At 36.3% G+C, this 144,179-nt stretch overlaps 1 pseudogene; it reads left to right on the forward strand.

The window, feature by feature from the left end:
- The first annotated feature begins 134,130 nt into the window (after positions 1–134,130).
- On the forward strand, positions 134,131–134,249 carry LOC145417902 (5S ribosomal RNA; annotated as a pseudogene).
- Positions 134,250–144,179: the final 9,930 nt, after the last annotated feature.

Consider the following 144,179-nt stretch of genomic DNA (forward strand, 5'->3'; position numbering starts at 1 on the left):
CATTACATAAAGTCTGGTCCACTATAAGATTATTAAATAATAAACGCCCAAACTTCCTTGTGACCACCTTTCAGGTGAATAACACCACCTATGACGAGCCCGTGGACGTTGCTTACATCCTCGCCAGGAGTTTTTCTTATGTAAGTAGCTCAGCCAATTATGACCCGCGTTTTCAAGATCATAAACGCATCGCTGAGCTACAGATATTAGACTTTGCCACAGAAGACGTAGACTCTCCGTACAACCGAGAGTTTACGCTGGATGAACTGCTCTTTGCCCTTAAATCCTGTAAAGACACCAGCCCTGGACCAGACACCATCATGTACGGTATGATCCAGCATCTTAATCAGGACAACCTGATTAAGATGTTAGCATTGTACAATGAGATTTGGGCGTCTCGAACGTTCCCAAACTCATGGCACTTTCCGCACGTCATACCGATACCCAAAGAGGCTGGTCGTTTTATGAATCCCACTTCATTTCGTCCTATTGTGTTGACTTCTTGTCTATGTAAGGTCATGGAACGTATGGTTAACAATAGGTTTCTTTTTGTTTTAGAGTCGAAGATTTTGTTAAATGATCAACAATGTGGCTTCCATAAATACAGAAGTTCACTAGATCAATTAATGAATTTGGAGCATTTTATTGCAGAGGCATTTGCCAATAAAGAATTCATGATAGGGGTGTCCTTGGACATCCATAAAGCCTATGACATGACATGGCGACACGGTATACTAATGAAGCTCTATGCGTATGGTTTAAGAGGAAATTTGCCTATTTTTATTTCAAATTTCTTTAGGGACAGAACTTTCTCTGTCAAATTGCCCCGTAACATAACATCGGATATATTTATCCAGGCAAACGGAGTGCCACAGGGAAGTGTGCTTAGTCCTACTTTATTTAGTATTATGTCCAATGATATTCTGTCTTCAGCTCCCATCCCGAGGGATCTTAAATACTCGCTCTATGCTGACGATTGTGCAATATGGCACTCTTCCGGAATGCATAGTTTTTGGCTGGGCGGATTCAAGCAGCCCTTGACTCCGTCCACCAATGGGCCTTGCAGTGGGGATTTAAGTTTTTCCGTACGTAAGTGTGCCTCTATAGTCTTCACTAATAGTAACGTACCTAATTTGTGCTTAACTTTGGATAATCAGGCGGTACCTTTTCAAAATTCTATAATATTTTTAGGAACACATTTTGATCATAGAATGAATTTTAAACTTCACGTTAATACTTTGCTTGCTAGTTGTGATAAACCATTAAATGTCCTCAAGTACCTAGCAGGTACTACCTGGGGTGCCGACAGAAAATCTTTATTAATGGTGTATAAGTCCCTTATTCGATCGAAGCTAGACTATGGCGTACAAGTGTATGACTCGGCATCCGATGCCACGCTGAAAGGATTGGATGTGTTACAGAATAAATTCTTGCGAATGTGTCTTGGAGCCGTCCGGTGTACCCGTGTCGCTGATATAGAAGTGGAGGCGAATGTGCCTCCCCTCCGTATTCGCCGTGACCACCTGGCATTATCGTATGGGTTATGAACATTAAGGAAAAGTTATATTGGCAATGTGGCCTGTACCCCTGTGCGTCAATACCACCACCTTCTGCGGGGGGTGCGTCGACCACTTGCCGCTCGCCTCCACTTACTGACTCAGGAGCTTGGTGTGGACCCCAGTGACTGTGACAAGTTGGTGCTTTAAAAAATATCGCCTTGGGAGCCACCCGTCTTTACAGTGGATGTTACATGGCTCCCAGCACCAAAGACCAAGGCGCCGGAGGCGGAGGTCCACCACTTGTTTCGTAACATCATTGTTCGTCACTTGGGGTCCAATCAATTGTACACCGACGGCTCCAAGTCGAGTGAATGGGTGGGTGCAAGTGTGTGGTCGACTGAATGTGCCCTCAGGTATTGGTTGCCGACTCATACATCTGTGTTTACTTCAGAACTTTTTGCTATTGACAAAGCCATACTCTATGCTCTCAATTCTAGGCATGACTCATTTGTCATATTTTCAGATTCAAAATCTGCCCTTCAGGCAATTGCATCTTGCACTATGGTCTCTCACGAGATCCAGGGCCGCATCGTTAATAAGTTGCATTCATGCAATAAGTCATTCACGCTGATCTGGGGGCCTGGTCATTGTCGTATCTACGGCAATGAGCAGGCTGATTTACTTGCAAAGTTGGCTGTGGAGCTCGAGGAGACATAGGACGTTCCTCGTGATCTTCGGTCGAGTCTTTCTCTCGAAAAGATCTTAATAAATCTTCTGTTGCAAGGTCAGTGGACCAGACTAAACATTCCAAATTGTAAGCCGTACCTGGGCGACCATGACACTGCCAACCGTCCCAGTCGCGTAGAAGAAAAAGTGTTGGCACGGTTACGGCTCAATGCCACCATTTTAACCCACATGAAACCATATATGGAAAGACGCTTCCCACTGCACTGTGACATCTGTAATGCGGTGTTCTCTATCAGTCATATCATCCTGCGCTGTCGGCGATTTATTCGTGAACGTGCTTCACTTATAAATTACTGCGGCGCAGTAGACGTCCCCTTCACCCTTTCCACCATTCTGGGTGATGGGGACATTGTTATGACGGATTAATTGATGGCTTTCTTGAGAAAGACCGGAATGATCAGAGTCGTGTGACGTTTTTACTGTGTGGTTTTGGTTTTTATCAACAATAACTATGTATATATTGTAATATTATTTAGGGTTGACAGTTGACATATTTGAAATAGTTCCTCCTCCCACTGATCTATTTCTAATATAGATGTCCCCTACATTAAGCCAAGTTCCTCGACAGTCACCAACTGATGAGTGCAAGTGTGCAATATAGGAAGGTATTGGGCACTTGCAGTCTGTGGTGGTATGCTGGGCGAGGTTCTTCACTTTTTGTACAAAATATGTAAATCCATTATACTATCTTGCATAAGTTATTCTAATTAGGGACGACAGCTGAGGTGTATGGAAATGCTCCTGACTCGTCTGGTCCCCTTTCATATATTGATGTCCCCTGTATTAGGTTGTGCCTTGCCTGACAGTCACAAGGTGATCGAGTGCAGGTATGTAATGAAGAAAGGCATTACATAACTGCAGTCGATGGTGTTCTATTGGTCGAGGCTTTTTTAACATTAGTGTAGGTCTAGTTATTTGTCTCTTAGGATTTATTATAGGTTACCGATTTCTCTGTTAGGTGGTTAGTTTTAGGGTATTTAGATTATGTATTTTTGATTATAAGTAATATAAGGTTAAAAATATAAAAAAATAAATAAAAATAATAAAAATGAAAATTCAAAAAAATAATAGTATAAAAATTATTATATATTTATGTACGTGTGCATGAAAGTGTCTATGTTCGTATGCATGGATGTGTGTGTGTATGTATGTATTACGTATATATATATATATATATATATATATATATATATATATATATATATATATATATATATATATTTAAATTATATATATATATATATATATATATATATATATATATATATATATATTTGCCTTAATGACCAGAGGCTTCGGCCTCAGTGGTCGATAAAAAAAAAAAAAAAAAAGAGGACTTTTCGAAGAACTTTGATGCATTGTTGTGAAGAGAGAGGACGTGTGCTGAGCTCTTCTCTAGCTTGTAGGGTTGCCTCACTGGCTTTAGTTCTTTCTTTTCACCCTTCTGGTGCTCGATAGTATAGTTAGTTCTCATTTTCCTCCTCTCCCTGTTAGTTAGAACAGTAGGTGTCTGTTCTACTATACTGAGTTTACCTTTGCTTACTTGCCCACGGAAGTTCCCCCCCACTGAGCGCTCTGGGGCGTGAACTGACACGGTTGGGCCTCCCTGGAGTGGTTTGAGAGGGCAACCTCAGACTTAAGTGTGTGGTTCCCGGTTCTTTGTCCCTTCATCGTTTTCTCTCCTTCTTCCCACTTCCCCCATTAGGGGGGAGTTGTACTATGGAGGACGCCCATACTGTCTCCCCCCCCTTAGGGGGGAGGAGTGTCTCACTGATCTCTCACTGATCAACGGACTGACAGGCCCCAGACAGAACGGCCCCACTCTCGTTTGCCTCTGGATAAAAATGTAAATAATGCAGAATTTGTAATCATCCATGCTCTAGGTTCCACTCCCTTGAGCGGACTCAAACCCTTCATGATCAAGAAGGTTATTGATGCCTGGGGAGGTGGAACAATTGAAAAAACTTGTAAATGGAGACCTACTTGTCAAGACGTGTAATTCATCCCAAGTTAAGGATTTGTTAAAGCTGCGCACGTTCCACTGCTATGTTGTCGAGGCCAAGATCCCAAAATCCATGAATTCCTGCAAGGGTGATATCACTTGCAGGGACCTCATGGTGATGAGTGAGGAAGACATCATAAAGGAACTTGCTCAGCAAGATGTCATTGGTGCCCGGTTTATTACTAGATTTTCCGAAGGCATAAAGACAAAGACGTCCACTATTGTTTTGACTTTCGGCAAGATTTCACTCCCGGCATATGTCAAAGTTGATTACGAAATTGTTAATGTAAGACCATATATCCCCAACCCACTCCATTGCATGAAGTCTCAATTATATGGGCACGTTACTAAGAATTCTCGGGCTTCACAGTCAGTGTGTGGCAAATGTGCAACACAGGGTCACGATGCTGAGCAATGCACATCAGAGACTATCTGTTGCTTTCACTGTAAGGGTGCTCCCTCCACTTCCTCTAGGGATTGTCCCAAGTGGAAGGAGGAGAAAGAGGTCTGCACAGTGAAGGCGAATGAGGGTGTCTCCTACTATGAAGCGAGGAAAAAGGTGAAGGAGTTGCATGCAACTCCTACGCCAAATAGGTCCTATGCTTTGGCGGTGATGTTCCGTCCCGTGATGTGCTCTGCTACGACACAGACTGACCCTGAACCGGTTCCTCTTGCCACACATTCTACCTCTCCATCTCAGCCTCCTGTCCAATCCACCTCTCAACCTGATACCCCTGTTACAACTTCCTATTCTCAGGCTGTTACTGCTTCTCAGTCAGTCAATCCTAAAACGAGGCCTGACAACTCTTCTAAGAGTAATATGACCACCCTTACTAAGTCACGACCTCATGTTCTTCCTGCTCCTGGCCCAGCGAGGGAGAGGAAGGGTAGCTCTTCCTCGGTGGAATCTGGGAACCTCGTAATTGATGAAAATATGGAGGTTTCCGTAAGCAAGCACCGGGATAGGTCCACCGGTAGTCGCTCGCCTTCTGGCGGGAGGGAAAAAAAGCCAAAACACACTGGCTCCCAACGTAAATCTTAAACCGTCGCTTTCATTGTATTGCAGTGGAATTTTAAAGGTATTGGGAATAAGTTACAAGATATAGCAATCTTGCTGTTAATACACAGGCCAGATGTTATTTGTTTACAGGAGATGCGGCAGGAGAATCATCCTGATCCTCCACAGTTATAACACTACCACTCGTATAGAAGATATGAAGGTCACGAGGTACCTATTTACACACACAAATCACACCCACAAACAGAAGTAATTCTAAATTATACTCTAGAAGCAGTCGCGTGCAGAGCAAAATTTAATAACACGTATCTGTCTAGTTGCTCTCTCTACTATCCTCCACATGGCCCCATTGATAGTGATGCTATATATTCACTATTTGACCATCTGCATGGGAATAAGTTAGTGTTGGGCGATTTTAACGCCCATCAATATCAATGGGGTAGCTTGAGGATTGATTGTCGTGGGGAGCAAGTAGCCAACCTAATACTACAGTCCAACCTCTGTCTTCTGAACGATGCTAAACCGACTCGTGTAGATGATCGTACTGGTAACTTTTCGGCCATTGACTTGTCTTTGGCCTCCCCTGGTATACATCAAGATTTCTCATGGGACCCTTACGACGACTCCTTGGGAAATGATCATTTACCCATCTGTATTTCTTACACACGCGACATCATTTCGGACCCTCCACCTCCAAAATTTAACTATAAGAAAGCAGATTGGAGATCCTTCTCAAGGATCGCCAATTTAGATATATCTGGGGAGACCATAGATGTTAAGGTCGAAAATATAACTACTTCCATATTACACGCAGCTGAGGTGGCTATTTCCAAGACTTCCACAGTTCATGCGAAGCATAGAGCACATTGGTGGACGCCGGATTGCTGACAAGCGTTAAGAAAACGCAATAGGAGATACAGGATTTTTGATATTCAACCCACTGAGGAAAATTTTATTGCATACAAACAGGCACGGGCTGAGATAAAGAGAATAATAAGAAGGGCTAAACGTGACTCCTGGCGGTCCTTTGTGTCCACGGTCACTCGTACAACACAATTACATAAAGTCTGGTCCACTATAAGATTATTAAATAATAAAAGCCCATACGTCGCTGTGACCACCTTGCAGGTGAATAACACCACCTATGACGAGCCCATGGAAGTTGCTAACATCCTCGATAGGAGTTTTTCTCATGTAAGTAGCTCAGCCAATTATGACCCGCGTTTTCAAGATCATAAACGCATGGCTGAGCTACAGATATTAGACTTTGCCACAGAAGACGTAGACTCCCCATACAACCGAGAGTTAACGCTAGATGAACTGCTCTATGCCCTTAAATCCTGTAAAGACACCAGCCCTGGACCAGACACCATCACCTACGGTATGATCCAGCATCTTAATCAGGACAACCTGATTAAGATGTTAGCATTGTACAATGAGATTTGGGCGTCTCGAACGTTCCCAAACTCATGGCACTTTGCGCACGTCATACCGATACCCAAAGAGGCTGGTCGTCTTATGAATCCCACTTCTTTTCGTCCTATTGTGTTGACTTCTTGTCTATGTAAGGTCATGGAACGTATGGTTAACAATAGGCTTCTTTTTGTTTTAGAATTGAAGAATTTGTTAAATGATCAACAATGTGGCTTCCGTAAATACAGAAGTTCACTAGATGATTTAATGAATTTCGAGCATTGTATTGCAGAGGCATTTGCCAATAAAGAATTCATGATAGGGGTGTTCTTGGACATCCATAAAGCCAATGACATAACATGGCGACACGGTATACTAATGAAGCTCTATGCTTATGGTTTAAGAGGAAATTCGCCTATTTTTATTTCAAATTTCTTAAGGGACAACTTTCTCTGTCAAATTGCCCCGTAACGTAACATCGGATATATTTATCCACGAAAACGGGGTGCCAAAGTGAAGTGTGCTTAGTCCTACTTTATTTTGTATTATGATCAATGATATTCTGTCATCAGCTCCCATCCCGAGGAATCTTAAATACTCGCTCTACGCTGACGATTGTGCCATTTGGCACTCTTCCCGTAATGCACAATTTTCGGATGGGCGGATTCAAGCAGCCCTTGACTCCGTCCACCAATGGGCCTTGCAGTGGGGATTTAAGTTTTCCGTACGTAAGTGTGCCGCTATACTCTTCACTAATCGTAAAGTACCTAATTTGTGCTTAACTTTGGATAATCAGGCGGTACCTTTTCAAAAATCTTTAAAATTTTTAGGAATACATTTTGATCGTAGAATGAATTTTAAACTTCACGTTAATACTTTGCTTGCTTGTTGTGATAAACCATTAAATGTTCTCTAGTACCTAGCGGGTACTACCTGGGGTGCTGACATAAAATCTTTTTCAATGGTGTATAAGTCCCTTCTTCGATCGAAGATAGACTATGGCGCACAGGTGTATGGCTCGGCATCCGATGCCACGCTGAAAGGATTGGGTGTGTTACAGAATAAATGTTTGCGAATGTGTCTTGGAGCCTTCCAGTGTACCCGTGTGGCTCATATAGAAGTGGAGGCGAATGTGCCTCCCCTACGTATTCGCCGTGACCACCTGGCATTATTGTATGGGTTATGAACATTAAGGAAAAGTTATATCGGCAATGTGATCTTTACCCCCCTGCGTCAATACCACCACCTTCTGCGGGGGGTGCGTCGGCCACTTGCCGCTCGCCACTGACTCAGGGGCTTGGTGTGGACCCCAGTGACTGTGACAAGTTGGTGCTTAAAAATATATCGCCTTGGGAGCCACGCGTCTTTACAGTGGATGTTACATGGCTCCCAGCACCAAAGGCCAAGGCGCCGGAGGCGGAGGTTCACCACTTGTTTCGTAAAATCATTGTTCGTCACTTGGGGTCAGATCAATTGTACACCGACGGCTCCAAGTCGAGTGAATGTGTGGGTGCAAGTGTGTGGTCGACTGAATGTGTTCTCAGGTATGGGTTGCCGACTCATACATCTGTGTTTACTTCAGAACTTTTTGCTATTGACAAAGCCATAGACTATGCTCTCAATTCTAGGCATGACTCATTTGTCATATTTTCAGATTCAAAATCAGCCCTTCAGGCAATTGCATCTTGCACTACGGTCTCTCACGAGATCCAGGGCCGCATCGTTAATAAGTTGCATTCATGCAACAAGTCATTCATGCTGATCTGGGTGCCTGGTCATTGTCATATCTACGGCAATGAGCAGGCTGACTTACTTGCAAAGTCGGCTGTGGAGCTCGAGGAGACATGGGACGTTCCTCGTGATCTACGGTCGAGTCTCTTTCTCGGAAAGAAATCAATAAATCTTGTGTGGCAAGGTTAGTTGACCAGACTAAACATTCCAACTTGTAAGCCATACCTGGGCGCCTGGAACACTGCCAACCGTCCCAGTCACGTAGAAGAAAAAGTGTTGGCATGGTTACGGCTCAATGCCACCATTTTAACCCACATGAAACCTTATATGGAAAGACGTTTACCACCGCACTGTGACATCTGTAATGCGGTGTTATCTATCAGTCATATCATCCTGCGCTGTCGGCGATTTATTCGTGAACGTGCTTCACTTATAAATTACTGTGGCGCAGTACACGTCCCCTTCACCGTTTCCACCATCCTGACTGATGGGGACATTGTTATGACTGATAAATTCATGGCTTTCTTGAGAGAGACCGGAATGATCAGTCATTGACCTTTTTTCTGTGTGGTTTTGGTTTTTATCAACGATAACTATCTATGTATTGTAATATTAATTAGGGTTGACAGTTGACATATTTTAAATAGTTCCTCCTCCCACCGATCTATTTCTAATATAGATGTCCCCTACATTGAGCCAAGTTCCTCGTCTGACAGTCACCAGCTGATGATTGCAAGTGTGTAATATAGGAAGGTATTGGGCACTTGCAGTCTATGGTGGTATGCTGGGCGAGGTTCTTCACTTTTGTACAAAATATGTATATACATTATACTATCTTCCTTAAGTTATTCTAATTAGGGACGACAGCTGACATATATGGAAATGCTCCTGACTCGTCTGGTCCCCTCTCATATATTGATGTCCCCTATATTAGGTTGTGCCTTGACTGACAGTCACCAGGTGATGAGTGCAGGTATGTAATGTACAAAGGCATTACATATCTGCAGTCGATGGTGTTCTATTGGTCGAGGCTTTTTAACATTAGTTTAGGTCTAGTTATTTGTCTCTTAGGATTTAGTATAGGTTAGCGATTTGTCTGATAGGTGGTTAGTTTTTGGGTATTTAGATTAGGTATTTGATTATTTAATATAAGGTTAAAAATATAAAAAACTAAATAAAAATAAAAATAAAGCAACAAAAAAATAATAAAATAAAGATTAGTATATATATATGGACGTATGCATGAAAGTGTGTATGTTCATAGGCATGGATGTGTGTATGTATGTATATATGTATATATATATATATGTTCGTATATATATATATGTATGTATATGTATGTATATTTGCCTTAATGAACAGAGGCTCCGGCCTCAGTGGTCGTATAAAAAAAAAAAAAAAAAAGAGGACTTTTCAAAGGACTTTGATGCATGGTTGTGAAGAGAGTGGACATGTGCTGAGCTCTTCTCTAGCTTGTAGGGTTGCCTCACTGGCTTTAGTTCTTTCTTTTCACCCATCTGGTCCTCGATAGTATAGTTAGTTCTCATTCTCCTCCTCTCCCTGTTAGTTAGAACAGTAGGTGTCTGTTCTACTATACTGAGTTTACCTTTGCTTACTCGCCCACAGATGGTCTCCCCCATTGATCGCTCTGGGGCGTGAACTGACACGGTCGGGCCTCCCTGGAGTGGTTTGAGAGGGCAACCTCAGACTTAACCCGCCCCGTCCCGTCGACGTATGGGTGCGTTGCATCGATTTGCATTTGCCAGTCCCGGCGACGTACTGGTACGTCGTGGAATTGCAAGGTCCCTAAATTGCACAATTTTCAAATTTCGTGCGTGATTTTTCGTATGTATACACGGGACACCTTCCTCTATTCCTTTGCAAGATGCCAAGCAGGGACAATGCCTTACACCGCATAACCTCCCCCCTCCCCCCCTCATGCCATTGTCTCATCAATTCACCTGTTACCAGTGACCTGGCCAATAAAGACATTCAGGGCCAGAGTGATTCCCCAATCGATGACAATGTGGAGGAAAAGGTTTACATAGCATTAGAGGAACAAACAGTCAGAAATGATGATCAGGTAATGTGGGAAAAAAAGGTCATGAATGGTGATTAGTTAGTGAGTGAAACAATGCTTATAATGCCTATATTACTATTTGAAAACCAATATACTCTCATACTACATATAAATTCGTACCAAGTAAGTAAATAAATACCGTTTATGAGTGGATAACATAGTTACCCTCCCATAGAACTCGTTTTCTTTGGTGCCAGCATGTTAGAAAACCCAGTCAGGTAAGGAGGAACTCCTATCTGGATTGAGTATTTTAAACCTCAGGTGAGCGATGTCTCTATGAAATTTCGATGTTTCTCACCAAAGGCGGAGGTTTTAGCCAAAAAAAAAAAATCGAAAATACCTCTTGACCGGGGGATGTCGGAGGTGCGGAAAACCTCGGGACGTGACGGGTTAAGTGTGTGGTCCCCAGTTGTTTGTCCCTTGATCATTTTCTCTCCTTCTTCCCACTTCCCCTGTTAGGGGGGAGTGGTACTATGGAGGACGCCTCTACTGCCTCCCCCCTTCAAGGGGGGGAGGTGGTCCTGACCGACCCCTGACTGATCAACGGACTGACAGGCCCCAGACAGAATGGCCCCAGACTCGTTTGTCTCTGGTTATAAATCACAACCTTCTTTCCGATCGTCAGTACGGGTTCCGTCAGGGACGCTCCACTGGCGATCTTCTCACCTACCTTTCAGACTCCTGGTCATCCTTCTTTCGGGACTTTGGCGAATGCTTTGCCATTGCACTTGACATCTCAAAGGCTTTCGATCGAGTCTGGCATAAATCTTTAAATTCCAAACTGCCCTTCTACAGTTTCTATCCTTCTACCTGTGCCTTCATCGCTAGCTTCCTTTCTGGTCGTTCTATAGCTGCTTTTGTAGACGGCCATCGTTCTTCTCCTTGATCTATCAACATTGGTGTTCCTCAGGCCTCTGTCCTATCACCAACTCTCTTCCTTTTATTCATCAATGATCTTCTAAGCTATACATCTAACCCTATCCACTCATAGCTGATGACTCCACCCTTCACCTTTCCCTTCGGTCCTGCAACGCCCTTCTCAACAATTACTTCAACAAACAAGGGATGAGGCTATGGCACACCTAAAGTCTGACTTGGCTCGTATCTTTGACTGGGGTAAAAATAATATGGTTGTTTTTAATGCATCTAAGGCTCAGTTCTTACACCTATCAACCTGACAAAATCTTCCACAGGTATACCCACTAATGTTTAATAATATTCAGCTTAATCCTGCATCATACTTGAACATGCTTGGGGTTTCATTTACTCGGGACTTATCTTGGAAAGATCATATTACATCTCTTGTAAAATCTGCTTCCAAGAGATTGGGTGTTCTAAGCCGACTCCGCTCTTTCTTTACCCCTGCACAATTGTTGACTTTATACAGGGGTTTTATCCGCCCCTGTGTGGAGTACAACTCTCATGTGTGGGGAATCTCCCCACATACAGCTCTTTTCAATAGGGTGGAGTCAAAGGCTTTTCGTCTCATTAACTCTCCTCCTCTTACTGACTCCCTCCAACCTCTGTCTCTTCGCCGCACTGTTGCATATTTATCTCTTTTCTATTGCTACTTTAATGGTCACTGCTCCTCTGAACTGTCGGCTTGCATTCCTCCACCTCTACGACGGGCGCGTGGCACCCGTCTGGCAGCAAACTCTCATCCCTTTTCTGTCCAACTCTCTAATGCAAGAGTTAACCGTTACTCCCAGTCTTTCATTTATGCAACAGGTCAGCTCTGCAACTGTCTACCTCTGTCTGTATTTCCTGCTGCCTATGATCTCCAGTCTTTCAAAAGCAGTGTGTCCAGGCATCTCAAAATGATCGGATCTTGAATTTCGCTCTCTATTGTATTATGTTTTTCTCTTGGAGGGAACTGTTACTGCGGGCTCATGGCCTTTGGTTAATTCTTCCTCGCATAAAGAAAAAAAAAAAAAAAAAAAAGGTTTTAGGTGGCTGTGCTGGGGAGGTGGAACAAGTGAAAAAACTTGTGAATGAAGACCTCCTTGTCAAGACGTATAATTCCTCCAAAGTTAAGGACTTGTTAAAGCTGCACAAGTTCCACTGCTATGATGTCGAGGCCAAGATCCCAACATCCATGAATTCCTGCAAGGGTGTTATCACTTGCAGGGATCTCATGGTGATGAGTGAGGAAGACATCATAGAGGAACTTGCTCAGCAAGATGTCATTGATGCCCGGTTTATAACTAGATTATTCGAAGGCATAAGGACGAAGACGGCCACTATTGCTTTGACTTTCGGCAAGGTTTCACTCCCGGCACATGTCAAAGTTCGTTACGAAATTGTTAACGTAACACCATATATCCTCAACCTACTCCGTTGCATGAAGTGTCAATTATATGGGCACGTTGCTAAGAATTGTCGGGTTCACAGTCAGTGTGTGGCAAATGTGCAACACAGGGTCACGATGCTGAGCAATGCACATCAGAGACTATCTGTTGCTTTCACTGTAAGGGTGCTCACTCCACTTCCTCTAGGAATTGTCCCAAGTGGAAGGAGGAGAAAGAGGTCTGCACAGTGAAGGCGAATGAGGGTGTCTCTTACTATGAAGCAAGGAAAAAGGTGAAGGAGTTGCATGCAACTCCTACGCCGAATAGGTCCTATGCTTCGGCGGTGATGTCCCGTCCCGTGATGTGCTCTGCTGCGACACAGACTGACCCTGAACCGGTTCCTCTTGTCACACATTCTACCTCTCCATCTCAGCCTCCTGTCCAATCCACTTCTCAACCTGATACCCCTGTTACAACTTCCTATTCTCAGGCTGCTGCTGCTTCTCAGCCAGTCAAGCCAAGAACACGGCCTGACAACTCTTCTAAGAGTAATATGACCACCCTAACTAAGTCACGACCTCATGTTCTTCCTGCTCCTCGCCCAGCGAGGGAGAGGAAGGGTAGCTCTTCCTAGGTGGAATCTGGGAATCTCGTAATTGATGAAAAAATGGAGGTTTCCTTAAGCAAGCACAGCGATAGGTCCACCGGTAGTCGCTCGCCTTCTGGCGGGCGGCAAAAAATGCCAAAACACACTGGCCCCCAATGTAAAACTTAAACCGTCGCTTTCATTGTATTACAGTGGAATTGTAGAGGTATTGGGAATAAGTTACAAGATATAGCAATCTTTCTGTTAATACACAGGCCAGACGTTGTTTGTTTACAGGAGACACACCAGGAGGATCATCCTGATCCTCCACAGTTATAACACTACCACTCGTATAGAAGATATGAATTTCACACCCACAAACAGAAGTGATTCTAAATTATACTCTGGAAGCAGTCGTGTGCAGAGTAAAATTTAATAACACGTATCTGTCTAGTTGCTCTCTCTACTATCCTCCACATGGCCCCATTGATAGTGATGCTTTATATTCACTATTTGACCATCTGCCTGGGAATAAGTTAGTGTTGGGCGATTTTAACGCCCATCACTATCAATGGGGTAGCTTGAGGATTGATGGTCGTGGGGAGCAAGTAGCCAACCTAATACTACAGTCCAACCTCTGTCTTCTGAACGATGCTAAACCGACTCGTGTAGATGATCGTACTGGTAACTTTTCGGCCATTGACTTGTCTTTGGCCTCCCCTGGTATATATCAAGATTTCTCATAGGACCCTTACGACGACTCCTTGGGACATTTACCCATCTGTCTTTCTTATGCACGCGACATCATTTCGGACCCTCCACCTCCAAAATTTAACTATAAGAAAGCAGAATGGGGATCCTTCTCAAGGATCGCCAATTTAGATATATATGGGGAGACTATAGATTTTAAATTCGAAAATATAACTACTTCCATATTACACGCAGCTGAGGCTGCTATTCCCAAGACTTCTACAGTTCATGCGAAGCATAGAGCACATTGGTGGACGCCGGATTGCCGACAAGCATTAAGAAAACGCAATAGAATATACGGGATTTTTGATGGCCAGCCCACTGAGGAAAATTTTATTGCATACAAACAGGCACGAGCTGCGGCAATGAGAATAATAAGAAGGGCTAAACGTGACTCCTGACGCTTCTTTGTGTCCACGGTGACTCGTACAACACCATTACATAAAGTCTGGTCCACTATAAGATTATTAAATAATAAACGCCCATACTTCCCTGTGACCATCTTGCAGTTGAATAACACCACCTATGACGAGCCCGTGGACGTTGCTAACATCCTCGCCAGGAGTTTTTCTCATGTAAGTAGCTCAGCCAATTATGACCCGCGTTTTCAAGACCATAAACGCATGGATGAGCTACAGATATTAGACTTTGCCACAGAAGACGTAGACTCCCCGTACAACCGAGACTTGACGCTAGATGAACTGCTCCTTGCCCTTAAATCCTGTAAAGACACCAGCCCTGGACCAGACACCATCACGTACGGTATGATCCAGCATCTTAATCAGGACAACCTGATTAAGATGTTAGCATTGTACAATGAGATTTGGGCGTCTCGAACGTTCCCAAACTCATTGCACTTTGCGCACGTCATACCGATACCCAAAGAGGCTGGTCGTCTTATGAATCCCACTTCATTTCGTCCTATTGTGTTGACTTCTTGTCTATGTAAGGTCATGGAACGTATGGCTTCTTTTTGTTTTAGAGTCGATGAATTTGTTAAATGTTCAACAATGTGGCTTCCGTAAATACAGAAGTTCACTAGATCATTTAATGAATTTGGAGCATTGTATTGCAGAGGCATTTGCCAATAAAGAATTCATGATAGGGGTGTTCTTGGACATCCATAAAGCCTATGACATGACATGGCGACACGGTATACGAATGAAGCTCTATGCTTATGGTTTAAGAGTAAATTTGCCTATTTTTATTTCAAATTTCTTAAGGGACTGAACTTTCTTTGTCAAATTGCCCCGTAAGGGAACATCGGATATATTTATCCAGGAAAACGGGGTGCCACAGGGAAGTGTGCTTAGTCCTACTTTATTTAGTATTATGATCAATGATATTCTGTCATCAGCTCCCATCCCGAGGAATCTTAAATACTCGCTCTATGCTGACGATTGTGCAATATGGCACTCTTCCCGTAATGCACAGTTTTTGGCTGGGCGGATTCAAGCAGCTCTTGACTCCGTCCACCAATGGGCCTTGCAGTGGGGATTTAAGTTTTCCGTACGTAAGTGTGCCGTTATAGTCTTCACTAATCGTAAAGTACCTAATTTGTGCTTAACTTTGGATAATCAGGCGGTACCTTTTCAAAATTCTGTAAAATTTTTAGGAACACATTTTGATTATAGAATGAATTTTAAACTTCACTTTAATACTTTGCTTGCTTGTTGTGATAAACCATTAAATGTCCTCAAGTACCTAGCGGGTACTACCTGGGGTGCCGACAGAAAATCTTTATTATTGGTGTATAAGTCCCTTATTCGATCGAAGCTAGACTATGGCGCACAGGTGTATGGCTCGGCATCCGATGCCACGCTGAAAGGATTGGATGTGTTGCGAATGTGTCTTGGAGCCGTCCAGTGTACCCGTGTGGCTCATATGGAAGTGGAGGCGAATGTGCCTCCCCTCAGTATTCGCCGTGACCATCTCGCCTTGTCCTACGGCGTAAGGACATTTAGGAAAATTAATATTGGCAATGTGGCCTGTCCCCTCCTCAGTTAATACCACCACCTTCTGCGGGGGTTGTGTCGGCCACTTGCCGTTCGCCTCTACTTTCTGACTCAGGAGCTTGGTCTGCACCCCAGTGACTGTGACAAGTTGATGTTAAAAAATATAGCACCTTGGGAGCCACCCGCCTTTACAGTGGATGTTACATGGCTCCCAGCACCAAAGGCCAAGGCGCCGGAGGCGGACGTCCACCACTTGTTTCGTAACATCATCATTCGTCACTTAGGGTCCCACCACTTGTACACCGACGGCTCCAAGACAAGTGAATGTGTGGGTGCAAGTGTGTGGTCGACTGAATGTGCCCTCAGGTATCGGTTGCCGACTCATACATCTGTGTTTACTTCAGAACTGTTTGCTATTGACAAAACCATAGACTATACTCTCAATTCTAGGCATGACTCATTTGTCATATTTTCAGATTCAAAATCAGCACTTCAGGCAATTGCATTTTGCACTACGGACTCTCACGAGACCCAGTGCCGCATCGTTAATAAGTTGCATTCATGCAACAAGTCATTCACTCTGATCTGGGTTCCTGGTCATTGTCGTATCTACGGCAATGACCAGGCTGACTTGCAAAGTCGGCTGTTGAGCTCGAGGAGACATGGGACGTTCCACATGATCTACGGTCGAGTCTCTCTCGGAAAGAAATCAATAAATCTTCTGTGGCAAGGTCAGTGGACCAAACTAAATATTCCAACTTGTAAGCCGTACCTGGGTGACTGGGACACTGCCAACCGTCCCAGTCGCCTAGAAGAAAAAGCATTAGCACGGTTACGGCTCAATGCCACCATTTTAACTCACATGAAACCATATATTGAAAGACGCTTCCCACCGCACTGTGACATCTGTAATACGGTGTTATCTATCAGTCATATCATCCTGCGGTGTCGGCGATTTATTCGTGAACGTGCTTCACTTATAAATTACTGCGGCGCAGTAGACGTCCCCTTCACCCTTTCCACCATCCTGGGTGATGGGGACATTGTTATGACTGATAAATTGATGGCTTTCTTGAGAGAGACCGGAATTATCAGAGTGATGTGACCTTTTTTTACTGTGTGGTTATGGTTTTTATCAACGATAAATATGTATATATTGTAATATTAATTAGGGTTGACAATTGACATATTTTAAATAGTTCCTCCTCCCATCGATCTATCTCTAATATAGATGTCCCCTGCATTAAGCCAAATTCCTTGCCTGTCACCAGCTGATGAGTGTAAGTGTGCAATATAGGAATGTATTGGGCACTTGTCGATGGTGGTCTGCTGGGCGAGGTTCTTCACTTTTTGTACAAATTATGTAAATACATTATACTATCTTGCTTAAGTTATTCTAATTAGGGACGACAGCTGACGTATATGGAAATGTTCCTGACTCGTCTGGTTCCCTTTCATATATTGATGTCCCCTATATTAGGTTGTGCCTCGAATGACACTCACCAGGTGATGAATGCAGGTATGTAATGTAGAAAGGCATTACATATCTGCAGTTTATGGTGTTCTCCTGGTCAAGGCTTTTTTAACATTAGTGTAGGTCTAGTTATTTGTCTCTTAGGATTGTTACATAGCCTATGATTTCATCATCCTTTGTGTAATTCTAACGTACAGTATGCTGCGTGTTTGATCACGAGCGTGTTCTACCTCACTCCCCCCTTCTACCCTTATAGTAGAGTAAGTCGTTCTTTCTGTTGTTCAGAGCAGAATTGTCAACTCTTTGTCCCCTATGGCTTCATTTGCGCGTCCTTCTTACAAGTTGTATCGAGCTCTGCCGGCCCCTATATAATGAGCTCAGTCTCTTCATTAATTGCCACTTAGATCTACTGCTCATTTTGCTCACATCTCTGTCCTCCCCTGTACAGTTGTTATTATTGTGAGTGCTCAGGAAGTCTCCAACCATCTAGCAGCTGTGTAATTTGAGTATGAGTGTTATTGCAGTTTGTTCTTGTGCTGTATACCATAAGGTGTTGATTCGTAGGCCTAGTAAAGTTTTTGTAATTCATATTGTCAGCCAGTGGTAATAATATTTTGTATCTGTAATAATATATCTTGCATTCACTGAGTATTATCTGGTTTTCTCATTTTATCAGGGCTGACTTATATAAATTTACTCTTGCCAATTTCGTGTTAATGGAGGCTATTTCCAGTTAACCATATATTTAACCTGTTTTTTGCCATTACATTATCCTTATGAGTCCTGAATGTTTAGTTGTTAGTTTGTGCATTAAACTTTAACGTAATTTTACCTAACTCTTTTGTTTTGAACATGGACCTTGCGGGACAGTTTTCTCTGTTCCGTAACATAAATTTGGCGACCTCTTATCAGGATATTCAGGATATCATCATAAGGATATTGCTTGATATTTTGTGACTGTGATTTATTCATGATGTCTACTATTACTACTCTTGATGAAGCCAAGGATTTTTTGTCAAATGTGCACTGTGTGATGTAGAAAACAGAACAAAGAATGAACTTAAGCTTGTTGCTCAACAATTGGGAATTGCTGTTCGCTCTCATCATTCTAAAGATCAAATTGTTAACATGATTAATGAAAGCTTGTTTAATGTAACTCCTCCAAATGAGCAAACGCAGATTGAAATAGCTAAGTTACAGCTAGCCCTGCAGGAGGCTCGTGCTAAGGAGGCTGACTTTCAGGCTCATGCTAAGGAGGCTGACTTTCAGGCTCATGCTAAGGAGGCTGAGGCTAAGGAGACTGAGTGTCAGGCTCGTATTCAGGAGGCACAGGTACATGCTCAGGCACAAATTGAACTAGCTAGAATTCAGGCAGACCATGAGTATCGCATGAAACAAGGTGGAACTGGATCATCTAGCTCTGACGATTTTGATGTGGCTAAAAATGTTAAACTTGTCCCTCCTTTTAATGAATCTGATTTAACAAAGTATTTTCAGTTGTTTCAGAGGGTAGCTACAGGTTTTAATTGGCCCAAAAAGTATTGGCCAGTACTCCTTCAAACTGTTCTCACCGGTAAAGCTCAAGTAACTTATGCATCTTTGCCTCAGGATCAATCTGATAATTATGATGTAGTTAAGAGCTTGATTCTTAAGGCCTATGAGCTTGTTCCTGAAGCCTATAGAGTAAAATTTAGGACAACTTATAAGCCAGATAAGCAATCCCATGTTGAGTATGCAAAAATCAAAGAAGATCTGTTAGAGCAGTGGTTGAATTCTAAGAATGTGGATTCTGATTTTGGTAAATTTAAGCAGATGATTTTGCTGGAGGACTTCAAAAGGTGTATTAATAAAAATGTAAGCCTATATCTTGATGAGAGAAGAATAGATAATTTGATGCTGCAGTTTTAGCTGATGAATATGTTCTCACTCAAAAGAGATATTCTAGAGAAAAAAGGAAAGCTGAGAGTAAGTACATTGCCTCTACTCAGAGTACAGGTAAAAGGAAAGAGAATAAAGATGATGTTTCTCAGGAAGTAAATACCAGCTCCACCTCTAGATTTCAGAAAAGTAAATGTACTTATTGTAGTAAGCTTGGTCATACTACGGAGAAATGTTTCAGGAGACAGCGTGATGTGAACAAAAAGGAGACTTTAAATATTCAGTCAATTTGTCTAGTGTCCACCCTTGAGAGTTCCCAGAATTCTTTAACTGAGTTAACTGAACCTGCTTTGAGGAGTAAATTAAATTCTCATGAAGAAGCTCCTCTTTTGGGCAGTAACGTGGGTGACTCTCAAGAGTTCATGTGCTAATTCCCTGTCTGATGGTTTTGTCAGTCCTCTGGACAGTAATGACAGGAAATCAGTTAAAATATATCGTGATACAGGTGCTTGCCAATCCCTTATGCTGACCAGCGTTCTAGGCTCTAATGTTAATTCCTCTGATGAAACTGTAATCTTACAAGGTGTAGGGAATAATTACTTCTCTGTCCCTCTGTGCAGAGTGAATTTAGAGTCTGGTTTTGTTAATGGTTCCGTTATGGTTGGGTTAATTGAGACACTCCCAATGTCAGGTGTAACTTTCTTACTTGGAAATGATATTGGTGGAAGTCAAGTGTGTCCAGCTCCTCAGTTGTCTAGTGAGCCAGTGGCTGCGACCCAGGATTGTGATGTCCCTGATGTGTTCCCTGCATGTGCTGTCACTAGGGCTAAGTCTAAAGTTACTGGTGACTTAGAGGATAATGATGATGTTATCCTAGCTGACACTTTTCTTGCTAATTTGGACCACTCACCGGATGAGGCAGTACCCCGTAATGTTGATAATTTTTCTCGTCAAGAGTTGGTTGAGTTGCAGGTTGCTGACCCTGAGTTGAAAGGTCTAGCTAACCCTGCTTGCAGTGAGGAAGAGTCAGCTGGTGCTTTTACTTGTTATTATATAAAGTCAGGAGTACTTATGAGAAAGTGGAGACCCCCAACAGCATCAGCCGACTGTGAATGGGAGGTTGTACATCAAGTTGTCATCCCTCGTGTTTGTAGGCAGGATATCATTAGAGTGGCTCATGATTCCAGTTTGGCAGGACACCTTGGAATGAGGATGACTGTGGCACCCATTTTGAAACACTTCTACTGGCCAGGTATCTTCAGGGATGTTTCCTGGTATTGTAAGACTTGTCACACCTGTCAAGTTGTGGGGAAGTGTAACCAGACCGAAAAGGTTGCACCTCTAGTTCCCATTCCTCCTTTTGAGGCGCCATTCACCCGTGTGTTGGTGGATATTGTGGGCCCTCTTCCTAAGACTTCTTCAGGATTTTCTTGTGTTGACCCTGATTGATATGGCTACTCATTATCCTGAAGCCATTCCACTTAGAAATATCTCAGCAAAGAACGTAGTTAAGGAAATGCTAGGGTTCTTCACAAAGTTTGGTCTGCCCAAGGAGGTACAGTCAGACCGGGGAAGTAATTTCATGTCAAATGTTTTCAGTCTCACTGAATCACTGGGCTTCTCACCCTTTGAACTACTGTTTGGCCATGAAGTAAGAGGACCCCTTATGTTACTCAAGGAATGCTGGCTGTCGGAGGAAGATGACGTCAACCTGCTGGAGTATGTGATGAAGTTCAAAGAACGGCTGTCCACTGCTTTACAGCTGGCGTTATATCACAGTTTTATCACAGGCGGGACGAAAATAACCCAGTCTGCACTGTAGCTGTTCCACCCGAGTCTGCAAGTGAAGCTCTCCCATGCAGCATGAGCCTGAGTGATAGTTTCGGGAAGAATCCTGATATCATGAATGATCTCCAGACTAAGCTTTCTCATCTACCTCCCGAGGAAAGGCAGGAGTTTTCGGCATTACTGCAGGAGTACCCGCAAGTGTTCCGTGTCACTCCAGGAAGAACCACTGTGTTGATGCATGATGTCGATGCTGGAGACGCAAAGCCAATTAAACTGCCTCCTTACCGTGTGAACCCAATGAAAGTTCCTCTCATCGAGAAGGAGCTTGGCTACCTGTTGGACCACAAGATGATTGAGCCCTGTCAGAGCGAGTGGAGTTCTACTGTCACTCTAGTCCCTAAGCCAGGTGGGTCACAGCGGCTTTGCATTGACTACAGACACTTACCCTCTCCCTCGCGTGGAAGATTGCATAGACAAGATCGGAAAGGCTAGGTACATAAGTAAGTTTGATTTGTTAAAGGGATACTGGCAAGTACCTATGACCGAACGTGCTAGGGAGATCTCATGTTTTGTAACACTAGGAAAGACTTTTGCATGTTCTGTAATGCCATATGGTATGAAGAATGCACCAGCCACTTTTCAGAAGCCCATGAATGTTGTAACAGAGGGTTTGGCAGGGTGTGTTGTTTATATTGATGATGTATTAATCTTCAGTGACAACTGGAAAGATCACCTATGCCATGTCAGTAAACTTCTTGAGCGTTTGGTTCAGGCTAATCTTGTAGCTAATTTATCAAAATGTGAGTTTGGTCAAGCTAAAGTTCAGGACCTTGGGTACGTAATTGGTGATGGACATGTTGCACCACCAGCAGCTAAGGTTCAGGTTATAAGTGATCTTCCCAGACCTAAAAGTAGGAAAGAGCTACAAAGATTTTTGGGAATGGTAGGTTATTACAGGAGATTTGTTCTTAACTTTTCAATTCTTGTATCACCACTTACAGACCTACTGAAAAAGGGAGTTAAATTTGTCTGGACCGATAACTGTGAATCCTCTTTCAGCAAACTTAAAGCTATCCTATTAAGTCAGCCAGTGCTCGCTACTCCAAATTTTGCTAAGCCTTTTAAGATGGCTGTTGATGCAAGTGATACAGGAGCTGGGGCTGTTTTGCTGCAAGAGGATAATCAGTGTATTGAACACCCTGTATCTTATTACAGTAAGAAGTTCACTCCACCTCAAAAGAACTACTCAACTATTGAGATAGAGCTTTTGGCCTTGATTTTGGGTTTACAGCATTTTTCATTTTATTTGTGTTCTGGTTTTGACCCCATAGTCATTTATACCGATCATAACCCACTGAAATTCCTTAGTAAGTTTAAAGATAAAAATCAGAGATTGACAAGATAGAGTCTACTTCTTCAGGAGTATTCATTAGACATACAACATGTCAAGGGGAAAGAAAATGTTATTGTTGATTGCTTATCTAGACTTTAGACAGATTGTTTTAGAGTAATTGGAAATTTCCTTTGTAAATTTCTTTTTTCTTTGTGGGGAGGTGTTACATCGCCTATGATTTCATCATCCTTTGTGTAATTCTAACGTACAGTATGCTGCATGTTTGATCACGAGCTTGTTCTACCTCCCTCCCCCCTTTTACCCTTATAGTAGAGTAAGTCGTTCTTTCTGTTGTTCAGAGCAGGATTGTCAACTCTTTGTCCCCTATGGCTTCATTTGCGCGTCCTTCTTACAAGTTGTATTAAGCTCTGCCGGCCCCTGTATTATGAGCTCAGTCTCTGCATTAATTGCCACTTAGATCTACTCCTCATTTTGCTCACATCTCTGTCCTCCCCTGTATAGTGTATTATTATTTTTGTGAGTGCTTAGGAAGTCTCCAACAATCTAGCTGCTGTATAATTTGAGTATAAGTGTTATTACCATTTTTCTTCTACTGTATAGCATTGGGCGTTGATTCGTGAGCCTGGTGGGGTTTTTGCTGTCAGCCAGTATTAGTAATATTTTGTATCTGTAATAATATATCTTGCTTTAACTGAGCATTATCCGGTTTTCTCATTTTATCAGGGCTGACAGATTAATTTGCTCTTGCTAAATTCGTGTTAATAGAGGCTATTGCAGTTAACCATATATGTAACCTTTTTTGCCATTACATTATCCTTATGAGTCCTGAATGTTTAGTAGTTTGAGCATTAAACTTTGACTTGTGATTCTAAGTCTTTTATTTTGAACCTGGAACTTTGCGGGACAGTAGTGATTTTAGTATTCTCACTTGAAGTGTTCATTATCTCTCTCTGTTCCGTAACAGAATAGAAATATAAAAAATAAATAATAATAAAAATAAAACCACAAAAAACAATAAAATAAAAATTATATATATATATATATATATATATATATATATATATATATATATATATATATATATATATATATATATATATATATACGTATGCATGAAAGTGTGTATATTCGTATGCATGTATATATATATATATATATATGTTCGTATACATATGTATATATATGCCAATATATATACAAATATATATATTTGCCTTAATGACCAGAGGCTCCGGCCTCAATGGTATATAGGCAAAAAAAAAGATGGATGGTCGTGGAGATTGCAGTCGTGTATTCCTTGTTTTCTCCTCTAACGATATAGTGCTGACTCTCCGGCAATAGTTTTCTAAATAGGTCAATAAACGTTAGGTTAGCTAGATCTCATTTTCCTCCCTGGCTTTAGTATCTGTTTCCTGAGATTGCCTTTGCTTACTCACCTCTGGAGTGTACCCCCCACTGATGGCTCTGGGGTGTGAGTCACACACAGGCGCGTCCTCCCGAGAGTGGTTTGAGAGGGTAATCTCAGCCTAGGTGGGTCTTCCCCAGGTACTTTGCCCCTTGGTCGTTTTTCTCTCTCTTCCCACTTCCTCTTCACGGGGGAAGTGGTAACTATGACGGACGCCCCTTCTGCCTCCCCCCCCCCTTCAGGGGGTGAGGTAGTGACTGACGGACGCCAGACTCGTTCCCCGCTTGACATACCTGTAAATAACGCGACCTTCGTAACGCTTCATGCTCTAGGTTCTACTCCCCTGTTCAGACTCAATCCCTTCATTGTCAAGAAGGTGATTGACCACTGTGCGGGAGAGGTGGAACAAGTAAAAAAAACTTGGAAATGGGGACCTCCTAGTAAAGACATTCGGCTCTGCTCAGGTTAAAGGCTTGCTAAAGCTGTGCAAGTTTCACTGCCATGATATCGAAGCCAAGATCCCAACATCCATTAATTCCTGCAAGTGTGTTATCACTTGCAGGGATCTCATGGTGATGAGTGAGGAAGAGATCATAAAGGAACTTGCTCGGCAGGATGTAATTGATGCTAGATTCATCACTCGTTTTCAGGAAGGCGTCAGGACGAAGACAGCCACTGTTGTCCTCACTTTTGGCAAAGATTCTCTACCTATAAATGTCAAAGTAGGATATGAAATTGTAAATGTAAGACCGTACATCCCCAATCCCCTTCGTTGTTCAAAATGTCAGCTCTATGGACATCATGAAAAGGCTTGTTGGGCTTCCAACATCGTGTGTGGCAAGTGTGCGGCTGTAGGTCACTCTGCTGACAACTGTACATCCGAGACTGAGTGCTGCTTTCACTGTAAGGATGCTCACTCCACTTCTTCGAGGGTTTGTCTCAAGTGGAAGGAGGAGAAAGAGGTCTGCACTGTGGAAGCAACTGAGGGCATTTCCTTTTACGATGCAAGGAAGAAGGTGAAGGAGTTGCATGCAACTCCTAAGCCTAATATCTCCCATGCATCGGCGGTTGTCTCCCGTCCCGTGATGTGCACCGTTGAGACACAGACTGACCTAACATTCGCTCCTCATGCCCCACGCCCTACCTCTCAGTCTAAGCCTCCTGTACGTTCCAACTCTCTTACGGACATCCCTGTTGCTACATCATACTCTCAGGCTGCCGCTGCTCCTTCGCAGTCAGTGCGGCCAAAACAGAAGCCTGACAAGTCTGACAATTAATTTGAACACCCTCACTAAGCAGTCACGTCCTCATGTCCTTCCCGTTCCTGGTCCAGCAAGGGAGAGAAAGAATAGCTCTTCCTCGGTGGAGTCTGGGAGCCTTATCATTGATGAAAATAAGGAAGTCTCCATAAACAAGAACCGGGAAAGGTCCCCCAGTAGCCACTCGCCTGGACGCGGGGGGGCATAAAAAACTAAGCATACTGGCGACCTTCGTAAATCTTAAACCGCCGCATTCACTCTATTACAGTGGAATTGTAGAGGTGTCGGGAATAAGTTACACAATATAGCAATCTTGTCAATACACAGGCCAGACGTTGTTTACAGGAGACGCGCCTGGAGAATCATCCTGAGCTACGAGGCGAATAGTGAGAAACCTAATAACACTGGATTCGAAACATTTCCATGCTATTCACCTGCAAAACATTATGCGTTCGTAACATACTGCAACATATAACATAGACTACTGTGTAATCATGGTGTCCTGTGATAGACCCATCTGTTTCGGATCCTCATCACACAAATAAAGCACCGAGCCAGTTGTATGTAAGTTGCAACTTGTCATTATAACTGCAGTAATAATTTTTGTGAATGTTATCTCTGGATTATCTATAGCTATAATAAAGAATGACGTGAATTTAATGTTGATTTTCACAGTAGTTGTGCGGATGAATATATATGTGGCAATTATTTTATGTGGACGACTAAACCACATTGTGATAGCGGAAAGCATTCGCCAATAATTTACTATAAACAGATGAAATTAGATGCAAACAACACAAAATATTATGAGACAACGAAGACACAGCTGTGGTATCCTGCTCCGCCTTGTTATCAAGGCCTTAACTGTGGCTTCACCTCATACGTGCATTATTTTCCTTCAGTCTGCCTCTTTTATTACTCTTTCCCGGTATCCTCTTACTGCGAGTCGTCATATTCCTTGGAGGATTTCTTGTCGTCCGATCCTATAACCCGTACTGTATTACATTATTCCTCGCATCATCACTCCCAGACAAACAATGTTAGCACATGACTGCTTAATCTGTTAATACCATTATTGCCACTGCCACTACTACCGTTATCCCCCTTTTCGTATTGTCTAATTTCCCTCAGTACTACTACTGCTGCTCCTATTACTACTCCACTATAAATCTGTATAATAATAAATATGATTGTCTTTATGTCTGTGTATCTGTTAATCATAATTATTGTCCCTGTCCCACCGTCGACAACTCGTCACTGACCCGGCACCGCTACTCCAGTTCCCACCCACCATGGATTCTACTCCTCCCCCACTGGGGCACCACATTACCCTTCACCTCATCCTTGGGCCAGAAAGCCTGTTGTTCACCCTTTACCGGTGAATATGCGTGGCATGCATTGATAATAAAAAAGAAGGCATTTGAGAGCTAAACGGTAATCGCCCTCTAAAATATTTTGTTTGCCAAGTCCAAACTTTAGGCCATATTTTGATACCATGAAGGTTTTATGTTGATAGCTCAAGCCATTCATGAGATTTAATGGTGTTAAAGGCAGGCAATAAAAATTAGTTGACCATTAGCAGTTAGTTTGGTGACCTTGACTCTGACCCAGAGTTGTCATTTTCGAACTCTTCCAAGATTTTGGCCATTTCTTGATACGCTGAAGGCTTCATGTTGATAGCTCAAGCGGTTTATGAGATAAAATTGGAACACACACACACACACACACACACACACACACACACACACACACACACACACACACACACACACACACACACACACACACACACACACACACACACACACACACACACACACACACACACACACACACACACACACACACACACCGCTCGCTGGTGCAGTGGTAACGTTCTCGCTTGCCAACTGGTGGACGGGAGTTCGCGCCTCGCTCAGGTTGCGAAAAGTTTCACTGACAGGGGGACGGGTGTGCTTGTGTGAAGGTCACAGCCTTGCCCTTAGATCGGACTACATGAGCTCTCAGCTCCCTTCCGGGAGGGTAAAAGCTGACGATCACGACCATCAAGTGATCTTGACTGACCCGGTGAATTACACATACCACACACACACACACAAACACACACACATACCACACACACACACACACACACACACAGATGGAGTTAAAAACATGATCGCTCCGCCTTCTAAAGGTATGCGATAATGATATAATAATAACAACAACATCGTAGATGTGTACTGTAGTGTTCCTAACATTACACTTAATAACTGCAGACCCAAACGTGCTTATATTACGGACCTCTAACTGCACAACATGCCTACAATCCACTAAAATAAGCATATAATGTTTAACTGACATCCATCAAATACCCTAGGAGAAGTTAGTGGACAAACAAACAAACGACTGGATACAGACAGAAGCAGAATGTCTCGCATCGGTATGTAAAGACCTGACAAAACTCTTGTGATCCTACATTGCAGGTGTCATCACAGTAATAATAAAAATAATAATAATAATAAAAATAATAATAATAATAATAATTAATCACATGTTATTAGGCACGATACTGAGAAGGTCACACACAGGAATAGCATGTGTCGACGCAATGCAGAATGTTTGAAGGTTGAGTTGCGGTTAAACATTAATTTAGTATTACTATAACCCTACCATTACAGCATGTTATGGCACTATATGGTTTTATGTGTCACAGCTGTTTTCACTTGTTTTATCAGGGAGATTATGGTCTTTGTCCTCCTCTGTATCATGTGATTACTACTACTACTACTACAACTACTACTACTACTAATATTACTACTACTACTACTGCTACTACTACTACTACGATTATTATTATTATTATTATTATTATTATTATTATAACTATGACACCAACCAGGATCGTAATAGTTTTGTCAGGTTGTCATATACCGGTGCGAGACATTCGGCCTCAGTCTATGTCCAGCCCTGTGTTTGTTTGTCCGCTAACTTCTAGGCAATTTAATGGATGTCAGTGAAACGTCACAGGTGTATTTTAATGGGTTCTAGGCATATTGTGCGCTGTTATTTTTCCCAAACGTGTAGTGATCCCACAAAGGACTTCAGTGCGTTGTATTACTATGGTGAAGTGCTACAGGTAAGGTCCAGTGACAATGAAAGGAACGGTCTGTGGTCGGTTCTGTGGTCAATATATCAGAACTCCGTAATATAGGTACGTTTGGGTCTGCGACTTTTATAATAATGTAATGTTCGGAATACTGCAGATGTATGTTGTTGCTGTCAATTTTATAATTATTCTTAATGCATGCCACGTATATTCACCGGTAAAAGGGGAACAACAGGCCTGGTGGCCCAAGAAGGAGGTGAGGGGTAAAATGGTTCGGAGTGGGGGACGAATAGAGCTTATGGCGGGTGGGAGAGAGGGGGTTGCGGTGCAGGGTAAGTGACGAGTTGTCGACGGTGGGACAATGACAATATGATTAACAGATAGACATAAGGACAATCATATGTATTATTATAAAGATTTATAGTGGAGTAGTAATAGTAGTAGCAGTAGTAGTACTGTGAGGGGAATTGCAATAGACACAATGGGGAAAGGGGGAATAGTAGTGGCAGTGGTAATAATGGTATTAACAGATTCAGCAGTCTTGGGCCAACGTTGTTTGTTTGGGAGTGATGATGCGATGAATAATGTAATACAGTACGGGTTATAGGACCGGACGACAAGAAACCCTCCAAGGAATATGACGACTCGCAGTAAGAGAAGTAAGTAATAAAAGAGGCAGAGACTGAAAGAAAATAATGCACGTATTGTGAAGCCCCAGTTAAGGCCTTGATAACAAGGCGGAGCAGGATACCACAGTTGTGTCTTGGTTCTCATAATATTTTGTGTTGTTTGCATCTAATTTCATCTGGTTATAGTAAATTATTGGCGAGTGCTCTCCGCTGTCCATCACAATGTGGTTTAGTCGTCCACATAAAATAATTGCCACATATATAGCCATCCGCACAACTACTGTGAAAATCAACATTAAATTCACAATGATTCTATATTATAGCTATAAACAATCCAGGGATGACATTCACAACAATTATGACTGCAGTTATAATGACAAGTTGCAACAATTGGCTCGGTGCTTTATGAGTGTGATGAGGATCCGAAACAGATGGGTCAGTATCACAGGACACCATTATTACACAGTAGTCTATGTTATATGTTACAGTATGTATGTTACGAACGCATAATGTTTTGCAGGTGAATAGCATGGAAATGTTTCGAATCCAGTGTCATTAGGTTTCTCACTATTCGCCTCGTAGCTCAGTTCCAAAGTACCACTCACGCTTGTCCGTTCACCTGCCCTCTCTCTAACCCTGACTTCCACTTTCTTCCATCGAGGGGGGGGTACCGAAACTTTGGATCACGGGTGTACAGTCACGCTCCCTAATTTAGACCCACCCCGAGCCAAGCCCAGAGCTGAGGGAGGCAGTAGGCACGGCTCTTAAACTAACGAGTTTACTAGCCACCCCCCCCCCAATCCTTCCCTCAATCCCCATCCCTCTCACTATCGCCATCCAACGGTCATTCTATACCTTACTGAAACAATCATTTACTGAAGAGGATAGTGCTGGACGGAATTATATAGTAGATTTGGGAAAACATACGGCATGAATATATTTATCTCAATAAATTATCTCAAGGGAAATGTTTATTGAGGCTTGTTGAGGAGTATTACCGAAAAAACATGTAAGATATATTCCCTCAGCTCTGGGCTTGGCTCGGTGTGGGTCTAAATTATGGAGCGTTACTGTACATATATAAAATTGTACCCTGGTTTGGTATGAACTGAAAAGAATGTAACATTGCGATTATTTGAATATTACCGAGTGAAGCATTGTCTATTATTTCTCTATTTCATTCCAAAGAAGTCATATTTTAGTGTAGAGATGCTGAATATGCAAATTAGACTAGCTTACTATATTTTTGATGTTAAAACCCCAAAATTCACTAAACTGTTATTTGCCCTATGGAAAGATGAAGTACGATATTAAAAGATATCGATTGACACGTGGAATAATGTCATTTGGCGTTCATATTGAAGAGAATGTTTCATTTGTTGAGGTGGTCGTCGAGAAAGGTGATAAATTTTGAGTTACGAGGGATTTTTTTTTATCTGTATGACTTTGAAAAAAAATGGCATTGTGTCCCGAGATTAAATTCAAAAGGAAAAAACTTGTATACTATGACTGGTCTCTGCAAAAGTTGGTAAGTTTTATAACAATAAACAAATATGAGGAAGTATTGAAGTTTTGGCAGCCACATAAGAAAGGATTAATCGTAGTAAAAACATCACTGTAAAATTGGGATGTGGATTTCATAAAAGTTTTGAATCTGGCTTTTGATGTACGCAGATTTATCGGACATAATAGATGTCAAAAAACTGTAACTTCTGACGTTTAACATTAACTGTTCAAAAGGTCGATTTGAGCAGGGTCTATTAATAACTTTTTTCATTAAGAATAGTTGTATCTTACACGATAAAGAATAACCTGCCCTTCCAGTTGTTTATTCCACAATAAGTTCCGTTTCTTTAGGGATTCAACGAATACAATTTCACATGATAGTTTTTACAAACATTCTGGAGGCTCCTATTTGACCACAAGACATACTTCCGTGGTTAAGAGCACTCTATACGTTACTAAGTCGTAAAAAATAAAAGTTGAAAAGGTATTGTCATAAAAACTATATCTGAGAAGGCGAAAACATACTTCCGTACTGAAATATGAAACTGATGAACATTAACGACTTCGTTCCTTCAATCTGCTGATTATTCTTACATAATAAAAAAAAATAATGATGCCTGGAAGATCATTGATTTAAATGTCATTTTGAGACTGTTTTGGAATTTTATCTGAGAACAAGTTATATGTACAGATTTTTTTTTTTTTTTTTTTTCAGTACCTTGAATGATGAAAAATAATCCTAATTCCGAACTTGTTACGACTTGGAGCAACGGTTTTAGAAGATAAGAATTCTACGGGAGTGATTCTAAAAATCATGTATATATTTTTGTTTAAAAATGCTAAATATTCAGTTTCGACAAGCGTACCTTAATTTTGTAGAGAAAAAATTTTTCTGTAAGAAATTTTTAAAAGGCAACAGAAAAAAAAATACTGTTGTTAGAAGTCAACATAAAATGAAATGTGTTAACACGTTAAATGAGCTATCATGTTAGGCATTTCTTGAACAATAAATATTCTTTTATGAGAGAGTCGTTGAAAAAAAAAAAAAAAGTAAAGAATTGATTTTCTTTAGTGTCATACTTGTTAAATAAAATGAAAACGATCAATATTCGTGTTGAGGGTCCACATATTTTCGTGGGTAAAATCGCAAACTGGTAGAAACTCTGAACATAAATAGAAAGGTATTTACGGTCAGATAAAAACTTAACTGCAGTATTGGAATATGGAATTGAATAAAATAAGAATTTGGTTTCTCAAGTATGCTGATCTCACGTTCATTAAAGAAAATTTCCTGAGCATTAACATCAACTAATATATATATATATATATATATATATATATATATATATATATATATATATATATATATATATATATATATATATATATATATTGGACAAAATAAATTAGGGATCATGGGCATTTTGGTTTGCTAAGGTTGTGGGGAATAATGTGTAGTGAAATACCACATATGTATGGACTGAACACACATTTTGTGATTTGACTCCGGTTCACTGTATGCTTCACCACGATTTGCACGTGCTCATGAGCCGCACGATACATATGTGGTAAACTCAGGGTAGTAGTGTGACGCAGTCAGTCGGCAGACATCACCACGTTACTGTGAAGGTGAACAGCGATTGAATGTGACTTTAGTAAAGGCATGCCACCACGAAGACGTCATTTACAGGCAAATGAGCGCAATCAAGCAGTCGGAATGCTTCAGGCTGGACAAACCCAGCGTGATGTTGCTTTCCATTTCGGTGTGTCCCAGAGTGTCATCTCTAGACTCTGGACACGATTTCAGGGGACTGGTACAGTCAATGAGAGGCCTAGGAGTGGCAGACCCCGTGCCACAACGCAACGCCAAGACCGGTACATCGTAACGTTGGCAAGGAGACAGCGGTTTCAACCTGCTCCAAGACTGACTACTCAATTTAATGTTGCCACAGGCCTGCACAATACGATTTTGACTTTGAGAAACAGACTGCATGCTGCTAATTCAGGGCTTACAGGCCAGTACTGCGTCCCAGACTTCTCCCAGATCATCGACAACGACTCTTGGAATTCGCACGTCATGTGAATTGGGATAGACGACGTTGGGAGCCGGTACTGTTCACAGATGAGTCCCGATTCTGCCTGGACTTCCACGATGGTCGTAGGCGTGTGTGGAGAGAGGCCAGACAGAGATACAGCCAGGCATTGGTGGCTGAACACAATCGGTTTGGGGGCGGCTCTGTGATGATTTAGGGTGGGATCTCTCTGGGGGGTCGCACTGACATGGTAGCCATCAGGAACGGCACACTGACTGCTCTCCGGTACAGGGATGAAATTCTTCACCCAGTCGTCAGGTTGTTTGCAGGTGCAATACGACCTGATTTCATTCTCATGGACGATAACGCCCGTCCCCATCGTGCTCGTGTGGTTCAGGAGTACCTGCAGAGGGAAGGTATCGAGCGTATGGAGAGGCCTGCTGTCTCACCGGACCTGAATCCCATCGAGCATGTGTGGGATCATCTTCAGCATCAACTTTCCCAGCGTCCAAACCAACCACAGACCCATGATGACCTTGAGAACGCGCTGAGAGAGGAATGGAACAATCTCCCACAACAGAACATTGTGAATCTCATCATGAGTATGCAACGCCGATGCCAGGCTGTTCTGAGAGCAAACGGAGGTCACACCGAGTATTGATGAGCCTCTGGGTCAGTTTTGGACATGTTCTGTGAAGGTCAAGTTGTCTTTCATGCCAGAGATCTTCACGTCATTCAGACATGTTTTTTTGTGCACTATGACCAACAAATCAATAAATGAATTCGGAAGTTCTGATTAACTATTGATGAAAAATGATGTCAGCGTTTGCTTTTCATATATATATATATATATATATATATATATATATATATATATATATATATATATATATATATATATATATATATATATATATATCACCTTAATATTGTATAGATTCTAGTGGAGAGTATGAAAATCTTACATTTGAAAGCAACCGTCTCACCTGTATTCTGAAACAATTCTACTTAAGATGTTGAAAGTATTTTTGTGTAATAACGCCAAATATACGTAAATTTAGACAAAATTGCTTCTAAAATTTAGAAATAATTTCAGATGATCAAATTCGACCTACCAAAAATAATGTTATCAGGAGAGGTGAAGCATATGAATAGAAATCCTTTATCACATGAAATGAGCTGGCATTTGAGAAGTCTATTGCACAATGTTTCGCTTGAAAATTATGTCAGAATAATTTTTTTTTATGTCTATGTTCATTATTCAGAATTAAATAGAAAGTATAGAGGGTCGTCTTCGAACATAAGGCATATTTCCTATGGAAAAAATCACAAAACTGCGACACGTATGAAAAAATATTGATAAGGTATACATAGAACTCAAATTCACTTCTAGATTAAAACATTATTGAATAACGAGATATTTAATTGATACATTATGAATTTTGTTGCTGAACGATAATTTAAAAAAAAAAGGGAAAAATGCTACTTGAACAAGCATTGGTATGAAATGCTATAAATGCTTGGATTGAAGCAGTGTAAATATTTATTTAACTTTTTTTCAATTGAGCCATTTAGAAACGAGCTAAAAAGCAGTGTTTGGCAGTAACTAAAAACGAAATCTAATTCTAGTGATATTCTTTCCGTAAAAAAGGCAAGTATTGAACCTCAAAAGTGTACCCTAAATTTGTAAGGAATAATACTGAAAAATTTGGAAAAGGTAAAAACTTTCACATGGATAAAAATGCAATAGTAAAGGAGACATGAACACAAATAATCAGTTTACACGTGCAATAACCTCTTTTTTTTTTTTTTTAATTGCACAGTAAGTTTAGGTTCATATGGGTTCGTCGAAAAATGGGTTTCAAATTAGAAAACTTTCTTTTATCTGTCTTCTACGGTCTTCAAATTGAATCTTAAGACTGTACATAGAAAGAAATAAAAGTAATTTTTGCATATTATATAGGGTCGTTTTGTTCAAGAGATTTTTCCATGGGCAAAATTACTCGAAACAACGATAACTAGTATTTAAGAAAAGGTGATGAGAAAAAAATTAATTTTTAAAAATAAAAACTGCATTTCAGTAATGAGATATTAGTCATAAATATTTAGAATAAGTCCGCACATTTCTCTTGCATGACAGATTAAGAGAAAATGCAGTTTGCCTGATTATGGACAAAAATTATGTCAATGTCACCATGAGGTTGAGGATTTTTATTGGAGAATTTTTTTTTTTTTTTTCGACGGTGTCACTTGAAGCATAAAAAAAAAAAATGGTTTCGAGATCAATTGGTTTAGGAGTATTGCAAAAAAAAATAATGAAATCACGCTAAAAAATTGGATATTTTTTTTTATTGTGTTAACGCTAAATATGCAACCGTGAGATTTACTCTAAATTCGGTTTAAAAAAAAAAAATTTTTGAAATATTCAAAATGATCATAGAAAAAGAAAAAAGTTGCTATAAGGTGATGTGATGATCATATGAATTAAAAATTCGCATGTTAAATGAGCAGGAATGTGATATGTTACATATACAAAAAATAATGACATGAAAGAATCATAGAAAAACGTTTAAAATTTAGTTGTGCATGGATTAAATAAAAATTTTGGATTTTGTACATCAATTCTGTATACTTGGGAATGAAAGATGTAAACACAAATGTAACTTGCCGAAGCGCTGACATCAACTGTTATTGCACTTTGTGACTATTTTTTTTTAGGACAATTCCAACTTTTTCTTTTTCATTCAACATCAGTTCAAGGATAAAACAAAACAAAAAAATGCACAATCTTTGAATTTTTACAGTTTTAAGAAAATTGTTTAGATGGAATTAAAAATGTTCTAAATGAAAACGATAAATACTTGTGTTGAATCACCATATATTTTCATGGGTAAAATCGCAAAACGGCAAATAAAAAACTGCAGTATTGGAATATGGAATTGATTAAAATTAGAAATTGGTTCCTCGTCCGCAGATTTCACGTTCATTAAAGAAAAAAAAAAATTTCCCGGGGCATTGATATGAACTGAAATGTCACCTTAATATTGTATACATTCTAATTTCTTAACCATTGTCTCTTATTTTTCAGCCAACTTCTACGATTGAAAAAAGTGCAGAGTATGAAATTCTTACATTTGAAAGCAACCAACTCAAATGTATTCTGAAACAATTCTACTTGATATATTGAAAAGATTTTTTTTTTTAAACGCCAAATATACAACGATCGATATAACTAAATATTTTTAGACAATTGCTTCTAAAATTCAGAAATCATAGCATAGAATTTGACCTTCCAAAAAAGAAAAAAAATGCTATCAGCAGAGGTGAAGATGCATATGAATAGAACTCCTTTATCAGATGAAATAAGCTAGCATTTGAGATGTTTATTGCACAGGTTTCGATTGATAAGGGGGTCGTCAAAAAAAAAGATTTTTATTTGAATCAATTTCTTTTTTGAGTAGGGTTTTATAATGTCATTATGTGCATGTTCATTATTCGAAATTAAATAGAAATTATAAATGGTTGTCTTTGAACATAAGGCATACTTCCTGGGAAAAATTCACTCCAAACTGCAACACATGAAAAAATATTGAAAAGGTATACATAGTACTAAAAAATCATTTCTACATTAAAACATTATTGAATACCGGGATATTTAATTGATACATATTATGAATTTCCTTCAACGAAAATTTTTCAAAAAATATAGGAAAATGCTATTTGAACGAGCATTGGTATGAAGTGTTGTAAATGCTTGGATTGAGGTCGAGTGAATTTCTATATATTTCAGCAAGTTTTTTTGAGACCTTTTTCTTTCGATTGAAGGACCAATTTAGAAACGAGCTAAAAAGCAGTGCAATGTGTTAATTTGTTACTATTAAAAGCATCTGCATTGGGAGTACCTAAAAAAAAAAAATCTACATTTCTTTTTCTGTAAAAAAGCCCAATATTCAACTTCAAAAGTGTACTATAAATTTGTAAGGAATACAACCGATAAATTTGGAAAAGAAAAACTGTCAAATGAAAAAAAATAATACCGGGAGAGAAGCACATAAAAACATCAATTCTCACGTGCAATAAGCTCTCATCTGAGGTTTTCATTGCACAGTAAGTTTCGGTTCATTATGGGTTCGTCGAAAAAAAATGGTAAAAATTAGAAAGAATTCTTTTATCTGTCTTCCACTGTTTTCAAATTGAATCTTAAGACTCTTCGTAAGAAAGAAATAATAGTAATTTTGGCAAATTGTAAAGGGTCGTCTTTACCCATGAGATATTTCCATTTTCAAAATTACTCGAAACAGTGATAACTATTATTTAAAAAAATATATATATATATTTTCAAAAGAAAAAAAATTCATTGCAAGAATGAGATATGAGACTGAATATAGACAAAAATTGTGTTAATGTCGCCATGAGGTTGAGGATTTTTACGGGAGAAAGCAGAATTTCCAAGTATTTTTTTCTTTTTATTCGACGGTGTCGTCACTTGAAGCATATATATATAGAAAACGGTCAAAATTTGAACTTGTTTCGAGAGCAATCGGTTTAGGAGTATTGCAAAAAAAATGAAATGCTGAAAATCGCGCTTTTTTATTCTGTTTACGCTAAATGCACAACATACAAATGTACTCTAAATTCCTCGGAAAAAACTATTTTGAAATTTTCAAAATAAACAGCAGAAAAAAAAAAAAAGTGCTATAGGGAGATTTCAGCAAGCATATGAACTAAAAATTTACACGTGAAATCAGGAGGATTATGAGATGTTTATTTTACAAAAAGATCACAGAAAAGGGTTAAAATTGTTAGAAATTATTTTATCTGCTTTGGCAGTCATATAAAGATAAATTCGAGAAAGTAAAAATTTTCCAATATTTATGTAGGGATTAAATAAAGATTTTGGATTTTGTACTTCAATTTGATATATTTGTGAATGAAAGATACAAAAACAAATACAACTTGCCGAAGCACTAACATAAACCTGATGACTATTTTATTTTTAGGACATCCTATGTTTTTTCTTTTCATTCAACTTCACTTCAAGGATAAAACAAAAAAATAGCACAATCTTTGAATTTTTTACAATATTAAGAAAGTGGTTTAGAAGGAATTATGTGTTCTACTGGTTGTGTGGAAACCCTAAATACAGATTTTCGCCAATTGTAATCTTAATTTGTAGGGAAACAAGATCGTTTCTATGACAAAGCAATAACTGGAGATGAAAAATTGCGACCTAAGAAAAAAAAAAACTTTTTAGAAGAGTAATTGTAATACAATATAAAACGAAATAGATTTAAATGATAATTTAACTGCCCTTTTGGTATTCATTGCGTAATAACGTTCTATTGATTAAAAATTGCGAATCGCAATAAAACTTCCTATATAAAAAAAAAGTAATAGCATGAAAAGACAAGGAATTTGAAAAGGTCATGTTAGAATAAAATATTTCCGTAGATAAAATCACTCCAAACGGTGACCATTCGAAAGAAAGACAACAAAGGAGGGATTGAAAACAATAAAAATGAGTCCGTGAAGGCAAAAATATCATATCAATACTGATATGAATATAATAATTATATTGAATATGGATCCTCAAGTTGGCAGATTTCTTGCGCATGACAGTTGAAAAAATATCGCAGTATACAGCGATCATGGCTTAATTTGACTTGAGATCGTGTGAATTTTAACCTATTAAGCCTTTTTTTTTTTTTTTATATGAAACTCATTTTACTGAAATAAAAAATGCAAAGTTCCAATTAGTTACAATTGAGAGGGACCGTTCTAAGAGTAAATGAAAACAATTTACATAGACCCACATAAAAAAAACTAATTTTCTGTATGGAAATGGAAAATATGCGTCTTCGAGAATTTTTTTTTTTTTTAACCACAAAAATGTTTACAAAACTCGGAAACATTGTTTATGTAAAAATGCATGTAAAATAATTTCTATACAGAAATGTTAAGTTGCATATAAATAAAAATTAATTCTTACGTGAAAAAGCTGATATTTCATTTTTTTGTTGCACAATAAATTTTTTTTTGAAAAAGTGTTGTCAGAACACTATGAAAATTATTGAGTAAGAGTGGACGTTTTATGAGTATGATTTGGGTTTAAAATAAAACCTTGAGCCTGTTGATTAAACTGAAAAAAAAAATTTGCTCAAAAAAATTCGTGTACTATCACTCCAAACAATGATAACTCGTAAAAAGACTATTGATATATTCACAGTCAGATAATTATGAATTCGTGTAATTATGAATTCGTGTTAACATTTAGAATTTGGTTCATTAAGTCCGTTGGTTTCAAGTGTATGGTTGAGGAAGATGCAGATTGCAGGAGCATGCAGGCCTTATGATTTTGCGGAGTTTTCCGCGTTTATGCAGTTTTATTTTTATTTTTTTTTTCTTTCAACGTGGTTTTCACTTCAGTGAGCTTCCTACTTTTGAAACCTACCGCTTGAGGAGTAATTCAGAGCACTTCGACTGGAGTAATAATAAAATCTGTTTATTTTTGTGAAAAGGCACTTCTATAGAAGTAAACTTTATTTGTTGCAAAAACACTCACTTCTTTCCATAGGTTAGAAAACTACCGAAAATGAAAAAAAAAAAAAAAAATCCGTCCGAGAAGAAATAAAAGTACTTGCCTCAAGAAATGAAATACTGAACATTATAAACGGTCGTGGTAAACAATGACATACTTCGGTCAGTGAAATAACTCCGACACACACACACACACACACACACATATATATATATATATATATATATATATATATATATATATATATATATATATATATATATATATATATATATATGTAGGTATTGACACCCTGATATATGAATTAGAGTGAAAGCATAACTGCAATAATGCGAACAATTGATAATCATTGAGAATTGGAAAGATTTGTTATTCATATGTAAAAAACAGAAATTTGTCCTTGCTTTGATATGAACTGTAAAGAATGTCACATTCCGATTATGCTGATATTACCGGGTGAAGCATTGTCTATTGTTTTTCTGTTTCATTAAAAAAAAAACAGTCGAACATTAAAAAAAAAATAATGCATTTACAGGAATCGCCGTACATGTAATTCAAAAGAGTTCCATTGAAATAATGCTTAAACAGCGTACTTCTCTGTAGAGATGCTGACTATGCAATTTAGACTATCGTCATATATTTTTGTTGTGCCACACAAAAATTACCCTAAACCGTAAAGAGGAGAATTTGCTATAAGGAAAGGTGAAGTACGATATTACAAGCAATCGATTTACACGTGGAATGATGTTATTTGGCGTTCATATTGAAGAGAAAGTTTCTTTTGTTGAGGTGGTCGTGGAGAAAGGTGATAAATTTGGAGTTAAAAGGATTTCATTTTTATCTGTATGACTTTGTCATATCAATGGCATTTTGTGTCCCTAGATTAACCTTGAGGAAAAAAAAATGTATACTATGACAGTTGGTAAGTTAAAAAAAAAAATGAAGTAATGACAACTAAAATAAAGGATTAATAACAATAAGAACATCGCTGAAAAAATTTGGATGATGTGAATCTGGCTTTTGATATACGCAGATTTATTGGACATAACAGATGTCATTAATCTGTACCTTCTGAGCTATAACATAAACTGTTCAAAATGTCGATTTGAGCAGGGTCTTTCGTCATTCAAAATAGCCTTATCTTACACAATAAAGATTAACCTACCCATTTAGTTATTTCACAGTAAGTTCCGTTTCTTGGGGGATTCAACGAAAAAAGTAAAAACGATAGTCAGGCTCGATTATACTTTTCTATTGATTACAAAACTGTAAGACGACATTTTCAGATGATTGAAGGCTCCTATTTGGCCCTAAGACATATTTCAGCAGTTAAAAACACTCCATATGTTACTAACTCGAAAAAAAAAGAAATGTTTAAACGGTATTATGATTAAGAAATGTATTTGAGAAGTAAAAACATACTTCCAGTACTGAAATATGAAACTGATGAACATTTACTAATTGGTTCCTTGTCTGCAGATTTTTCTTACATTAAAAAAAAAAAATGCCTGTAGGATCATTGATTTGAACTGATATGTCACCTTGAGATTGATTGGAATTATTTCTTTGAGAACATATATTTTTTTTCACTCAACATTGCGGACACTTGAATGACGAAAAATTGTGGAAATTGCGAACTTGATGCGACTGGGACTTACTGTTTTAGGAGTAATAAGAATTCTACTGGAGTGACAATAAAAATCACGTATTTTGCTTCAATATGATAAATATTCAGTTTCGACAAGCGTACCCTAATTTTGTAATACCGTTGTTACAAGAGGTAACATAAGAAGTGTGTTCATGTGAAATGAGCCCTCATTTTAGGCATTTCTTGACCAATAAATTTTCTTTCGTGAGGGAGTCGTTGAGAAAAGTAGAAATGTTGAATGGATTTTTTTTCTTTATTAGTAGTCCTTTAAGAGAGCTTCTTTAGTCTTCTAGTTAAAAAAAAAAAAAAAATGAAAACGATCAAAAATAGTGTTGAACCACCATATATTTTCGTGTGTAAAACTGCAAAACTGTAGAAACTCGGAACATAAAACATAAGTATTGAAGGTCACATAAAGACAACTGCAATATTGGTATATGGAATTGATTAAAATTAGAAACTGGATCCTCATTAAAGTCAAAAAATTCTTCCATGATCACTGGCATGAACTGATATATATATATATATATATATATATATATATATATATATATATATATATATATATATATATATATATATATATGTGTGTGTGTGTGTGTGTGTGTGTCACCTTGATATTGGATAGATTTTAGCTTCCTAGCAATTTCGACGATGAAAAAAGTGGAGAGTATGAAATTCTTACATTTGAAAGCAACTGCCTCACCTGTATTCTAAAACAATTCTACTTTAGGTGTTGAAAACAGTATTTTTGTGTAAGAACGTCAAATATACAACGACCAATATACATTAATTTTTTACAGATACATAATTGCTACTAAACTCAAAAATCAAAAAATGCTATCAGGAAAGGTGGAGCAGCGTATGAATAGAAATCCTTTATCACGTGAAATGAGATGGCATTTGAGATGTGTATTGTACAATTAGTTTCGCTTGATAAGGGGGTCGTCGAAAAACAAAAATTATTTTAGATAGAATGAATTTCTCTTCTGACTATGACTAGGGCTTTAAAATGTAATTATTTGTATGTTCATTATTCAAAATAAAATAGAAATTATAAAGCATATTTCGTAGGGAAAAATCACTCCAAAATGCAACAACGTATGAAAAAATAATGATAAGGTATAGATAGCGCTAAAAATTATTTCTTGAAACATTGAATACTGATATTATGAATTTCGTTGCCCATTTTTCCTAAAAAAAAAAAAAAAATGCTTCTTGAAGAAACATTGGTATGAAGTGTTATAAATGCTTGGATTGAGGTTGTGTTAATTAGTATTTTATCAAGTTCTTTTGAATGCCCATTCTTTCGATTAAATGGGACATTTAGAAACGAGCTAAATATCAGTGCAATATGTCAAATACTAAAAGCAACCGCTTTGGTAGTAACTAAAAATAATCTAATGCTGGTTACATTCTGTTTCTATGTGAGAAAGCCAAACATTCAACCTCTAAAGTGTACTCTAAATTTGTACGGAATCTCGCCGAAAATTTTGGAAAAGATTAAATACTGGCAAACGGGAAAAATGCAACAATAAGGAGACGTTCATTCATTTTCATTCATTTATCGCCAGACACCATGTATCCCAAACGGGGTGGCCACGTAGGGAGAACGCTATGCCAACAGCATCTGGTGTTCCCAGGCGATCACCCATCCAAGTACTAACCAGACCCAACGTTGTTTAACTTCGCTGATCGGACGGGAAGCGGTGTACTCAAGGTTATAAAGGAAACGTGAACACATAAAAAAAAAAAAAAATCAATTTATACGTGCAATAAGCAATCATCTGAGGTTTTCATTGTAGTAAGTTTTCGTTCATTATGGGTTGGTGGAGAAAATTGAGAAATTTAAAATTTAGGAATTTTATTTTTCTGTCATCTACGGTTTTCAAATTCAATTTAAGACCATTAAAAAGAAAGGTTATTTTGGCACATTAAACAGGGTCGTTTTTGCCCACGAGACTTATTTTCATTTGCAAAATTACTCGAAACAGTGATAACTATTATTTTAAAAAATGAGGCGTTGAGACAGATAAAATCAATTTCAAAAACAAAAAAACTGCCTTACAATAATGAGATATGAGTGATAAACATTTAGAATAAGTCCGCACATTTCTCGTGCATGACAGATTACGAAAAAATGGAGATTCCTTCAATATAGACAAAAAATGTGTAAATATCATCTTGTGAGTAAGGATTTTTGCTGGAGAAATTGAAACTGTTCGTATTTTTTTATTCGACGGTGTTCTCACTTGAAGCATAAAAAAAAAGTCAAAGTTTGAACTTGTCTCGAGAGCAATCGGTTTAGGACCAGTACCAAAAAAAAAAAAAAAAAAAAAACGCAAAAAATCGCTTTTTCGTTGTCGACTCTAGATATACTACCGACGAATATACCCTAAATTCGTTGCAAAAAAGGAGAAATCTAAAATTTTGAGAATTTCAAGATGAAGATGACAGAAAAAAGATGTTATAAGGAGATGTGAGCAAGCATATAAATTAATACTTCACACGTGAAATTAGCAGGACTTTGAGATGTTTGTTATTCAAAAATTACTGAATGATGAAAGGATCACAGAAAAAGATTTAAAATTTTAGAAATTATTTTATATGCCGCGGCGGTCATATAAAGATGAATTCAAGAGAGTAAAAACATCATTCCAATATTTTTGAATGGATTAAATAAAGATTTTTACATTTTTTACTTCAATTCATGAATGAAAGATGCAAAAACAAATACAACTTGCCGAAGTACTGACATAAACTGTTATGACACCTTGCGACTTTAATTTATTTTTAGGAGACAATTCCTGCTATTTTTCTTATCATTCAACTTAACCATCACTTCAAGGATTTAAAAAAAAAAATAGCAATCTTTGAACTTTTTGCGATTAGAAGAAAATGGTTTAGGAGGAATTAAAAAATGTTCTACTGGAGTAGCGCTAAAACTCACGTTCTTTTGTCTGGAAATGCTAAATACAGAATTTTGACAAGTGTAATCATAATTTGTTGGGAAAGAAAATCGTTTCTATGATAAAGCAAAAACTGCTGATGAAGAAATGCGACCTAAGAAAAAAAAATCCTGTATATAAAAAATAATATTAATATAGTATAAAACGAAATCCATTCACATGAGAAATGAACTGCCACTTTAGTTGTTTATTGCATAATATCGTTCTATTGATTAAAAACTGTGAATCACAACAAAACACTATAAAAAGAATAGTAATATCATGTATAAAGACATCTAATCACATGTATAATGAATATTATATGTTTAGTACTAAATAAGAATCATTTCATTTAGGGGTCTTTGAAATTAATGAGATGAGTTTGAAGGAACTTTTTTATTCGTGTGAAAAAGGACTTTATGCAAAATGCAAAAATTTGACAAATTAGAAAGGGTCGTTTTGGAGATCCCAATATTTCACTGGATAAAGTCACTCCATGCGGTGACAATTCGAAAGAAAAACAATAAAAAGAGGAAGGATTGAAAACATTAGAAATGAACTCGAGAAGGCAAAAATATCATACCAACCCCGATATGAATATAATAATTATACTGAATCTGGATCCTCAAGTCGGCAGATTTCTTGTCCATGACAATTGAAAAAATATTGCAGCATACAGTGATTATGACTTGAACTGGCTTGAGATTGTGTGAATTTTAACTTATGAAGCCGGGCCTATTTTTTTTTTTTTTTTCAATGAAACTCATTTTAAGGATATAAAAAGGCAAAGTTCCAATTGGTTACAGTTGAAAGGGACCGATTTAAGAGTAAACAAATTACCTACACCCACCATAAAAACCTAATTTACTGCATCAAAATGCAACATATGCAACTTCGAGAATAACATTTTTTTTTTTTTATTACACAAAAATGTTTACAATTATCGGAAAACATTTTTCGTGTAAAAATGCGAACTGGGGAAAAAGTTTCTATAAGGAAAGGTGATGTGAAAGAAGCTGACATTTGATGTTTTTATTGAGCAATTAATGATTTCTGATAAAACAGTTGTCAGAAAAATTTAAACTTTCTAAGAAGGGACGTTTATATGTGTATGACTAGGTTTTAAAATAACACCTGGAGCCTGTTGACTAAATTGAAAAGAAAAAAAAATGCACAAAAATTCATGTGCAACATTAAGCCATATTTCCGTGGGAAATATCACTCCAAACAATCATAACTCGTAAAAAATAACTATTGGTGTATTCAGAGTCAGACAATAATGAATTCGTGTAAGAAAAACGTTGATATGATGGGATATTAAATTGATAAACATTTAGAATTTGGTTCATGTCCGTAGGTTTCTCGTGTATGGTAAAAAAAAAAAAAAAAATGCAGGGGCAAGCAGGCCTTAAAACTGTGCAAATTTTTACACGTTTATGCATTGTTTTATTTAAAGGCTAAAAAACACTGCAATGAGTTAACTTCCTACTTGAGGAGTAATTCAAAGCACTTCGACTGGAATTATGCTAATATCTGCCTATTTTTGTAAACGAAATTTGTTGGAAAAACACTTTTTTTCCCCATAGTTTTGAAAACATTACAAAATGAAAAAAAAAAATCCGTCCTAGAAGAAATAAATGTACTTGCCTGAAGAAATGAATTATTGAACATCATAAAGGGTCATGTTAAATGATAAAATATTCTTCCGTCAGTAAAATCACTACTATCGGTTATATTTGCTATAAGGAAAGGTGAAGTATGATATTAAAAGCAATCGATTTACACGTGAAATGATGTTACTTGGCGTTCATATTGAAGAGAAAGTTTCGTTTGTTTAGGTGGTCGTCGTGAAAGGTGATAAATTTGGAGTTACAAGGGATTTTATTTGTATCTATTACTTTGTCAAGTAAATGGCATTTTGTCCCCCAAGATTAAATTTAAAGAAAAAAAAAAAACTTTTGTATAACAGGTCACTGGGAAAGTTGGTAATTTCTAAAAAAAAATATGAGGAAATATTGACAGCCATATAAAAAAGTATCAATAACTGTAAGAACATCACAGAAAAATTGGGATATGGATTTGATAAACGTTTGGAATCTGGCTTTTGATGTACGCAAATATTTGGGACATAACAGATTTCAAAAAACAGTAAATTCTGAGCTTTAACATAAACTGTTCAAAATGTCAGTTCGAGCAGGGTCTACTAATAACGTTATTCATTCAAAATAGCCTTATCTTTCATGATAAGGAATAACCAGCCTTTTTAATTGTTTATTCACCAATAAGTCCCGTTTCTTTAGGAATTCAACGAGAAAAGTGAAAACTTTAGAGTTACGTTCGATTATACATTTCTATGGATTACAAAATCTTTAAGACGACATTTTGAGATGATCGATTAAAGAAAATGGATTCTAGAAACATTATGAAGGCTCCTATTTGACCTTAAGAAATATTTCCGAGGCTAAAAACACTCCAAAAGTTTCAACCTCATAAAAAGAAAATGTTGAAAAGGTATTATCACAAAAACTGTATTTGAGAAAGTTATACTTCCAGTACTGTAATATAAAATGATGAACATTTACTACTTGGTTCCTTAAGTCTTCAGATTATTCTTACATAAAAGATACAAAAAAAAAAGTTTCCTGGAGGATCATTGATATGAACTGATATAAATATCACCTTCAGATTGCTTGGAATTTTTGAAAACAAGGTATATTTACAGATTTTTATTTGTTTCGTTCAACGTTGCGTCCAAGAATGATGAAAAATAGTGCAAATTGCCAACTTGTTACAACTGGGAGCAACTGTTTTATGAGTAATAAGAATTCTACTGGAGTGATACTAAAGACTAATTATTTTTGCCTCAAAATGATAAATATTCAGTTTCGACAAGCGTACCATAATTTTGGGGGGAACTAAATTTTCCTTATTTAAAAAATTAAAAAAAAAGGCAACATAGAAAAATAATAATGTTAGAAGTCAAGTAACATATAAAAAGAAATGTGTTCACACGTGAACTGAGCTCTCATGTTAGGCGTTTCTTGAACAATAAAAATTTTTTTATGAGGGAGTCGTTGAAAAAAGAAGAAATATGGACTGGATTTTTTTTTCTCTCCGTAGCTTCTTAAGAGAGCTTCTTTAGTCTCTTGGTTAAAAAAAAAAAAAAATGAAACCGATCAATACCAGTGTTGCACCACCACATGCTCTCGTGTGTAAGGTTGCAAAACGGGTGAAACTTGGAACATATGAACAGTCAGATGAAGACAACTGCAATATTGGAATATGGAATTGTATAGAATTAGAAACTAGATCCTCAAATCCGCAGATCTAACGTTCATTAAAGAAAAATTCTTCTATGGGTATTGACATGAACTGATACAAAGATACACACACACACACACACACACACACACACACACGCACACAAACACACACACCACACTCGCGCACACACACACACACACACACACACACACACACACACACACACACACACACACACACACACACTGTATAGATTCCAGCTTCTTAACCATTGTCTCATTAATTTTCATCCAACTTCGACGATTGAAAAAAAGTGGAGTATGAAATTTTTACATTTGAAAGCAACTGCCTCACCGGTATTCTAAAACAATTCAACTTGAGATATTGAAAACTAAGTATTTTTGTGTATAAACGCCAAATATACAACGACCAATATACCCTAAATTATTAAAGACATATAATTGCTTCTAAAATTCATAAATCATTCCAGATGATAAAATTCGACCTACCAAAAAATAGCTATCAGGAGAGGTGAAGTATCACATGAGCTGGCATTTGAGATGTCTAATGCACAATAAGTTCTGCTTGATAAGAGGGTCGTCGAAATTTTTTTTTTTTTTTTATTATGACTAGGGCCTTAAAATGTCACTATGTGCATAAGGCATATTTCCTAGGGAAAATTAACTCCAAACTGTGAAACCTAGTATGAAAAATAATGATAAGGTATAGATAGAGCTAAAAATCATTTTTTGATTAAAACATTATTGAATCCAGAGATATTTTATTGATACATATTAATATCTTTCCTGAACGAAGATTTTTCCTTAAAAAATTAAAATAGAGAAAAATGCTAATTGAGCAAGCATTGGTATGAAGTGGTGAGTTTGTTATTTTTATTTAATTAAGCAAGTTCTTTTAAATGGCTTTTTTTTTTTTTTTTGAAAGCCATTTACAAACGAGCTAAAAAGCTGCGCAATATGTCAATTTGTTATACTAAAAAAAAAAACGGATTTGGCACTAACTAAAAAAAAAAAAAAAAATCGTATTTCTTTTTTCTGTGAAAAACGCATAATATTGAACATTGAAAGTGTAATCTAGATTTGTAAGGAATGCCACTGAAAAAATTGGAAAAGATGAGAAACAGCAAAGGGGATAAAATACAATGACGTGAACACAAAAAATCAATTTATACGTACAATATGCTCTCATCCGAGATTTTTATTCCACAGTAAGTTTCGGTTCATTATGGGTTAGTCGAAAAAAGAAAAAATTAAAATTGAGGAATGTTTTTTTATTGCTCTTCTACGGTTTTCAAATTCAAAAGAAATGAAAGTAATTTTGGCATATTATACAGGGTCGTTCTCGCCCATGAGACATTTCCATTCCCAAAAGTACCCGAAACAGTGATAACTAGTATTTTTAAAAATGAGGTGTTGAGACAAAATTAATAAAAAAAAAAAAAAAAAAGTGCTTTGCAATAATGAGATGAGATTGCTAAACATTTAGATTGTCCGAATATTTCTCGTGCAGAAAATGAATCTTGCTTGAATATAGACAAAAATTAAGGTTAAGGATTTTTGCTGGAGAATGCAGAATCTGTTCAAGTACTTTTTTTATTATTCGATGTATTCAATTGAAGCAGAAAAAAAAAATAGGTCAAAATTTGAACTTGTTTCGAGAGCAATTGGTTCATGTTACGAAAAAAAAAAAAAAAAAGTGAAATCATGCAAAAAATCGCGTTTTTTGTTGTGTTGACTAAATATACAACTAACAATTTTGAAAAATTCATAATCAAGATGAGAAAAAAAAAGTTGCTCTAAGGAAATGTGAACAAGTATAAAAAATTAAAAATTCACATGTGAAATTAGCAGGACTTGAGATGTTTATTATTCAAAAAGTACGGACTGATGAAAGGATCACAGATTTAAAATTTATTTGGAAATGATTTCATCTGCTTTGGCTGTCTTATAAAGAAGAATTCGAAAAAGTACAAACATCATTACAATATTTTTATATGGACTAAATATTTTTATTTTTTACTTCAATTCTATATATTAGTGAATGAAAGATGCAAAAAAAAAATACAACTTGCCGTACCATTGATTTTATTTTTTTATTTTTTTTTTTCATTCAACAAAACCATCACATCAAGTATTAAAAAAAAACAAAAAATAGCACAATCTTTGAACTTTTCGCAATTGGAAGAAAATGGATTAGGAGGAATTTAAAAATGTACTACTGGAGTAGCGATAAAACCCACGTAGTTCAGAGTGGAAACGCTCAATACAGAATTTCGACAAGTGTAATCATAATTTGTTGGGAAACAAAATCGTTTCTATGATAAAGCAAAAACTGCGATGAAAAAAGGCAACCTAAGAAAAAAAAAACTTTCTGTATAAGAAGAATCATTGTAATACAATACAAAACGAAATCCATTCACATGAGAAATGATCTGCCGCTTTAGGTGTTTAATGCATAATAACGTTCTATTGATGAAAAATTGAGAAAAAAAAAATCCTGTACAAAAAGAATAGTAGTAGCATGTATAAAGACAACGGATCACATGTATAATAAACTAGCATATTAGGTGTTTATTACACAATAAGTTTCGCTTCATTTGGGGGTCCTTGAAAATAATGAAATATGATGAGTTTGAAGGAACTTTTTTATTCCTGTGAAAAGGACTCTATACAAAATGCAAAAATTTGACAAATTAGAAAGGGTAATGTTGGAAAATAAAATATTTCCGTGTATAAAATCACTCCAGATGGTGACAATTCGAAAGGGAAAAAAATGAGGAAGGATTGAAAACAATATAAATGTGCTCGAGAAGGCAAAAATGTCATACCAATACTGATATGAAAATTATAATTTTATTGAATATGGATCCTCAAGTCGGCAGATTTCTTGTCCATGACAGTTGAATAAATATTGCAGTATACAACGATTATGGCTTGAACTGAATTCAGATTGCATGAATTTTAACCTATTAAGCCGGATTTTTTTTTTTTTTTTTGTAATGAAACTGTCATTTTACGAATATAAAGAATGCAAATCTCCAATTGGTTACAGTTGAAAGTGACCGTTTTAAGAGTAAATGAAAACAATTTACCTAGACCCACCATATTTAATTTATTGTATGAAAATGCAAAATATGCAACTTCGAGAAATAAACATTCTTTGTCTCTTTTTTTTTTTTTTTTATAACCACAAAAAATGTTTACAATATTCGGATAACATTCTTCATGTAAAAACCCAACCAGGGGAAAATGTTTCTAAAGGAAAGGTGAAGTTATAAATAATAATCAATTTTCACGTGAAACAAGCTGACATTTGATGTTTTTATTCCTCAATAAATCTATTCTGATGTGTTGTCAGAAAAAATAAAAAAAAAATGAGTAAGAAGGGATGCTTTTATGTGTATGACTAGGCTTTAAAATAACACCTTGAGACTGTTGATTAAGTTGAAAAAACGGAACTTTGCACATAAAATTCATGTGGAACCAAAATCTATATTTCCGTGGGTAGTATATCACTCCAAAGGAATAGACTGTAGCACCAGTCGAGCAGGGCAGTAATACCAAGGTGGATGGAAAGCTGATGATAGGGAGAGCTGGAGCTCCCGTTTCATCAGCCATCGGGACTAGGCCCCGACCATCTCCCATTGCTGAACTTCCTCAGTGTCTCAGTAACACAGTGAGTAGCCAAGCATGCTCTCCAGTACAAGTTTCTCTAGCTTTCAATACCAAAGTACAGCTCCAGACAGATGAAACGGCTACACCCCATCCACCAGCGACTTGGTTTGGGTCTCACTGGTTCTGGTAACAGTTGCAGGTGGAGGAGGGGGGATGTGGGAGGGTGAGGAGGGGAGAAATGTGGGCGGAGTTATATAGGGGGTAGTGTGGGAGGGTGAAGAAGCAGCACAGTCTGGCTGGTGGGAGGGGGAGACGAATGGTTGGGTAGCGGAGACGAGAGTCTGCTGGAGGGTAAGACAGGTGAGTGTGATTAGATGAAAAGAAATTACAAAAAATGAATTATTATAATATCTGCTGCATATATATTGCATTTTATCTACTAAATAAAAACACTTATTCACCACCGTATTTGGGTATCCTACTCATTATTATTATCCTTTGGATATTAGGCAATAAATAAAGATATTGGACGGTCTTTCGGACCCGAACCAATTTTTTCATTACTTTTTTCTTCAGCTATTTCCGTATTCCTATTATCCCTTGTGCTTGAAGTCCCCCTTTTTATCACTTTCTCCAATGCCCTACATTTTTCTTTAGGCATAAGGCAGTTTAACTTTCTCTTTAAATAACCATATTTGTTAACAAATATTCCTTTCATTAATCTATTTAATTACCTGTTTTCTTTCAATACGCATTTGTCTAATAATGGGTGATACACCTTAATTGGCGCCGCTATTTGACGTTTTGAATAAATTTGGTCTAAATTTACGCATATATTGCAGTCTCTCTCAAGTAGGCTGGCAACCTCACACATCCTCCCCCCTGCTTTCTCCTTCTCTCGCTACCCGTTCCCTCCTTTCCTTTTGTAGTACTGTTTATCTATTCTCTCATATTTTTAACCTCATTCCTTCTTGCAAACTTTTAGTGCAATAGGAATTTCTCCCTTATCACCTACAGTCCTACTACATGAAAGTGGAAAAAACTGCCATCGGGAAAAGAATAACTGGAAATTTATGGCGAAGGTTACGATATTAGTTATTTAGAATGAAAGTGTTGGCACATACGCATTCTTGACGTGATTATCACAGCCACAGCATTTCGCCTTCATCAAACAGAAGGACTATAGGTTTCATGCATTACCTCCTTACGTCCAGCATTACTGTGCAGAACGCCATGTATAACACATTAAGGACCACAAGGACAGTACTGGTAGTCATCGTGATTCTCATGAATCTCTCCATAGGCTATTGAAAACAGTGCTTTATGCTCAACTTCAGAATTATGTTATCATCATGGCAATGATAGGCAAAGATAATAAAAACAATATATACAACCAAATTATCATTTATTATACAACAAAGCTCAAACTGCCTCCGTGCTACCGGAAAAAAATTAAATACCTGATTATATATATATATATATATATATATATATATATATATATATATATATATATATATATATATATATATGATCAGGTATTTAATTTTTTTCAGGTAGCACGGAGGCAGTTTGAGCTTTGTTGTATAATAAATGATAATTTGGTTGTATATATTGTTTTTATTATCTTTGCCTATCATTGCCATGATGATAACATAATTCTGAAGTTGAGCATAAAGCACTGTTTTCAATAGCCTATGGAGAGATTCATGAGAATCACGATGACTACCAGTACTGTCCTTGTGGTCCTTAATGTGTTTTATATATATATATATATATATATATATATATATATATATATATATATATATATATATATATATATATATATATATATATATATAATCATACAGGCTCTACACTTATGAAATTTAACATCGAGTAACCCTATATGCCCAAAGTAATTTCCTCTGCATGGACTGACGTTGTAACAAAACTGGTTGTCCCCCTGCAGTAATTATTAATATATTTTCATGGTCATGAATGACTGAATGGTTTATACAAGCGAAAACCTCAGAAATAATACTCACCGAGTATTATTCCTTCTCCAGCAGTTGCGCCTTCAGTGACACTTCCAAAATCCTCTGGCTTGTCAACATAACGATTGCTAGGGTCCTGTGATGCAACCCTGCTTCGTGCAATACTCTTCTCATAGTCTTTTCGCTGATATCATGGTCTGTGCATCGGTTTCTGTGGCGTGTAGTCCAACATGGTGGTTTCCGTGTGGTAGGTTGCCATGCTAGTTAGTGTCCTCTGCTTTACCCAACACAATAAATTTTAGATCAAACTGTTGTTCATGGTTTAATATATATATATATATATATATATATATATATATATATATATATATATATATATATATATATATATATATATATATAGGATCATGTATTTAATTTCTTGCAGGTTACATGTGATTCTGTGAGCTGGTTACACCCTTGAGACTGCAGCACGGAGGCAGTTTGAGCTTTGTTGTATAATAAATGATAATTTGGTTGTATATATTGTTTTTATTATCTTTGCCTACCATTGCCATGATGAGAACATAATTCTGAAGTTGAGCATAAAGCACTGTTTTCAATAGCCTATGGAGAGATTCATGAGAATCACGATGACTACCAGTACTGTCCTTGTGGTCCTTAATGTGTTATACATGGCGTTTTGCACAGTAATGCTGGACGTAAGAAGGTAATGCATGAAACCTATAGTCCTTCTGTTTTATGAAGGCGAAATGCTGTGGCTGTGATAATAACGTCATTCATTCTAAATAACTAATATCGTAACCTTCGCCATAAATTTCCAGTTATTCTTTTCCCGATGGCAGTTTTTTCCACTTTCATGTAGTAAGACTGTAGGTGATGAGGGAGAAATTCCTATTGCACTAAAAGTTTGTAAGAAGGAATGAGGTTAAAAATATGAGAAAAAATAGATAAACAGTACTACAAAAGGAAAGGAGGGAACGGGTAGCGAGAGAAGGAGAAAGCAGGGGGGAGGATGTGTGAGGTTGCCAGCCTACTTGAGAGAGACTGCAATATGCGTAAATTTAGACCAAATTTATTCAAAACGTCAAATAGCGGCGCCAATTAAGGTGTAACACCCATTATTAGACAAATGCATATTGAAAGAAAACAGGTAATTAAATAGATTAATGAAAGGAATATTTGTTGACAAATATGGTTATTTAAAGAGAAAGTTAAACTGCCTTATGCCTAAAAAAAATGTAGGGCGTAGGAGAAAGTGATAAAAAGGGGGACTTCAAGCACGAGGGATAATAGGAATACGGAAATAGCTGAAGAAAAAAGTTATGAAAAAATTGGTTCGGGTCCGAAAGACCGTCCAACATCTTTATTTATTGCCTAATATCCAAAGGATAATAATGAGTAGGATACCCAAATATGGTGGTGAATAATACAGTGTTTTTATTTAGTAGATAAAATGCAATATATGCAGCAGATATTATAATAATTCATTTTTTGGACTCTCGTCTCCGCTACCCAACCATTCGTCTCCCCCTCCCACCAGCCAGACTGTGCTGCTTCTTCACCCTCCCACACTACCCCCTATATAACTCCGCCCACATTTCTCCCCTCTTCACCCTCCCACATCCCCCCTCCTCCACCTGCAACTGCTACCAGAACCACTGAGACCCAAACCAAGTCGCTGGTGGATGGGGTGTAGCCGTTTCATCTGTCCGGAGCTGTACATGCACCGTACACATCACACTTCCTTTTCCAAAATCGAAAAAATCAAGGGAGCAAAGCATGTGGCGTTGGATTTCTCCCGGGGGGGGGGGCATAAATCCCTCTACCTTCCGCCCCTCTATCGGTGACGACTCGAGATGCCTGGAACCACTATCTGACTTCTTATTCATTTCTGCAACATTCGCGGCTTTTCCTCGAACTTTCGTTCTGTTGAGCACCACCTCTCCTTCTCTAAATCTCACCTTCTTATTCTAACCGAGACAGCTGTCTGAGGCAACTGACAGCAGACCCTTTTCTGTATCCTACTTTCTCTTTACTCATTTCAAAGCCAAAGGAGGCTGTTGTGTATATACGCAACAACTTATCTTGCTCTCGTGTTCCTGAACTTGATTCTTCTGAATTCTCTAGACTTTGACTTCGGCTTTCCTGTCATTCTCTGACTAAATATGTCTGCGCTGTTTGCTTATCTCCTACTGACTATAAAAAAATTCTTTGACCATTTTACTTCTACAATGGAACATTCTATCCATTTCTCCCTTCTCTGAAATCTCCATTCTTGGAGATTTCAATGTTCACCACAACCTTTGGCTCTCCTCTCCTTTCACTGATCCATCTGGTGAATAAGCTTACATCTTTTCTATACGCTGATGACTCTACCCTTCACCTTTCCATTCGGTTCCCGCAACGTCCATCTCAGCAGTTACTTCAACAAACATGGAATGAGGCTATGGCACACCTAATGTCTGACTTGGCTCGTATCTCTGACTTAGGTAAAAATAATCTTGTTTTTAATGCATCAAAGACAGTTTTACACCTATCAACCTGACAAAATCTTCCACAGGTATACCCACTAATGTTTAATAATATTCAGCTTAATCCTGCATCATCCTTGAACATGCTTAGGGTATCATTTACTCGGGACTTATCTTGGAAAGATCATTTTGCATCTATTGTAAAATCTGCTTTCAGGAGATTAGGTATGCTATGCCGACTCCGTTCCGTCTTTACCCTTGCACAATTGTTGACTGTATACAGGATTTTTATCCGCCCCTGTGTGGAGTACAACTCGCATGTGTGGGTAGGCTCACCACATACAGCTCTTCTCGGGTGGAGACCAAGACCTCGTCTCATTAACTCTCCTCTTACCGACTCCCATCAACCTCTGTCTCTTCGCAGCACCGTTGCATCTTTATCTCTTTTCTATCGCTACTTCAATGGTCAGTGCTCCTTTGAACTGTCACATCTACGACTGGCGCGTAGCACCCGTCTACCAGCAAACTCTCATTCCTTTACCGTCCAACTCTCTAATGCAAGAGTTAACCGTTACTCCGAGTCCTTCATTTATGCAACCGGTCAACTCTGGAACTGTCTCCCTCTGACTGCTTCCGATAACCTCCAGTCTTTCAAACGCAGTCTGTTCAGGCATGTCGAAATGATCGGATCATGAATTTGGCACTTGTATTTTGTTTTTCTCTTGGAAGGAGCAATATTGCGGGCTCGCAACCCTTTGTTCCTTCTTCCTCACTTAAAAAAAAAAAACTGATAACTCGTAGAAAAACTGTTGATGTATTCACAGTCAGATAACAATTAATGCGTGTGGAAAAACATGTTGCAATGATGGGATATTAAATTGATAAACATTATTTTTGTTCACCGTCCGTTGGTTTCTTGTGTATCTTAAAAAAAAAAAAAATACAGATTGCTGGAGCATGAAGGTGAAATGATATAAATGCAGACCTTAGGAGTGTGCGGATTTTTAAGCATTTATGCAGTTTTTTTTTTTTTTTTATCCGTGGCTTTTACTTTAAGGCTAAAAAACAGTTGAGTGAACTTGCTAAGTTTGAAACCTACCGGTTGAGGGGTAATTCAAAGCAATTCGACTGGGGTAATGATTTAATCTGCCTATTTTTGTGAAAATGCTAAATATTCATCTAGAAATGTAAACTACATTTGTTTGAAAAACAGTTATTTCCATGGTTTATATAACACTACTGGTGAAAAAAAAATAAATAAACCGAGAACTAAAAAAAAAATTGCCTCAAGACATTATAAAGGTTCGAATTAAACAATGAAATATAATTCTCTTAAAAAAATCGCTCCAAACGGTTATACTGTAGGTTCTATAAAAATATATATGAGTAGGTATTGACAGCCTGATATACGATCTAGTTAGAATAAAAAAATATACTGCAATAATGTGATGAGAAATTGATAGTCATTGATAATCGAGCTCCTCAAGTTAACATATGTAAAAAAAAAAAAAATGAAAATAGTCCCTGCTCTGATATGAACTGTAAAGAATGTCACATTCCGATTATGTGGATATTACCAAGTGAAGCATTCTATTGTTTTTCTATTTCATTCCAAAAAAAAAAGAAAAAAAAATGCCTTTAAAGGATCCGCCCTAGACGTTTCAAAACAGTTCTATTGAAATAATTGTTATACAGTGTATATTTGTGTAGAGATGTTGAATATAGAAATTAGACTAAAGTACTATATTTTTGTTGACACTCCAAAATTTCACTAAACCGTAAAGAAAATTTCCTATTAGGAAAGGTGAAGAATGTTATTGAAAGAAATAGATTTACACGTGAAATGATGTTACTTGGCTTCATATCGAAGAGAAAGTTTCATTTCTTGTGGTCGTCGAGAAAGGTGATAAATTTGGAGTTACAAGAGATTTTAGTGTCTTATGTATGACTCTGACATATAAATGGCATTTTCTGTCCCTAGATAAAATTTTATATAAAAAATAGGCAGCTGCAAATGTTCGTGTTCTAAAAAAAAATAACCAAATATGGGGAAGTATTGACGGCCACATAAGAAAGCATTGATAATAGTAAAAAATCACTGAAATATTGGGATGAGGATTTGATAAACATATAGAATCTGGCTATTGATGTACTTCGATTTATCGAATACGACGGAAAAAAAAAACGTAACTTTATACCTATAACATAAACTCCTCAAAATGTCGATTTGAACAGGGTCTATTAACTTTCTTCATTCAAAATAGCTTTGTCTCTCACGATAAAGAATTCCCTGCCATTCTATTTGTTTATTCCAAAATGAGTTCCATTTCCTTAGGGATTCAGTGAATAAAGTGAAAACCTTTGAATTAGGCTCGATTATACTTTTCTATGGATAACAAAAAATATAAGAACATTTTGAGACGATTGATTAGAGAAAATGGATTTTACAAACATTATGAAGACATTTCCGTGGTTAAAAACAACCCATACGTTACTACCTCGTGAAAAAACAATGTTGGAAAGTTATTGTCATAAAAATTGTATTTGACAAAGTAAAAACATACTTCCAGTACCGAAATATAAAGCTGTTCCTTAAGTCTGCAGATTATTCTTCCATAAAAAAAAAAAAAAAAAAATGATGCCTGGAGGATCATTGATTTGAACTGATATAAATTTAACCTTGAGATTGTCTAGAATTTTACCTTTCAGAACAAGTTCTATTTAGATTTTTTTTTTTTTAATCAACGTTGCAGTCACTTGAATGATGAAAAACAGTGCAAATTGCGAACTTGATATGACTGGGAGCAACGGTTCTAGGAGTAACAAGAATACACCAGGAGTGGTTCCAAATCATCATATTTTTATTTCAAAATGTTAATAATTTAGTTTGGAGAAGCTTACCCTAATTTTGCTGGGAAACTATTTTTTTTTTTTTTAAATGCAAATAAAAAAATACTGTTGTTAAGTAAAGTAACATTTAAAATGAAATGTGTTCACACGTGACATGAGCTCCAATACTAGGCATTTCTTGGAAAATAAATTCTCTTTTATGAGGTGGTCATCGAATTTTTTTCTTAGTCTTTTAAGAGAGCTTCTTTATTCTCATAGTTGTTTTTAAAAAATGAAAAATCAAAATTCGTGTTGAACCAACACATATCTCCGTGCGTAAAAATGCAAAACGACAGAAACTCGGAACAGATAATGACTTTACTGCAATATTAGAATATTCAATTAATTAAAATCTGAAACTGGATCTTCAAGTCCGCAGATCTCACGCTTACAAATGAAAAAGAACATTCTTCCCCGAGCATTGACGTGAACTAATATATATATATATATATATATATATATATATATATATATATATATATATATATATATATATATATATATATATATATATATATATATATATATATATATATTGAAAAAAAAGTGAAGAGTATGATATTCTTACATTTAAAAGCAACTGCTTCACCTGTATTCTAAAACAATTCTACTTGAGATGTCGAAACTGTATTTTTGTGTAAATACGCCAAATATATTGCGACCAATATACCCTCTCCTACCAGGAGAGGTGAAGAAGCAGATGAAGAGTTGCCATTTGAGATGTCTATTGAACAATGTTTCGCTTGATGTCGTCGAAAAATAAATTGATTTTAAAGTTAATATAAATTCATTTTTTGACGATGACCAAGGCTTTAGAATGCCGCAATGATAATGTTCATTATTCAAAATAAAAGAGAAACTATAATGGGTCGTCTTGAAACAGAAGGAATTTTTCGTAAGGAAAAATCACTCCAAACTTTGACATGAGAAAATTATGTTATAGATGGAACTAAAAAAAAATTCTTGATAAAAATATTATTGAATACTAACAATTGATAAATATAATGAATTTCGTTGCTCAACAAAGATTTCTCCAAAAATGGAGAAAATGCTACTTGAAGAAACATTGGAATAAATGATATAATTTTTATTTAATTAAGTTCTTTTAAATGGCCTTTTTCAATTGAGTGAACCCTTTAAAAACGAGCTAAAAAGCAATGCAATGTGTCAATTTGTTATACTAAAAGCAACTGCTTTGGCACTGACAAAAAAAAAAAAAATCGAACTCGAGAATTTTTTTTTATTCTCTGAAAACACCAAATATTCAATCTCGAAAGTGTACTCTAAATTTGTAAGAAATACACTGAGAAATTTGGAAAAGATGAAAAACTGCCAAACGGAAATATGCGACAATAAGACGTGAACACATTTTTTAAAAAATCAATTTATACGTGCAGTAAGCTCTCATCTGACGTTTTATTGCACAGTAAGTTTCGGTTCATCATGGGTTCTTCTAAAAAAAAAAAAAAGGAAATAAATGACATTTCTAATAACAAAACTACTGGAGTGATAACGAGTATTTTAAAAAAAATGAGATGAGACAAAATTAATTTAAAAAAATAAAAACTGCCCTTCAGTAATGAGATATGACTGAAAAACATTTAGATTTCTCGTGCATGACAAAATAAGAGAAATTGGAGCTTGCTAGAATATAGAAAAAAATTGTGTAAATGTCACATTGGGGTTAAAGATTTTTGCTGGAGAAAGCATAATCTGTTCAAGTACTTTTTTATTTTTTTCATTATTCGATGGTGTTGTCACTAGAACCATAAAAAAAATTAATTCAGAATTAAAACATTTTTCGAGAGCAAATTGATTGTCTTACGAAAAAAAAAATAATGAATTGCAAAAAATCAAGAATTTATTGTATTAATGCTAGATATGATCGCGAGAAATGTATTCCTTGGATAAAAAAAATAAATAAATTTGAGAATGGAGACTGGAGAAACAAAAATGTTGCTATAAGGATATGTGAGCTAGCATATAAATTAAAAATTCACAGGTGAAATGAGCAGGACTTTGATATGTTTATCATTCAAAAAGTACTGACTGATGAATCACAGAAAAAGGTTTAAAATTTAGTTATAAATGATTTTATTTGTTTTGGCAGTCATATAAAGATTATTTCATGAAAGTAAAAAAAATCATTCCAATATTTAGGTACGGATAAAATAAAGATTTTTGATTTTGTACTTCAATTCTATTTACATGTGAATGAAAGATGCAATTTTTTTGCCGAAGCATATAATTTTGTTTAAAAATTCAAATAATTTAGTTTTGACAAGCGTACCCTAATTATGTTGGGAAACTAAATTTTCTGTAATTAAGAAAACAATTTAAAAACTCAACGTAGAGAAAAATAAATTGTTACAAGAGGTGAAGCAATATATTTTTTAAAAAATGTGTTCACACGCAAAATGAGCTCTCATCATTAGGCGTTTCTTAATAATATTTCTTTTATGAGGGAGTTTTTGAAAAAAAAAAAAAATGATATATAGAATGGATTTTTTTTCTCTTAATCGTCCTTTAGTAGAGCTTCTATAGTTAATTAAAAAAAAATAAAAATTATCAATATTTGTGTTGAACCACCACATGTTTTCGTGGGCAGAATCGCAGAACGGTAGACTCGGAACAACAAACAAAGGTATTGAGGGTCACATAAAAACATAACTGCAGTATTGGAATATGGAAATGATGAAAAATTAGAATTTGGCTCAAGTCCGCAGATCTCACGTTCATTAAAGAAAAAAAAAATTCTTCCCTGAGCACTGACATGAACTGATACATAATGTTATCTCTATATTGTATAGATTCTAGCTTCTTAAACATTATTATTATTTTTCATCCAACTTCAACAATTGAAAAAAGTGGAGAGTATGAAATTCTTACATTTGAAAGCAACTGCCTCACCTGTATTCCGAAACAATTCTACTTGAGATGTTGAGTACTTAAGCATTTTTGTGTAAAAATGCCAAATATACCTAAATTTTTAGACGTTCAGATCAGAATTTTTATTCCACAATAAGTTTCGATTGATAAGGGGGTGGTTAAAAAAAATTATTTTACAGTTAGAGTGAATTTGTTTTTCGACTACGGCTTTAAAATATCACTATATGCCTGTTCATTATTCAAAATTAAATAGAAATTATAATGGGCCGTCTTGGAAAATAAGGTATATTTCCTAGGAAGAATCACTCCAAACTGCGACACGTATGAAAAAATATTGGTGAGGAATGCGTAGAACTAAAAAGCATTTGTTCATTAAAACATTATTTAATACTCAGATATTTTATTGATGCATATTATGAATTTCGTTGCTCAACGAAGATTTTCAAAAAAAAAAAATGCTACTTGAACAAGCATTGGTATGAAGTGTAATAAATGCTCGGAGTGAGGTTGTTAATTTTTATTTATTTAAGCAAGTCCTCTTAAATGGCTTTATTATTTTCTCAATTGTATGAGCCATTTACAATCAAGCTAAAAAGCAGTGCAATGTGTGAATTTGTTTCTACTAGAAGCAACTGCTTTGGCAGTTACTAAAAAAAAAAAAAAAATCTAATTCTAGTGACATTCGTTTTTTGTCCAAAAACGCCTAATTAACTTCGAAAGTGAACTCTAACATTGTAAGGAATACCACTGAAAACTTTTCAGATGATGAAAATCAGCCAAATGGAAGTAAATTCAACAATAACGTGACCACATAAGGATAAGGAAATTTATACGTGCAATAAGCTCTCATTTGAGGTTTTTATTGCACAGTAAGTTTTGGTTCATTATTGTTTCGTCGAAAAAATGGTTTTAAATTAGAAACTATTTTATCTTTCTTCTACGGTTCTCAAATTGATGACAAAAATAAAAAAGAAATAGAAGTAATTTTGGCTTATACAGGGACGTTTTTGCCCATGACATATTTCCAATTGTAAAATAACTCGAAACTGTGATAGCTAGTATTTAAAGAAATGAGGAGTTGAGACAGAAAATATTAGTTTAAAAAAAATAAAACAATTGAAATAATGAGATATGAGACCGATAAACAATTAGAACATTTTTCGTGCATGACATATTAAGAGAAAATGGAGCTCTCTTGAATATAGACAAAAACTGTGTAAATGTCGCCTTGAGGTTGAGGATTTTTACTGAAGAAAGTAGAATCTGTTCATTTTTTTTTTCTTTATCAACAGTATCGTGACTGGATGCATAAAAAAAAAAAATGGGACTACTTTAACTTGTTTCGAGAGCAATAGGTTTAGGATTATTGCAAAAAAATAAAGAAAAGACGTTAAAAATAGTGATCTTTATTGTGTAAACACTAAATATACAACCGACAAATGCACTCAATTCGTTGCAAAAAAAAAAAAAAAAAAATCAAAATGAACATGACTAAAAAAAAAAAACAGGTCCTATTAGGGGATGTTAGCAAGCATGTAAATTAAATCTTCACACGTAAAATGAGCAGGACCTTGAGATTTTTATTATTCAAAAGTCATGACTGATGAAAGGATCACAGAAAAAGGTTTAAAATTAAGTTAGAAATGATTTCATCTGCTTTGGCATTCATATAAAGATGAATTCAAGAAAGTCAAAACATCATTCCAATAATTATGTATGGATTAAATGAAGATTTTGGATTTTGTACTTCAATTATATATACTTGTGAATGAAAGATGCAAAAACAAATACAAGTAAGCGAACCACCGACATGAACCGTTATGACACCTTGTGACTTTATTTTATTTTTAGGGGACAATTCCAATTTTTTTTTCATTCACCTTATCACATCAAGGATAGAAAAAAGAAAAAAAAATACACTGAACTTTTCTCTATTCCAAGAAAGTGGTTTGAGAAATTACAAAATGTTCTACTGGAGTAGCGCTAAAACTCACGTAGATTTGTATAAAATAAAGTCACAAGGTGACTTTATAGGAAGAAAAACATTAATACAATAAAAAACTAAATTCATTCACATGAGAAATGAACTGGCACTTTAGTTCATTGCATAATAACATTCTATTGATAAAAAACTGCCAATAACGAAAAAACTTCCTGTATAAAAAGAATAGTAAATCGAATCACATGTATAATGAATTACCATATTAGGTGTTAATAACGCAATGTTTGGTTGCATTTGGGGGACTGAAAATAATGAGATGAGTTTCAAGGAATTTTTTTTTATCCGTCTGAAAGGGACTTTATACAAAATGCCCGAATTTGACAAATTAGAAAGGGTAATGTTGGAGAATAAAATTTTATCGGGGATAAAATTAAAATTACTCCATTCGAAAAGGGGAAAAAAAAGAAAAAAAAAGGAAGGATTGAAAACAATAAAAATGAGCTCGAGGAGGCAAAAACATCATACCAATATTGATATGAATGTAATAATTATATTGAATATGGATCCTTTACTCGAAAGATATCTTGTCCATGACGATTGATAAAATATTGCAGTACACGGCGATTACGGCTTGAATTGACAAAAGCATGAATTTAAACCTATTAATCCGGGTCTTTTTTTTTTTGTTTTCAATGAAACTTCCATTTTAAAGATATAAAAAATGCAACTTCCAATTGGTTACAGCTGAAAGGACCGTTATAAGAGTAGAGAAAGCAATTTACCTAGATCTGCCATAAAAACCTAATTTAATGTATGACAATGGAAAATTTGCAAATTCGAGAATGACATTTTTTTTTTTTTAACTACATAAAAATGTTTAGAATATTCGGAAAACATTTATCATGTTAAAATGCGACCTGGGAAAAAAAATTTCTATAAGGAAAGGTGAAGATGCATAAAAATATAAATAACTTCTCACGTGAAACAACCTGACATTTGATGTTTTATTGCGCAATAAAACTATTCTGATTAAAGAGTTGTCAGAAAAATTGAAAAATTTTTTGTCTATGACGGCTTTAAAATAACACCTTGAGCCTGATGACTAAATTAAAAAAAAAAAAAAAATGTGCACAAAAATTTATTTGGAACCATAAGCTCTATTTCCGTGGGTAGTATCACTCCAATAATAACTCGTAAAAAAAAAATGAACCTGTGGATGTATTCACAGTTAGATACTTAATTCGAGTGTAAAATCATGTTGCTATGATGGAATATAAAATTGATAAACATTTAGAATTTGGTTCATCAAGTCCGTTGGTTTCTCGTATATGGTAAAAAAAAAATAGATTGCACGAGCATGAAGGTGAAATGATATAAGTTATGCAGATTTTTAAACTTTTATGCTGTGTTCTTTATTTCTTTTGTTTTTCACTTAACGTGGCTCTCACTTCATACAGTGCAATGAGTGAACTTGCTACGTTTGAAACCTACCGCTTAAGGAGTATTTGAAAGCATTTCGACTATTTTTGTGAGGACGCTAAATATCTACTAGAAACGTAAACTACATTTGTTGGAAAAACAATCAGGTTTCCATAATTTAGAAACAAAACAATGAAAAAAAAAAAAGAAATAAAAGTACTTGCCTCAATAAATGAAATAGTGAACATTATAAAGTGTCGTGTTAAACAAAAGAACATATTTCTGTCAATAAAATCACTCCTAACGGTTATACTGTAGATTCTATATAAATATATATACATACGAGGAGGTATTGACAGCATGTTAACATAACTCCTATAATGAGATGAAAAACTGGTAATCATTGGGAATCGGGCTCCTCATGTTAAAAGATTTCTTATATATATATATATATATATATATATATATATATATATATATATATATATATATATATATATATATATGTAAAAAAAAAAAATCCTTTCTTTGATATGAACTGTAAAGAATGTCACAATCCGATTATATGGATATTACCGAGTGAAGAATTGTCTATTGTTTTTTGTATTTCACTCCAAAAAACATTTTTAAAAAAAATGAATAAAGGAACCGCCTTAGAAGTAATTCAAAACAGTTCTATCGGAATAATGCGTAAACAGCGTATTTTTGTGTAGACTTGCTGAATATACAGACTAACGTACTATATCTTTGATGTGAAACCTGCCAAATACACTAAACCATAAAGAAGAGAATTTGCTATAAAGAAAAGTGAAGTACAATATTAAAAGAAATAGATTTACACGTGAAATGTTGTTACTTGGCGTTCATATTGAAGAGAAAGTTTCGTTTGTTGAGGTGGTCATCGAGAAAGGTGATAAATTTGGAATTAGAAGGGATTTAATTTTTATCTGTATGACTTTGTGATATAAATGGCATTTTGTGTCACAACTTTTCGCTGCAAAAGTTTGTAAGTTCTAAAAAAAATAAACACATATGAGGAAGTATTCACAGCCACATAGGAAAAGATTAATAATAGTAAAAACATCACTGAAAAATTGGGATGTGGATTGGATAAACTTTTAGGATCCGGCTTTTGAAGTACGCAGATTTATCTGACAACAGATATCAAAAAACTGTAACGTCATAGATATAACAAACTATTCAAAATATCGATTTGAGCAGGGTCTCTTAATAAGGTTCATTAAAAATAGCCTTACCTTCTACGATAAAGAATTTCCTTCCTTTTAGTTGTTTATTGAACAATGAGTTCAGTTTCTTTAGGGATTCAATGAAAAAGTGTGAACCTTTGAGTTAGGCTCGATTATACTTTTCTATGGATATAAAATCTTTAAGACAACATTATGAAACGATTGATTAGCGAAAATGGATTTTAGAAACATAATGAAGGCTCCTATTGGACCATGTGAAATATTTCCGTGGTTAAAAACACTGCATACTTTACTAATTCTTAAAAAACAAAAAACAAAATGTTATGGTAATCTCATAAAAATTGTATTTGAGAAAGTAAAAACATACTTCCAGTACTGGAATATAAAGCTGATGAAGATTTACTATTTGATTCCTTAAGTCGCAGATTATTCTTTCGTAAAAAATACGAAAAAAAATCCTGATGCCTGGAGGATATAAATGTCACCTTGACATTTATTGATTTTTTTTTCCCCACAACATTGCAGTCACTTGAATGATGAAAAACAGTGCATATGCAAACTTGTCACGACTGGGAGCAACGGTTTTAGAATTAATAAGAATTCTATATCTATATCTAACTTTATCTCTCTCTCTCTCTCTCTCTCTCTCTCTCTCTCTCTCTCTCTCTCTCTATATATATATATGTATGTATATATGTATATATGTATATATATATATATATATATATATATATATATATATATATATATATATATTCCATAGATTCTAGCTTCTTAAAAATTCAATATTATTTTTCATCAAAAATCTACTGCCTCACCAACATTCTAAAAGGGTTCTACTTATGTTAATAACTATTTTTTTCTACAAACTCCAAATATAAAAAGATCAAGATACCCTAAATTTATATAGACACCATTCCGTTTAAAATTCAGAAATAATTTCATATAAAATTCGACCCACAAAAAAAAAAAAATGATATCAGGAGGGGTAAAAAATCATATGAATAGAAATCCTATATCACATGAAATGAGATGGCATTTAAGATGTTTATTTCACAGTAGGTATCGCTTGATGACGGGATCGTCGAAAAAAAAAAATTAGAAATAGAATGAATTTCTTTTTTGACTAAATGTCACTATGTGCATGTTCATTTTTCAAAATAAAACAAATTATGAAGGTTCGTCTTCTAACAAAGCGTATTCCAAACTGTGACACGTATGAGAAAATAATAAGGTACAGATAGAACTAAAAATCATTTTTTTGATTAAAACATTATTGAATACTGAGATATTTAATTGATACATTATGAATTTCGTTGCTCAGTCATTTTTTCCTTAAATAATCTAGAGAAAAATACTGTTGTAACATGCATTGGTACGAAGTGTTGTAAATGCTCGGATTGAAGTTGTGTTAATATCTATTTACTTAAGCATGATTTTTTTTTTTTTCATTTGAATGACCCATTAACAAATGAGCAAAAAAGCCGTATAACGTGTCAATTTGTTATACTGCTTTGGCTCTAAAAAAAAAAAAAATCTAAAAGTTTACATTTGTTAGGAATACCGCCGAAAAATTTGTAAAAAATGATACTGGCAATCCGAAAAATGTAAGGATAAAAAAAACAATTTATACTCGATATAAACCTTCATATAATGATTTTATTGCACAGTAAGTTTGGTTCATTATGGTTTCGTCGAGAAAATGAAAAAAAAAAAAATTGTGGAATTTTATTTTATTGTTCTTCCACAGTTTTCAGATTCAATCTCAAGACTTCAAAAAAAAGAAATGAGTAATTTTGGCATATAATAAAGGATAATCAAAACTAGTATTTAAAAATGAGATATTGAGAGATGAAATAAATAAAAAAAAAAAAAAATTGCCTTGCAATTATGGGACATGAGATTGATAAACATTTTAAACAAGTCTGTACATTTCTCGTGCATGAAAGATTAAGAGAAAATGAATATTGCTTGAATATAGAAAGAAATTATATAAATGTCACCTTAAGGTTAAGGACTTTTGCTGGAGAAAGCAGAATCTGTTCAAGTACTTTTTTTTTTCGATAGCTTCGTGACCTGAAGCCTGAAAAGAATGTCAACATTTTAACTTGTTTGGAGAACCATTGGTTTAGGAGTATTAGCATGTATAAAGACATCGAATCACATGTATAATGAACTAGCATACTGTGTTTATTACACAATGTGTCGTTTCATTTAGGGGTCTTTGAAAATAATGAGGTGATGAGTTTGGAGGAATTTCATTTTTATCCGTCTGAGAAGAACTCTATACAAAATGCAAAAATTTGACAAATTAGAAAGGGTTATGATGGAAAATAAAATATTTCCGTGGATAAAGTCACTCCAAACGGTGACCATTCCAAAGAAAAAAAAAAAAGAGGGATTGAAAACCACAAAATTGGACCTGCAAAGGCAAATATATCATTCCAATACTGATTTGAATATGCACCCTCAAGTCGGCAGATATCTTGTCCGACAATTGAGAAAATATTGCAATATACAGCATTTATGTCATGAACTGACAAGTGCATGAATTTTAATTTATTAAGTGCGGTCTGTTTTCTTTTCTTCTTCAATGAAACTGTCATTTTAAGGGTCTAAAAAAGGCAAAGTTCCAATTGGTATCAGCTGAAAGGGACCGTTTTAAGAGTAAATAAAAAATTTACCTAGAACCACCATTAAAACCTTATTTATTTTATGAAAATGCAAAATATGGATCTTCGAGAATTATACATTTTTTTTTTTTTAATTGAGATAACTACAGAAAAATATTTCGAATATTCGGATAACATTTTTAATGTAAAAATGGGACCTAGAGAAAAAGTTTCTATTAGGAAAGCTGAAGTTACATATAAAAAAAAAAATCAATTCTTACATGATATAAACTGGCATTTGATGTTTCTTTTTGCGCAATAAATCTCTGTTGAAGGAGTTGTCAGAAAAAAAGAAAGTTTTTGAGTAACAAGGGACGTTTTAATGTGTATGACTAGGCTTTAAAATAACATCTTCAGAATGTTGATTAAGTTGAGAAAAAGGAATTTTGCACATAAAAATTCATGTGGAACCATAAGCTATATTATTGCTCCAAACAATGATGAATCGTTAAAAAAAAAAAATCCTGATGTATTCAGTCAGATAATAATGAGTGTAAAAACATGTTGCAATAATGGGATACTAAATTGAATTTGGTTCAAGTCCGTCGGTATCTGGTGTATATATATATATAAAAAAAAAAAAAAAATACAGGTTGCAGGAGCATTAAGATGAAAAGATATTAATGCAGGCCTTAAAATTGTGCGGGTTTTAACGCGTTTATGCAGTGTTTTTTTTATTTATTTTTTCATTCAACTTTGCCCTCACTTCAAGGAAAAAAAAAAAAACTGCAATGAGTGAATTTGATACTTTTGCAATCAACAGGTTGAGGAGTAATTCAAAGCAATTCGACTGGAGTGATGCCAAAATCTGCCTATTTTTGTGAAAATGCTAAATATACATCTTCTAGAAATGTAAACTAAATTTAATGGAAAATGAACTCCGTTGTGGAAAAAAAAAAAATCCGTCCTAGAAGAAATAAGCGTACGTGCCTCAAGAAATGAAATATTGAACATTATAAAGGGTCGTTTTAAACAATAAGATACTTCTGTCGGTAAAATCACACCTAACGGTTATACTGGAGGTTCTATAAAAATACAATATGAGGAGGTATTGACAACCTGATATATGAACTAGAGTAAAAACATAACTGCAATAATGTGATGAAAAATTGATAATCCTTGAGAATCGGGCTCCTTAACAGATTTCTGGTACACATGTAAAAAAAAAATGAAATTTGTCCATGCTTTGATATGAACTGTAATGAATGTCACAATACGATCATCTGAATATTACCGAGTGAAGCATTATCTATTGTTTTTCTATTTCATCACCAAAAACTGTCATTTGGCCATTAAAAAGAAAATAGTGCTTTTCACGGAATCGGTCTAGATGTAATAAAAAAAGATCTAATGAAATAATGCCGAAACAGTGTATTTTTGAGTACAGATGCTGAATATGCAAATTAGACTAACGTAATATATTTTTCTTGTGAAACCCAAAAATATCACTAAACCGTAAAGAAGGGAATTTGCTATAAGGAAAGGCGATGAATGATATTAAAAGAAATCGATTTACACGTGATATGATGTTACTTGTGTTCATATTGATGAGAAAGTTTCATTTGTTGAGGTGGTCGTCGAGGATGGTGACATATTTGAAGTTACACGAGATTTTTTGTTGATCTCTGACTTTGAAATATGAATGGCATTTTGTGTTCCTACACACAAGGAAAAAAATTTGTATACTAAGACGGGTCGCTAAAAAGATGGTAGGTTCTAAAAAAAAAAAAACAATATGATGAAGTATTGACAGCCACATAAGAAAGGATTAATGATAGTAAAAATATCACTGGAAAATTGGGATGAGGATTTGATAAACGTTTAGAATTTTGCTTCCGGTGTACGCCGATTTATCGGACATAACAGATGTAAACAAACTGTAACCATATCTATAACATAAACTGTTTAAATATCCGATTTCAGCAGGGTCTTTTAATACCTTTTTTCATTCAAAATTTTATCTTACGCAATAAAAAATAAACTGCCCTTTTAATTTGACAATAAGTTCCGTTTCTTTTGGGATTAAATGAATAAAATGAAAACCTTGTTAGGCTCGATTATACTTTTCTATGGATTACAAAAATTTCAAGAATATTTTGATGATTGATTAGACAAAATGGATTTTACAAACTTTATGAAAATGTATTTCGACGGTTAAAATCACTCCATTCGTTACTAAGTCGTAAAAAAAAAAAAAATTGAAAATGTTTTGTCATGAAAATTATATTTGAGAAAGTAAGAACACCTCCAGTACTGAAATGTAAAGATGAAGAACATTTACTATTTGGTTCCTTAAGTCTGCAGATTATTCTTCCGTGGAAAAAAAAAAAATGCCCGAAAGAATCATTGATTTAAATTGATATAAATGTCACCAGATTTTTTTGAATTTTATCTTTGAGAACGTTATATTAACATTTTTTTTTTTTTTAACATTGCTGTCACTTGAGTGATGAAAAGTAGTGCAACTTGCCCGATCTTGTTAAGACGGAGTGACCCAAAAATTACGTATTCTACTAGAGTGACCCAAAAATTACATTTTTGTTTCAAAATGCTAAATTTTAAATTATTATTCCGGGTCTTTTTTTTCTCTCTCAATGAAACTTCCATTTTAAGGATATAAAAAATGCAAAGAACCAATTGGTTACAGTTAAAAGTGACCGTTATATGGGTAAAGAAACCAATTTACCTAGACCCGCCATAAAAACCTAATTTGATATATGAAAATGCAAAATATGCAACTTCGAGAATTTTTTTTTTATAACTACATAAAAATGTTTAGAATATTCGGAAAACATTTATCATGTTAAAATACGACCTGGGGAAAAAGTTTCTATAAGGAAAGGTGAAGATACATAAAAATATAAATAATTTCTTACGTGAAACAAGCTATTTGATTTTTTTGTTGCGCAATAAATCTATTCTGATTAAAGAGTTGTCAGAAAAATTGAAAAATTTTAAGAAGGGATGTTTTTATGTCTATGACTCTGCTTTAATATAACACCTTGAGCATGATGACTACCAAAAAAAAAAAAAAATGTGCACATAAAAAATTATTTGGAACCATAAGCTATATTTCCGCGGGTAGTATCACTCCAATGATAACTCGTAAAAAAAAAAAAAATGAAACGGGATGTATTCGCAGTTAGATAATAATTAATTCGTGTAAAATGATCTTGCCATGATGGGAGATTAAATTGATAAACATTTAGAATTTGGTTCGTCCGTTGGTTTCTCGTGTATGGTTAAAAAAAATACAGATTACAGGAGCATGAAGGTGAAATAATATAAATTGTGCAGATTTCTACACTTTCATGTTGTGATCTTTATTTCTTTTGTTTTTCACTTAACGTGGCTTTCACTTCATACAGTGCAATAAGTGAACTTGCTACGTCCGAAACCTACCGCTTAAGGGTTATTTGAAAGCAGTTCGACTGGACTGATGCTAAAATTTGCCTATTTTTGTGAGGACGCTAAATATCTATCTTCTAGAAATGTAAACTACATGTGTTGGAAAAACACTGAGATGTTTCCATAGTTCAAAAAACAAAAAATGAAAAAAAAAAAATCCGTCAGAGAAGAAATAAAAGTACTTGCCTCAATAAATGAAATAGTGAACATTATAAAGTGTGTTAAACAAAAGGACTTATTTCTGTCAATAAAATCACTCCTAACGGGTATACTGTAGATTCTATATAAATATATATACATACCAGGAGGTATTGACAGCCTGTTATATAAACTATTTAGAGTGAAAACATAACTCTAATAATGAGATGAAAAACTGGTAATCATTGGGAATCGGGCTCCTCATGTTAACAGATTTCTTGTACAGACGTCGGAATAAGTTCGTTTTCCGTGGACTAAGGTGTTTGTAACGCTGCTCGATGGAGAGGTATCCCTTCTCCTCCTCCCTTCCTCATAGTCCCACACTCCCCCCCAACCCCCCCACTTTTCTCTCCGGCCCCATAACCCCACCCGGTACCCTCCATACTCTTGCTCACAGCCAGCCAGGGGTTTCTGTACTTCAAGCACCTCTCTAATTACGTGTAGTCCGAACAATTAATAAAGAAATAGTACAGTATATACATAAACCAAGTTAGGAAAAGGTTTACTACACTGAGAGAGAGAGAGAGAGAGAGAGAGAGAGAGAGAGAGAGAGAGAGAGAGAGAGAGAGAGAGAGAGAGAGAGAGAGAGAGAGAGAGAGAGAGAGAGAGAGAGAGAGAGAGAGAGAGAGAGAGAGAGAGAGAGAGAGGTGAGAAATGAGAGGGCAGTTACGGAGAAAATAAAAAGGGGAGAGGCAAGAAGAGAACAACGAGAGTTAAGAAAAGCGACAGAGTGAGAAGAAGAGACAGTGAGAGGTGAAATAAGATACAAGCAGTGTGAAAGGGAAAGAGAAAAGGGAGATGTGAATCGAAAGGCCGGAAGACAGGGAAGTAGAGACAAAAGGGGAGACAGCTGAGAGGAAATGGAAATGGAGCAAACATAGAAATAGGGATAACAAAAGGAGAAAGTGGGAAAGACAGCTACGGAACAGAATACTGAGAACGATAATGAGAAAAATTAGAAAAGAAGGCAAGGTAACGGGGAGGAGGAAGGGTGTTATTCTGGCAAAGACGCAGGGAAAGAACTAAGCAGGATAAGACGAAAGCATTGAGGCTGAGTAGAACGAATGACATTCAGGTATAAAGGGAGGGAGAGAAATAGAGAAATTAGAGAAATTTGCGGAGAGAAAGTAGCGATTAAGGGTGGGAAGAAAATAGGTTAATTTTTAGGGAAAGAAAGAGGAGGGGGATGTTAAAATGGGAAGACAAGGGGAGGGAGAGGGAGGGAGGAATGGAGGGAAAGACAGTGGGAAGAGCGGAATGAAAGAAGAGATTTCGGGTGACAGGGAGAGACGAAGAGAAGAGAAAAGGGAGCATGCAGTTATTACTGGGGAAAGAAAGCAGTGAAGGAAATGGGTTCAGTACAAGTAAAGAAATACGGAGAGAGAAATGGAGAAAAAAAGGTAACGTGATAAATGAAAAAAGTAAGAAAGTTTTGACATAGGAAGGGAGAAAGAAGAGTGAGGTAAGGAGAGAGTGACAGAGGGGGAGACAGACAAAGTAAAGGAAAGAGAGAGGGAGGAAAGTAGGGACTGAGCAGATAGCTATAAAGAAAGAGGAAGGAGAGAAACGGAAACTGGGGATGAAACAAAGGATCCAGAGAGAGAAATGAGGTGGGGGGGGGGAGAGGCAGTACATAGACAGGCGCAGACAGATAGGTCGACAAATATTCAGAAAGTGTGCGTTTGTGTGTGTGTGTGTGTGTGTGTGTGTGTGTGTGTGCTGCCGTCCCTGTGTCACTTGTATAACATTGTACCATTTTTTTACCTGCGTGTTTTCCTCTTCTCTGGTTCAGTTTCTCCTCTCACTTTTCTTATCAGTATTTCTCCTGATTGTACCATTCCAAGTCTCTCTCTCTCTCTCTCTCTCTGGGAATAAAGAGATTGTTCGCACAGTCTATATCTCCTTAATAAGGCCACTTCCTGAGTTGCTATGGAATTTTGGTCGCTTGAAAAAGACATACGTCGACTTAAAAAGAGTTCAGGAGACTAAGGCATCAGGTTCGCCTGAGGTCTGTGGGACTTTTTTAGTAGAAACTCGTAGAATACGAGGTCAGCTCATTAAAGTGTTTAAAACCTGAATGGGTTTCACAATCATTACGTACAAAGTTGCTTACTCTTAACACGGACTCGGCACACAACCATGGTTGGAAGCTGTAAATGAGAAAATTTACCAGCAGAATTACGTGAAAACTTTTTCATGTGCAAGATCTGCTCCTCATGGAACTGACTCAACATAGACGTTGTTAACACTACAGTAGAGAAGTTTAAGGGATTCATCGGCAGGATCTTTCACTAAAATAAATGTAAACTGGATATGCATTCCCAGGCAAACAAGAAGTATCTCCACGGTATGGGCTGCATAGTCATTTAGATCCTAACTTTTCCTTGTAACTCCTCTCTCACTGTGTGTGTGTATGTGTGTGTGTGTGTGTATAGAAGAGGTGTCTACTATTGCAACATTTAATCACAGCAGATGTATTCTCTCTCTCACTGTAAAAGGTGTCTACTACCGCAATATTTAATCACAACATTTATTCTGTGTGTGTGTGTGTGTGTGTGTGTGTGTGTGTGTGTGTGTGTGTGTGTGTGTGTGTGTGTGTGTGTGTGTGTGTGTGTGTGTGTGTGTGTGTGTACGAGAGGTGTCTACTACTGCAACATTTAATCACAGCAGATTTATTCTCTCTCTCTCTCTCTCTCTCTCTCTCTCTCTCTCTCTCTCTCTCTCTCACTATCACACACAGACACCCCCCCCCCACACACACACAGTGTAGTAAACCTTTTCCTAACTTGGTTTATGATATATATTGTACTATTACTTTATTACTTGTTCGGACTACACGTAATGGGGTGCTTCTGAAAAGCCTAGTATTCCGGTAGATGTCACTACCATTGGGACAAACACAGTCCCCGCGCTGTTTAAAAAGCATATTTTTCTTTGTTAAATATCTACACTTGTGTGAAACTGTGAATCATAGTAATGTCATATACCGTAATATAAATAATACAAATAGAACACGTATACATAACGTAGCGTGAATTGTTTATATCATAAACGGAAATTAAAATATCATTGATGGAATATGATGGTCGTATATTATTTAATTTCTGCCACTATGGTGCAAGTTAGGTTCTTCAGACTGAAAATTACGCCTAGTGGGTATCTTGACTCATTCAGTCTCTATGTGGGCAGAAATTTAATGTTGAGTATATACTGGGACTCAACATTTTGCCCACTTCCTTCACCCATACACACCACAAGACCCGTGTTGCCACGGTTTGAGAAGGCCGTGATGTTGACCTCTCAGATACTCCGAAGCAATTACAGTACCTGACTTTATCTAACCTAACCAGACCACTAGTATATATATATATATATATATATATATATATATATATATATATTGTTACGGAACAGAGAAAGATAATGTACACTTTAAATGAGAATACTAAAAATCACTACTGTCCCGTAAAGTTCCAGGTTCAAAACAAAAGAGTTAGGTAAAATTACAAGTTAAAGTTTAATGCTCAAACTAACAATAAAACATTCAGGACTCATAAGGATAATGTAATGGCAAAAAACCAGGTTAAATATATGGTTAACTGCAATAGCCTTTATTAACACGAAATTAGCAAAAGTAAATTTATCTGTCAGCCCTGATAAAATGAAAATACACTGGGTAAGGCTCAGTCAATGCAAGATAAATTATTACAGATACAAAATATTATTAATGATGGCTGACAATAAGAACCTTACATAAATCACAAAAACTTCACTAGGCCCAAGAATCAACCCCATGCTACACAGTACAAGAAAAAATGCAACAACAGTTATACTCAAATTACACACAGCTGCAGGATGGTTGGAGACTTCCTGAACCCTCACAATAACAACTGTACAGGGGAGGACAGAGATGTGAACAAAATGAGGAGCAGATCTAAGTGGCAATTAATGTAGAGACTGAGTTCATTATATAGGGGCGAGCAGAGCTTCATACAACTTGTAAGAAGGACGCGCAAATGAAGCCACGGGGACAAAGCGTTGACAATCCCGCGCTGAACAACATAAAGGACGACTTACTCTACTATAACGGTAGAAGGGGGGACTGAGGCAGAACACGCTCGTGATCAAACATGCAGCATACTGTGCGTTAAAATTACACAAAGGATGATGAAATCATAGGCTATGTAACAATATATATATATATATATATCTATCTATCTATATACCTAGGCTGCTTCCCCCAAGGAAAGGGAGGTAGCCGAGACAGGACGACTCACTCTCCATTTACTCATCCATTCAAACACATTCATTCGCATCTTAGCCCCAAAGGGGAGAACGGACAGATCCTCACCGCACCACACCGCACAAGGGTCAACTGGGCAATGCAATCAGTGACATCCGCAGCAGGGCCCGACAGCAGAACTGGTTTACCCCTGCCACATCATAACAGACCCATCCCCTTACCCGCACCTGACCTGACTAGCTGATCAGACCAAATGCGGGAGAATATCCCCTCAGGGCTGCGTCATCACTTATTCATTCACAATTTCTCTCCATTTATTTCTGTCACGCACAGCCACTCTTCCTTGCTCAACAGACATCCCTCTCGCATCCAGCGCTCTCTTCACACTGTCCATCCATCCTATTCGTGGTCTTCCTATCAGCCTTACACCTCTCACATCAGATCTAGTTATCTTTTTCACCCCCTGTGGCGGGGGGGACACAACCTAAAGGACGACTTACTACTACTATAACGGTAGAAGGGGGGACTGAGGCAGAACACTGCTCGTGATCAAACATGCAGCATACTGTGCGTTAAAATTACACAAAGGGGCGGGATGATGAAATCATAGGTTATATAACAATATATAAATATATATATATATATATATATATATATATATATATATATATATATATATATATATATATATATATATATATATGGTATCAGGAAAGGTAAAAAATCATATGAATAAAAATCCTATATCACATGAAATGAGCTGGCATTTAAAATATTTATTTCACAGTGGGTATCGCTTGATAAGGGGGTCTTCGAAAAAAAAAAAAATTAGAATTAGAATGAATTTCTTTTTTTAATAAATGTCACTATGTACACCCGCAAACCAAAGTTTCGGTACCCCCCTCGATGGAAGGAAGTGGAAGTCAGGGTTAGAGAGAGGGCAGGTAAACGGACAACCGTGAGTGGTACTTTGGAACTGAGCTACGAGGCGAATAGTGAGAAACTTAATGACACTGGATTCGAAACATTTCCATGAAATTCACCTGCAAAACATTATGCGTTCGTAACATACATACTGCAACATATAACATAGACTACTGTGTTATCATGGTGTCCTGTGATACTGACCCATCTGTTTCGGATCCTCATCACACAAATAAAGCACCGAGCCAGTTGTATATAAGTTGCAACTTGTCATTATAATTGCAGTAAAAATTTTTGTGAATGTTATCCCTGGATTGTCTATAGCTATAATAAAGAATGATTGTGAATTTAATGTTGATTTTCACAGTAGTTGTGCGGATGGTTATAAATGTGGCAATTATTTTATGTGGACAACTAAACCACATTGTGATGGACAGCGGAGAGCTTTCGCCAATAATTTACTATAACCAGATGAAATTAGATGCAAACAACACAAAATATTATGAGACAACAAAGACACAGCTGTGGTATCCTGCTCCGCCTTGTTATCAAGGCCTTAACTGTGGCTTCACCTCATACATGCATTATTTTCCTTCAGTCTCTGCCTCTTTTATTACTCTTACTTCTCGGTATCCTCTTACTGCGAGTCGTCATATTCCTTGGAGGGTTTCTTGTCGTCCGGTCCTATAACCCCTACTGTATTACATTATTCCTCGCATCATCACCCAGACAAACAACGTTAGCACAAGACTGCTGAATTTGTTAATACCATTATTGCCACTGCCACTACTACTGTAATCCCCCGTTTCCTACTGTGTCTAATTTCCCTCACAGTACTACTACTGCTACTCCTATTACTACTCCACTATAAATCTCTATAATGATAAATATGATTGTCCTTATGTCTGTGTATTTGTTAATCATAATTATTGTCCTTGTCCCACCGTCGACAACTCGTCACTGACCTGGCACCGCTACTCCAGTTTCCACCCACCATGGATTCTACTCCTCCCCCACTCCGACACCACATTACCCTTCACCTCATCCTTGGGCCAGAAGGCCTGTTGTTCACCCTTTACCAGTGAATATACGTGGCATGTATTAATGATAAAAAAGAAGGCATTTAAGAGCTAAACGGTAATCGCCCTCTAAAATATTCTGTTTGCCAAGTCCAAACTTTAGGCCATATTTTGATACCATGAAGGTTTTATGTTGATAGCTCAAGCCGTTCATGAGATATAATAGGAACACACACACACACACACACACACACACACACACACCACACACACCCACACACACACACAGATGCAGTTAAAAACATGATCGCTCCGCCTTCTAAAGGTAGGCGATAATAATATAATAATAACAACAACATCGTAGATGTATACTGTAGTGTTCCTAACATTACACATAATAACTGCAGACCCGAACGTGCTTATATTACGGAGCACTGATATATTAACCACAAAACCGACCACAGACCGTTCTTATCATTTCTACTACACCTTCCCGATAGCACTTGTTACGGAACAGAGAAAGATAATGTACACTTTAAGTGAGAATACTAATAATCACTACTGTCCCGTAAAGGTCCAGGTTCAAAATAAAAGAGTTAGGTAAAATTACAAATTAAAGTTTAATGCTCAAACTAACAACAAAACATTCAGGACTCATAAGGATAATGTAACGGCAAAAAACAGGTTAAATATATGGTTAACTGCAATAGCCTCTATTAACACGAAATTAACATGAGTAAATTTACCTGTCAGCCCTGATAAAATGAAAATACACTGGGTAATGCTCAGTTAATGCAAAACAAGTTATTACAGATACAAACTATTATGATTTCTGAACAATGGCTAACAATAAGAACCTTACATGAACTACAAAAACCTCACTAGGCCTAAGAATTAACCTTATGCTACACAGTACAAGAAAAAATGCAACAACAGTTATACTCAAATTACACACAGCTGCTAGATGGTTGGAGACTTCCTGAGCACTCACAATTAAAACTGTACAGGGGAGGACAGAGATGTGAACAAAATGAGGAGCAGATCTAAGTGGCAATTAATGTAGAGACTGAGCTCATTATATAGGGGCCAGCAGAGCTTGATACAACTTGTAAGAAGGACGCGCAAATGAAGCCATGGAAACAAAGAGTTGACAATCCGGCTCTGAACAACATAAAGGACGACTTACTCTACTATAAGGGTAGAATGGGGGACTGAGGCAGAACACGCCCGTGATCAAACATGCAGCATACTGTGCGTTAAAATTACACAAAGGATGATGAAATCATAGGCTATGTAACAATATATGTAACAATATATATATATATATATATATATATATATATATATATATATATATATATATATATATATATATATATATATATATATATATATATATATATATATGGTATCAGAAGAGGTAAAAAATCATATGAATAAAAATCCTATATCACGTGAAATGAGCTGGCATTTAAGATATTTATTTCACAGTGGGTATTGCTTGATAAGGGGGTCTTCGAAAAAAAAATTTAGAATTAGAATGAATTTCTTTTTTGAATAAATGTCACTATGTACACCCGCGAACCAAAGTTTCGGTAACCCCCTCAATGGAAGGAAGTGGAAGTCAGGGTTAGAGAGAGGGCAGGTGAACGGACAACCGTGAGTGGTACTTTGGAACTGAGCTACGAGGCGAATAGTGAGAAATCTAATGACACTGTATTCGAAACATTTCCATGAAATTCACCTGCAAAACATTATGCGTTCGTAACATACATACTGCAACATATAACATAGACTACTGTGTTATCATGGTGTCCTGTGATACTGACCCATCTGTTTCGGATCCTCATCACACAAATAAAGCACCGAGCCAGTTGTATAAAAGATGCAACTTGTCATTATAACTGCAGTCATAAATTTTGTGAATGTTATCCCTGGATTGTCTATAGGTATAATAAAGAATGATTGTGAATTTAATGTTGATTTTCACAGTAGTTGTGCGGATGGTTATAAATGTGGCAATTATTTTATGTGGACAACTAAACCACATTGTGATGGACAGCGGAGAGCATTCGCCAAAAATTTACTATAACCAGATGAAATTAGATGCAAACAGCACAAAATATTATGAGAACGAAGACACAGCTGTGGTATCCTGCTCCGCCTTGCAATCACGGCCCTAACTGTGGCTTCACCTCATACATGCATTATTTTCCTTCAGTCTCTGCCTCTTTTATTACTCTTACTTCTCGGTATCCTCTTACTGCGAGTCGTCATATTCCTTGGAGGGTTTCTTGTCGTCCGGTCCTATAACCCCTACTGTATTACATTATTCCTCGCATCATCACTCCCAAATAACGTTAGCACAAGACTGCTGAATTTGTTAATACCATTATTGCCCACTGCCACTACTACTGTAATCCCCCGTTTCCTATTGTGTCTAATTTCCCTCACAGTACTACTACTGCTACTCCTATTATTACTCCACTATAAATCCCTATTTTGGTAAATATGATTGTCCTTATGTCTGTGTATTTGTTAATCATAATTATTGTCCTTGTCCCACCGTCGACAACTCGTCACTGACCTGGCACCGCTACTCCAGTTTCCACCCACCATGGATTCTACTCCTCCCCCACTCCGACACCACATTACCCTTCACCTCATCCTTGGGCCAGAGGGCCTGTTGTTCACCCTTTACCAGTGAATATACGCGGCATGCATTAATGATAAAAAAGAAGGCATTTAAGAGCTAAACGGTAATCGCCCTCTAAAATATTCTGTTTGCCAAGTCCAAACTTTAAGCCATATTTTGATACCATGAAGGTTTTATGTTGATAGCTCAAGCCGTTCATGAGATATAATAGGAACACACACACCACACACCACACACCACAAACACACACACAGATGCAGTTAAGAACATGATCGCTCTGCCTTCTAAAGGTAGGCGATAATAATATAATAACAACAACATCGTAGATGTATACTGTAGTGTTCCTAACATTACACTTAATAACTGCAGACCCAAACGTGCTTATATTACGGAGCACTGATATATTAACCACAAAAACGGACCACAGACCGTTCTTATCATTACTACTGCACCTTCCTGATAGCACTTGTTACGGAACAGCGAAAGATAATGTACACTTTAAGTGAGAATACTAATAATCACTATTGTCCCGTAAAGGTCCAGGTTCAAAATAAAAAGAGTTAGGTAAAATTACAAATTAAACTTTAATGCTCAAACTAACAACAAAACATTCAGGACTCATATGGATAATGTAACAGCAAAAAACAGGTTAAATATATGGTTAACTGCAATAGCACGAAATTAGCATGAGTAAATTTACCTAAGTCAGCCCTGATAAAATGAAAATACACTGGGTAATGCTCAGTTAATGCAAAACAAGTTATTACAGATACAAACTATTATGATTTCTGAACAATGGCTAACAATAAGAACCTTACATGAATTACAAAAACCTCACTAGGGCTAAGAATTACCCTTATGCTACACAGTACAAGAAATAACGGAACAACAGTTATACTCAAATTACACACAGCTGCTAGATGGCTGGAGACTTCCTGAGCACTCACATTAATAATAACTGTACAGGGGAGGACAGAGATGTGAGCAAAATGAGGAGTAGATCTAAGTGGCAATAATGCAGAGACTAAGCTCATTATATATGGGCCGGCAGAGCTTGATACAACTTGCAAGAAGGACACGCAAATGAAGCCATGGGGACAAAGAGTTGACAATCCCGCTCTGAACAACAGAAAGAACGACTTTACTATAACGGTAGAAGGGGGGAGTGAGGTAGAACACGCTCGTGATCAAACAGGTAACACACTGTACGTTAGAATTACACAAAGGATGATGAAATCATAGGCTATGTAACACACTTCACCATGGTAATACAACCCACTGTCTCGCATCGGTATGTAACGACCTGACAAAACTCTCGTGATCCTGCGTTGCAGGTGTCATCACTAATAATAATAATAATAATAATAATAATAATAATAATAATAGTAATTAATCACGTTATTAGGCACGATACTGAGAAGGACACACACTGGAATAGCATGCGTCGACGCAATGCAGAATCTATTTGCCATGACAGAAGGTTGGGTTGCTGTCAAACATTAATTTAGCATTACTATAACCCTACCATTATAGCATATTATGGCACTGTTTGGTTTTATATGTCACAGCTGTTTTCACTTGTTTTATCAGGGAGATTATGGTGTTTGTCCTCCTCTGTATCACGGATATTAACATGTGATTACTACTACTACTACTACTACTAGTACTACTACTATTACCACTACTACTACTACTACTACTGCTACTGCTACTACTACTACTACGATTATTATTATTATTATTATTATTATTATTATTATTATTATTATTATAACTATGATGACACCTACAAAGCAGGATCGTAATAGTTTTGTCAGGTTGCGAGACAGTCGGCCTCAGTCTATGTCCAGCCGTGTGTTTGTCCGCTAACTTCTAGGCAATTTAATGGATGTCAGTGAAACGTCACGGGTGTATTTTAATGGGTTGTAGGCATGTTGTGCGCTGTTATTTTTCCCAAACATGTGTAGTGATCCCACAAAGGACTTTAAGGGGTTGTATTACTATGGTGAAGTGCTACAGGTAAGGTCCAGTGGCAATGATAGGAACGGTCGGTTCTGTGGTTAATATATCAGAGCTCCGTAATATAGGCAAGTTTGGGTCTGCGACTTTAATAATTATGTAATGTTCGGAATGCTGCAGATGTATGTTGTTCCTGTCAATTTTATAATTATTATTATTAATGCATGCCACGTATATTCACCGGTAAAAGGTGAACAACAGGCCTGGTGGCCCAAGAAGGAGGTGAGGGGTAAAATGGTTCGGAGTGGGGGAGGAATAGAGCTCATGGCGGGTGGGAGAGAGGGGGGTGGGGTGCGACTGGGGTAGTGGTGCGGGGTAAGTGACGAGTTGTCGACGGTGGGACAGGGACAATATGATTAACAGATAGACATAAGGACAATCATATGTATTATTATACAGATTTATACTGGAGTAGTAATAGGAGTAGCAGTAGTAGTACTGAGGGGAATTGCAGTAGACACAATGGGGAAAGGGGGAATAGTAGTGGCAGTGGCAATAATGGTATTAACAAATTCAGCAGTCTTGTGCTAACGTTGTTCGTTTGGGAGTGATGATGTGAGGAATAATGTAATACAGTAGGGGTTATAGGACCGGACGACAAGAAACCCTCCAAGGAATATGACAACTCGCAGTAAGAGGATACCGAGAAGTAAGAGTAATAAAAGAGGCAGAGACTGAAGGAAAATAATGCACGTATGAGGTAAGCCACAGTTAAGGCCTTGATAACAAGGCGGAGCAGGATACCACAGCTGTGTCTTCGTTGTCTCATAATATTTTGTGTTTGCATCTAATTTCATCTGGTTATAGTAAATTATTGGCGAATGCTCTCCGCTGTCCATCACAATGTGGTTTAGTTGTCCACATAAAATAATTGCCACATTTATAACCATCCGCACAACTACTGTGAAAATCAACATTAAATTCACAATCATTTTTTATTATAGCTACAGACAATCCAGGGATAACATTCACAAAAATTATGACTGCAGTTATAATGACAAGTTGCAACTTATATACAACTGGCTTGGTGCTTTATTTGTGTGATGATCCGAAACAGATGGGTCAGTATCACAGGACACCATGATAACACAGTAGTCTGTTATATGTTACAGTATGTATGTTACGAACGCATAATGTTTTGCAGGTGAATTGCATGGAAATGTTTCGAATCCAGTGTCATTAGGTTTCTCACTATTCGCTACGTAGCTCAGTTCCAAAGTACCACTCACGGTTGTCCGTTCGTCTGCCCTCTCTCTAACCCTGACTTCCACTTCCTTCCATCGAAGGGGGTACCGAAACTTTGGTTCGCGGGTGTACATGGTCATTATTCAAAATAAAAAATTTTGAAGGTTCGTCTTCTAACATATGGCGTATTCCTAACTATGACATGAAAAAATAATGATAAGGTACAGATAGTACTAAAAATCATTTTTTAATTAAAACTATTGAATACTGAGATATTTAATTGATACATATTATGAATTTCGTTAGTGATTTTTCCTTAAAGCAGAGAAAAATACTGTTTGAACAACCATTGTTACTAAGTGTTGTAAATGCTCGGATTGAAGTTCTGTTAATTTCTATTTAATTAAGCACTTTTTTTTTTTTCATTTGAATGACCTATTTACAACGAGCAAAAAAGTATTACGTGTCAATTTGTTATACTGCTTTGGCTCTTTAAATTTTTTTTTTTTTTTTTGTGAAAATGTCAAACATCCAACCTCGAGGTTCACTCTACATTTGTAAGGAATACCGCCGAAAAATTTAGAAAAAAAATTGCCAAACAGAAAAAGGTAAACACATAAAAAATTCTATTTATACTCGATATAAACTCTCATCTAAGGTTTTTATTGCACAGTAAATTTGGTTCATTATGGTTTCGTCGAGACAATGAAAAAAAATTAAAATCGTGGAATTTTATTTTATTCGTCTTCCACGGTTTTCAGATACAGTCTCAAGACTTGGAAAAAAAAGAAATAGAAGTAATTTTGGCATATTATAAAGGATCTTTTTTGGCCATGAGACATATTTACATTGCAAAATTACTCGAAACAGTCATAACTAATATTAAGAAATGTGGTATTGAGATAAAAATAAATATTAAAAAGAGAATTGCTTTGCAGTTATGGGACATGAGATTGATAAATATTTTGAATGTCCGTAAATTTCTCGTGCATGAAAGATAAAGAGAAAATGAATCTTGCTTGATTATTGAAAGAAATTGTGTAAATGTCACCTTAAGGTTAAGGTCTTTTGATGGAGAAAGCAGAATCTGTTCAAGTACTTTTTTTATTCGATAGTTTCGTGACCTGAAACCTGAAAAGAATAGATCAAAATTTTAACTTGTTTGGAGAACAATTGGCTTAGGAGTATTACGATAAAAAAAATAATGATGCAAAAAATAAGGTTTTCATTGTGTTAACTCAAAATTTACAACCAAAAAATTTACTCTAAAGTGGTCGGGAAAAAAACTGAAATTTTGAAAATTTCAAAATGAAAATGAGAGAAAAAAAGGTTCTATAAGGAGATGTGAGCAATCATATAAATTAAAAATTTACACGTTTATTATTAAAAAAGTACTGACTCATGAAAGGATCACAGAAAAAGGTTTAAAATTTAGTTAGAAATCATTTTATCTGTTTTGGCAGTCATATAAAGATGAATTTGAGAAACTAAAAACATCATTCCAATATTTTTGTATGGATTAAATATTTTGGATTTTTTACATCAATTCTATATATTCGTGAATGATAAATGAAAAAAAAAAAAAAAACGCCGAAGTACTGACAAACTGTTAGGACACCTTTTGACTTTATTTTACTTTTAGGAGAATACCTATTTTTTTTTTCTCTCTCTTCATCTTAACCATCACTTCGGGGATAAAAGAAAAAAAAAATATTTTTGCGATTGGAAGAAAATGGCTAAGGATGAATTTAAAAAATTATTTTACTGGAGTAGTGCTAAAACCCACTTAGGTTTGTCTGGAAACGCTAAATACAGGATTTCGACAACTAATCTTAGTTTGATGGGAAACAAAATCGTTTCTATGACAAAGCAAAAACTGTAGATGAAAAAATGCAATGTAAGAAATAAAAACTTTCTGTATAGGAAGAATACAAAACGAAATACATTCACATGAGAAATGAATTGCTACTTTAGACGTTTATTGCATAATAACGTTTCGCTGATGAAAAACTGCGAATCACAAAACCTTCCTGTATAAAAAGATTCGTAGTAGCAGGTATAAAGACATCAAATCATATGTATAATGAACTAGTATATTAAGTGTTTATTACACAATGTGTCGTTTCATTTAGGGATCTTTGAAAATAATGAGATGTGATGAGTTTGGAGGAATTTCATTTTTATCCTTCTGAGAAGGACTCCATACAAACTGAATATAATAATTTTATTGAATATGGACCCTCAAGTCGGCAGATTTCTTGTCCATGACAATTGAGAAAATATTGCAGTATACAGCATTTATGGCATGAACTGACAAGATTGCATGAATTTTAATTTATTAAGTAAGGTCTATTTCTTTTCTTTCTTTTCAATGAAACTGTCATTTCAAGAGTCTAAAGAATGCAAAGTTCCACTTGGTATCAGCTGAAAGGGACCGTTTTAAGAGTAAATGTAAAAAATTTACCTAGAATCACCATAAAAACCTAATTTATTGTATGAAAATGCAAAATATGGATCTTCGAGAATTATATATATTTTTTTTAATTGAGATAACTACAGAAAAATGTTTAGAATATTCGAATAACATTTTTAATGTAAAAATGGGACCTAGAGAAAAAGTTTCTATTAGGAAAGCTGAAGTTACATATAAAAAAAAATCAATTCTCACATGATATAAACTGGCATTTGATGTTTCTTTTTGCGCAATAAATCTATTCTGTTAAAAGAGATGTCAGAAAAAAAGAAAGTTTTTGAGTAAGAAGGGACGTTTTTATGTGTATGACTAGGCTTTAAAATAACACCTTCAGAATGTTAAGTCGAGAAAAAGGAATTTTGCACATAAAAATTCATGTGGAACACATAAGCTATATTATCGCTCCAAACAATTATGACTCAAAAAAAACTGTTCATGTATTCACAGTCAGATAATAATGAACGAGTGTAAAAAACATGTTGCAATGATGGGATATTAAATTGAATTTGGTTCATCAAGTCCGTTGGTATCTCATGTATGTTTAAAAAAAAAAAATACAGGTTGCAGGAGCATTAAGATGAAAAGATATTAATGCAGGCCTTAAAATTGTGCGGATCTTAACGCGTTTATGCATTTTATTTATTTTTTCATTCAACGTGGCCCTCACTTCAAGGCTAAAAAACAGTGCAATGAGTGAATTTGATACTTTTGAAATCAACAGGTTCAGGAGTAATTCAAAGCAATTCGACTGGAGTGATGCCAAAATCTGCCTATTTTTGTGAAAATGCTAAATATACATCTAGAAATGTAAACTAAATTTGATGGAAAATGAACTCCGTTGTTTCCATAGTTTACAAAACACTAATGAAAGTGAAAAAAAAAAAATCCGTCCTTGAAGAAATAATGATACTTGCCTCAAGAAATGAAATAGTGAACATTATAGAGTGTCGTTTTAAACAATAAGATACTTCTGTCGGTAAAATCACACCTAACGGTTATACTTAAGGTTCTATAAAAATATATGAGGTATTGACAACCTGATATATGAACTAGAGTGAAAACATAACTGCAATAATGTGATGAAAAATTGATAATCATTGAGAATCGGCTCCTTTATTTGACAGATTTCTTGTCCATATGTAAAAAAAAAAATGAAATTTTTCCTCCTTTGATATGAACTTTAAAGAATGTCACAGTCCGATTATGTAGATATTACCGAGTGAAGCATTGTCTATTTTTTTTTCTATTTCATTCCAAAAAAGTCAATCAGTAAAAAAAAAATAATGGTTTTCAATGATCAGCCCAAGATGTAATTCATAACAGTTCTAATGAAATAATGCTTAAACGGCGTACTTTTGAGTAGAGAGCTGAATATGCAAATTAGACTAACAGACTATATTTTTCTTCTGAAACAACAAAATTTGACTAAACCGTAAAGAAGGGAATTTGCTATAAGGAAAGGCAAAGTAACATATCAAAGGAAATCGATTTACACGTGAAATGATGTGACTTGGCGTTCATAGTGAAGAGAAAGTTTCATATGTCGAGGTGGTCGCCGAGAAAGGCTATTTGGAGTTTCAATGGCTTTTCTTTTACCTGTATAACTTTGACATATAAATGGCATTTTGTGTCCCCAGATTAAATTTGAAGGGAAAAAATAACTTTTGTGTACTATGACGGGTGGCTAAAAAATTGGTGTCCAAAAAAAATAAACCTATTTCACAGCGACATAAGAAAGGATTAATATTTGTAAAAACACAACTAAAAAATTGGGAAGAGGATTTGATAAACGTTTAGAATCTTCTTTTTGATGTACGCCGATTTATCGGACATAACAGATATAAAAAAAACTGTAACCATAGCTATAACATAAACTGTTTAAAATGTCGATTTAAGCAGGGTCTTTTAATAATTTTTTTAATTCAAAATAGACATATCTTACACGATGAAGAAAAACCTACTTTTTTCATTCCACAGTAAGTTCCGTTTCTTTAGGGATTCAATGAATAAAATGAAAACCTTAGAGAAAGGCTCGATTATACTTTTCTATGGATTACAAAAACTTTAAGAACATTTTGAGATGATTGATTAGAGAAAATGAATTTTACAACGTATGGCGACATATTTCGACGGATAAAAACACTCCATACGTTACTGTACGTTATATGTACAGATTTTTTTTCACTCAACGTTGCGGTCCCTTGAATGATGAAAACTAGTGCAACCTGCGAACTTGTTACGACTGGGAGCAAGGGTTTTAGTGATAAGAATTCTACTGGAGTGACTCAAAAATTATTATTATTTTTTTTTTCAAAATGCTAAACATTCAGTTTTGACAAGCGTACATTAATATTGTTGGTAAACTAAATGTTCTGTATTTAAGAGAACATTTTATAAAAATGCAATGTAGAAAAAAAAAATGCTGTTGTTAGAAGTAAAGTAACATTTAAAGAGAGATGTTTTGACCTGTGAAATGAACACTCATATTAGGAGTTTCTTGAACAATAAATTTTCTTTTATGAGGGAGTCGTTGAGAAAATAGAAATATAGAATGGACTTTTTTTTCTCTTAGTAGTCCTTAACCCTATTCAGTTCAATCCGTATCATTTTTGATTCGCCCCAACTAATTTTTAGCAATAAACTCTAGTTTGTAAGCAATGCATCGTCCCACGATTGTTTTCTTATTAAATCACTGGAAACACAACAAATGGTGGTTCTGAGCGAAAAAACTGGGTTGAAACGAGCGTTTTCTCTAAAATTAACGATATTTCCCGGTGGAGAGCGCTAAACAAAAAGATACGCTCGAAGATGAGTGGAATATCAGGGACCTTAGCCTACGCAAGCCTAACGGTCATCAACACAGCTTCCAGACGTACGATACGTTTCCTATTTTCATTAAAACTACTTTATTTTCTATGTATTATTCATTGTTCATACTTTATGACCTCATACGTAATGAAACGGTTATTTCATGCACTAATTTTATTATCTATATATTATTCATTGGTTATTCTCTATACTCCTCATACACAATGAAATGGTTGTTCGTACATATACACGCAGATACACACATGTGCATTGTATTGTGCACACAGATACACACACGTGCTTTGCAATGTGCACACACACACACACACACACACACACACACACACACACGCACACACAAACCTCGCGGCTCGTGTAGGCGTGCCGGACGACCGATAGTTAGGCATTAATTAGGGGACGGGGTGGACGTGCAGACGGACGTAGTCATGGCTTTTAGTCATGGCTATGTTGACGACTCAGACGAAGATTACTTGGAAGAGGTAGTTGGCGATGATGATGATGATGATGATGATGATGACCTTGCCTTGGATAGAGTAGCTAAGGGCGACGATGAAGATGAGGATCAGAATGATGACAATGAAGAAGAGTGGGTACCACTCAGAAACAGAAAGCCACTGGTGAAAAATATAGATTAATCAGTTCTTTGGACAAATGCTTGAACAAACAAAATCATGAATTTGTCCTGCCACACGAGCTCAGGGAATATACCTGCATTTTAGAGAAACCCCAGAGAAAATCAGATATCGGTGTCAATAACATGGACCAATCATACAGAAGGTAGGCATGTTGAGAAGATATTGCCCAGTGAAGGATGTTTGTTAGGAGAGGCAAGGTCAGCGAATACAGAAAAAATGGCATGGGAGATATTTATAACATCTAATATGATTGATGATATTGTAATCCATACTTACAATAAGATTCAAGGCATAATTATAGAAATTTCAAATACTGACTGCTGAAATACCAACACACGACAAGATGACTGATCTCATAGAATTGAAATACTTTTTTGGCCTGCTTAATGCAAGAGGCTTGTTAGGACAAAATAAACATTGCTATCATCGTCTCTTCATGGAAATGTTTGGTCACCCATTATTTGGAGCCGTCATGTCTAAAACGATTTGGTTTCTTACATGCCAACATTACTTTTGACAACATTGATACCAGACACCAGAGATGAGTACACGATCGGTTTGCAGCAATCAGGGAGCTTTTTGAACAGTTCAGTAATTGTTGTTGCTCAGCGTTAGAGCCAGGTGACTTCTTAACCACTGATGAAACGTTGTATGGGTCCAGAACACAAATAGGGTTCAGACAGTACAATAAGCGCAAACCCGTACTCTACGGCCTCCTATATAAATCTATTAATGCTGTTAGATATCCATTTACCTTTAGGACACCTGTATATTCAGGTAAACCTGAAGAGCAAGGACCACACTACATACGCGGTACAGTCCCAACAGTGAAAGGTCTGGTAAGTCAGTTACAAGCCTCAGTCGACCTTATAGGTAGGATTATTAGTCTGGATAAATTGTACACCAATATAGAGTTATTGGAGTGGCTTCAAACACAAGGTATCTCAGCCTTAGGTACTATAGATTCTACCAGGAAAGGTATACCACCAGAGATAAAGACAGTCACAGAAAAAGAAGATAGGTCATACGAAGTTTACTGGAAGAAACGGGGAGGAAATGACACTGAACTCCTATGTAACACCCACCAAAAGCAAAGGTAAGAAAAATGTGTTACTTCTGAGCACAGTCTCCCCTATGTTAGGCATTACCAAGGATGATGATTGGAAAATAAAAAAAAATTCTATATTTAAATTGTATGATTTCACTAAAGGAGGCACTGACATTATGGATCAGAGAATAAGTTTCATCCAGTACACACTAAATCTAGACGATGGTCGTGAATGCCCTTAGCTACATTGTCGACACTGCCAGAGTAAATTCACAGACAATTTGTTCGTTATATATTAATCAGGACCCAAGAAAAATTGCTTCAATCTCCTATTGCTGGCAGTTAGTGAAGGCATTGTGTAATCCGCAAATTGAAAGAAGAAAAGTTCAGGCTTGTGGTTTGACCATGAATACAATAGCTAAGATGAATCTGATGCTCGGACAGGGAGAGGTAAAGGAGGCCGTCCCAGACGTAACACATGAGAATAGGTCAGGCAAGCGGCACAAGTGTCATTCATGCCTGGAGTCTCTTTATGGTCCAGGATACACTAAGAATCACCCTAAAGTAAAATCGTCCACGAAACAAAGTCAAGTACGTCACAAGCACACGTGTGATCAGCATTGAAATAAAGTATGTATGAAATGCTATAATAACATGCCCAATCAGTGAAAGTCTTGTTTTGGAAATTAAAAATGAATATGCACGTCTGCGTATATGTATAGATTATGACTGAGTTTACGTTATATACGGATTATCTCTTTGTTTAAAAATTTCCTTATATGATAGATGTAAATAGAGATACGGAAGGTGAGGATCTTGCAGCATAAAAATCCTCCAGCTTACTTATATTAGTTGTAAGTGTAAAGTAAAAAAGATGTTCGAGTGCATAGGATCAAATACCGCCGGAAGATACATAGATTAGGAGCATAGGCATGGATAGCCCCGAGTTAACGGTACTACTCTTTCGACCTGTGACGGGCTGTAGGTCACTGAGGGCCCTGTTAGTTAATTGGCACCCGTCGGGATCTTTTTAACTTACCAGAGGTAGATGCTGTAGGGGGTGGATCAGCTAAAATGATCTCGCAGTGGAGAGAAGGAGCTGGGGCCTGATTGACTGCTGTCTCCCTTGAAAGCACCAGGCAAGGCTCTGGACCTAACCCCTCATATCCACACTGTGCCTGTGCATTAACCAGGGAACAGCTTGTACTCCGGTTAATAGAGATACAGGATTAATCAGGCAGCTACAGACTGCTCTAAGCGATTTAGTAATCCAAGGACTGGCACGTTTCATGGTTAATTTTCTACTCGTAAGAATCTAATGATGATCCCGCATGTATGGAGCTTTGGCTGGCAGCTGCATTTTCTCGTGGTGACTACTAACAAAGGATCAAGGGACTGACATGGAGAGACTGACTGGCTGACCAACAAGGTCTCAGTGATAGGCTAGTGACTGACCAGTGTGAAATTAGTAATAAACTGACATCAGGACAGTCTAATGACTAATTTGTCGGTATTTTGGGATTGACTGCCACACTGAATAACTATTGATTTATATATTGATGATGTTTTGGGTATAACTATTCATAATTGAATATTTGTTATTGCATTGCTCTGAATACTCCTTGGGGCGTAGCATGAGCAGATAGAGCTACCGTGCCCTGTGAATAATTGGTTATAACTAAATATTTCTCTGTGCCCCTCAGTCTTAATTTGTAGTACTCAGATTTAGAAATACCTATATAATATATTGGTGACAACATATTCAGCCTTTTCAAGGACTTCCTTCAGCTGTAAGGAGTAAGAATTGAGAAGCAGGTAAACCTTTATTATACAACAGAGGGACAGGCAGAATGGGAGGTAGGTACGGCACAAGGCTGTTGATGTGGAATTTTGCAATTATTATTCAATATGTACGCCTTTTCAATCATTTATCCCCCGTACATCTACGGCCTTCTGCCTTATCTACCTCCTGTTCTTCCCGGCCCTTTCTCACTCGCAATCCATTTGTATGATAAAGGTCTACCTGTTTCTCACTCCTTAGTTACACGTGAAGTGGGTCCATGAGAAGGTGGATTCTGTTTTGTTCTCACGAATAGATTATATTTCATACACCAACACAATCCTCACAAACCACCACAGACCTCACACACGAGCACAATCCTCACACACCACCACAGTCCTCACACACCAACGCAATCGTCAGACACCACCACAGTCCTCACACACCAACACAGTCCTCAAACCACCCGTGTAAAATTAAGAATAATCTTTTACTTTCTATAAATTCATTATTATATAGTGGTAATGACATTTGAAAAATAAATGTACTTTCTAAAGGGAGGAGGTTGGGGAAAGTGGTTGGTGGGATACATAGCGAGTTGGGTCCTCGTCCCGTATCCTTGTTGCAGACTTTTTTTGAGTGTGGCTGAAACTCGCTTAGCTAAATATTATATTGTCATTAGAAAGAAATATATGGTAGCATTCTCATCATCATCATTATGTACTTTCCATTTTTTGTCCACAGCAGGACTGGACTCTTCACTTAGGGAGGTTTTAGTCAGGAAGACCTAACCCACGACCCTGCACAGTTTTTGACTTTATATGCGGGTTTTATTCGCCCCTGTGTAGAGCATAGCTGTCATGTGTGGGGAGGCTCCCCACACAGTTCTTCTCAACAGGATGGAGTCGGAGCCTTTTCGTCTCATTAACTCTCCGCTTACTGGCTCCCTTCAACCTCTGTCTCCGCCGCACTGTTGCATCATTCTCTTTTCTATCGCCACTTCAATGGTCACTGCTCCTCTGAACTGTCTGCTCGCATCCCTCCACCACCACGGCAGGCACGTAGCACCCGTCTTAGCAACAAACTCAGACCTTTTCTGTCCAACTCTAATGCAAGAGTTAACTGTTGCTCCAGTCATTCATGTATGCAACAGGTCAACTCTGGAATTGTCTCCATCTCTGTTTTTCTTACTGCCTACGGTCTCTAGTCCTTCATACACAGTGTGTCCAGGCATCTCGAAATTAATTGATCTTGAATTTGGCTTTGCTGTCTTTTTTTTTTTTTTTTCTTGTAGGGAGCAATTTGTGGGTCCTTCCCTTTGGTTAATTCTTCCTTGCATGAAAAAAAATACTAGCATGTATAACCAGAAATTATTTACATGCTTAAATTATTAGATTTCCTTGACTAATAGCTACCTCTCCAACTAGTGTATCTAGTAATAAATCCACTGAAAGTGGGTTTAGGAGTTATGATGGTGAGGAAAAAAGGGGCGAGTATTAGTGGTGGAGTGAGAGAGATGGTGGTGAGAAAAAAGCGGTGGTAGTGAGACAGGGAGAGTAGGGTAGAAGGGACAATAATGGTGAGGGTGATGGAGTGAGGGAAGGTGGGGGTGAGGAACATGGGAGGTGGTGAGTGTGAGGGAGGAAGGGTGGTGATATTGATGATGAGGAAGATGTATAAGCTATCTTCCATGTTATGGACGGTGTGTGTGTGTGTGTGTGTGTGTGTGTGTGTGTGTGTGTGAGAGAGAGAGAACAGTAAACGATTTATTGATACTGCAGCCCTCAGACCGAAAATATAGCTTACCGCTTGATATATGGCACACATGATAAGCGTTGGTGAATGGTAAAATAATTGGTCATTTGATATATACATTAATTTTAAATTTGATAATAGTTAAACGTGTGTGTGTGTGTGTGTGTGTGTGTGTGTGTGTGTGTGTGTGTGTGTGTTTCAGAGCGCGCGGGTTCGGTACATGTTTGGCAGCGCTTGCCTTGCAACGGCGCCGACTTGTCCGAATGCGTTCCTTTCACTTCGTCAAACCAATAACATTACTCAAGATTCTTTTCACGATACTAGGGTTGTGAATGTGGGAAATCGCCAAGGGTTGCACCGAATAGGGTTGAGAGCTTCGTTAGTCTCCTCGTTAAGTGAAAACGATCAATACTCGTGTTGAACAACCACATGTTTCCATGTGTAAAATAGCAAAACGTGGAAACTTGGAACATAAAACAGGGGTACTGAGGGTCAGATAAAGACTAAACTGCAATATTGGATTTTGGGGTTGATTAAAATTAGAATTTGTTTCCTCAAGTCAGCTGATCTCACGCTCATTAAAGAAAAAAAATTCTTCCATGTCAACTGACGTTAACTGATATATATATATATATATATATATATATATATATATATATATTTATATATATTTTTTTATCTATATGTATATATATATATATATATATATATATATATATATATATATATATATATATATATATATATATATATATATATATATATATATATATATATATATATATATATATGTGTGTGTGTGTGTGTGTGTGTGTGTGTGTCTGTGTGTGTGTGTCAATCAATCAATCAATCATTTCCTGTGGCACCCTCGGGGATGCATAGGGCCTCGATGAACTCACACCACCACATCCTATCTTGTGCTAACTCCTCAAGATCTCCCCAACACTCATCTCCAGCTTCCCGTCTCATTGTCCTCTCCCACGTCTCTTTTGACCTTCCCCTACCTCTCCTACCAAGTGCCACCCACCCTGGTGTACCTCGTACTATTCCCTGTCTCCTATACACATGTCCTAGCCACTTCCATCGTGAGAATCTAACATATTCATCGATCTGCTGCACTCCGGTTATGTCTCTAATTCTACTATTTGGTATCCTTTCCCACCACTTAACTCCTAATATTCTTCTAAGTGCTTTATTTTCAAACACCAAGAATTTATTTTCCATAGTCACTGTGCTGTACCAAGACTCGTGTCCATAAATTAAGATACTCCTAACCATTACCTTATAAAGTTTGATTTTTGTATGTACAGAGAAATTGTTATTATTCCAAATATTTTTAAGCATTCCCATTGCCTGATTAGCCTTCTTTAACCTTTCCTCGAATTCAAAGTTCAAAGAACCATCCTGGCTAAATAAGTACCTAAATATTTAAACTTATCAACTTGCTTTACAACCATACCTCCAATTACACATTCCTGCGCATTTTCCATATTCATATTATTTCAGTTTTTCCACAATTAATAAACAAACCCACCTTGCGACCTTCACTCACCAAACAGTCCAACACTCTCTGCATCTCTTCTGGCCCATCACAAATCAAAACTATATCATCTGCATAATCTAAATCCAAAAGTTTCCTGTTCTCTCCCCAAAGTATACCTGCACCGGTTTCTTTTCCAACGCGTTTAATAATGTAATCAATGACCAATATAAATAGTAAAGGCGATAGAACACCACCTTGAATTACTCCGGACTTGACTTCAAACGAATCACTCAGACAACCATCAACCATCACTTTACAAAATGTGTCCTCATGCATGTTCATAATGACCCTCACAAACTCCTCTGGTATTCCATAATGTCTCATAATCTTCCCCATAGTCTCTCTCGAAACACTATCAAAAGCCTTTTCAAAATCAACAAAACAAAGACTTAACGGTACTCTCATTTCATTAACTTGCCGCATCAAATGCCTAACTATAAAGATCTGATCATTGCAACCACGTCCCTTTCTAAAACCAGCCTGTTCATCCCTCAGAATACCCTCAACCACCGGCTCCAACCTATTTAACAACACTCTACTGAAAACTTTCAAAGCTATCGGTGACAAAGAGATTCCCCTCCAATTACCATATTCACTCGTCTCCCTTCTTCGGAACTTTAACAATTACACCATTCTTCCAAACTGATGGTAGTAACCCCGTCACCCATATCTTATTGAATAGCTTGGTCAAGATCATTATTAATCTATCCCCCTCCACTTTAAACATTTCCGGAAATAAACCATCCTCCCCTGGTGCCTTATTATTCTTTAACTGTTTTACTGCTTTCTCCACTTCTGCAAGCCTCAACTCTCCTGTTTCTATATTTAAATCTTCCTGAGCAGACGGTATATCCTCTTCTGGTGGTACTGGTCTATTAAGAACTGTCTCAAAATGATCTTTCCATCTATTTTTAATATCTCCATCTTTGGTCAATAAATTTCCTTCCCTGTCTCTAACTGGTATTTCCTTGCGTTTACCTGCATTACCACTCAGTTCTCTAATCGATTCATATGCTATTCTTTGACTCTGTCCATCATTTTTGTTTATTAAGATTTCAGTCTCTGCAACCTTTTCATCCACACATCTTTTATCTCTCCTAGCTAACCTTCTTACTTCTGAATTCAAACTCCAGTACGCATCTCTTGCTAATTCAATCTCTCGACGCATTGCATCTCACTCCTCAATTTAGCCTCACCTCTTTTTTATCATATCCCACATTTCCTCTGATATCCATTTCTTTCTCCTGAAGCTATATCTCCTTCCAATTGTACATTCAGCAGTCTCATGCAAAACTTTGTTCACATCCTCCCACATCTCATCTACACTTCTCTCCCCCTCTTCCAACGTTTCCAACACCAAAAACCTGTTTCTGAATTCCTCCTTTTCTTCTCCTTCCCTTCTAAGCTTAACAATATCGTATCTACAAACACCAGATTTTTCCTTCTGATTTTTAAATTTAAACCTTATTTTTGCAATGCTGAGTTGATCGTCACTACCAATATCCGTTCCCCGTTTAACATGAACATCTCGCAGAGAACTTCTATGCGTGTGTGTGTTTGTGCAAAATAACCACAGGAGAAATGAAAGGCGCGACGATGAGTACTTTTGTATATTACATATTCAGAGACAGAAACATAAAAAGTAGAGGTCTTTTATGCACACCCGTAGCAGGTAGTGGAACACAGAACAATGGATGACCTGAATTTTTTCCTGCTTCTTAACTGATGGTCACGTGCAGCAGGTAGTGGATCACAATTATGTCCTGAATCTAAAAAGGGGTGATGGACAGAACAATAGGCACCTTTATTCTTCCTTAGGGATGCACATGACAAAGGATTATGGAGTTTAAGGTTGGAGGGGTTTGGAGGGGGAATGGGAGTGGGAGGAGTGAGGAGGAAGATTGGATAAATACTGCTGGTTTACATCATAAATAGAGGATTAATGCTAGGTGTGTCCCACAGAGGTGACTACACAACCAGATGACAGGGAACAATCAGTTGTCAGTCTGGGGGATACTGCTTTATAATTATCAAACTAATTATATTGTGCATTTTGAATTCATCTTTTACATCTGAAGGAAAAATTTACACAAAAAAATTTGGTATAGTCATGGGTAATCCCATCTCCCCAGTTCTGGCAAATATTTACTCTGAGAATCATTCACTGACCTCCATAAAAAAGCAAAACAGTTTAGCTCCGATACGTTGATGACATCCTGTGCTTCTGGCCTAACTGTTCCTATTCATGAATTTCTCCTGAAATTAAATTCGTTACTTCCATCGATTAAGTTTATACGAGATGGAAATTGATAATGAATTGCAATTTTTGAATGTAAAAGTTATCAGGGACCACAATGTTTTGAAGACTAAGGTATACAGAAAAACTACAAATATTATGTCATATGTGCATTACTATTCACACTATCATCAATGTAAAAAGATCTGTGATCAAATCAATGTACTTAAGGGCATAGGGAATTCATACCCAGAATTTTTGGATGATTATCTAAAAATGATTCAGAGTATTGGAAAGAAGGTAAAATATCCACAAAACATACTCAGTGCCACAATAAAGTCTTGAAGAAAAAACTAATAAGCCAGACCGCCAGAATTTTCAAAGAACTCTTCCATGATAGTTTTCTTGATGTTCACATATTAATGAAACTTATTGTATAAGTAGTATTCAAATATGAGAAGAAAAAAAAATCAAGAACATCCCTTTCAGCAATCCAGGCGTTGTTTACAAAATCCTCTGTAAAAGCTGTAACAAATTTTACATAGGACAGTCTTGAAAGGATCTGGAAACTAGAATCTCACACTGTATTACAGTGTAAGGACAGCCCAACAGAGTAGTGGTTTATTCAGCACAAAGCACCCAATTATCACCAAATTGAGCATGCTCCAAGATTATAGCAAGATTTAAATGTAATACAATCTTGGCTAATTTCTGGGACATATGAAGAGAATGTCAAGAAGAACTATGGTCATTTTAAGTGTGATAAATCTTTAAATAAATTAAATTTAAAGCACCATCCCCCAGACTAACAACAGATTGTTCCCTCTCATCTTCTGGTAGTGTAGTGACACCCGTGTGGAACACACCCAGCATTAATCCTCTAGGTTTTAAGTTAAGCAGCACTATTTATCCCCTCCTCCACCTCCATCCCCCGTCTCCTACTCCCCCTCCATCCTCCATCCCTTTCCTTCCCCACTTTGTCACGTGGATCCGTAAATAAGAAAAAAGTTACCCATTCATTTGTGCATCACTCATTTTTAGATTCAGGTCATCCTTTGTTGTGTAACACTCTGTGCTGCAGATGACCATAAGTTAAACCGCACTTAATAAATTCATGTCATCCTATGTTCTGTGTGTCACTACCTGTTGCGGGTGTGCATAAAAGACCTCTACCCATTACGTTTCTGTCTCACTCTGAAGATGTGATATACGAAAGAACTCAATGTCTCTCCTTTCATTTCGCCTCTTGTTATTTTACATACATATATTCACGGTGATCGCATATATATATATATATATATATATATATATATATATATATATATATATATATATATGTCACCTTGACTTTGTATAGATTCTTGCTTCTTAACCATTGTCTATTATTATTTTTTTTATCTAACTTCGAAAATTGAGGAATAGACAAAATGAAATTCTTACATTTGAAATCAACTGCCTCACCTGTATTCTAAAACAACTCTGCTTGAGATGTTGAAAACACTACTTTTTTGTAAAAACGCAAAATATTAAACGACCAATGTACCCTAATATTTTTAAAGACAAATAATTGCTTCTAAAATTCAGAAATAAATGCAGACGATAAAAATTCGACAAAAAAAAAAAATCTATAATGAGGTGAACAAGCATATGAATAGAAATTCTTTATCACATGAAATGAGCTGGCGTTTGAGTTTTTTATTGCACAATGTCTCGCTTGATATGGGGTCGTTGTGAAATTGATTTTAGAATTAGAATGAATTTCTAGGGCTTCAAATGGTCACTGTTTCCAAGTTTATTATTCGAAATAAAATAAACTTAATAAAGGGTCGTCTTAGAAAATAAGGCATATTTCCAAGGGAAAATTCTCTAAACTTTGACACCTTGTTTGGAAAAAAATCATTTCTTGATTAAAATATTATTGAGTACTGAGATATTTAATTGATACATATTGTTAATACAGTTGCTCAAGGAAGATATTTCCTAAAAAAAAAAAAAATGGAGAAAAATGTTACTTGTTAATTTCTATTTAATTAAACCTTTGTTTTTTTCATTTGAATGAACCATTTAAAGAGGTAAAAATCAGTGCGATGTTTCTGCTTTCACACTAAGTAAAAGAAATTATTTTTTTCATGTGAAAACACCAAATATTCAACCTCAAACGTGTACTCTAAATTTGTAGGGAATACCGCAGAAAAACTGCCAAACGTAAAAAATGCAACAATAAGGTGACGTGAACAAATTAAACAAAAATTATACTTGCAATAAGCCCTCAATTGGCTTTCATTACTTAGTAATTTTCGGTTCATTATGGGGTCGTCGAGAAAATGGAAAAATTTAAAATTAGAAGGAATTTTATTTTATCTTCTACGATTTTCAGATTCAATCATATGACCAGAAAAAAGAACTCTATTTTAGCATATTAAACAGGGTTATTTTTGCCTATGAGACGTATTTCTGTACTCAAAATTACTTGAGAGTGATAACTAGTATTTTAAAAAAATGAGGACTTGAGACATAAAATTAATTTTAAAACAATGAGCTGCCTTGCAATAATGAGATATGAGTGATAAACATTTAAAGTGTCAGCACGTTTCTCGTGCATAAGACATTGAGAAAATGGAGCTTGCTTGAATGTACACAAAAAATTGTGTAAATGTCACCTTCATGTTAAGGATTTTTGTTGGAAAAATGAATCTATTCGATAGTGTCCTCACTATTTTAGGATTATCAAAAAAAAAAAAAAAAAATCGCGCGTTAACGCGAAATACACAACCGACAAATGTACTCTAAGTTCGTTAGGAAAGAAACTAAAATTTAGAAAACTTCAAAATGGAGATGAGAAAAAAAAAAAAATGAAAAGATTTGAGCAAGCATATGAATTAAAAATTCACGTGACTGATATGTTTATCATTCAAAAAGCACTGACTATTGAATGGATCAAAAAAAAAAAAAAATTGTTAGAAATGATTTTATATGCTTTGGCAGTCATATGAACATGAATTCGATAAAATAAAAACTTCATACCAGTATATTTGTATGTATAAAATAAATATTCTGGTTTTTACTTCAATGAAAGATAAAAAAAAAGAAAAAATACAAATTACCGAACCACTGACATGGACACCTTGTGACTTTATTTTATTTTTGGGATTCCTTTTTTTTTTTTTTACTAAACCATCACTTCAAGGATTTAAAAAAAAAAAAAAAGCAAATCTTTGAACTTTTTGCGATTGGAAGAAAATGGTTTAGGAGGAATTTAAGAATGTTCACCTGGAATAGCGCTAAAATCCAAGTAGTTTGTATTGAAACGCTAAATGTAGAATTTCAACGTGTAATCATGATTTGTTGGGGAAAAAAATCTTTTCTATGATAAAGGATAAACTGCAGATGAAAAAATGCAAGATGAAAAAATAAAACTTCCTGTATAGGGAGAATAATTGTAATCCAGTAAAAAACGAAATCCATTCACATGAGAAATGAACTGACACTTTAGGTGTTTATTGCATAATAACATTCTCGATGAAAAATTGAGAATCACGAAAAAAAATTCCTGTATGAAAAGAATAGTAGTAGTATGTATAAAGACATTGAATCACATGTATACTGAACTAGCATAATAGGTGTTTATTACACAGTAAGTTACGTTCCATATGGGGGTCTTTGAAAATAATGATATATGATGAGTTTGAAGGAATTTTATTTTTATCCGTCTGAGAAAGTCTATCCAAAATGCAAAAATTTTACAAATTGGAAAGGGTTTTGTTGGAGAATAGTTCCGTGGATGAAATCACTCCAAACGGTGATAATTTGAAAAAAATAGAAAAAAGAGGAAAAATTGAAAACAATAAACATGAGTCCGAGAAGGCAAAAATATCATACCAATACTAATATGAACATTATTATATTGAATATGGATCCTCAAGTTGGCAGATTTCTTTTCCATTACAGTTGAAGAAATATTGCAGTAAACAGCATTTATGGATTGAATTGACAAGATTGCATGAATTTTAACCTATTAAGCCGGATTTGTTTTTCAATGAAACTGTCATTTTAAGGATATAAAAAAGGCAAAGTTCCAATTGGCATCAGATAAAAGGGACCATTTTAAGAACAAATGAAAAGAATTTACCTATAACCACCATAGAAACCAAATTCACTGTATGAAAATACAAAATATGCAACTTCGAGAAGTACAATTTTTTTTTTTTTTAACCACAAAAACGTCTACAATTTTCGGATAACATTTTTCATGTAAAAATGCGACCTGGAGGAAAAGTTTCAATAATGAAAGGTTAAGTTACATATAAATAAAAATCATCTCACATGAAACAAGCTGATTTTTTTTTTTTTTTTTGCGCAATAAATCTATGATGTTAAGAATTTCCGAAAAAATGCAAATTTTTTAGTAATAAGGGATGTTCTTATGTCTATGAATCGGCTTTAAAATAACACCTTCAGCCTTATGACTAAATTGAAGAAAAAAAAATTGCGCACATAAAAATTTATTTGGAACCATAAGCTATATTTCCGTGGGTACTATCACTCCAATGATTACTCGTAAAAAAAAAAATGAAACAGTGGATGTATTCACAGTTAGATAATCAATTCGTGTAAAATCATTTTGCAATGATGGGGTATTAAATTGATAAACATTTAGAATTTGGTGCATTAAGTCAGTTGGTTTCTCGTGTATGGTTAAAAAAAAACACATATTGCATGAGCATGAGGGTGAAATGATATAAATTATGCTGTGTTCTTTCTTTCTTTTGTTTTTCACTTAACGTGGATTTCACTTCATACAATGCTACGTTTGAAACCTACCGCTTAAGGAGTATTTCAAAGCACTTCGACTGGAGTGATGCTAAAATCTGGCTATTTTTGTGAGGACGCTAAATATCTATCTTCTAGAAATGTAAACTACATTTGTTGGAAAAACACTGATTTTTCCATAATTTAGAAAACGAAACAAAATGAAAAAAAAAATCCGTCAGAGAGGAAATAAAAGTACTTGCCTCAATAAATGAAATAGTGAGCATTATAAAGTGTTGTGTTAAAAGGACATATTTGTCAATAAAACCACTCCTAACGGGTATACTGTAGATTCTATAAAAATATATATACATACGAGGAGATATTGACAGCCTGTTATATAAACTATGTTGAGTGAAAACATAACTCCAATAATGAGAAAAAAAACTGGTAATCATTGGGAATCGGGCTCCTCATGTTAACAGGTTTTGTGTGTGTGTGTATATATATATATATATATATATATATATATATATATATATATATATATATATATATATATATATATATATATGTAAAAAAAAATCTGATATGAACTGTAAAGAAAGTCACAATCCAATTATGTGGATATTACCGAGTGAAGCATTGTCTATTGTTTTTGTATTTCATTCCAAAAAACAAAACAAAAAATGAATAAAGAAACTGCCCTAGATGTAATTCAAAACAGTTCTATCGGAATAATGCGTAAACAGCGTATTTTTGTGTAGAGTTGCTAAATATACAAAGTAGACTAACGTACTATGTTTGTTATGAAACCTCCCAAATTCACTAAACCATAAAGAAGAGAATTTGCTGTAACGAAAGGTGTACAATATTAAAAGAAATAGATTTACACGTGATATGCTGTTACTTGGCGTTCATTTTGAAGAGAAAGTTTCGTTTGTTGAGGTGGTCATCGAGAAAGGTGATAAATTTGGAATTAGAAGGGAGTTTATTTTTATCTGTATGACTTCGTCATATAAATGGCATAAAAAAAACTTTTCCCTGGAAAAGTTGTTCTAAAAAAATAAACACAGGAGAAAGTATTCACAGCCACATAGGAAAGGATTAATAATAGTAAAAACACTGAAAAATTGGGATGTGGATTTCATAAACTTTTAGGATCCGGCTTTCGAAGTACGCAGATTTATCGGACATAACAGGTCAAAAAACTGTAACTTCATAGCTATATCATAAACTATTCAATATATCGTTTGAGCAGGGTCTATTAATGAGGTTCTTCACTAAAAACAGCCTTACCTTCTAAGATAAAGAATTCCCTTCCTTTTAGTTATTTATTCAACAATAAGTTCAGTTTCTTTAGGGATTCAATGAATTCTATATCTATATCTATATCTATCTATCTATCTATCTATCTATCTATATATATATATATATATATATATATATATATATATATATCTATCTATCTATCTATCTATCTATCTATATATATATATATATATATATATATATATATATATATATACACGTGGTCATAAATAATCACCCATCCTACAGTATCCCTTGCCTCAGGCTGCCTCCTTTATGCGCAGCAAGTCACAGTGGGGCAAGAGAGAGAAGGGAAAGTGGGGGGTAGGACTAGTGATGGTGCGGAGGTGGACTGAGGTGAGGGGGGGTAGTGGAGGAAGAATGAATGCGAAGTGGTGCTCATATTTTTTGTCTTTCTCTCATTTAAGGCGTGATATAAGAGTTAATATTCGGTAAATAATGATGCACTACATCTTATTAACGGCGTCAGATAACAAACTATAGATAAATGGTGATATCAACGGCTTGCTCGTGAGACATCAAATATTAGTGCGGAGCCAGAAATGTCTATTTATCAGTACAGTATATTTTGACTTAGGACGCACAATGGAGTCTGGATGGCTTTGACTTCCGTAATGTTTAAGAAACGTCCTTTTCCCTTGTGTAATTAATTTTAAAATTAAATATATGCAACCTGTGACATGGCTCTGTCCACAGTAAATATGATCATCCTCTCGGTATACATTCCCTCTATAGAATCACCGTCATGTCAACTGTTTCATGGCATCTCTATATGAAAAGGCTGTTTAAACTAATTGTGTGTAAAAGGTAAATAAATTTGATGTCTTTGCACATGGGTCGATATAATAACGATATTTCTCATAAAATGTTAAAATGAAAATGAAGCAAGATCCTACCAAAACTCAGAAAACATCTATCTATTGCCAGACGCCTCAATCCCGTTTGGGGTGGCCACAAACAAATCGCCTCCAAGTCGCCCTGTCCCCCGCCATTTCACTGCCCTGCTCCCAACTCACACCCCCCTCTCTCATATACCTCTCCACCCCATCCCTCCATCTAATCCTCGGCCTCCCCCTCCCTCTTCCCCCCTCCACCTCACTCACATACACTCTCTTCGTCAGTCTTTCACCCTCCATCCTCTCCACATGTCAATGTTTACCGACATTGGTAAAGACAAAGCAACCAGGAAAGCCTTAGTAAGTAATCCAGTGGCCTCCTGCCTCAATAACCTCTTGCATTCTTCACGGCACCGAGGAAACAATGTTGTCGATGGTTTGCTGGTATCGTCTGAACAGCTTCCACTCGTCCTTGGTGTGCGGGAGGAGGCGGGCCAGTGTCATCTCGTTCACTGCTCCTATGCGTCAGAATATTTCTCTCAAAAGCCAGCCCTTGAAATCACCCCCTGTCTAAATATTATTATCTTACGCCGCTATGCAAGATATATATTCGGTAAATAATGATGCACTACATCTTATTACCGGCGTCAGATAAACTTTAGATAAGTGGTGATATCCATGGCTGGCTCGTGAGACTGATTAATGCGGAGCCAGTAATGTCTGTATCAGTACAGTATATTGTGAGAAACGTCCTTTACCCATATGTGTAATTTGAAACTAAATATCATTTGCAACCTGTGACATTGCTGTGTCCAGAGTAAATATGATCATCATCTTGGTATACATTCCCCCTATACAGTCACCCTCATGTTAACTAGTTTATGCCATCTCTATATGAAAAGGCTGTTTAATCTAATTGTGCATAAAAGGTAAATAAATTTGATGTCTGTGGTGTCACACGGGTGGATATAATAACGATATCTCTCATAAAATGTTAAAAGGAAATTGAAACAAAATCCTACCATAACTCCCAAAATATGTTTATGTTAGTGTTTACCGACATTGGTAAAGCCAAAGCAACCAGGAAGTTAAGGTGGGTGGTGGGATGAGTGATAGTGAAAGGGTGGAGTGAGAGAGGGGAGGTAGGGAAGGTAGGAGAGGGAGAATAAAACGCGGTGGTGGTCACGTTATTTGTCTGTCTTCTTTCATTCAAGGCATGATATACAGGAGTTAATATTCGGTAGATAATGCTGCATTACATCTTGCATAGCGGCGTAAGATAATAATATTTAGACAGGGGGTGATTTCAAGGGCTGGCTTTTGAGAGAAATATTCTGACGCATAGGAGCCAGTGAACGAGATGACACTGGCCCGCCTCCTCCTGCACACCAAGGACGAGTGGGAGCTGTTCAGACGAAACCAGCAAACCATCGACAACATTGTTCTCCAAACAAGTTAAAATTTTGACCTATTATTTTCAGGTTTCAGGTTACGAAACCATAGAATAAAAAAATGTACTTGAACAGATTCGGCTTCCTCCATCAAAAGTCAATTTTAAGGAGACATTTACACAATTTCTTTCTTTCATGCACGAGAAATGTACGGACATTTAAAATGTTTATCAATCTCATGTCCAATAATTGCAAGGCAATTTTTTTTTTATAATAATTTTTTAATATGTTATGACTGTTTCGAGTAATTTTGGCAATGTAAATATTTCTCACGGCCAAAAATGACCCATTATAATATGCCAAAATTTTCTTTTTTTTTTTTAATCTGAAAACAGTGGAAGACGAATAAAATTAAATTCCACAATTTTTTTTTTTTTTCCATTTTCTCGACGAACCCATAATGAACTAAACATACAGTGCAATAAAAACTTTAGATAAGTGTTTATATCGAGTATAATTTGATTTTTTTGTTTACATTTTTCCATTTGGCATTTTTTTATCTTTTCCAAATTTTTCTGCGGTATTCCTTACAAATGTAGAGTAAACTTCGAGGTTGAAAATTTGGCGTTTTCACAAAAAAAAAAAAAAAATCACTTTTTTTTAGAGCCAAAGCAGTATAACAAATTGACACGTTCTACTGCTTTTTTGCTCGTTTGTAAATGGGTCATTCAAATAAAAAAAAATAAAAATAAAAAATCATGCTTAATTAAATAAGAATTAACACAACTTCAATCCGAGCATTTACAACACTTCGTACCAATTCTTGTTGAAACAGTGTTTTTCTCTTATTTATTTAAGGAAAAATCACTGAGCAACGAAATTCATAGTATGTATCAATTAAATATTTCAGTAATCAATAATGTTTTAATCAAAAAATGATTTTTAGTTCTATCTATACCTTATCATTATTTTATCAAACGTGTCCTAGTTTGGAATACGCTTTATGTTAGAAGACGAACCTTCATAATTTTTTATTTTGAATAATGAACATACACATAGTGACATTTAGTCCAAAAAGAAATTCAATCTAGTTCTAAATTATTTTTTTCGACGAACACTCTTATCAAGCGATACCATCTGTGAAATAAACATCTTAAATACCAGCTAATTTAATGTGACGATTTTTATTCATATGATTTTATACCTCGCCTGATAGCGTTTTTTTTTTTTAGGTCGAATTTTATATGAAATTATTTCTGAATTTTAAACGGAATGATATGTTTCTATAAATTTAGGTTATATTGATCTGTGTATATTTGGTATATATATATATATATATATATATATATATATATATATATATATATATATATATATATATCAAATATTATGAGAAAAAAAAATGCAAAAAATCAGGATTTCATTAACTCAAAATATACAACAGACAAATGTACTCTAAAGTCGTTGGGAAAAAAAATGAAATTTGAAAATTTCAAAATGAAGATGAGAGAGAAAAGAAAAGTTTCTATAAGATGTGAGCAAGCATATAAATTAAAAATTCACACTTGAAATGAGCAAGACTTTGAGATGTTTATTTTCCAAAAAAGTACTGACTGATTAAAGGATCACAGAAAAAGGTTTAAAATTTAGTTAGAAATCATGTTGTCTACTTTGGCAGCCATATAAGATGAATTTAAGAAAGTAAAAAACCATTCCAATATTTTTTGAAAGGATTAAATAAAGATTTTGGATTTTTTACTTCAATTCTATACATTCCTCAATGAAAGATGAAAAAAAAAAAAATTGCCGAACTTCTGACACGAACTGTTAGGACACCTTGTGACTTTATTTTACTTTTAGGATAATTGCTATTTTTTTTTTTCTCCATCATAACCATCACTTCGAGGATTTAAAAAAAAAAAAATGATTTTTTTGCGATTGGACGAAAATGGCTTAGGAGGAATTAAAAGAATGTTCTACTGGAGTAGTGCTAAAACCCACTAAGTTTAGTGCGGAAACGCTAAATACAGAATTTCGACAACTGTAATCTTAGTTTCATGGGAAACGAAATCGTTTCTATGATAAAGCAAAAAATGTTGAAAAAATGCAAAGTAATAAAAACTTTCTGTATAGGAAGAATATTTGTAATACAATACAAAACGAAATCCATTCACATGAGAAATGAACTGCCACTTTAGACGTTTATTGCATAATAACGTTTCGCTGATGAAAAATTGCGAATCACAAAACCTTCCTCTATAAAAAGATTAGTAGTAGCATGTATAAAGACATCGAATCACATGTCTAATGAACTAGCATACTGTGTTCATTACACAATTAGTGTCGTTTCATTTAGGAGTCTTTGAAAATAATGAGAGGTGATGAGTTTGGAGGAATTTCATTTTTATCCATCTGAGAAGGACTCTATACAATAAAGTCACTCCAAACTTTGACCGTTCGAAAAAAAAAAAAAAAAAAGTTTGAAAACCATAAAATTTTGGCCTGAGAAGGCAAATATATCATTCCAATACTGACATGATTAAAATAATTTTTTCGAACATGGACCCTCAAGTCGGGAGATTTCTTGTCCGTGACCATTGAGAAGATATTGTAGTATACAGCATTTATGGCATGAACTGACAAGATTGCATGAATTTTAATTTATTAATAACGGTTTTTTTTTTTTTTTTTCAATGAAACTGTCATTTTAAGGGTCTAAAAAATGCAAAGTTCCAATTGGTATCAGCTGAAAGGGACCGTTTTAAGAGTAAATGTAAAAAATTTAAATAGAACCACCATAAAAACCTAATTTATTGTATGAAAATGCAAATATGGATCTTCGAGAATTATACACTTTTTTCTTCTTATTGAGATAACTACAGAAAAATGTTTTGAATCTTCGAATAACATTTTTAATGTAAAAATGGGACCTAGAGAAAAAGTTTCTATTAGGAAAGGTGAAGTTACATATTAAAAAAAATCAATTCTCACATGATATAAACTGACATTTGATGTTTTTTTTTGCGCAATAAATCTATTCTGTTCAAAGAGTTCTTAGAAAAAAAGAAAGTTTTTGAGTAACAAGGGACTTTTTATGTGTATGACTAAGCTTTAAAATAACACCTTCAGAATGTTGATTAAGTAGAGAAAAAGGAATGTTGCACATAAAAATTCATGTGGAACCATAAGCTATATTATCGCTCCAAACAATGGTGACTAGTTAAAAAAAACTGTTGATGTATTCACAGTCAGATAATAATGAACTCGAGTGTAAAAACATGATGCAATGATGGAATATTAAATTTAATTTGGTTCATCAAGTCCGTTGGTATCTCGAGTATATTAAAGAAAAAAAAAAATACCGGTTGCAGGAGCATTGAGATGAAAAGATATTAATGCAGGCCTTAAAATTGTGCGGATTTTAACGCGTTTATGCAGTGTTTTATTTATTTATTTTTTCATTCAACGTGGCCCTCACTTCAAGGCTAAAAACTACGCAATGAGTGAATTTGATGCTTTTGAAATCAGGTTAAGGAGTAACTCAAATCAATTCGACTGGAGTGATGCCAAAATCTGCCTATTTTTGTGAAAATGCTAAATATACACCTAGAAATGTAAACAATTTGATGGAAAATGAACTCCGTTGTTATCATTGTTTCGAAAACACTAATGAAAGTGAAAAAAAAAAATCCGTGCTAGAAGAAATACATGTACAGTCGTCAGCACAAATTCGCTGCAAGCCTGCTCGTGTGATGTGGTTGTTTTGTGTGGCAACAGTGAATGGGAACTAGTTGCCACACAGGCTTTTATACGCTTTAAAGACGTGTTTGTAAGAATTAGTGCTATAAATCGCCCAGAATGCAATAGTCTTTATATCTGATTACCATGAAAGTGAGCAAAAAACGACAGAAGAATGTTGTTGAGTGATAAAACTTCTGCTCTCTCCCTCGTACCCACCCCATGTCCCTACCCACCCTACCTCTCAACCCCCCCCCATGCTCCTTCATTTCCACTCCCCTCTCTCCGCACCCTGTCTACCTTAACCACGGCGCAGATCTACATAATGAACTGCACTCTTCTCCATTTCTTGTCTATTCCTGTAACCTTTTAGCTCCTTACATTCGAGAGTATCTTGCCATGCCTCAGTCTTTTTCACCCACTCTTTACTCCAAACGTGATGCAGTAGTTCGAAACATGATGGGTTCTGATCCTGCTTCATGAATCAGTGAACAGTATGAGGAGGATGGGAACATTTTCCTTGGAACGAGAGAGAGAGAGAGAGAGAGAGAGAGAGAGAGAGACAGACAGACAGACAGACAGAGAGACAGACAGACAGAGGCTGACAGAGAGAGAGAGAGAGAGAGAGAGGAAGTAGGAGGAATGGGCACAAATGTTTGTTTAATTTCGCCTACTGAAATAATAGCCACCAACTGCCAGGCTCACTAAACACACACACACACACACACACACACACACACACACACACACACACACACACACAGTAAGGAATACATCACAAGAACGAGACCTCAAACGTTTCTGTATCTAACGGCTGTTGGTAGTGACAAGGGATGGAGAAAAGAATGACAACTGGAATAAAAAGAGTGGGAATCAGACGAGGAGGGTGAGAATGGGATTAGGACAGGAAGGAATATTGGTAATTAGCCTTGGATACATTTTATTAAAGCTTTTCGAGCAATTGAGAACAGGACAGTATTGGTTTAGTAAACAGTCAAGAGAGCATTGTGATGCATCAGTCGGGTTAGTGCCGTGGATAAATGAATGAAGGTAGTGAGAGTGGGGAGAGGAGAAACTGGAGAGGCATGAACGTGAGTGGGGTGTAGGAGGGGGAAGGAGGGGTGGGGGGACATCAGGAGGAGAAAGGGGGAGAGAGGGGAAGGGAGTTTAGACACGATTATGAGGAATGTCAGAGTATTACGCTGGTACGTCGTTTCATAACATTCTGTCAGCTCTTGCACTTATTTTTTATACTAATTAAATACGGTATACATAATATTGTACTCCAGCCAGCCTCTAGTACCATTTTTAAAAACACGTCGTTAAAGTGTATAAAAGGCTACGTGGCAACTAGTCCCCTTACACTGTTGCCAGACAAAAGGACTCACATCACACGAGTAGACTTGCAGCGAATTTATGCTGACGACTGTACTTGCCTTAAGAAATGAAATATTGAACATTATAATGGGTCTTTTTAAACAATGACATACTTCTGTCGGTAAAATCACACAACGGTTATATTGGAGGTTCTATAAAAATATAATATGAGGAGGTATTGACAACCTGATATATGAACTAGAGTGAAAACATAACTGCAATAATGTGATGAAAAATTGATAATCATTGAGAAACAGCTCTTTTATTTGAGATTTCTTGTCCATATGTAAAAAAAAAAATTGAAATTTTTCCTCCTTTGCTATGAACTTTAAAGAATGTCACAATCTGATTATGTGAACATTATCGAGTGAAGCATTTATTTTTTTTTTCATTCCAAAAAAAGTCACTTAATCAGTAAGAAAAAAATGGTTTTCAAGGATCAGCCCAAGATGTAATTCAAAACAGTTCTAATGAAATAATGCTTTAACGACGTACTTTTGAGTAGAGATTCTGAATAGGCAAATTAGACTAAAGGACTATATTTTTCTTCTGAAACAACAAAATTTGAATAAACCGTAAAGAATTGAATTTTCTATAAGGAAAGGCAAAGTAACATTAAAGGAAATCGATTTATACTTGAAATGATGTTACTTGGCGTTCATATTGAAGAGAAAGTTTTATATGTTGAGGTGGTCGTCGAGAAAGGTTATTTGGAGTTTCAAGAGATTTTATATTACCTATATAACTTTGACATATAAATGGCATTTTGTGCCCCTAGATTAAATTTAAAAGGAAAAAATAACTTTTGCATACTACGACGGGTCACTAAAAAATTGGTAAGTCCGAAAAATATAAACCAATTAGAGGAAGTATTGACAGCGACATAAGAAAGGATTAATATTAGTAAAAACACAACTAAAAAATTGGAATGAGGATTTCATAAACGTTTAGAATCTTCCTTTTGATGTACGCCGATTTATTGGACACAACAGATGTCAAAAAACTGTAACCATAGCTATAACATAAACTGTTTAAAATGTCGATTTCAGCACTTTAAAAAAAATATCATTCAAAATAGACATATCATACACGATGAAGAATAACCTGCCCTTTTCATTCCACAATAAGTTCCGTTTCTTTAGGGATTCAATGAATAAAATGAAAACTTTAGAGAAAGGCTCGATTATACTTTTCTATGGATTACAAAAACTTTAAGACATTTTGAGATGATTAGAGAAAATGGATTTTACAAACGTATGCCGACATATTTCGACGGATAAAAACACTCAATACCTTACAGTACGTTATAGTACAGATTTTTTTTCACTCAACGTTGCGGTCCCTTGAATGATGAAAAGTAGTGCAACCTGCGAACTTGTTACGACTTGGAGCAATGGTTTTAGTGATAAGAATTCTACTGGAGTGGCTCAGAATTTACGTATTTTTGTTTAAAAATGATAAATATTCAGTTTCGACAAGCGTACCCTAATTTTGTTGGTAAACTAAATGTTCTGTATTTAAGAAAACATTACAAAAATGCAATGTATAAATAAAAAGAAACGTTAGAAGTAAAGTAATATTTAAAGAGAGATGTTTTCACACGCGAAATAAACACTCATATTAGGAGTTTCTTGAACAATAAATTTTCTTTTATGAGGGAGTCATTGAGAAAAGTAGAAATATAGAATGGACTTTTTTTCTCTTAGTAGTCCTTAACCCTATTCGGTGCAACCCGTATCATTTTTTTACAGGCCCTAACTAATTTTTACCAATAAACTCTAGTTTGTAAGCAATGCATGGTCTCGGGATTGTTTTCTTATTAAATCACTGGAAACACAACAAATGGTGATTCTGAGAGAAAAAACTGGGTTGAAACGAGCGTTTTCCCTAAAATTAACGATTTTTCCCCGTGGAGAGCGCTAAACAAAAAAAAAAAGCTCGAAGATGAGTGGAATATCTGTGACAGCCTACGCAAGCCTAACAGTCATCAACACAGCTTGCAGACGTACAATACGATTCCTATTTTCATTAAAACTACTTAATTTTCTATGTATTTTTCATTGTTCATACTTTATGGCTCCTCATACGTAGTGAAATGGTTATTTCATGCACTGATTTTATGATCAAGGTATTATTTATTGGTTATTCTCTATACTCATACCCAATGAAATGGTTGTTCGTACATATACACAGATACACACATGTGCATTGCATTTTGCACACAGATACACACACGTGCTTTGTAATGTGCACACACACACACACACACACACACACACACACACACACACACACACACACACACACACACACACACAAACCTCGCGGCTCTCGTGTAGGCGTGCCGGACGACGGTTAGTTAGGCATTAATTAAGGGACAGGGTGGACGTGCAGACGGACGTAGTCATTGCTGTTACTTTCGATTATGTTGACGACCCAGACGAAGATTACTTGGAAGAGGTAGTTGGCGATGATGATGATGATGATGACCTTGCCTTGGATAGAGTAGCTGAGGGCGATGATGAACATGAGGATCAGAATGATGACATAATAAAGAAGAGTGGGAACCACTCAGAAACAGAAAGCCACTGGTGAAAAACATAGATTAATCAGTTCTTTGGACCAATGCTTGAACAAACAAAATTATGACGAATTTGTCCTGCCACACGAGCTCAGGGAATATACCTGCATTTTAGAGAAACAGAGAAAATCAGAAATCGGTGTCAATAACATGGACCAATCATACAGAAGGTAGGCATGTTGAGAAGATATTGCCCAGTGAAGGATGTTTGTTAGGAGAGGCAACGTCAGCTAATACAGAAATAATTTCATGTTAGTTGTTCATAACATCTAATATGATTGATGGTATTGTAACCCATACTTACAATAAGATTCAAGGCATATTTACCGAAATTTCTAATACTGACAGTGCTGAAATGCCAACACACGTCAAGATGACTGATCCCATAGAATTGAAAAGGTCTTTTTCCCTCCTCAATGCTTGTTGGGACAAAATAAACATTGCTATCATCGTCTCTTCATGGAAATGTTTGGTCACCCAATATTTGGAGCCGTCATGTCTGTAAAACGATTTGGTTTCTTACACGCCAACATTACTTTTGACAACATTGATACTAGACACCAGAGATGAGTACACGATCGGTTTGCAGCAATCAGGGAGCTTTTTGAGGTTCAGTAATTTTTGTTGCTCAGTGTTAGAGTCTTGTGAATTCTTGACCACTGATGAAACGTTGTATGGGTGCAGAACACAAATAGGGTTGAGGTAGTACAATAAGAGCAAACCCGTACACTTCGGCCTCCTATATAAATCTATTAATGCTGTTAGATATCCATTTACCTTTAGGACATCTGTATATTCAGGTAAACCTGGAGAGCCAGGACCACACTACATACGCGGTACAGTCTGGTAAGTCCGTTACAAGCCTCAGTCGACCTTAGGGTAGGATTATTAGTCTGGATAAATTGTACACCAGTATAGAGTTATTGGAGTGGCTTCAAACACAAGGTATCAGCCTTAGTTACTATAGATTCTACCAGGAAAGGCATACCTTCAGAGATAAAGACAGTCACAGAAAGGGAAGATAGGTCATACCAAGTTTACTGGAAGAAACGGGGAGAAAATGACACTGAACTCCTACGTAACGCCCACCAATAGCAAAGGTAAGAAAAATGTGTTATTTCTGGGCACAGTCTCCCCTATATTAGGCATTACCAAGGATGATGATTAAAAAAAAATATTTAAATCGTATGATTTCACTAAAGGAGGCACTGACATTATGGATCAAAGAATAAGTTTCATCCAGTACACACTAAATCTAGACGATGGACATTGTCGACACTGCCAGAGTAAATTCGCAGACAATTTATTCGTTATATAATAATCAGGACCCAAGAAAAATTGCTTCAATCTCCTATTGCTGGCAGTTAGTGAAGGCATTGTGTAATCCGCAAATTGAAAGAAGAAAAGTTCAGGCTTGTGGTTTGACCAGGAATACAATAGCTAAGATTAATCTGATGCTTGGACAGGGAGAGGTAGAGGAGGCCGTCACAGAAGTAAAACATGAGAATAGGTCAGGCAAGCGGCACGTGTCATTCATGCCTGGAGTCTCTTTATGGTCCTCGATACACTCAGAATCGGCCTAAAGTAAAATCGTCCACGAAACAATGTCAAGTATGTCACAAGCACACCTGTGATCAGCACTGAAAAAAAGTATGTATGAAATGCTATAGTAACATGCCCAATCAGTGAAAGTCTTGTTTTGGAAATTAAGAATGAATATGCACGTCTGCGAATTTGTTTAGATTATGACTGAGTTTACGTTATATACGGATTATATTTTTGTTTAAAAATTTCCTTATATGATATATGTAAAGAGAGATACGGAAGGTGAGGATCTTGCAGCATAAGAATCCTCCAGCTTACTTATATTAGTTGTAAGTATAGAGTAAAAAGGATGTTCGAGTGCGTAGGATCAAATACCGCCGGAAGATACATAGATTAGGAGCATAGGCATGGATAGCCCCGAGTTAACGGTACTACTCTTTCGACCTGTGACGGGCTGTAGGTCACTGAGGGCCCTGTTAGTTAATTGGCACCCGTCGGGATCTTTTTAACTTACCAGGGGTCGATGCTGTAGGGGTGGATCAGCTGAAATGAAGCATGGTCTCGCAGTGGAGAGAAGGAGCTGGGGCCTGATTGACTGCTGTCTCCCTTGAAAGCACCAGGCAAGGCTCTGGACCTAACCCCTCATATTCACACTGTGCCTGTGCATTAACCAGGGAACAGCTTGTTCTCCGGTTAATAGTGATACTGGATCAACCAGGAAACTACAGATTGCTCTAAGCGATTTAGTAATCCAAGGACTGGCACGTTTCATGGTTAATAGTCTACTCGTAAGAATTTAATGATCCCGCATGTACGGAGCTTTGGCTGGCAGCTGCATTTTCTCGTGGTGACTACTAACAAAGGATCAACGGACTGACTTCTGGAGAGACTGACTGGCTGACCAACAAAGGTCTCAGTGATAGGCTAGTGACTGACCAATGTGAAATTAGTAATAAACTGACATCAGGACAGTCTACTAATTTGTCGGTATTTTGGGATTGACTGCCCCACTGATGATGTTTTGGGTATAACTATTCATAATTGAATATTTGTTATTGCATTGCTCTCAATACTCCTTGGGGCATAGCATGAGCAGATAGAGCTACCGTGCCCTTTGAATAATTGGTTATGACTATTTCTGTGCCCCTGAATTTTAATTTGCAGTACTCAGATTTAGAAATACCTACATAATATATTGGTGACAACAGATTCAGCCTTCTCAAGGACCTCCTTCAGCTGTAAGGAGTGAGAACTGAGAAGCAGGTAAACCTTTATTATACAACAGAGGGACAGGCAGACTAGGAGATAGGTAAGGCACAAGGCTGTTGATGTGGAATTTTGCAATTATTATACAATATGTATGCCTTTTCAAAGCATTTATCTCCCGTACATCTACGGCCTTCTGCCTTTTCTACCTCCTGTTCGTCTCGGCCCTTTCTCACTCGCCATCCATTGGTATGATAAAGGTCTACCTGTTTCTCACTCCTTAGTTACACGTGAAGTGGGTTCATGAGAAGGTCGATTCTGTTTTGTTCTCACGAATAGATTATATTTCACACACCAACACAATCCTCACAAACCACCACAGACCTCACACACGAGCACAATCCTCACACACCACGACAGTCCTCACATACCACCACAATCCTCACACACCAGCACAGTCCTCACATACCACCACAGTCCTCACACACCAACGCAATCGTCACCACCACAGTCCTCACACACCAACACAGTCTTCACACACAACCAGTCCTCACACCACCACTCTCCTCACTCAACACAATCCTCACACACCATCACAGTCCTCACACACTAACACAGTCCTCACACACCATCGCATTCCTCACACCACACGTGTAAAATTAATTAATAAGAATAATCTTTTACTTCTATAAATTCATTAATATATATTTGAAAAATAAATGTACTTTCTAAAGGGAGGAGGTTGGGGAAAGTGGTTGTTGGTATACATAGCGAGTTGGGTCCTCGTCCCGTATCCTGGTTACACACTTTTATTTGAGTGTGGCTGAAACTCGCTTATATTCAGTCATTAGAAAGAAATATATAATAGTATTCTCATCATCATCATCATTATGTACTTTCCATTTTTAGTCCACAGCAGGACTGGACTCTTCACTTAGGTTTTAGTCAGGAAGACCTAACCCACGGCCCTGCACAGTTGTTGACTTTATACGCGGGATTTATTCGTCCCTGTGTAGAGCATAGCTGTCATGTGTGGGGAGGCTCCCCACACAGTTCTTCTCAACAGGATGGAGTCGGAGCCTTTTCGTCTCATTAACTCTCCGCTTACTGGCTCCCTTCAACCTCTGTCTCCGCCGCACTGTTGCATCATTCTCTTCTCTATCGCCACTTCAATGGTCACTGCTCCTCTGAACTGTCTGCTTGCATCTCTCCACCACCACGGCAGGCACGCAGCACCCGTCTTAGCAACAAACTCAGCTCTTTTCTGTCCAACTCTAATGCAAGAGTTAACCGTTGCTCCGGTCATTCATATATGCAACAGGTCAACTCTGGAATTGTCTTCCATCTCTGTTATTCTTACTGCCTACGGTCTCCAGTCTTTCATACAGTGTGTCCAGGCATCTCGAAATAAACTGATCTTGAATTTGGCTTTGCTTTTTTTTTTTTTTTTTTTTTCTTGGAGGGAGCAATTTGTAGGTCCTGCCCTTTGGTTCCTTCTTTCTTGAATAAAAAAAATACTAGCATGTATAACCAGAAATTATTTACATGCATACATTATTAGATTTCCTTGACTAATAGCTACCTCTCTATCAACTATACCTAATAGTAAATCCACTGAAAGTGGTTTTAGAGTTATGATGGTGAGGAAGAAAGGGCGAGTATTAGTGGTGGAGAGTGAGAGAGATGGTGGTGAGAAAAAGCGATGGTAGACAGGGAGAATAGGGTAGAAGGGATGGAGTTAGGGAAGGTGGGGGTGAGGAAGATGGGAGGTGGTGAGTGTGAGGGAGGAAGGATGGTGATATTGATGATGAGGAAGATGTGTAAGCTATCAACTTCCATGTTATGGAGGGTGTGTTTGTGTGAGACAACAGTAAACTGTTTATTGATACTGCAGCCCTCAGACTGAAAATATAGCCTACAGCTTTATATATGGCAAAGATGATAAGCGTTGGTGAATGGTAAAATAATTGGTCATTTATTTACATTATTTTTAAATTTGATAATAGTTAAACTTGTGTGTGTGTGTGTGTGTGTGTTTCAGTGCGCGCGGGTGCGGTACGATATGTTTGCTGGCGCTTGCCTTGCAACGGCGCCGACTTGCCCGAATGCTTTCCTTTCACTTCGACAAACCAATAACATTACTCAAGATTCTTTTCACGATACTAGGGTCGGAAGTGTGGGAAATCGCCAAGGGTTGCACCGAATGGGGTTAAGAGAGCTTCTTTAGTCTCCTCGTTAAGTGAAAACGATCAATACTCGTGTTGAACAACCACATGTTTCCGTGTGTAAAGCTGCAAAACGGTAGAAAATTGGAACATAAAACAAAGGTACTGAGGGTCAGATAAAGACTAAACTGCAATATTGGATATTGGGCTTGATTAAAATTAGAATTTGTTTCCTCAAGTCCGCAGATCTCACGCTCATTAAAGATAAAAAAATTCTTCCATGTGCATTGACATTAACTGATATATATATATATATATATATATATATATATATATATATATATATATATATATATATATATATATATATATATATAATTCATTTTCATTCATTCATTGCCAGACGCCATGTATCCCCAACGGGGTGGTCAAGGGCTTAGAGTTAATTGTTTTACAAGGAGGGGCACTAATCCTCCACCAACCCCACTTGACACGTAGGGAGAACGAGCCAGCAGCATCTGGTGTTCCCGGGCGGTCACCCATCCAAGTACTATAGATATGTATATAGATATGTATATATTATATTGTAGATATGTATATATATATATATATCTATATATATATATATATATATATATATTTATATATATATATATATATATATATATATATATATATATATATATATTTGTGTGTGTGTGTGTGTGTGTGTGTGTGTGTGTGTGTGTGTGTGTGCAAAATAACCACAGGAGAAATGAAAAGCGCGACAATGAGTACTTTCGTATATTACATATTCAGAGAGTGAGACAAACGTAAAATGTAGAGGTCTTTTATACACACCCGCAGCAGGTAGTGGAACACAGAACAAAGGATGACCTGAATTTTTTCTTGCTTCTTATGGTCACCTGCAGCAGGAAGTGGAACACAACTAAGTATGTCCTGAATCGAAAAAGAGGTGATGGACATAACAATAGGCACCTTTCTTTATTCTTCCTTAGGGATGCACGTGACATAGAAGTATGGAGTTGGAGGGGAGGAATGGGGAGTGGGTTGGAAGGTTATGGAGGGGGAATGGGAGTGGGAGGAGTGAGGAGGAAGAGGAGGAGGGGATAAATACTGCTAGTTTACTTCATAAATAGAGGATTAATGCTAGGTGTGTCCCACAGGGGTTTGACTACACAACAAGACAGGAAACAATCAGTTGTCAGTCTGGGGGATACTGCTTTATAATTATCAAGCTAATTATGTTGTGCATTGTGAATTCATCTATTACATCTGAAGGAAAAATTTACACAAAAAAATTTGGTATGGTCATGGGTAATCCCATCTCCCCAGTTCTGGCAAATATTTACTTTGAGAATCATTCACTGACCTCCATAAAAAAGGAAAACAGTTTAGCTCCGATACGTTGATGACATCCGCTTCTGGCCTAACAGTCTTCCTATTGATGAATTTCTCCTGAAATTAAATTCATTAGTTCCATCGATTAAGTTTATTTGAGTTGGAAATGGATAATGAATTGCAATTTTTGAATGTAAAAGCTATCAGGGACCACAATGTTTTAAAGACTGACATACAGAAAAACTACAAATATTATGTCATGTGCATTACTGTTCAAACTATCATAATGTAAAAAGATCTGTGATCAAATCCATGTACACCCGAAAGCACTAATTCCCCCCCCCCCCAAGTAGCCGGAGTCGCGGCCAGTGAGCGACCAGGCGATCGAACACCCCACACCCACCACCCCTCCCCCAGCCCCAGTGTAAGCGTTGTTGGACAGATGTGGAACGGCCAAAGTTGGTGATGTTACAATGTGTCATGGTTGTTTTTACAGACAATCAGTACCAGTAGGGGTAAGTAGATAAAGGTACCTAAAGTGTTATACTGTGCTGTTATCCACAGCATATGAGCAAGGCACGGAAATGAAAGACCTACAATGTATTGTTAGTCTATACTGTATACATACGTCCTGAATTATAATGTTACAAATATAAGTATAGTATAGTGAACAACATCTAAAGATAAGATGTCTTTTCTCATTCATTCTGGCTTCCACCTCCACCACCCTACTCTCTGGGTTCCTGTCTTCACAAAACTTCTCTTTTATCCTCCCGTCCCCCAGTCCCGCCCTTTGTTAACCAAGAAAAACGAAGATAATAATGAAATGATACATCAGGTATTGATCATATTAATATTACCATACACCTCTGTATTATGCGCCAACAAATCAATTACATCCAATACCTCGGTATACATGCCAACTATTTCATCCTGTTGTAAGCTGTTACATGACAACTGCAAGCTGGACCTTATGTTACAAGGGCATACGATTGATTATCGTTAACACAGGGTATGTATGGTTTTTGGACATCCATTATTTCATATTAATGTGGCAATTTAAGCCTTACAATATAAACACGTAAGGTTTATGTTCCTGTCATTATTGGATGAACGAAACGATCATGGATCGGCTTTGACGGACCACAAACTTTGCTTAAACGAAAATATTCCGATCTCTCGTCACAACAGTGACACAATGTCATTAAGTATATGACAATGTAGGTCAGTCGTATACATAATGACTGTGTCACTGTTTTGACAAGAGGTCGGCATATTTTCTTTAAGGCAGGGAGTTTGTGGTTCGTCAGAGATGATCCCTTGTTCGTTTGGTTCATCCAATAATGACAAGAACAGAAACCTTACGTGATTATATATGTAAGGCTTAAATTGCCATGTTCATATGAGTTAATGGACGTCCAAAACCACACAACCTGTTAACGATAAACAACCGTATGTTCTTGTAACACAAGGTCTAGCTTGCAGCGTGCATGTCACGGAACACCTTACAACAGGAAGAAATAATTGGTAGATATACCAAAGTAGTTACTTATTTGTTGATGCTTAATACAGAGATGAATGATAATATGAATATGATCAATACCTAACGGATCATTTCATCAGTGTCGTAGTTTATGTTGGTTATCATGGGGCGGGACTGGGGGACGAGAGGGTAAAAGAGACGTTTTGTGGAGACAGGAACCCAGAAAGTAGGGTGGTGGTGGAGGTGCGAGCGAGAATAGATGAGAAAAGACATCATATCTTTCAATAGATGTTCACAATATTATACTTATTTGTAACATTATAATATAGGACGTAAGTATATAGACAATAATACATAATACATTGTAGGTTTTTCATTTTCGTGCGTTTCTCATATGTTGTGGATATCATTGTGGATAACAGCATAGTATTACACATCAGATACTTTATATGCTACAGTATACGCACCACTACTGGTACTGATTGCCTATAAAAACATGACACACTAACATCACCAGCTTTGGCCATTCCACATCTATCCAACAATGCTTTCACTTGGGTTAGGGGAGGGGCGGTGGGTGTGGGGTGTTCGATCGCCCAGTCGCTCACTGGCCGCGACTCCGGCTACTAGGGGGGAGAAATTAGTGCTTTCGGGTGTACTTAAGAGCATATAGAATTTCAGACCCAGAATTTTTGAATTATTATCTAAAAATTATTCAGAGTATAAGCTAAAATATCCACAAAACATACTAACTCAGTGCCACAATACAGCCTTGAAGAAAAAACTAATAAGCCAGACCGCCAGAATTTTCAAAGAACCCTTCCATGAAAGTTTTCTTGTTGTTCACATATTGATGAAACTTAATGTACAAGTAGTACTCAAATATGAGAACTTCATAAAAAGAAAAAAAAACCCTCATCAAGAACATCCCTTTCAGCAATCCAGGCGTTGTTTACAAAATCCTGTGTAGAAGCTGTAACAAATTTTACATAGGACAATCTTGAAAGGACTTTGAAACTAGAATCTCACAACATAAATACAGTGTAAGGAAGGCCCAACGGAGTAGTGGTTTATTTCAGCACAAAGCATCCAATTATCACCAAATTGACTGAGCATGGTCCATGATTCTAGCAAGATTTAAAGGCTTAGGTGAAAGAAATGTAATACAATCTTGGCTAATTTCTGGCACATGAGCTATGATAATTTTGTGTGATAAATCTTTAAATAAAGTAATTTTAAAGCAGCATCCCCCAGACTAACAACAGATTGTTCCCTCTCATCTCCTGGTAGTGTAGTGACACCCGTGTTTTAAGTTAAGCAGCACTATTTATCCCCTCTTCCTCCTCCATCCTCCATCCCCCGTCTCCCACTCCCCCTCCATCCCCCATCCCGTTGCTTCCCCCCTTTGTCACGTGGATCCATAAAGAAGAAAAAAGAAAGTTACACATTGTTCTCTGCAACACCCATTTTTAGATTCAGGTCATCCTTTGTTGTGTACCACTCTCTGCTGCAGATGACCATAAGTTAAACCACAGGTAATAATTCAGGTCATCCTTTGTTTTGTGTGCCACTACCTGTTGCGGGTGTGCATAAAAGACCCCTACCCATTACGTTTCTCTGTCTGAAGATGTGATATACGGAAGAACTCACTGTCGCTCCTCTCATTTCGCCTCTTGTTATTTTACATATATATATATATATATATATATATATATATATATATATATATATATATATATATATATATATATATATATATATATATATATATATATGTCACCTTGACACAGTATAGATTCTAGCTTCATAGCCATTGTCTATTATTTTCACCTAACTTCGACAATTGAGGAATAGACAAAATGAAATTCTTACATTTGAAAGCAACTGCCTCACCTGTATTCTAAATCAATTTTGCTTGAGATGTTGAAAACTGTGTACTTTTTTGTAAGAACGCCAAATATTAAACGACCAATGTACCCAAATTTTATAAACACAAACATAGTTGCTTCTATAATTCAGAAATAATTCCAGATGATTAAATTCGACCTGAAAAAAAAAAATGCTATCATGATAGGTGAAGAAGCATATGAATAGAAATTCTTTATCACATGAAATGAGCGGGCGTTTGAGTTGTTTATTGCACAGTCTCGCTTGATTAGGGTTCGTCGAGAAAAAAATGATTTTAGAATTAGAATGAATTTCTATTGCTTCAAATGGTCACTGTGTGCAAGGTTATTATTCAAAATAAAATAAAAATTATAAAGGGTCTTCTTGGAACATAAGGCATATTTCCTAGGGATAATTCTCTCTAAACTTTGACACCTTGAATGGAAAGATAATGATGAGCAATAGATAGAGCTAAAAATCATTTCTTGATTAAAATATTATTGAATACTGAGATATTTAATTGATACATTATTATTAATACAGTTGCTCAAGGAAGATATTTCCTAAAAAAAAGTAAATGGAGAAAAATGTTACTTGAACAATGCTCGGATTGAGGTAGTGTTAATTTCTATTTAATTAAGCCTTTGTTTTTTTCAATTGAATGAACCATTTACAAACGAGCAGTGCAATGTTTCTGCTTTGGCACTTTTTTTTTTTTTTATGTGAAAACACCAAATATTCAACCTCGAAAGTGAACTCTAAATTTATAGGAATTACCGCAGAAGAATTTGGAAGAGAAAAACTGCCAAACGGAAATAATGCAACAATAAGACGTGAAAAAAAGAAAAAAAAATTATACTTGCAATAAGCTCTTAACTGTTTTCATTACGAAGAAATTGTCGGTTCATTATGGGGTCGTCGAGAAAATGGAAAAATTGAAAATTAGAATTTCTATTTTATCTTCTAATATTTTATGATTAAATCATATGACCATAAAAAAAGAAAAGTTGTTTTAGCATTTTAAACAGGGTTATTTTTGCCCATGAGACGTATTTCTGTTGGCAAAATTACTCGAGACAGTGATAACTAGTATTTAAAAAAAACGAGGTCTTGAGACAAAATTAATTTTAAAAAATAAGAACTGCCTTGCAATAATGAGATATGAGACTGATAAACATTTAGAATGTCAGCACGTATCTCGTGCATGAGAAATTGAGAAAATGGAGCTTGCTTGAATGTAGACAAAAATTGTGTAAATGTCACCTTCAGGTTATGGATTTTTGTCGGAGAAAGCTGAATCTATTCGATGGTGTCATCACCTGAATAAAAAAAAAAAAAAAAAAAAAAAAAGTCAAAATTTGAACTTGTGTCGAGAGCAAATTGTTTAGGATTATCACAAAAAAAAAAATCAAATCGCAAAAAATTGCGTTTTCTATTGTGTTAACGCTAAATACACAACCGAAGAAACTAAAATTTAGAAAACTTCAAAATGATGAGAAAATAAAAATTTGCTATAACAAGATGTGAGCAAGCATATGAACTAAAAATTCACACGCGAAATTAGACGGACTTTGAGATGTTTATCATTCAAAAAGCACTGACCTTTTCATTAGAAAGGATAAAAAAAAAAAAAAAAAAATTAGAAATGATTTTATCTGCTTTGGCAGTCATAGAAATATGAATTCGATAAAGTAAAAACTTCATACCAATATATGTATTAAATAAAGATTTTTGTTTTTCTACTTCAATGAAAGATTTAAAAAAAAAAATAGAACTTGCTGAACAACTGACATGGACACCTTGTGACTTTATTTTTATGAGAATTCCTTTTTTTTTTTTTTTTTTACTAAACCATCACTTCAAGGATTTAAAAAAAAAAAAATAAAGCAAATCTTTGAACTTTTTGCGATTGGAAGAAAATGGTTTAGGAGGAATTAATGAATATTCTACTGAAGCAGCGCTAAAATCCCAGTAGATTTTGTGGAAACATTAAATACAGAATTTCGACAAGTGTAATCATAATTTGTTGGGAAACAAAATCATTTCTATGATAAAGGAAAAACTGCAGATGAAAAAATGCAACATGAAAAAAAAAACTTCCATTATAGGGAGAATAATTGTAATCAAGTAAAAAACGAAATTCATTCACATGAGAAATGAACTGACACTTTAGGTGTTCATTACCTAATAACATTATATTCATGAAAAATTGCGAATCACGAAAAAACTTCCAGTATGAAAAGTATAGTAGTAGTATGTATAAAGACATCGAATCACATGTATACTGAACTAGCATAATTGGGGTTTATTACAGAGTAAGTTTCGTTTCATTTGGGGGTCTTTGAAAATAATGATATGAGTTTGAACGAATTTTATTTTTATCCGTCTGAGAAGGTCTCTATCCAAAATGCAAAAATTTTACAAATTGGAAAGGGTTTTGTTGGAGAATAAAATATTTCCGTGGATGAAATCACTCCAAACGGTGACAGAAGGAATAAAAAAAAAAACAGGAAGGATGAAAACAATAAACATGAGCTCGAGAAGGCAAAAATATCATAACATTATTAATATGAACATTATTATATTGAATATGGATCCTCAAGTTGGCAGATTTCTTTTCCATGACAGTTGAAGAAATATTGCAGTAAACAGCATTTATGGATTGAACTGACAAGAATGCATGAATTTTAACCTATTAAACCGGATTTGTTTTTCAATGAAACTGTCATTTTAAGGATATAAAAAAATGCAAAGTTCCAATTGGCATAAGTTAAAAGGGACCATTCTAAGAGTAAATGAAAAGAATTTACCTACAACCACCATAGAACCCAAATTTACTGTATGAAAATACAAAATATGCAACTTCGAGAAGTACACATTTTTTTTTTTTTTAAACCACGAAAACGTTTACAATTTTCGGATAACATTTTTCATGTAAAAAGGCGACCTGGAGAAAAAGTTTGAATAAGGAAAGGTTAAGTTACATATAAATAAAAATCTACTCTCACATGAAACAAGCTGACATTTGATTTTTCTTTTTGTGCAATAAATCTATGATTATAAGAATGTTCTCAGGAAAAATGCAAATTTTTTAGTAAGAAGGGACGTTTTTATGTGTATGACTACGCTTTAAAATAACACCATGAGCCTGTTGATTAAAATGAAAAAAAAAAAAAAGGGATTTTACAAATAAAAATTCATTTGGCAGTATCGCTCCACCCAATGATAACGTGTTAAAAAAAAACAAATATTGATATATTCACAGTTAGATAATAATGAAATCAAGTGAAAAAAACGTTGCAATGATGGGATATTAAATTGATAAACATTTAGAATTTGGTTCGTCAGTTGATATCTCGTGTTTAAAAAAAAAATACGGATTGCAGAAGCATGAAGGTGAAATTATATAAATGCAGGCCTTAGCATTGTGCTGACATTTACGCGTTTATGCAGTGTGTTTGGCTTATTTTTTTTTTCTTATTCAACGTGGCTTTCACTTCAAGGCTAAAAACAGTGCAATGAGTGAACTTCATACGTTTGAAACCAACCGGTTGAGGAGTAATTCAAAGCAATTCGACTGGAGCGATGCCAAAATCTGCCAATTTTTGTGAATATGCTGAATATCCATCTTCTAGAAGTGTAAACAGAATTTGATGGAAACTCAGTTGTTTCCATAGTTTAGAAAACACTAGAGGAAGTGAAAAAAAAAAAATCCGTCCTAGAAGAAATAAGTATATTTGCCTCAAGATATGAAATATTAAACATTATAAAGGGTCGCTTCAAGCAATGACATACTTGTCAGTAAAATCACTGCTAACGGTTATACTGCAGTTTCTATAAATATGAGGAGATATTGACAGCCTGATATATGAACTAGAGTGAAAACATAACTGCAATAATGTGATGAAAAATTGATAATCCTTCAGAATCGGGCTCCTTAAGTCAACGTATTTCTGGTGTACATGTAAAAAAAAATGAAATTTATCCATGCTTTGATATGAACTGTAAAGAATGTCACAATCCGATCATGTGAATATTACCGAGTGAAGCATTGTCTATTGTTTTTCTATTTCATTCCCAAAAACAGTCACAACCATAAAAAAAAAAAAAAAATGCTTTTCACGGATCCGATCTAGAATTAATTAAAACAGTTCTAATGAAATAATGCTTAAACAGTGTATTTTTGAGTATAGATGCTGAATATGCAAATTAGACTAACGTAATATAGTTTTCTTGTGAAACCCCAAAATATCACTAAACCGTCAAGACGGGAATTTGCCATAAGGAAAGGCGATGAACGATATTAAAAGAAATCGATTTACACGTGATATGATATTACTTGGCGTTCATATTGATGAGAAAGTTTCATTTGTTGAGGTGGTCGTCGAGGATGGTGCTATATTTGAAGTTACAAGGGATTTTTTGTTTATCTGTATGACATTGGAATATGAATGGCATTTTGCGTTCGAGGATGGTGATATATTTGAAGTTACAAGGCATTTTTTGTTTATCTGTATGTCTTTGAAATATGAATGATTTTGTGTTCCTACACATAGGGAAAAAATAACTTGAATACTAAGACGGGTCGCAAAAAAAATAAACCAATATGATGAAGTATTGACAGCCACATAAGAAAGGATTAATGATAGTAAAAACATCACTGAAAAATTGGGATGAGGATTTGATAAACGTTTAGAAGTTTGCTTTTGATGTACGCCGATTTATCGGACATATCAGATGTAAAATAACTGTAACCATATCTATAACATAAACTGTTTAAAATTCCGATTTCAGCAGGGTCTTTTAATAACTTTTTTCATTCAAAATAATTTTATCATACACAATAAAGAATAAACTGCCCTTTTAATTTGACAAGTTCCGATTATACTTTTCTATGGATTACAAAAACTTTAAGAATATTTTGATATGATGATTAGACAAAATGGATTTTACAAACTTTAAGAAAATATATTTCGACGATTAAAATCACGAAATACGTTACTAAATCGTAAAAAAAAAAAAAATTTGTCATAAAAATTGTATTTGAGAAAGGAAGAACTGAAATGTAAAGATGAAGAACATTTACTATTTCGTTCCTTAAGTATGCAGATTATTTTTCCGTGAAAAAAAAAAAAGCCCGGATCATTGATTTGAACTGATATGAATATCACCTTGAGATTGTTTCGAATTTTATCTTCGAGAACGTTATATTGACAATTTTTATTTTTTTTTACAACTTTGCGGTCACTTAAGTGATGAAAAGTAATGCAACTTGCGATCTTGTTAAGACGGATTGACCCAAAAATTACGTATTCTACTGGAGTGACACAAAAATTACGTATTTTTTTTTCAAAATGTTTTTTTTTTTTCTCAATGAAACTTCCATTTTAAAGATATAAAAAATTCAAAGTTCCAATTGGTTACAGCTGAAAGGGACCGTTATAAGAGTAAAGAAAGCAATTTACCTAGACCAGGTATAAAAACCTAATTTAATGTATGAAAATGCAAAATATGCAACTTCGAGAATGATTTTTTTTTTTTTTTTATAACTACATAAAAATGTTTAGAATATTCGAAAAAAATTTATCATGTTAAAATGCGACCTGGGAAAGAAAGTTTCTATAAGGAAAGGTGAAGATACATAAAAATATAAATAACTTCTCACGTGAAACAAGCTGACATTTGATGTTTTTATTGCGCAATAAATCTATTCTGAGTAAAGAGTTGTCAGAAAAATCGAAAAATTTTGAGTAAGAAGGGACGTTTTTATGTCTATGACTCGGCTTTAAAATAACACCTTGAGCCTGATGACTAAAATTGAAAAAAAAAAAAAATGTGCCCATAAAAATTTATTTGGAACCATAAGCTATATTTCCGTGGGTAGTATCACTCCAATGATAACTCGTAAAAAAAAAAAAAGAAACTTTGGATGTATTCACAGTTAGATAATAATTAATTCGATTGTAAAATCATGTTGCCATGATGGGAGATTAAACTGATAAACATTTAGAATTTGGTTCATCAAGTCCGTTGGTTTCTCGTGTATGGTTAAAAAAATACTGATTGCAGGAGCATGAAGGTGAAATGATAAAAATTGTGCCGATTTTTAAACTTTTATACTGTGTTCTTTCTTTTGTTTTTCACTTAACGTGGCTTTCACTTCATACAGTGCAATGAGTGAACTTGCTACGTTTGAAACCTACCGCTTAAGGAGTGTTTGAAAGCACTTCGACCGGAGTGATGCTAAAATTTGCCTATTTTTGTGAGGACGCTAAATATCTATCTTCTAGAAATGTAAACTACATTTGTTGGAAAAACACTGAGATGTTTCAATAGTTCAGAAAACTAAACTGAAAAAAAAAAAAAATCCGTCAGAGAAGAAATAAAAGTACTTGCCTCAATAAATGAAATAGTGAACATTATAAAGTGTCGTGTTAAACAAAAGGACATAATTCTGTCAATAAAATCACTCCTAACGGTTATATAAACTAACTGTAAAAACATAACTCCAATAATGAGATGAAAAACTGGTAATCACTGGGAATCGGGCTCCTCATGTTAACAGATTTCTTGTACATACGTAAAAAAAAAAAAAAAAAAAAAAGTCCTTTCTTTGATATTAACTGTAAAGAACGTCACAATCCGATTATGTGGATATTACCGAGTGAAGCATTGTCTATTGCTTTTGTATTTCATTCCAAAAAACTAAAAAAAAAAAAAATGAATTTAAAGGAACCGCCCTAGATGTAATTCAAAACATTTCTATCGGAATAATACGTAAACAGCGTATTTTTGTATAGAGTTGCTGAATATACAAAGTAGAATAACGTACTATATGTTTGTTGTGAAACCTCCCAAATTCACTACACCATAAAGAAGAGAATTTGCTATAACGAAAGGTCTATCTATCTATCTATCTATAGCCCGACGCCCTAATCCCGCAAAGGGTGGCCGCAGACAAAACGCCTCCAAGTCACTCTGTCACCCACCATTTGACTCCCCTCCCCCCAACTCACCCCCCCCTCCCTCATATACCTCTCAACTCCATCCCTCCACCTCATCCTCGGTCTACCCCTCCCTCTCCCTCCTCCCACCTCACCTACATACACCCTTTTAGTCAGTCTTTCATTCTCCATTCTCTCCACATGTCCAAACCACCTCAGTGTATTTCTCCTAATCTTTTCAACCACATCCACATCTACCCCACAACGTTCCTTCACTTCTTCATTCGTCAACCTGTCCCTCCACGTCACTCCACATGCTCCTCTCAAGTAACTCATTTCCACTGCTCTCACTCTTGACTTGTTCCCCTCTTGCAAGGTCCACGCCTCGCTTCCATACGTCAGGGTAGGGATCACAATACCATCATGCAGTGACTTCTTAACTTCCATACTCACCTCCCTATTTCTCATCACTGCTTTCAGTGTACCAACAACCTTTCTTCCCTGCTGTACCCTTTCACGTACTTCATCCCCCAAAGTTCCATCCTTACTCATCACACTACCCAAGTACTTGAATGCACTCACATTCTCCATATCCTCACCATCCAACCTCACTGCACACTCTGTGACTTCATTCCTCTCAAACACCATAACTTTACTTTGGTTTACATTAACTTTCAGCTTCCTCCTCCTACACACTGTCCCAAATTCATTCACCAAACCTTGCAACTCCCATTCATCTTCACTCAACAATACTGTATCATCAGCAAACAGCAACACCGGAAGCTTCCAAATCTCACCCTCATTCATTAGGGCCACCCCCACATCCACTGCCCTACCTTGCACCTCCTTTACAACCCCATCCATATATATATTAAACAGCCATGGAGACGTCACACAACCCTGTTTCAGTCCCACATTGAGATCAAAGAACTCACTCAGCTCACCATCCACTCGCACCGTAGCCCTAGCTCCCTCGTACATACTCTTCACAGCACTCAACAATTTCCCCTCCACTCCATATATTCTTAATACCTTCCACATACCTTGCCTATCTATTCTGTCATAAGCTTTCTCCAAGTCCATGAAGGCAGCATACACTTTCCTTCCCTTCTCTAGATACTTCTCCACTAAACACCTTAGAACAAATATCTGATCTACACACCCTTTTCCCTTCCTAAATCCCCCTTGTTCTTCTCCAACTAGCTCCTCTGTCATATGCCTAACCCTATCAATGAGTATTCTACCATATATTTTACCAGTCACACTAAGTAGGCAAATACCCCTATGGTTACCACATACTTCTCTCTCCCCTTTTCCTTTGTACAGAGGAACAATTATACCTGATTTCCAGTCCTCTGGAACCCTTCCCTCTTCCCAAGCCAATCTACACAACTTCCATATCCACTCCACAACAATCTCACCCCCATACCTAAGCATTTCACCACACACTCCATCAATTCCTGGGGCCTTTCCCAGCTTAATCTTCTTCATCGCTTCCACTACTTCCGACCTACTGATCTCTTCCTCCCTCCTCTCATCTCTTCTTCTCCCAGCCATTCCCCAACCACTTATACTCACACTGCTCTCACTCTCTACATTCAACAAATCCTCAAAGTGCTCCTTCCATCTCCTCAATTTCTCTCTCTTCTCCACCAACAATCTATTATTCCTATCTTTCACTCCCCTACTATTTCCCCTTTCACACTGCCTTACTTTCTTTACCTCCTTCCAAAACAATTTCTTACTCTCCCTCCATTTCACACTCAGATTCCTCCCAAACTCTTCATCCACTTTCTTCTTACTCTCCTTCACCAGTCTCTTAACCTCCCTTCTCCTGCTCACATACACCTCTCTCTTCTCTCTCTCATCTTCTCCCCTACCTCTACTCGCCAACCATTCACCATATGCCTTCTTCTTTTGTTCCACAGCTCGTTTCACCTCATCATTCCACCATGCTGTCCCTTGCACACCCTTGCATCTCCTCCTCACTCCACAAACCGTCTCACACGCTGCGCTTATCTCTTCCGTGAATATCTTACATACGTCTTCCACTCCTTCCATCTGCTCTAGCTCATACCTTCCCAATCTTTCTTCCACTATGCTCTTATACTCTGTCCTTTTCTCACTATCTTGCAATTTCTCCACTCTTCTCACAGGAGCTGCTTCCTCCTGTCTTCCCCTTCGTCTCCTCAACCACTTTCTTTGCAGCTCTACCTTGGCCATCACTAAGTGATGGTCCGAGACTCCATTCCCCCATCCTCTCCACACCCTTGCATCCAACACTTGTCTTCTCATTCGCTCATCCACACACACGTAGTCTATCATTGCCTTTCGTTCATCAAGTTCACCATCCATCCTCCTCATTACTCTCCATGTATACCGGTGGATCATATGACGAAAGTAGGTGTTGGCTATTGCCAATCCCTTACCAGCACAGATGTCCACCAAAGCACTACCATTCCCATCTACTTCAGCTGGCACACCCCACTGACCAACCACTCCATCCACTCGTACATTCTAAACGAAAGGTGAAGTACAATATTAAGAGAAATAGATTTACACGTGAAATTTTGTTACTTGGCGTTCATATTGAAGAGAGAGTTTCGTTTGTTGAGGCTGTCATCAAGAAAGGTTATAAATTTGGAATTAAAAGGGATTTTATTTTTATCTGTAAGTCTGTCATATAAATGACCTTTTGTGTCCCTAGATTAATCTCAAAAGGAAAAAAAAAAACTTTTCGCTGCAAAAGTTGGTAAGTTCTAAAAAAATAAACACATATGAGGACGTATTCACAGCCACATAGGAAAAGATTAATAATAGTAAAAACATCACTGAAAAATTGGGATGTGGATTGGATAAACTTTTAGGATCCAGCTTTTGAAGTACGCAGATTTTTCGGACGTAACACGTCAAAAAACTGTAACGTCATAGATATAACATAAACTATTCAAAATATCGATTTGAGCAGGGTCTCTTAATAAGGTTCTTCATTAAAAATAGCCTTACCTTCTACGATAAAGAATTCTCTTCCTTTTAGTTGTTTATTCAACAATGAGTTCAGTTTCTTTAGGGATTCAATGAAAAAGTGAGAACCTTTGAGTTTAAGACAAAATTTTGAGACGATTGATTAGCGAAAATGGATTTTAGAAACATAATGAAGGCTCCTATTTGACCATGTGACATATTTCCGTGGTTAAAAACACTCGAAACTTTACGAATTCTTAAAAAAAAAATGTTGAGGTATTCTCATAAAAATTATATTTGAGAAAGTAAAAACATACTTCTAGTACTGAAATATATAGCTGATGAAGATTTACTATTTGGTTCCTTAAGTCTGCAGATTATTCTTTCGTAAAAAATACGAATAAAAATCCTGATGCCTGGAGGATCATTTATTTGAACTGATATAAATGTTACCTTGAGATATTTACTGATTTTTTTTTTCCACTCAAAGTTGCAGTCACTTGAATGATGAAAAACGGTGCATATGCAAACTTGTCACGACTGGGAGCAACGGTTTTAGAGGTAATAAAATTCTCTCTCTCTCTCTCTCTCTCTCTCTCTCTCTCTCTCTCTCTATATATATATATATATATATATATATATATATATATATATATATATATATACCACGTTCAGTACACCGCTTCCCGTCCGATCAGCGAAGTTAAGCAACGTTGGGTCTGGTTAGTACTTGGATGGGTGACCGCCTAGGAACACCAGATGCTGTTGGCATAACGTTCTCCCTACGTGTCAAGTGGGGTTGGTGGAAGATTATTGCCCCTCTCTGTAAAACAATTAACTCTAAGCCTTGGCCACCCCGTCCATTGCCATGGCGTCTGGCAATGAATGAATATATATATATATATATATATATATATATATATATATATATATATATAGTCGTGGATATAAATAATCACCCATCCTCCAGTACCCCTTGCCTCAGGCTGCCACAGTGGGGCAAGAGGGGCTGAGAGGGAGGTGCCAGAGAGAGAAGGGAAAGTGGGGGGGGTGGACTGAGGAGAGGGAAGGGAGGTGAGGTAGGGGAGGGAGAATGAATGCGGTGGTGCTCATATTTTTTGTCTATTTTCTCTCATTTAGGGCGTGATATAAAGGAGTTAATATTCGGTAAATAATGATGCACTACATCTTATTAACGGCGTCAGATAACAATCTTTAGATAAGTGGTGATATCAACGGCTTGCTCGTGAGACATCAAATATTAGTGCGGACTCACAATGGAGTCTGGATGGCTTTGACTTCCGTAATGTTTAAGAAACGTTGTGTAATTAATTTTGATATTAAATATCATATGCAACCTGTGACATGGCTGTGTCCACAGTGAATATGATCATCCTCTCGGTATACATTCCCTCTATAGAGTCACCATCATGTCAACTATTTTATGGCATCCCTATATGAAAAGTCTGTTTAAACTAATTGTGCATAAAAGGTAACAAGATCTGATGTCTGTGCAAATGGGTGGATATAATAACGATATCTCTCATAAAATGTTAAAAGGAAAATGAAACAAAATCCTACAAAAACTCAGAAAACATGTCTATGTCAATGTTTACCGACATTGGTAAAGACAAAGCAACCAGGAAAGTCTTAGTAAGTAATCCAGTGGCCTCCTGCCTCAATAACCTCTTGCATTCTTCACGGCACCGAGGAAACAATGTTGTCGATGGTTTGCTGGTTTCGTCTGAACAGCTCCCACTCGTCCTTGGTGTGCAGGAGGAGGCGGGCCAGTGTCATCTCGTTCACTGGCTCCCATGCGTTGACAATCTGGGCCCGCACAGTCTCGATGGCTCTGCACTGATGTTTGATCTAAAACGTCAGAATATTTCTCTCACAAGCCAGCCCTTGAAATCACCCCCTGTCTAAAGATTATTATCTTACGCCGATATGCAAGATGTAATGCAGCATTATCTACCGAATATTAACTCCTGTATATCATGCCCTGAATGAAAGAAAACAAATGATGTGACCACCACTTTGCGTTTCATTCTCCCTCTCCTACCTACCCTACAACCCCTCTCTCACTCCACCCTTTCACTATCACTCATCCCACCACCCACCTTCCCTTCCTGGTTGCTTTGGCTTTACCAATGTCGGTAAACACTGACATTGACATATTTTGGTAGTTTTGTTACGATTTTGTTTCAATTTCCTTTTAACATTTTTTGAGAGATATCGTTATTATATCCACCCGTGTGCACAGACATCAAATTTATTTACCTTTTATGCACAATTAGATTAAACAGCCTTTTCATATAGAGATGCCATAAACTAGTTGACATGATGGTGACTCTATAGAGGGAATGTATAACAAGAGGATGATCATATTTACTGAGGACACAGCCATGTCACAGGTTGCAAATGATAGTTTCAAAATTAATTACACATAAGGGTAAAGGACGTTTCTCAAACATTACAGAAGTCAAAGCCATCCAGACTCAATTTTGTGTACTGATACAGACATTTCTGGCTCCGAACTATTCGATGTCTCACGAGCCAGCCATGTATATCACCACTTATCTAAAGTTTGTTATATGACGCCGGTAATAAGAGTTAGTGCATCATTATTTTCCAAAATATTTAATAATATATATATATATATATATATATATATATATATATATATATATATATATATATATATATATATATATATATATATATATATATATATATATATATATATATATATATATATATATCGTTACGGAACAGAGAAAACTGTCAAGCAAAGTTCCAGGTTCAAAACAAAAGAGTTTGGTAAAATTACAAGTTAAAGTTTAATGCTCAAACTAACTACTAAACATTCAGGACTCATAAGGATAATGTAATGGCAAAAAACAGGTTAAATATATGGTTAACTGCAATAGCCCCTATTAACACGAAATTAGCAAGAATAAATTTATCTGTCAGCCCTGATAAAATGAGAAAACCAGATAATACTCAGTGAATGCAAGATATATTATTACAGATACAAAATATTATTACCACTGGCTGACAATATGAATTACAAAAACTTTACTATGTCTACGAATCAACACCTTATGCTATACAGTACAAGAACAAAATGTAATAACACATACTCAAATTACAGAGCTGCTAGATGGCTGGAGACTTCCTGAGCACTCACAATAATAACAACTGTACAGGGGAGGACAGAGATGTGAGCAAAATGAGGAGTAGATGTAAGTGGCAATTAATGTAGAGACTGAGCTCATTATATAGGGGCCGGCAGAGCTTGATACAACTTGTAAGAAGGACGCGCAAATGAAGCCATAGGGGACAAAGAGTTGACAATCCTGCTCTGAACAACAGAAAGAACGACTTACTCTACTATAAGGGTAGAAGGGGGGAGGGAGGTAGAACAAGCTCGTGATCAAACATGCAGCATACTGTACGTTAGAATTACACAAAGGATGACGAAATCATAGGCTGTGTAACACCTCCCTACAAAGAAAAAAGAAATTTACAAAGGAAATTTCTTATTACTCTAAAACAATCTGTCTAAAGTCTAGATAAGCAATCTGCAAAAACATTTTCTTTCCCCTTGACATGTTGTATGTCTAATGAATACTCCTGAAGAAGTAGACTCCATCTTGTCAATCTCTGATTTTTATCTTTAAACTTACTAAGGAATTTCAGTGGGTTATGATCTGTATAAATGACTATGGAGTCAAAACCAGAACACAAAATGAAAAATGCTGTAAACCAAAAATCAAGGCCAAAAGCTCTTTCTCAATAGTTGAGTAGTTCTTTTGAGGTGGAGTGAACTTCTTACTGTGATAAGATACAGGGTGTTCAATACCCTGATTATCCTCTTGCAGCAAATCAACCCCAGCTCCTGTATCACTTGCGTCAACAGCCATCTTAAAAGGCTTAGCAAAATTTGGAGTAGCGAGCACTGGTTGACAATAGGATAGCTTTAAGTTTACTGAAAGAAGATTCATAGTTATCAATCCAGACAAATTTAACTCCCTTTTTCAGTAGGTCTGTAAGTGGTGATACAAGAATTGAATAGTTAAGAACAAATCTCCCATAATAACCTACCATTCCCAAAAATCTTTGTAGCTCTTTCCTACTTTTAGGTCTGGGAAGATCACTTATAACACTGAAATTCCTTAGTAAGTTTAAAGATAAAAATCAGAGATTGACAAGATGGAGTCTACTTCAGGAGTATTCATTAGACATACAACATGTCAAGGGGAAAGAAAATGTTTTTGCAGATTGCTTATCTAGACTTTAGACAGATTGTTTTAGAGTAATAAGAAATTTCCTTTGTAAATTTCTTTTTTCTTTGTGGGGAGGTGTTACACAGCCTATGATTTCGTCATCCTTTGTGATCACTTATAACCTGAACCTTAGCTTCTGGTGGTGCAACGTGTCCATCACCAATTACGTACCCAAGGTACTGAACTTTAGCTTGACCAAACTCACACTTTGATAAATTAGCTACAAGATTAGCCTGAACCAAACGCTCAAGAAATTTACTGACATGGCATAGGTGATCTTTCCAGTTGTCTGAAGATTAATACATCAATATAAACAACACACCCTGCCAAACCCTCTGTTACAACATTCATGAGCTTCTGAAAAGTGGCTGGTGCATTCTTCATACCATATGGCATTACAAAACATGCAAAAGTCTTTCCTAGTGTTACAAAACATGAGATCTCCCTAGCACGTTCAGTCATAGGTACTTGCCAGTATCCCTTTAACAAATCAAACTTACTTATGTACCTAGCCTTTCCGATCTTGTCTATGCAATCTTCCACGCGAGGGAGTGGGTAAGTGTCTGTTTTGGTTATCTGATTAACACATCTGTAGTCAATGCAAAGCCGCTGTGACCCACCTGGCTTAGGGACTAGAGTGACAGGAGAACTCAACTCGCTCTGACAGGGCTCATTCATCTTGTGGTCCAACAGGTAGCCAAGCTCCTTCTGGATGAGAGGAACTTTCACTGGGTTCACACGATAAGGAGGCAGTTTAATTGGCTTTGCGTCTCCAACATCGACATCATGCATCAACACAGTGGTTCTTCCTGGAGTGGCATGGAACACTTGCGGGTACTCCCGCAGTAATGCCAAAAACTCCTGCCTTTCCTTGGGAGCTAGATGAGAAAGCTTAGTCTGGAGATCATTCATGATATCAGGATTCTTCCCCAAACTATCACTCAGGCTCATGCTGCATGGGAGAACTTCACTTCCAGACTCGGGTGGAACAGCTACAGTGCAGACTGGGTTATTTTCGTCCCGCCTGTGATATAACTTTAGCATGTTGATGTGACAAAGTTGCTTGTTCTTTCTACTATCTGGTGTGGCGATGACATAGTTGACATCACTGAGTTTCTTCTCCACGAAATAAGGACCACTAAACTTGGCTTGAAGAGGTTGCCCATGCACCGGTAGCAGAATCAAAACCTGATCTGGCTGAAAGTGGCGTAACCTGGACTTCTTATCATACCAGGTCTTCATCTTCTCCTGAGCAGCTCCTAAATTCTCTCTCGCCAGCTGTAAAGCAGTGGGCAACCGTTCTTTGAACTTCATGATATACTCCAGCAGGTTGACGTCATCTTCCTCCGACAGCCAGCATTCCTTAAGTAGCTTAAGGGGTCCTCTTACTTCATGGCCAAACAGTAGTTCAAAGGGTGAGTAGCCCAGTGATTCATTTGGAGATTCTCTTGCGGAAAGTACAACGAATGGAAGACCTTTATCCCAGTCTTTCTGATGTTCCAAACAGTATTTCTTGAGCATCGATTTGAGTGTTTGATGATATCTCTCCAACGCTCCTTGGGTCTGGGGATTGTAAGCTGAAGACGTGATCTGGGTGATGCCCAACTCCTTCAGAGACTGTTTGAAAACATTTGACATGAAATTACTTCCCCGGTCTGACTGTACCTCCTTGGGCAGACCAAACTTTGTGAAGAACCCTAGCATTTCCTTAACCATGTTTTTGCTGAGATATTTCTAAGTGGAATGGCTTCAGGATAACGAGTAGCCATATCAATGAGGGTCAACACAAGAAAATCCTGAAGAAATCTTAGGAAGACGGCCCACAATATCCACCAACACACGGGTGAATGGCGCCTCAAAAGGAGGAATGGGAACTAGAGGTGCAACCTTTTCGGTCTGATTTCACTTCCCCACAACTTGACAGGTGTGACAAGACTTACAATACCAGGAAACAACCCTGAAGATACCTGGCCAGTAGAAGTGTTTCAAAATGCGTGCCACAGTCTTCCTCACTCCAAGTTGTCCTGCCAAACTGGAATCATGAGCCACTCTAATGATATCCTGCCTACAAACACCAGGGATGACAAATTCATGTACAACCTCCCATTCACAGTCGGCTGATTCTGTGGGGTGTCTCCACTTCCTCATAAGTACTCCTGACTTTATATAATAAGTAGAAGCACCGGCTGACTCTCACTGCAAGCAGAGTTAGCTAGACCTTTCAACTCAGGGTCAGCAACCTGCAACTCAACCAACTCTTGACGAGACAAATTATCAACACTACGGGGTACTGCCTCATCTGGTGAGTGGTCCAAATTAGCAAGAAAAGTGTCAGCTAGGATATCATCATTATCCTCTGTCACCAGTAACTTTAGACTTAGCCCTAGTGACAGCACATGCAGAGAACACATCAGGGACATCATAATCCTGGGTCGCAGCCACTGGCTCACTAGACAACTGAAGAGCTGGACACACTTGACTTCCACCAATATCATTTCCAAGAAAGTTACACCTGACATTGGGAGTGTCTCAACCAACCCAACCATTAACAAAACCAGACTCTAAATTCACTCTGCACAGAGGGACAGAGAAGTAATTATTCCCTACACCTTGTAAGATTACAGTTTCATCCGAGGAATTAACATTAGAGCCTAGAACACTGGTCAGCATCAGGGATTGGCAAGCACATGTATCACGATATATTTTAACTGATTTCCTGTCATTACTGTCCAGAGGACTGACAAAACAATCAGACAGGATATTAGCACATGAACTCTTGAGAGTGTCACCCACGTTACTGCTCAAAAGAGGAGCTCCAGCATGAGAATTTAATTTAACCCTCAAAGCAGGTTCAGTTAAATCAGTTAAAGAATTCTGGGAACTCTCAAGGGTGGACACTAGACCAATTGACTGAATATTTAAAGACTCCTTTTTGTTCACATCACGCTGTCTCCTGAAACATTTCTCCGTAGTATGACCAAGCTTACTACAATAAGTACATTTACTTTTCTGAAATCTAGAGGTGAAGCTGGTATTTACTTCCTGAGAAACATCTTTCTTCTCTTTCCTGTTACCTGTACTCTGAGTAGAGGTTTCCTTTTTTCTCTAGAATATCTCTTGTGAGAACATGTTCATCATCTAAAACTGCAGCATCAGACAAATTATCTATTCCTTTCTCATCAAGATATAGGCTTACATCATTATTAATACATCTTTTGAAGTCCTCCAGCAAAATCATCTGCTTAAATTTACCAAAATCAGAATCCATATTCTTAGAATGTAACCACTGCTCTAACAGGTCTTCTTTGATTTTTGCATACTCAACATGAGATTGTTTATCTTGCTTATAAGTTGTCCTAAATTTTACTCTATAGGCTTCAGGAACAAGCTCATAGGCCTTAAGAATCAATCTCTTAACTACATCATAATTATTAGATTGATCCTGAGGCAAAGATGCATAAGTTACTTGAGCTTTACCGGTGAGAACAGTTTGAAGGAGTACTGGCCAATACTTTTTGGGTCAATTAAAACCTGTAGCTACCCTCTCAAACAACTGAAAATACTTTGTTAAATCAGATTCATTAAAAGGAGGGACAAGTTTAACATTTTTAGCCACATCAAAATCATCAGAGCTAGATGATCCTGTTCCACATTATTTCATGCGATACTCATGGTCTGCCTGAATCCTAGGAAGTTCAATTTGTGCCTGAGCCTGTACCTGTGCCTACTGAATATGAGCCTGAGATTCAGCCTTCTTAGCATTTGCTTGAAATTCAGCCTCCTGAATACGAGCCTGAAACGCCGCCTCCTTAGCCTGACAGCCTCCTTAGCACGTGCCTGAAACTCAGCCTCCTTAACACGAGCCTCCTGCAGAGATAGCTGTAACTTAGCTATTTCACTCTGCGTTTGCTTATTTGGAGGAGTTACATTAAACAAGCTTTTATTAATCATGCCAACAATTTGATCTTTGAATGATGAGATTGAACTGCAATTCCCCGTTGTTGAGCAACTAGCTTAAGTTCATTCTTTGTTCTGTTTTCTACATCACACACTGCACATTTGACAAAAAATCTTTGGCTTCATCAAGAGTAGTAATGGTAGACATCATGAATAAATCAGTCACAAAGTATCAAGCAATATCCTTATCATAATATCCTGAATATCCTGATAAGAGGTCGCCAAATTTATGTTACGGAACAGAGAAAACTGTCCCGCAAAGTTCCAGGTTCAAAACAAAAGAATTAGGTAAAATTACCAGTTAAAGCTTAATGCTCAAACTAACTACTAAACATTCAGGACTCAAAAGGATAATATAATGGCAAAAAACAGGTTAAATATATGGTTAACTGCAATAGCCTCTATTAACACGAAATTAGCAAGAGTAAATTTATCTGTCAGCCCTGATAAAATGAGAAAACCAGATAATACTCAGTGAATGCAAGATATATTATTACAGATACAAAATATTATTACCACTGGCTGACAATATGAATTACAAATACTTTACTAGGCCTACGAATCAACACCTTATGCTATACAGTACAAGAACAAAATGTAATAACACATACTCAAATTACAGAGCTGCTAGATGGCTGGAGACTTCCTGAGCACTCACAATAATAACAACTGTACAGGGGAGGACAGAGATGTGAGCAAAATGAGGAGTAGATGTAAGTGGCAATTAATGTAGAGACTGAGCTCATTATATAGGGGCCGGCAGAGCTTGATACAACTTGTAAGAAGGACGCGCAAATGAAGCCATAGGGGACAAAGAGTTGACAATCCTGCTCTGAACAACAGAAAGAACGACTTACTCTACTATAAGGGTAGAAGGGGGGAGTGAGGTAGAACACGCTCGTGATCAAACATGCAGCATACTGTACGTTAGAATTACACAAAGGATGACGAAATCATAGGCTATGTAACAATATATATATATATATATATATATATATATATGAATTAGAATTAGAATGAATTTCTTTTTTGACAATGTCACTATGTGCATGTTCACTATTCAAAATAAAACAAATTATGAAGGTTCGTCTTCTAAGATAATGCATATTCCAAACTTTGACACGTATGAAAAAATAATGATAAGGTACAGATAGAACTAAAAATAATTTATTGATTAAAATATTATTGAATCTTGAGATGTTTAATTGATACATATTATGAATTTCGTTGCTGTGGTTGTTTCTTAAATAGAGAAAAATACTGTTTTAACAAGCGTTGGTACGAAGTGTTGTAAATGCTCGGATTGAAGTGTTAATTCTTATTTATTAAACATGATTTTTTATGGCCTTTTCTTTTTTTTCACGAATGACCCATTTGCAAACGAGCAAAGAAGCAGTACAACGTTTTAATTTGTTACACTGCTTTGGCTTAAAAAAAAAAAAATCGTGAAATTCTTTTTTTTTATGTGAAAACGCAAAATATTTAACGTCAACGTTTACTCTACATTTGTAAGGAATACCGCGGAAAAATTTGGAAAAGATAAAACAACTGCCAAACGGAAAAATGTATACATAAAAAAAATCAATTTATACTCCATATAAACTCTCATCTAAGGTTTTTATTGCACAGTACGTCGAGAAAATGGAAGATAATTAAAATTGTGGAATTTTATTTTATTCGTCTTCCACGGTTTTCAGATTCAATCTCAAGACTTCAAAAAAAAGAAATAAAAGTAATTTTGGCATATTATAAAGGGTAATTCTTGGCCATGAGACATATTTACATTGCCAAAATTACTCGAAACAGTAAAAAATGAGGTATTGAGAGATGAAATAAATATTAAAAATAAAATCCTTTGCAATTATGGGACATGAGATTGATAAACATTTTAAATAAGTTCGTACATTTCTCGTGCATGAAAGATTAGGAGAAAATGAATCTTGCTTGAATATAGAAAGAAATTGTGTAAATGTCACCTTAAGGTTAAGGACTTTTGATGGTGAAAGCCGAATCTGTACAAATAGTTTTTATTATTCGATAGTTTCGTGACCTGAAGCCTGAAAAGAATAGGACAAAATTTTAACAAAAAAAAAAAAAAAATTGATAACTCAAAATATGCAACCGACAAATGTAATCTAAAGTCGTTGGGATAAATACTGAAATTTTGAAACTTTCAAAATGAAAAGAGAAAAAAAGTTTCTATAAGGAGATGTGAGCAAGCATATAAATTAAAAATTCACACTTGAAACGAGCAAGACTTTGAGATGTTTATTATTCAAAAAGTATTGACTGATGAAAGAATCACAGAAAAAGGTTTAAAATTTAGTTAGAAATCATTTTATCTGCTTTGGCAGTCATATAAAGATGAATTTGAGAAAGTAAAAACATTCCAATATTTTTGTATGGATTAAATAAAGATTTTGGATTTTTTACATCTATTCTTCAATGAAAGATC

The sequence above is a fragment of the Coenobita brevimanus genome, chromosome 111 (genome assembly GCF_032717465.1).
Source record: "Coenobita brevimanus isolate Jiangsu-jjx chromosome 111, ASM3271746v2, whole genome shotgun sequence".
Taxonomy (NCBI): Eukaryota; Metazoa; Arthropoda; class Malacostraca; order Decapoda; family Coenobitidae; genus Coenobita; species Coenobita brevimanus.